We start from the raw sequence: 139,960 nt of genomic DNA, 5'->3' as shown, positions 1-139,960 counted from the left end.
AAATCAAAACTTGGGATTTCCCTGGCAGTTCAGTGGGTAAGACTGCACACTTCCACTGCAGGGGGCACGGGTTCAATCCCTGCTCAAGGCACTGGGATCCCATATTCTCTTTGGTGCTGCAAAATAAATAAAATCAAAACCGCCTTTTTAGGGACTCCTTTGGTGGTCCAGTGGTTAAGAATCTGCCTGCCAGTGCAGAGGATGCAGTTTTGATCCCTGGTTAGGAACTAGAGGACCCAGCACAGCCAAAATAAACAAAACAAACAAAAAACTTAAAACACAAAAACACAAACAAAACCATCAGCGTGGAACAATCAGTGCCATGAGGCATGCCTTTAGGAAATGTCCCCACCCTTAACTTCAGAGATGGAACTTGAGGTTCAGGGGGTGAGCTTGGTCCAGAGTCTTGCCCCAGCCAACCTGATGGCACAAGGAGCTTTGACCCAAGTGGCTGCAGAGGCTTTCGGTTCTGAGTTTTATTTGGAACTCTTCCCATCTCGATTCCCTTATTGCCCCTTATCTGTGTCCAGTAATAAAAATCGTCAAGGCTCCCCAGCAGGCAGGGGCGAGAGCAGATAACAGCAGACACGTGGGCAGTGTGAGCCGGCCGACTGCCCTGTGCCCGGGAGGGAGGAACAGCTAACCATTTCTGAACACTCTCTTCCTGCCAGGCTTTGTGCTTAGCAGTTTCATGTCTAAACACATTTACACAGGAAGGGGGTACAATTCTTTGATGCGTCTCCTTAAAGCCTAGAATCCCAGGAGAGTGGGCACAACCAGTGGGCACATACCCAATGTCATATCCAGGGCTTCCCAGATGGCTCAGTGGTAAAGAATCTGCCTGCCAACGCAGGAGATGCAGTTTGAAGAACTACCAGACTTTTCCACAGACTTTTCCACAGCAGCTGCACCACTTTCCATTCCTACCAGCCAAACATGATGGTTCTGATTTCTCCACATCCTCGCCAACATTGGTTACTTTCTAGGTTTTATGATTTTTTTTTAAGTTTTGCTTTTTTTTTTTTTTTCATTGACATCCTAATGGGTGTGAAGTGGTATCTCCTTGTGGTTTTGATTTGCATTTCCCTGATGACTAATGATGTTAAACATCCTTTTCATGTGCTTCTTGGCCATTTGTGTATCTTCTTTGTAGAAAAGCCTACTCAAGTCCTTTGTCCATGTCTTTACTGAGTTAGTGTGACCTGCTCTTGAACTTCATATATGTGCAGCTGGGCTACTAGCTCTTCATGCCTGCCCTCCAGCCACGTTGTGTCTGCCAGATGTGTCGAGGTCGTGAAAGTAGCCATTGACCATTTTCAGTGCAGTGATCCTAGCATAAGAATATCTTGCTTGAGGTCCACAGGCTTTACGATCTGGGTTCCTGACTTGTGTCTTTCCCAGCTTGGACTCTAATCATTGTTTTTGGCCATCTGCAGGTCAAGAAATCAATTTAGTGGGTCATGACCCACATTTTTATTTTCAGTGATACAGAATAAGAAGTATAATGCATCGTGCTGGGCAAGAAGTATTATCTTGGACAACTTTTATTGGGGTGCTGTATGTATTTAAATATATGTCCTGGGACTTCCCTGGTGGTCCAGTGGCTAAGACTCCGACTCCCAATGCAGGGGGCCAAGGTTCGATTCCTGGTCAGAGAACTAGATCCCATATGCCACAACTAAGACGCAGTGCAGCCAAATAAATAATTTTTTTAATACTTTAAAAATATCTGTCCTGAGCATGTATATAAATATTTTCTAATTAATTAGTTTTGCTGAGTGAAGATGTTATGGTCAAAAGAAGTTCGAAGTCCTTCCCCAATCGTTATAGACTGCATCTTTTTTGTTCATGTCCTTATTTTACTGTTTGTTTTTTTTTTTTTGATGTACCATGCAGCTTGTGGGATGCTCCCCGAGCAGGTATTGAACCTGGGCTGCAACGCTGAAAGCCTAAAATCCCGACCACTAGGCTACCAGAGAACACCCTAGACTCTTAGTTCATAGTTTAAATATTGATGTGTGTGGGACATCCTTGGTGGTCCACTGGCTAGGACTCTGCACTCCCAGTGCAGGGGGCCCCAGTTTGATCTCAGTTTGGGAACTAGATCCCACATGCTGCAACAAAGAGTTCCCACATTGCAACTAAAAAAAAAAGATTAAAACGAGATCCTGAGAGCCACAGCTAAGACCTGGTGCAGTCAAACAAATAAATAAGTATTTAAAAAATGTATTGATGTGTGTGCTGAGTCCATTCACTGGAATGGTGATTCCCAGTGGGGGGTAATTTTGCCCCACTGAGAGATGGCCAGCAATGTCAGGGACATTTCTGATGGTCACAACTGGGGGTGATTCTGTGGTCCCCCACAGAGAATTATCTAGACCAAGTGTCCTAGATGGGGGGAAGGGATTCTGTGTTAATTACTTGATGGAAAAATAAATTTGATCCCTCCCTCACTTTAGACACCAGAATAAATTCCCAGTGGTCAGATGGTGTAAACCAGGGTGCCCCCCAGCAGGTGTGAGTCCTCTCCCCTCCCTTCCACTAGGGTGTGTATTTAAATGTGAGCAGTGTCTTGGGCGTCCCTGGTGGTGCAGTGGATAAGAATCTGCCTTCCAATGCAGAGGACTTGGGTTTGATCCCTAGTCCAGGAAGATTCCACACGGCAGAGCAATTAAGCCCGCCGGCCACAACCACTGAGCCTGTGTGCTGCAGCTACTGAAGCCCGTATATCCTAGAGCCTGAGCTCTGCAACAAGAGAAGCCACTGCAATGAGAGAAGAGGGAGCATGGCAATGAAAACCCAGCAAAGCCAATAAAATAAAATAAATAATAAAATAATAATAAAAATAAATGTGTGCATCATCCCAGGACCTCAGAGGTCAGATGGCCATGGGACCCAGTCTCCTAGGGGGGTCATGGAATCCCCTAGTCCAGGGGATCCTCTCGGGGCAGTTCTGCCCCCCAGGGGACCCTGGGGAGTAACTGGACATCTGTGGTCATTACGACTGGGGGGCTCCTGGCATTGCCTGGGTGGGGTCATGGGTGCTGCTCCACACCCCATAGTGCCCAGGATAGTCTCGGCACCAGTTTCCAAGCGCAGAGGGGTAACCTGGACTAGGTTGTGTGGTGTGCAGCGCCGTGTTCAGCACAGAGCCTGGCTTACGGTGGACGCTCCCCAAGCACGTGCAAGCCGATGGCTGCCAGCGCCCAGCTCTGCCTCCGCCCCAGGCGCGGGTCCTGGGACACGCTGCCCCCCTGTGGACAGCCGTGGAATAGCAGCCTCCGCGCCCTGGTCATGGGGCTGGAGCGCGCTGGCAGCCTGGCCTGACTTTGAGGAGGGTCTCATGCGATGCTGCCCACCAGCACTTTCCGTCCAGGACGGCAGTATTCAAATTTGGTGTTGCCCGGCATGCTCGTCGCTGTGGCCACTGAGCCCCTGAGATGTAACCAGGGCAACTGCGGACATGGCGTCTTTCACCTCATTTCCATCAATTTCAGCGTAAAAGTATATAACCGTGTAAGATTAGGGGCTTGTGGTGGCTCAGATGGTAAAGAATCCGCCTGCAATGCGGGAGACTTGGGTTCGATCCCTGGGTCAGGAAAATGCCTTGGAGAAGGAAATGGCAACCCACTCCAGTATTCTTGCCTGGGAAATCCCATGGGTGGAGGAACCTGGCAGGCTACAGTCCATGGGGTCACAAAGGGTCGGACACGACTGAGTGACTTCACTTCACTTTATAGCAGGAGATGCTGTTTCCATCCCCGGGTGGGGAAGGTCCTCTGGAGTAGGAAATGGCAACCCATTCCAGTATTCTTGCCTGGAAAATTCCATGGACAGAGAAGCCTAGTGGGCTATAGTACACGGGCATGCAAAGAGTCAGACATGACTGAGCACAACACTCAACACCAGGTCTGGTCCATGGCGGCTGTCCTCTGCATTGTAGGGTGTGAGCAGTAGTCTTGGCTGGGGGATGGGGATGGAGATTTTTGCCTTTCCTCCAAGCTCCCAGGGGATGCCGGTCTGGGGACCTGTTTGAGATTCATTGCCCTATCCCAGGGTCCCTCCAGAACTGCTGACATGGGGTCTGGGTCATTCCCTGTTGGGGACTGTCCTGGGCCATGTGGGGTGTGGAGCAGCCTCTCTGCTCCCCTCACACTTGATGCCAGGATCCCCTCAATTCTTGACAACCACAAATGTCTCCAGACATCACCCAGTGTCCCCTAGGGACAGAATCACCCCCAGATGAAAACCACTGCTTTTGAACATTCCATCCTGCTTTTGAACGCTCTCCGTAGAATGTCCCACCATGGTGATTGATGACAGCCACCTGTACTTTCCCATGTGGTGGCCACCAGCCCCCAGTGATGAGGACCTGAGGTGTGGCCTGTGCAAATGAGGGACTCAATTTTAAAATTTCCTTTCAATTAATTTACATTTAATGCAAAAAGGCATGGGAGCTCTGTGCTGACCAAGGTGGGCAGTCCAGTTGGTAGAGAAAGGAGCTACTTATCCACTCATCTCTGAGCAGATGGAGTCCCGGTGTGTGTGAGTATGTGTGTCTGTGCGTGTTGTGTGTCTCCACATTGGTGAACTGGTGAACATGTTTGAATTTATGAACTTTTAAAAGAAATTATTGGGACTTCCCTAGTGGTCCAGTGATTAAGAATCCACCTTCCAAAAAAAAAAAAAAAGAATCCACCTTCCAATGCAAGGGACATGGGGTTTGATCCCTGGTTGGGGAACTAAGATCCCACATGCCGCCAGGCAGCTAAACCCACACAGGGAGCCCATGTCCTACAAGGAAAACCCACTGCATACCAAAGAAAAAACTTATTGTCTATCAAGCGCTCAGTGGAACCAGAAGCCTGGCATATACTGTAGTCCATGGGGCTGCAAAGAGTCAGACACAACTTATTGACTGAACAACAACAGGAAAGTTTAGGGAGACATATGTGGGACTGAAAACTAGCCAGACTAGAGTTGTAATCTCATCTCTGTCGGTGGATTCCTGGCTGTGTGACCTTAGAGGTGTGTCTTGCTCTCTCTGAGCCTCTGGGTCTCCTTGGCTATAACCATTTCCTCCTGGGATTATTCTGGGGATTAAATTATGTAACTCATTGCCTTAGTCTGCTTGGGGTACTATAGCATAGACTGAATGACTTAAACAATTGAAATTTATTTTCTCACCATTCTGGAGACTGGAAGTCTAAGATCAAGGTGACAGAACGGTCAGAGTCTGCTGATAGCTCTCTCCTTGGATAGCAGATAGACACCTCTTGCTGTGTTCTCACAGCAGAGAGAGAGAGAGCTCTGGTCTCCTCTTTTTGGCGGGGGGGGGGGGGGGGGCGGGGAGGGGGGAGCAGTTTGTGGGAGGCTTAGTTCCCCAACCAAAGATTGAACCTGGGCCCTCAGGAATGAAAGCACGGACCCCTAACCACTGGACTGTCAGGGAATTCACCCCTCCTCCTCTTCTTGGAAGGGCATTAATCCCACCATGAAGGCCCCACCTTTAAGACCTCATCTAACCTGAACCCCCTCCCAGAGACCCCACCTCCAAATACTCTCCCACTGAGGGTCAGGGCTTCATCGCAAGCCTGTGATGTGGCAGGGGGTGGGCGGACACCATTTATTCCACAGCACTCATGCAAAACACTAAAAGTGTTGCCCATATTCAGTATCATGTCAGGAAATATTTGCTGGTAGTCTTAGAATGGTGAAGCGAAAGTGTTAGTCACTCAGTCATGTCTGACTCTTTGCGACCCCATGGACTATAACCTACCAGGCTCCTCTGTCCACGGGATTTCCTAGGCAAGAATACTGGAGTGGGTTGCCATTCCCTTCTCCAGGGGGTCTTCCCAACCCAGGGATCGAAGCTGGGTCTCTTGCATTGCAGGCAAATTCTTTACCATCTGAGCCACCAAAGAAGCCTAGGATGGTGACTGAGGTTCAAATCCTGGCTGTTCCATTCACAGGCTGTGTGCTCCTGGGTCTGTTTCTCAAATTCTTTGGGCCTCACTTTCCTCAGCAGTCAAGTGGGAGTGATCATCCTGCCCACCTCAAGGGCTCAGAATAGCACTGGAGTTATGCGAGAGCTTGGTAGACCCTGGCCTCTTCCAATGAAGGGGCCACTGATTTTGTTAAGGGGAGGGTGGAAGGCTCTAGGCACCAGGGAGCGAGGACAGCAGTACAGGTCCTGTGGGGTCTGCACTATACCCTCAACCATGACATAGATGGGAAAGCAGAGGCCCAGAGAGGGATAGAGAGTTGCCCAGAGTCACACAGCCCACCGGCTGCAAAGCAGCTGCTGGCACTTAGCCATTAGGTGTCTCAGGAGAGGCTGTGGGGCCCTCTGAAGGGCAGGCCAGGTGGGCAGCCACACCTCCCTGCTCCCCATAATCCCCAAATGTCCCCAGGTGTCCCCAGAGACACACCCATTGGGGGTAGCCCCTAATCTCAGCACCTAATTACTACCCAGCCCCGGGGAAAGGCTGCGAAAAGACCTTTTAAAGGTCTTTAAACACCCCAACAGCCGCTCCCGGACCTGCCAACGCCAGGCTCCCAAGTGTGCAACCAGAAGCTCCAGGGAGAAGGAAAAGCACAGAAACAAAACACACTCATTGTCAAGCTGGGCCCTGGGGATGCAGTGTCAAGGCCTAGAGGCCTGGGTTCCCAGCCTCTGCCAGGCTGAGTGACCTCCAGATGGGCCGCACTCTCACTGAGTCTCTCTTGTCCCCATTTGCAAAATGGGTTACTAGTAAACAAACGAACGTGCGAAGACTTAGATAGGTTTCCAGCCTTCAGGAGGCCTGGGCCATCCACAGCATCAGTACTGTTGTCTGTTTTTCTTTCCCGGGTTTTATGAGTTGTGGACAGAACATGCTCTCTGCAGGTCTGGACTCGCGAGACAGGAGTGAGGGATTTATCTCCTTCAAAAGTTACATTCAGGACCTCCCTGCTGGTCCGGTGGTTAAGAATCCGCCTGCAAATGCAGGGGACATGGGTTCGATCCCTGGTCTGGGAAGATCCCACATGCCACGGGGTGACTAAGTCCGTGTGCCACAGCTTCTGAGCCCGAGTACTCTAGAGCCAGTGCTCCACTACAAGAGAAGCCATCCCAGTGAGAAGCCCAAACACCGCAACTAGAGAGTAGCCACAACGCGTTGCAACTAGAGAAAGCCCACGTGCAACAGTGAAGACCCAGTGCAGCCAAAAATAAAATCAATAAATAAGCCATTTCATTTTTTGTTCTTTTTTGGTCACTTGCACTCAGAACTGAGGGAAATGATGCTGACAGCTGAAGAATCTGAAGGAGGAAATGGCAGCTGACTCCAGTACTCTTGCCTGGACAATTTCATGGACAGAAGAGCCTGGGGGGGGTTGCAGTCCCTGGGGTAACAAAGAGTCGGACGTGAGCACGCACGCACGCACGCGTGAACATTACAGTGCAAAGCACATAAACACGGAAGGAAGGTCGGTCTGACCACAGAGCCTTTGCACTTGCTGCTCCCTCTGCCTAGAATGCCCTTCCCGAGATCTTCCCATGGACTCATTCCTTTTTGTCAGCTTGAACAGCCGTTCCTCAGAGAGGCCTTCCCTGTCAAGTTCCATGGGAGCTATATAATAAAGAATAAAGTCATCTTTTTTGTTGTTGTTGGCCTGATTAATGTCAGTTTATTCCCTACCCTTTTCTCACAGCAAATAGGAGATATTTGTTAAACAAAGGAAGGTGGGAGAAGGAAAACGGTAATTCGTAATAATAATCACTCATTTCCTCTTTTAATGGATTTGGAAAAGTCATGTGAAGTAAATCTGGCCAATCAGAGCATCTATTCACACAATAAATATTGAATTATGGTAATCATGTGACCCACGCCTGGTCAATCAGAGGATTCTATCAGGCCATAAACCTTAAGTCCCAGACGTCATGTATCAGCCATGAGTGCTAAATGCTTTCTGGGACTTATCTTATTTAATCTTCCCAACAACCCAGTGGATCATAACAACACACACCTTCATCATATTTTCAGTATTTACAGTGAGCCAGTCACTGTTCTATGAGCTGGAGGTACAACTATATCTGCGGCAGACAAAAATTTCTTTTTTCTGAGAGAAAGATGGGAAGTTTGGTATAAGCAGATGCAAATTATCATATATAAGATGGATAAACAACAAGTCCTACTGCATAGCACAGGAAACTATATTCACATCCTGTGATATACCATAATGAAAAAGAATTTAAAAAAAAATATATATATATAACATTTACTTTTCTGTACAATAGAAATTGGGGCTTCCCAGGTGGCGTTAGTGGTAAAGAACCCACCTGCCAATGCAGGAGATGGAGGAGACGCAGGTTCCATCTCTGGGCTGGAAAGATCCCCTGGAAAAGAAAATGACAACCCACTCTAGTATCCTTGCCTGGAGAATCCCACGGACAGAGGAGCCTGGTGGGCTACAGTCCATATGGTCGCAAAGAGTCAGACTCGACTCAAGTGACTTAACAGGCTGGCACAACAGAAATTAACACAACGTTGGGAATCAACTACAATAACTACATTTTTAAAATCCCTCCCTTCTGAAACTAACATTCTAGTGGTGGAGAAAACCAACAAATAAATACATAAAGACATCATATATCAAATGATGGTAAGTCATATGCAGTAAAGAAAGCATTGACCTCAGGACTTCCCTGGCAGTCCAGTGGCTAGGACTCCGAGCTTCCATTGCAGGAGGCATGGGTTTGATCCCTGGTTGGGGGACAAAGATCCTGCATGCTGCATGGGGAGGAGAGGGGGAACATTAAACTCATTACTGGATTAGAAGGATGAAGGACAAGCAGCAGCTGCCACAGGGCTGGGAAGAGGGAATCAAGTAAAGTGGGTGATAGGCAAGTGCAGAACTGGATCCAGTTTGTATTTTTAAAAATATTATATTTATTTGTCTGCTCCAGGTCTTGGTTGCAGCACACGGGATCTTTAGTGGTGGCGTGTGGGTTCTAGTTCCCTGACCAGGGGTTGAGCCCAGGCCCCCTGCATTAGGAGTGGAGACTCTTAGTCACTGGACCACCAGGGAAGTCCCTGCACCCTGTTTTTATTTAAAATTTGGAAATTTTGTTCATCATGGAAATATTGTCATTTACTTTTGATTTGTTCAAATATTGCCTTATGCAAATCACAACCACATTGAGATATAACTTCACATCTCCTAGAATGGGTGGATAAAACACATATATATGTATAAAATATGTATTTATATATATTTTAAAGGACAATAACAGTTATTAGCAAAGATGTGGAGAAACTAGAATCCTTGTACATTGCAATTGGGAATGTAAAATGGTACAGCCCCTGTAGAAAATAGTTTGGCGATTCCTCAAAAATTAAACATAAGCTTACCCTCTGACTCAGCAATTACATTTCTGGGTATACACCCAAGGGAAATAAAATAATACCTTCACATGGTGGCTCATGCACAGTCGGGTCCGACTCTTTGCCACCCTGTGGGCTGTAGCCCTCCAGGCTCCTCTGTCCAGGGGATTTACAAGGCAAAAATACTGGAGTGGGTTGCCATTCCCTTCTCCAGGGGATGTTCCCAACCCAGGGGTTGAACTCAGGTCTCTTGCATTGCAGGCATATTCTTTACCCCTGAGCCACCGGGAAGCCCTAATCTTATGTGTGTTTTACCACAATTTTAAAACTGTACTAAGCGCATTAAAATAGTACATTTCTTGTTGACTGAGATTTGGTGCCTTCTTAAGTTTTATGCCTGAAGAAAGTGTCTCCCTACACATCCTCTGCCAGCCCTACCAGAATTAAACAGGAAAGTCACAACACAGCCCCATTGAGAAGGTGACATTTAAGTCAAGATTGGAAGGAGACAAAGGAATTAGCCAAAGTGGGATGCGGGGATGAGCTTTTCAGATAGGGCCAGTCAGTGTAAAGGCCCTGGGCGGGACCGTGCCTGGCATGTTGGAGGAACACTGAGGAGGAGGAGGAGGCCCGATAGTCTGGAGCAGAGTGAGCAAGGAGGAGAGAAGGAGGAGGGGAGGGCGGGGAGGGGACTGGGCAGGTCAAGTGGGGCCTTGTGGGCTGGAGAGAGGTCTTGGCTTTTATCCCAAGGGAGGTGGGAGCCCTGGAGGGCTGTGGGCAGAGGAGGGGCGGGACCTGAGTCAAGTTTTTAAAGCCCGTCTGCTCTGCAAGGGAAAGGATTTTTGTCCTCCTTAATCGCTGCTGTAAACCTCCACTCACAACCATGCTAGGCACACAGGAGGTGCGATCGATGTTGATGATGTGACCGAGGGAATGAATGAATAACAGCTTCATTTGGGGAGGGGGGACTAGGGCACAGAGCAGTAAAGTTATACTGTCCCAGGGTCACCTAGCCAGGTTACTGCAGCCAGGATCTCAAGCCTAGGCCGGACAGCTGAGGCCCCCGCTCCACCAGGCCTATCACAGGGAGGTCCCCCGTGCCTGCCCGGCGGCCACCTGTTTCCTCCCCCGCCTCTGATTAATGGCCCCGCAGCCCCATCCATCAAAGGCCAGCCAGCGCCTGGCTCTGCCCTGAGGCCTCGGGGCCCAGTGCTCATTTGTAAGCAGGCCGAGAGGCTAGTCTCAGGCTGTTGGATATACGAGACAGATCCCCGCCCCAACTTGGCCCCAGATGTGGCCAGAGAACCCCAGGGAGGGGAAAGGAGCTGGGGATGGGTAGGAGCTGAGGGGTGTGGATGACAGCGACTCAGACAGTAAGGTCTTCAAAAGCCCCAGTTTCCCCCCTCCCCAAATTAATTATATGATGAAGACTTCCCTCTCTGCTGCAGCCTTCTGCCCTGTCTTTCTCCCACCCACTGGCATAGTTTTTTTTTTTTTTAACTATTTATTTATTTGGCTGCGTGGGGTCTTAGCTGCGGCACAAGGGATCTAGTTGCTGATCAGGGATGGAACCTGGGCCCCCTGCATTGGGAACGTAGAGTCTTATCCATTGGGCCACCAAGGAAGTCCCCCTGCTTCTTCTTGACATTTAGAGACCAGCATCTGACCATAAAGTTAGGAAATCCACATTTTTTTCACTCATCTTTTGACTTTGAAAATATTTCAGGCCTACAGAAGTTGTAAGACGATGACAATGAACCCCCATAGTTGCTTTTTCTAGGTCGAGACTCACTACTAGATCGAACCTGGGCCTTCTGGATTGGAAATGTAGAACCTTAGCCTTTGGACCACCAGGGAAGTCCCTAGCATTCTGTTCTTTCTACCCCCAAAGCTCCTCCAGACAGCGGGCCTGGGCCAGCCTGGGCGTCTCCTGAACCTTCGTTTAGGTATCCGCTGTGGTCTCCTGGCTTCCTGACTTGCCTATATCCATTCCCACTACCGGCAAGCGTCTTCTGCCACCAGCCGTGGTGGTCTCTCTCTGCTGCTTTATGTCAGTGCTCCTCAGCTGGGGGCAATTTTGCCCCAGGGAATTTGGGGCTGGGGGGCTCCTGGCATTGAATAGGTGAGGGCCAGGGATGCTGCTCCACAACCCACAGGGCCCAGGACAGCCAACCCCAGAGAATGATCCAGGCCAGAATGTTAAGAGTGGTACTGAAAAACCCTGTTCTGAAGTCTTCCACGGTTCCCAAGTGCCCTCCAGGTACTACCACAACTCCTCAGATCAGAACGCAGGGTCCTTCATCATCTAGAGTCCTGGCCCTCTCCAGTTAGTCTCCCTGCCATGCTTTGCCTTTATGCCCCACCTAAAAAGGCCTTTTCATACTGTCCATGAGGTTCTTCGGGAGAAGACAATGGCACCCCACTCCAGTACTCTTGCCTGGAAAATCTCATGGACGGAGGAGCCTGCAGTCCATGGGGTCGCGAAGAATCAGACACGACTGAATGACTTCACTTTCACTTTTCACTTTCATGCGTTGGAGAAGGAAATGGCAACCCATTCCAGTGTTCTTGCCTGGAGAATCCCAGGGATGGGGGAGCCTGGTGGGCTGCTGTCTATGGGGTCGCACAGAGTCGGACACGACTGAAGCGACTTAGCAGCAGCAGCAGCATGAGGTTCTTCTGAGCGCCAAAGAATTGATGCTTTTGAATTGTATTGTTGGAGAAGACTCTTGAGAGTCCCTTGGACAGCAAGAAGATCAAACCAGTCAATCCTAAAGGATATCAATCCTGAACACCCATTGAAAAGACTGATGCCGAAGCTGAAGCTCCAATATTTTGGCCACCTGATGCGAAGAGCTGACTCATTGGAAAAGACCCTGATGCTGGGAAAGATTAAGGGCAGAAGGAGAAGAGGGTGACAGAAGTTGAGGTGGTTGGATGGCATCACCAACTCAATGGACATGAGTTTGAGCAAACTGCAGGAGATAGTGAAGGACAGGGAAGCCTGGCGTGCTGTAGTCCATGGGGTCACGAAGAGTCTGACATGACTTAGCAACTGAACAATGAACAGAGGGTCAGGATCACATAGACATCAAGGGCCCAAGGACCTGGGTTGACCTCCTGGCACTGCCACCCACCATCTATGTGATTTTGCCCAAGTCTCTTAACCTCTTGGTGCCTTCATTTCTTCATTCTTAAAATGGGTATAATGGCAGGGTTAAAATGCTAAAACAGAGACTGGTAAAAACGTAAAACAGGTGGGTTGGTTTATTCATAGTCTGGGTTACAGTTCTGGGCTTCTCTACATGCTGAAAGGCCCAGCCCTTATCCCACTGTACTGAGGCACCCGAATACAGGGAACTGCCTGCCTGGATGCAGGTGGTCTCCCAGGAGAAAGGGCATCTGGTCCCCATGGCAGGTGGGGAGGACTGGCAGTAAGGCTGGTTTCTTGGGCCTGTGACTCAGGCAGCCCTACAGGACTCTGTCTTCAAAGGAAGGCCTGGGACTTCCCTGGTGGTTCAGGGGTTAAGAATCTGCCTTGCAATACAGGGGACTAGGGTTCAATCCCTGGTTGGGGAACTAAGCTCCTACATGCCTCAGGGCACCCACATGACCAGCCCAACGAATGCAGCAAAAAAGTAAAGGACTTGCCCTTAGCTTGATGCTCTGTAGTCACCATCCTGAAATTCCTGATCTTTTCTGAATCAGAGGCCCTGTGTGTTCATTTTGCCCAGGGCCATGAAAACTCTGTAGCCCATTCCCACCTAGGATTCCAATACAATTTGTGGGGTACACATATTCCAGGACAGTTAGCAACAGAAAACTTTCTATAACTATTTTTTGTTTGTGGTCCATGCCACTCGATTCCCCAACCATGCCACTTGGTTCCCCAACCAAAGCAGTGGAAGCAACGAGTCCTAACCACTGGACTGCCAGGGTTACTAGTCCAGGAACAGTAAACTTACTAAAAATTTTCGGCTTTCCTCTTCCAGCAACGGAATTAAGGAAACCCCACATTTTACTAATTCATCTCTGGTCCCATTGGATCCTACCTTATTTAATATATTGATATTTTTTCATGGTGAATTTTTTGGCATTAATTTTTATTTAAAAAAATATGGTGTTATGGGCTTTCACTGACGTGACCCAGGTTCAATCCCTGGTCAGACAACTGAGATCCCACAAGCTCCATGGTATAGCCAGGGAAAAAACAAAAAGAACTAAACTAAAAAAGGTTGGTGATGCATAGGGAAGCCTGGCGTGCTACAGTCCATGGGGTCGCAAAGAGTCAGACATGACTGAGCGACTCAGTTGAACTGAAAACTAAGGAAAGAAATTAAAAATATGATGCTGGGAAAGCTTGAAGGCAGGAGAAGGGGACGACAGAGTATGAGATGGTTGGGTGGCATCAACGACTCGATGGACATGAGTCTGAGCAAATTCCAGGAGCTGGTGATGAACAGGAAAGCCTGGTGTGCTGCAGTTCATGGGGTTGCAAAGAATTGGACACAACTGAGCAACTGAACTGAACTGAAAAAATATGGTGTTAAAATGCTGTTTTATCTTCAGGTGCTTTGGGGGCAGAAGAGGCTTCAGTTTTGCTTATTCATCTCCACCTAGTCCTAACCCCTCATCTGCCCAGGAAAGGTGACAAGGGTCCTAACTCCATTTTAGATGGGAAAATTCAAGGCCCAAAGAAGTCAAACTCATCCAGGAGGTAGGTGCACAGTTGATGATGCTGGTGATGGTGATTATTAAAAACTTGTGCATTTTAGCACTTGCACTGGGTTCACCGTGCATTATTTCCACAGCTTCTTCCAGGCCTGAGTCAGGCCTGGCCCCACCTCTGCCCACAGCCCTCCAGGGCTCCCACCACTCTTCAGAGTAAAAGCCCACGTCCTCCCCATCGCCCACCAGGCCCTGCAGCATCTGTCCCTCCCTATCACCAGCTACAGAGCTGCGGGGCTCAATGCAAAACTAAACTGTGAGGACCCCTGTTCAAAAATTATTTAGGAATTTCCAGAGACCACAAGGGCAGATCGTTAACCAGAGCACAGCCCTTCTGGGAGCTAGGGCCCTGTGTGAATGCATGAAGTTGCTGGCCCTGCCTCCCTGCCCTCATTTACTCCCAAGAACTCCACCTCCACCCCGTGCCAGGCAGTGCTGCCTCAGTACCTTTGCGCTGGCTGTCTCTACCTCCTTGACTAAGCCACTACCCCCATAGCCTGCCAGCTCCTTCTCTCACCTTTGGGTCCTCTTAGAGGCCAAGGAGGCCCTCTGACCCCCTTTGTTTAAAATCGCACCTTCCGGCCCTCCCTCCTGGTTTGTTTTCTCCATAGCTGTTACCACTGTCTGACCTGCTAGGGATGTGGTTCATGGGTTTGTCTCTACGTCTCATATCATCTCCACCAGGGCCACCAGGGCCTGGACTTTGTATCCCCTCCCACCCCGACTTCGTGGAGCGAGGCTTGGCACACAGTAGGCGCTCCATAAATGTGTGTGGAAGCCATGGCTCCCAGAAACTCGGTGGTTATCACCACCTCCTTTCTACAGAAGAGGAAATCGAGGCTCAGAAAACATCCCGTGAGCCAAGGTTACAGAGCATGTCCATGGCACGCGTCTGGGTCGCGCCATGACTGAGCCGGAGGTTTCGATGGGAGCAGCCGGGCCCCCCGGCTCTGACACATGGGGAAACCGAGGCCCAGGCGCTGCCGTCCAGGCCACCAGGCCAGCAGGGGCCCCGGCGCGGCGGGGGCGCGCCGGGCCCAAGGTCACCGCGCCGGCCTGCCCGGGGGAGGCGGATGGGTGGGGATCCGCGGGCCTCCCCGGGCGCGCGCCACCCCCCCTCGGCGGCGCGCACGGGGCCCGGGAAGCAGAAGCGGCGGCGGCGGCAGCAGCAGCAGGTGGAGCCGGAGCCTCCGCGCAGCCGAGGCCGCGGCCACTGCCGGCGTCGCCGCCATTAGACAATAGGAGCGGCGGCCGGGCGTGCGGGGAGGCGGGCGGCGGGGAGGGGCGGGGAGGGGCGCCGGGCGCGCAGGAAGCGGGGCCCGGGGCGCGCCGGGGCCGGGCGCGCGGGGAGGGGGCGCAGGAAGCGGGCGAGGCCGGGCGCGGGAGGCGGCGGCGGCGGCCCCGGGAGCTGCCGATCGGCGCCGGGACAAAGGCGCGGCCGCCGGCGCCCCGAGCAGCCCGAGCCGGGGCGCACAGCCGGGGCGCAGCCCGCGCCCCCCGCCGCGACTGACATGATGTTTCCACAAAGCAGGCATTCGGTAAGCGGGGCCCGCCGGCCCGGCGCCCACCCCATCCGGGTCCGGCACCCCCCAGTTCCTGGCCGGGCCATCCCCCAAGCTCTGGGCCCTGCGTCCCCCCAGGTCCCGGCCCGGTCTCCCCAGTTCCCAGCCGAACCATTCCCTCCCCCAGGTTCGGGCCCTGCCCCCCCCCCCCAGGTCCAAACTCAGCGCCCCTCTCCAGGTCCAAGCCCTGCGCCCCCAGCTCCAGATCCCAGCCGGGCCACCCCCACCCCCCAGCTCGGCATCTTCCCCCCCAACTCCTGGGCCCAGTCCCCTCTAGCTCTGGGCCCAGCGCTACTCCCCACCCCCGCCGCCAGCTCCCGGACTCCCTCCCATCCCCCGTAGCTCCTGGCCCCCTCCCGGCTTCCGGGACCAGAGTACCCCGCTAGGTTCCAAGCCAGGTCCCCTCCAGCTCCCCGCTTAGATCCCTCCACCCCGCGCCAGCCCGGGCCCTGCCCCCTACCCCCCAAGCCAGGCTGGGCCTCGGCGGCCTTGGCCTCAGGCCTAGGGCGCCCCGGAAGCCCCACCAGGCACCTCTAAGGCTGGGGGTGCTTTCGGGGTCCGGGAGTGGGGGAGAGACCCAAGGCGCACCCCTCCCGGAAGAGCGCGGCCTGGAGGAAGGGTGCTCAGAATCAGGGGTGCCCCCACTCGGAAATTTCAGATGGTGAGAGAGGCCCCTCCCCCAAGGGGACTAGGCTAGGAAACCTCATTCCCCCCCAACTTGGGGGGGTCTCTCTAGGACGCGTTACCCTCCCCCCAGAGGCAACTGGACGCCCAGAGTGCACCCCCTCCCGGCGCTTTGGAGGCGCGGTAGAGGGCGCACCCTGCCCCCCTCCAAGGGCGGGCCTTCAGACGCACCCCCACAGCCTGGGGGTGGCGGGGGACGAGCGACTCCGGGCGCACCCACCCCCCTCGGCTTCGCTGGGAGAGGCGGGGGCAGGAAGCGAGGGCGGGGGCCGCGCCAGGAGCTGTAAACACGGGCCCGGGAAGTGGGGCAGGGGTGGAGGGGGGGCGCTGCAGCTGCGCCTGCCGCCTTGGGGCCTCTGTGGCGGGGGAGAGGTGGATGTCCGCCCTGTGGGGTCCTGACCCGGGCCGCCGCCCCCTCCCCACAGGGCTCGTCGCACCTCCCCCAGCAACTCAAATTCACTACTTCGGACTCCTGCGATCGCATCAAAGATGAGTTTCAACTGCTGCAGGCTCAGTACCACAGGTGAGCTGGGGGCTGGTGGTCCCCGACTCGGGAGAAGATGGAGCCCCTTGCTCAGATGGAGCCCCTTGCTTCAGACTGAGGCCTGGAGCGGAGATTGTGGCCTCTGCTTTATATACAGACTCCAAAAAATAGAGGCCTTGAAGGTCTTAGGTGGCAGGCGCTGTCTTTACCACTTCAGGGATATGACATTCATTCATTTAGTCTTTAAAACAGTCCCATTTTGTAGATGAGAAATCTGAGGCATCAAAAATGTCAATAATTTGCCCAGACTCAGTTGTCTGGTTTTAGAGCCCCTCTCCCCACCCCAACACCAATGGATAAAAGACTCCCCCAGCATCTAGAATTGGTAATTGATTCTCCACCTCCCCAAAGCCCTCCACCACCATCCCCAAATCTGTAGCCTGGTTTTGGAGAAAGGGTTCCTGCCACCCAGCAGTAAGGTGATTCTCCCTCCAGAATTGAATCTGACATTGCTAAAGGATTTTGCCATGTGCCTGATCTAAAGAGAAAGGAACTATTTATTTTTCATTTTACACTTGGAAAAACTTAAGCCCAGAGATTTTCTGAGGTTGCACAGCAAGAAAGTAGCAAGATTTATATCCCATCTCTGGATTGAAGGAAGCAGATCCTCAAGGCTCTGCTACAGAGGGGGGCTTTGCCTGGAAATCAGATGGGGAGTCTATATACCAGTGGGGTTTGGGGCCTCCCTGGATCTGTTTACCCACACAGAAGTATTTTTTGAAGGATCCTGGGATTTCTCCAAGAAGAAATTGGAAAGAGTGATATATTTGTTCTTTAGGGGGTACTGCCCCTTCTACCCATTTGCTGAAGAATGAACATACTTCCTTTTGTTTCGTCTTCCCTGCTGTCTTATCATTGTGCCCATTTCAAAGATGAGGAGTCAGAGGTATAGATGATTGAAGGGCAGGCCTAGGGACTTTGTTCTGATCCTGTGATATGGAGGGTTTAGGGGCTTCACCCAACAGATCTGGCCTTTCTGAGCCTCTCCAGGGGGTCCCCTCTCCCTGCCTGGCCCATGCCCACATCACGGTGACCACTGGAGCCTATCCAGTTCTAGAGATGTTGCCAGAGCGCTGTGTGACCTCAGATAGGTCACACCCCCTCTCTGAGCTTCACAGTCTCCGTTCACTGGGCTTAGGCTTCCTGGTGTACACTGAGGGCTTCCACCGTGTTGGGGCTGTCACAATATCTACCAGTCCCTCAGGAAAGGCCAGAAATGCCGAATTTGGAATGAAATTGCCTGAGTTTATTTTAACGGTGGTCACACGTGGACATTTTTAAAGAGAATTAGATTAAGTGTGGCTCACCTGTGAACTGAGGTATACAAGTCGTGATCAGTCTGGCGGAACAAAACGCTAAGTCCCCTGGGGTGACCACAAGATCAACAAAGTATTTATTGGGTACTTACTGTATGCCAGCATTAAGAACATTTCTGGTCTTAATTCATCTTGTCCTCACCACCCCACCCTGGGAGGCTGGCGCTCAGCAGACTCAGCAACCAAGGCCTAGAGAGGTAGAGGCGTTTGCCCAGAGTCACACAGCATCAGAGTGGCAGGGCTGAACTTTGGACCCAGTCTATCTAGTTGAGTTTGTGACCTCAGCTCTCTACCTGTCACCCTGACACCCCCTTGGGGGCCTTTGAGAAGTATCCAAAGCTCATCCTTGCTGGGGCAACCCAAGACAGGAGGGGGATCACCAACTCTATTACCCAGTGATAGAAATTTATACCCCTCCCCCCAACCAGGGAAATCAGAGGTCACAAGAGAGGCTGGGTGCCTTTGAAGATTCCTTACTGAATTCAGTCCAGAGCCCTGCCAGTGGGCTCCGGGCCCTTGTAACCTCTCAGCAATGTCTGTCTATTCCTTCTTTGCTGGAGAGTTTTGCCCAGTGGGTGGGAGTATGGCCTTTGAAGCCCACTTCCTGGCTGTGTGACCTTGAGCCTGTTCACTCAACCTCTCTGAGCATCCATTGCATCATCTTTATAAAGGAGACTGACGTTAACAGCCCTGACCTCGTTGGATTTCACGATAGGAAAAAGTTTCTTTGAATCCTTGTCTGACCTACAGTCAGGGTATTTGCTCTGACTTCTGTTTTTATTATTTTCATTGCTTTCTCCACCCCCACATCTTCAAGGTGGGTTTCATCATCCCCAGTTTCCAGCTAAGGCACCTGTGGCTCCCCTTCCCTCTTCTTCTCTCTGACCCCCACCAAAGTTTGGGGCTCCCTTGCACAATGGGGGGGACCTCATCCCAGCCCCAGCCCTCCCCCTCTTTTTCCTCAGTCTGAAACTCGAATGTGACAAGCTGGCCAGCGAGAAGTCAGAAATGCAGCGTCATTACGTGATGGTAAGCCAGCCCGGGGTCTGGTGGGCAGGGCCAGAGGACCCCAGGTCCCCCTCCAGCACTGGCAGCTGCTGTCTGAACCCTGGCCATCTCCTCTGGGATGTGCAAGGAGTCAGGGTCTGCTCTCCGCTCAGCCAGCCCCTGGCCGGGCTGAGTTAATCTTGTTGGCCTGGCTGCCGGCCCGGGCAGTGGCCGAGGTGCCAAGCCACCGGGTTGCGGCCTGGGCCTGCCAGGTCCCTGGCTGTCCTTGGCAGCGGAGGAGCCAGTGGCTGTGAAAGCCAGGAACTGGGCGGGGAGGTTGTTGATCCCTCCCCTCCCCACCCCCATGGTCTGAGCATCCCAGGCTTAACCCCTCCTAGTCCGAGCTTTGGAGGAGGACTCCTGGAGGGCCCCCCTCCCCAGGCAGGAGGCTGACACTCTTTTGAGGAGGGTGGGTGGAAGGGAGGGAGGGGGCGGCACTGCCTTCTTGGGCCTGACATTGGAGACCCTGCCCCTGCATACTGCCGGAATCACTTGCTTTGCTTCATATTCACCAGGTGTGGTGATTTCTGCATCAAAACCCCTGCCTAAGTCCAGCCCAGAGCCCACTTCCCCCAGGCCATGGGGGCAGAGCTGGACAAGGAACCTCTGGATTCAGAGGGATGGGGCTGGGGAACTCCAGAAGGGTGTGCTCCCGTTTGGAGAAAGACTGCATGGAGAAGGAGGCATTGCAGCTGGGGTCCTGATGAATGGATAGGAGCCAGCTGGGCAGAGAAGGAGAGGCAGCACAAACCTGGCTTTCTCCCCCTATCTTCCCTTGGGGGTGATGGGGAGTCATAGGAGGGTTTAGAGCAGGGGAGGGGCAGGGTCAGATGTGGGGCGTGAGGGGGGTGCTGCTGGCCCCAGAGGCAGACCCAACAGGATTTGTTTATCCTCGATTATTTATACCCAGGAAGACAAACTTCCCTGGAGTCCAGGGCCACCCGCAGACAAGACACATAAAGATAAAAGATTAGGAGCCTTGGAATGTGTGTGTGCCTGTGTGTGTGTGTGTGTGTGTGTGTAGGGGGTGAGGTCATTCCAGAAATGGGGCACTGAGTGCCCCACTGGCGTCCCTAGCATCCTCACCAGGCACCTGGGCCCCAGGTCCAGGTATGGGTGTCTCCCCGTTTCCGCCTCCATCTCTCTTGCCTGCCCTCCCCTCCTCCCACCTCTCCCTTTCTCCCCCTCTTTGTCTCTGTCACTTCCCCTGTGTCTTTTGTCTCTGGAGCTCCACATCCTTCACCCGCCCCCATTTCTGTCTCCCCCCTACACAGTACTACGAGATGTCCTATGGCTTGAACATCGAGATGCACAAGCAGGTATGCCCCCTTCCCCCTCCTCCCCCTTCCCCGCTCCAGCCCAGGCAGGTAGGAACCCGCCACCCCTTGGCTGAGCACCAAGTCTGCCTTGGTATCCTGTTACCTCCAGAGCCCCCCCTCCCCACTTCTGTTCTTTCTCAGGCCTCCCTGGGAGGTTTTTCTCCCTGAGGGGGAGGGGCAGAGGCTTTCCTAGGACCTGCCACCCCCACCCCATTGTCTCTCTTTTGTGACAGTCCTGGGGGAGCAGGGTGATGTGACATGCCAACCCACCCTCCAAACCCTATCTCAGGTTAGAGAATTCTGATGCCAGCTGCCCCCACCTCTTCCTCCCTCCCATGGAATGCTCACTACCTACGAGGCATCGGGCATCTTTCCAGGGCCACCCAGACCCCAAGCCACTGGGCCTGGATTTCGCTCTGTCCTGGGCTCTTAACTACCCTCAGAGACTCAGCCCCCGGGGCCACTTTTGCTGCTGATCGGGTGCCCATGGGCCTGATGAGTTGATATGATCCTGGGACAAGCCGGCCTCCTCTTGGATTAGACAGAACCACTGGGCCTCCCAGGGCTGGTCTGCACCTGCCCTGGCTGGCTGCTGCCCAGGGCTGAAGTGTCTGTCTGTTCCAGGCTGAAATCGTCAAGAGGCTAAATGGGATATGTGCCCAGGTCCTGCCCTACCTGTCCCAAGAGGTGAGTGGAGCCCCTGGGGGTCTGCTGGGAGGAGATAGACCCTGAACTTCCTCAACCCCACCCCTCTGTAGCCATCTGCGTGCCCCAGGGCACACGCCTGCCTTCTCTGGACCTCCCAGCCATCAGCCAGTCTGTGCAGGAGAAACCCCAGGGGTGAAGGGAAGGACCTCACCCTGCTGTGGAATTCCCAGTCTGCATGAGTCATTGCACCGTAAAAATGTCAGCTACACTGCTGAACACTGCACCAAGAATTTTGTTTCTGCCTTTCACCTTCCTGAGATTCATCTGCCTGGTCCTGCTGGCCGCCGGGTGTACAGGAAGACACTCCACACACACAGGCAGACATACAAACAGACACAGATGCAACAGACATACGCACAGATGCAAAACATAGACACACAGCACATGGACACACAAAGGGACTATGTACCCAAGTCTTTTCTGTTTCCTGGGATTCTCGGTCTGAAGCCCACTGTACGCGCACACACACACATCTGGGTCACCTAAGGCCCCTCTGCTCTCTGCCAGATTTACTGCTGATAGTTCATCATTTTCTTTTTAAATTCTGCTGGTACCTTGGGGTCCCACAGGGGATGATGCCCAGGGACAATTCAAGAGGACACCATGGAAGCCCCAGAGAGGGGGATTCTTAGGACCCTGAAGATCTAGCTTTTGGTTTCCTTTCATAGCAGGGGCTCCCTGGTAGCCAAGGCACAAAGGAGCTTGGCAGATTTTAGCATCTGATAGCCAGAGAGACAGATTTTCAGTGAAAGCTGGGGGATTGCCCCAAACCTTGACTCACACCCCAGCCCTGCCAGAATTCACTGGGCCTTCCCAGCTGTGGAGGAAGAGGAGCTTGGGTTAGCAAACCTCAGATTTCTTCCATTAGCAGTCCTGTTCTGAGCTCTTACAAGTTTTGACTTCTTTGCATGTGGCATCGGTCATAGTCCACAGTTTCCTAAGATTCTGGTACGAAGCCCTTTGGGTCTTCTGTGTGTCTGTATGTATCCCATTTTCCAGATGAAGAGACTGAGGCTTGGTGAAAGGAATCAACTGGAGAGAGGGGCGTTTCCTGAGGGGAGAGATGGGAAATCATAGAGAGGGAGGGCTCGAACAGTGGAGATGGGAGTGGGGCTTCTTCTGGGCTCTGTGCCACAAATCCCAACTAGATGGGGTGAATCATCTGACACCTCTCCATCCCACACCCCCCCCCCCCACTTTCCAGCACCAGCAGCAGGTCTTGGGAGCCATTGAGAGGGCTAAGCAGGTCACTGCTCCTGAGCTGAACTCCATCATCCGAGTACGTCTGGGGTCTTGTGGGGGGATGGGGGAGGGACAGGTGGGCTCAAGGGGGCTAATGCTCCCCTGTTTGTGTACTGCAGCAGCAGCTCCAAGCCCACCAGCTGTCTCAGCTGCAGGCTCTGGCCCTGCCCCTGACCCCCCTGCCTGTGGGGCTGCAGCCCCCTTCTCTGCCGGCGGTCAGCGCAGGTACCGGCCTCCTCTCGCTGTCGGCGCTGGGCTCCCAGGCCCACCTCTCCAAGGAAGACAAAAACGGGCATGATGGTGACACCCACCAGGAGGACGACGGCGAGAAGTCGGATTAGTGGGCGGCTGGGATGGGGAGGGTGGGGGGTGGGACAGAGGGGAGACAAACACTGAGAGAGGAAGGTTCAGCACACGAGACACAGTAATAGCTTGGGATTGGCCAAACTCTGGTAGTATTTATGGTAGCTGCCTACTGGGGCTGTCGCCCTGCTTCTGTGCCCTACCCTGGCTTGGCTCCTACCCCCAATTTCTGGCCTCCCTCCTCCTCCCCTGTAGCCTGAATGGGTCAGTACCCACTCATCCCACAGATGAGGCAAGCTGAGGCCTGGAGACACAGGTGGGAGGCCAGGTCCTAAGGGAGCAAAACCTCAAGAGGTCCAACACCCCCTGCGTTTCCCTGATTCACACACATGTAACTGACAGTCTGCCGGCCAGGGGGGGGCCCCACCCCAGGGGTCACCCAGCCTCCCATTCTGGCACTGCATGCAAACACAATGCTAGCTGCCCCTCCCCACCCTGGGCACCCCATGTCTGCCCCTCCCACCCACTCACCCTCCATGAGTTCCTGATGCCCGCACCCACAAAAGAAAGAGGGGCCACCGACAGCGAGCTTAGCCCCAGGGCAACAGAGTGGGGCCAGCAACTCAGAATTCCCTTTCTCCCCTTCCTGAATAAAGATGAGGGTACTCAAGTTGTCTTGGTTTTTATTTTCCCCCCCTTTTCCAGTATACTAGCTTGTCTTTTAAGAAAAGGGATATTAAAAAAAGGAAAAAGACAAAAATGTTAAAAAAAAAAAAAAAAAAAAAGCAACACCCACACCTGTGTCTGTATATAGCCTTTTAGACTGTCAGCTTTTGTTGTGTTCAGTCGTTTGATCTCTACGGAGAGAAGTGAAAATGCTGTATCGAGGGTGGGCTTAGCTGTGCCTTTCAAATAAAGACGTGAGAAGGTTGGTTGCTGTGTTTCTGCCTCTGTGTTGTGGGCTGCCCTGCGGTGACCCCCTTCCCAGCGGAGGAGGGGGGCCTCCTTCAAGCCTGAGCCCCCTCTTCTGTTACGGGACTGGATATGAAAAGTCCTGAGTCCAGCTTGTAAATATAATTTAGCTCCTGAACGCAGTCTCTAGCCCAGAGATGGTCAGATGGAGGCTCAAGGTCACACAGCAAAGCCTAGGTGTTTGAGGTCTGGTCAGCTGTTTCGACAGGTAGGCAAAAGGACTCAAAAAAGCTAAGGGGTCACTGAGCATAAGTGGTGGGACTGGTTTCTGAGCCTCAGGCCAGATGGTTCCTAAGTGAAATTCTTTACCCTTAAGAGACATGTTAAGACCACAAGCAGTCACTGCACGCACACACACACATGGCTTCTTCCAAATCAGGGAACTGATTCCTGGCTGGACCTCAACTCTCCAAGGACCACTTGGAGCCTGCCTTCATGCCCCTGCATCCAAGCTGGACCACCTGGGGAGGGGGAGCCAGGAGGATAGGTGGTTCCCTGGGGCACCTGGCACTTCAAGAGAACATCAGTCTCCCCAGCCAGGATATGGGGCTGAGGGCAGGGAGCCTGTTGGAGAGTGAGAGCTGTCATTTTGACTGCAATATCTTCCATCTTGCAAGATCTTGTCAGGGCTTCTTGGCATAGAGCTCTCACTCTCAAGGGACTGGGAGCATGAGGAGACCAAGGAATTCTCAACTATCTGCCTGATCCAGTGGCTTTCCAGGCAGCCAAGGGCACAGGGAACGAGGGAAGGGGTGGTGATGGACAGCGAACTTCAGAGAAAATGTCTTCTGTCCCTCAGGAGAGAAAGAAGGTGTAGAGGGGACAGGGGGACCCTCCTTCTGTACCCCACCTCCTCCCCCACTACAGTGAAATCACGTGCAAAAATCAATGTAATGAGACCACTCACTCCCTGGTTAACACGTATCCTCATAGCCACTCACTCCCTGGTTAACATGTATCCTCATATGTTAATGCAGGGACTTCCCCAGTCATCCAGTGGTTAAGACTCTGTGTTCCCAATGCAGGGGGCCAGGGTTCAGTCCTTGGTCGGGAAACTATATCCCACATGCTGCAACAACAACAGCAGAAAAACCCAAAACTCATCTCTGTGACTTGGAGAATATAAACTGTTAACATCTGCCTCCAAAAGACTGCTTAGCACCCAGCAATCCCCCTGGATTTCAATGTTAGATCCATGCAACAGACATGCCACCAGAGTGTTTAGAGCAGCTGTAACAAATCATTATTGCCCCAAACTGGAAACCACCAGCTGTCCATCAAAGGGCAGAAGGGTACTTTGTGACGCCAGCTGCCCATGGAATACTATGCAGTCAGAAAAAGAACCAGAAACCACCTCACTCAACACCTGCAGCACACACACACAACACTGAAGGAGCCAAGTACAAAAGAGAGACGCTATGTGATTCCATTTATATAAAGAACAGCCCCAAGTGACCTATATAGTTGCACATGTCATGGGGCTACCCAAGCACACTCTACCCACTATGGAAGCTTGGGGGCTGATTACACAAGTGTATTCATTTTGTGATAAGTGATCAAATGATAATCTGGGCATTTATAATCTGGGCACTCTTCTGTGTGTTCTACTTCACAATTTTTATCTTTTTGCCATGTGGCAGGCAGGATCTAGTTCCCAGGCAGTGGGATGGAACCCCTGCATTAGGAGTATGGAGTCTTAACCACTGGACTGCCAGGTAAATCCCGGCAGGGGGCTATCTTTTTTTTTTTTTCCTCAAAATTTTAAAAAATGTTTTAAAGAATAGATTATCTTTGGCCTCTGTGACCCTAGGAATAAATTCTAGGCCCAGGACACCCTGAGGATCTGCTACCCACCATTCTAATTATTCCTCCTCAGCAGGCTGGAGCCAGGTTGAAACATTTTGCCTTTCCTTGAATAGAGACCATTGCACATGCTGTTCTGGAACAGTGATTATTTTTTCCCCCTCCCCTGGGTTCTAATCCCCCAAAACCTCCAGAAGTCATTCTTCTGACCTTCCCTCACAAAGCAAGTTTCCCTGGTACTATGAAAATTTCAATTGGGATGGGAAAAGCACCTGTTACTAATACATCCCATAATGGTTCTGGACAGAGAGTCTCCAGCCGGGGCTTCCTCTCACAGCAAGGTGATTCGAGCAAGCAAGCAGCTTCACTGCTCTGGGTCTTGGTTTTCCCTATCTGTGAAATGGGTTTAATCACACTGCTGTCATGAAGATCCTATCATGGACTCCGGAGAAAGTGCTTTAGCACAGCCTCACCCATTCATTCATTCTTCCTTTAAAAAAAAAAAAAAACACAACATATTGAGCTCCTACTCTGAGCCCTGTGGACAGCAGGGAAGGAAAAGGAAAGACTTAAGTCCCCACCCTTGTGGCCAGATAGACACATGTGTTGGGAAAATACAAAATGGGTCAGCGGGTGTGTGGATAGAAACCGAGGCAGGGAGGAAAGTGAAGTCACTTGTCTGATCTGCTTCTGGGAAATTGTTCCGAGGATTAGCAGAAAGCCTGCGAGGGCTCAAGAGAAGTCAGCTGATATTATTAGTACTATTACTGATGTTGCTGGCAGATGAAGGGCGTTTTTTTTGGGGGGGAGGGTCTGCTCCAAAGAAAAAGGGGCCTTGCCCAGTCACGGACACCACGGTTGTGACCTGGGGTGTCCCTCTGGGCCTTGAAGCTCCCCCATCCCGCCCATACGGCTGGGAACGGTAAAGCGAGGGCCCTGGAGTCTGCTGTGGGGCGCGTGACCAGAGGGTCTTGGGGCGGGAGAGGAGAGGCAATCGCAGCCGGGAAGCCGGGGCGGACGGAGGTGCGGTCTCCAGGGCCCCCTCCCCGCCGCGGCCTCCCGCGCTTAACGACCGCGCCGCCGGCGACCTCGGCTAATTGATCTGCTAATGGGCCCCGCGCCGCGGCCGCGCCTAATGAGGCGGGAGGAAGGGGAGGAGGGGGCGGTGGGGAGGGTGGAGGGGAGGAGGGGGAAAGGAGGGAGGAAGGAAGGCGGGGAGGGGGGGGAGGGAGGATGAAGAGAGGGAGGGGGGAAGGGGAGAGAAGGGAGAGGCAGGAGGAAGGAGGGGGGTTAGGGAAAGGAGGGAGAAGGAAAGAAGGGGGGATGTGGGGGAGGGGAGGAAGGCGGGGAGTGAAGGAGCATCAGAAGAGGGGGAGGGAGGCAAGGGGGAGGGGCAGAGAGACCCCAGAGGGGGCTGCGGGGGCACAAGTCTTGGTAAACCCAACTGTTCTGACTACCCCACCCCACCCCCAGACCCTAGGCCCTTCTGGGACTCCCCTTTTCTACCCTCTCCCCCTTTTTAAGGCTCTTTCCAGCAGCGAGGATCCCTGTGCTTCAAGGTATGCAAGTCCCTGACTCTGTCTAAACCATGATGTTCCTGTGCATACAATCATGTCCTCCCACAGGCCCCAGTAACAAGAGGCTGATCCAGCACCCTCCTGCACCCCAGTCCCCCAGAGCCAGGCTCACCTCCTCCTCCTGATTTGGCCTCCCAGGCTGAGGAGGGGTCAAGGGCTAACAGATTTTCCAGCCAGCCCAGGAAAAAAAGCATCCTGTAAATGAGGATGTGACATTAAACATTCACATTCCAGGCTGGCCAGGTACATCTGCTGCCTGAAATATTTACGTGGCCTTCTTCCTTCCAGAGGCTGGAGTTTGCACCTTGAACTTAGATTAGACTTGGGGGAGAAACAAAAAGCACCTGCAGTGATGTGGAATCAGGGACCTGGGCATGACCACCCCACACGCTCACCCCATTGTACAGACAGGAAAACTGATGCCTGAGGAAGGGCAGGAAGTTGTCAAAAGTCACAAGACAAGACAGGGCCACAGCCGGTCTCCTGCCCTTTGCTGGCTGGCTGGCAGAGCTCTCGGCCCCACTAGGCAGTACCAGAAAGAATTGGGAAAGCAATGCAGATCATAAGGATAACAGAAATCATGGATGGCTGCCATCCACTGAACATCTATTATGCTCTGACCTTGGCTCAGGGCTTCAGCTGCAGTTCTCAAACAATTCTTGAACATGCCCGGTGAAGGAAGGACCATTTTACAGATAAAGAAACTGAGGCCGGAGGTGTCAAGTGACACCCCTACTGAGGCGTCAAGTAGGGGCACATAGCAGAGAACCAGGATGCTGAAAGACACACATCTTAGCCTGGACCCAGCGCAGGTGGGCAGAGCTCTGGCCCTTCCCCTTGCTCGGGGCCTTCATTCTAATTGGCATCGTTTTCCAGTCTGAGGGTGACTGAGCCTGGTGCCACCTCTGGGCAACCCTCTGCATGGTGGGACACACTGTCCCCACAGCCACTGCACTCCGGCCATCACCACCACCCCCTCTCTCCTGCTCGCTGGCTTTATCTTTACAGCATTGATCGCTGTGAACAACTTAGGTCAACAAATATTCCGTCCTCTGCTTTTCCCCACACCGGAGATGAGTTCAACAAGAGGGACTGGGTCTGTTTGGGTCACTCCTGAATCCCTAGGGCTTGGACTCCTGCCTGGCGCACAGCAGGTGTTCAGGGAAGATGTAGGAAGAAAGTGAGATGGCAAAGGAGCCAGCGGGATGGGCGGGCCTAGGCCAGCCCTGCAGGATGCGTCCTGTCGGACAGCCAGGGCTTCCGGGAGCCATGGAAGGTGTTGGAGCAGAGGAGGGGTGCAGCCACACCCATGATGAGTAGGATCTACTGTTGTCACAGAGGGGCCAGTCTGGAGGGGAGACAGAGGCAGGACCCCAGGACGAGGCCCGCATGGAATTTAGGTATTTTCTGACTTTAAGGGCTGCAGGAGGGAGCTGCCTGTACCCCAAGGCCCTGCCAAACGCCCAAGCACTCTGCTCTGCAGAGCTCTCGCGGGGTCTGCCCTTCTCCGACTATCTCTGCACCTCCTCTGCCTCCGGGTACCTCCGGGTCTAGGTCTCTCTCTTCCTCGGTCCTTCAAGGTCTTTCTTGATCTCTCTCTCTCCTCCCCCTCGAACACTCCCTCCTACTGTGCTCTTTCACAGCCATCCCCGCCTCTCAGTCGACCTCGCTGGTCCTCCCCGCCTCCAGCTCCCCCTACAAACCTCTCCCACCCACCCAGGGCCCCTGGGCCCGGTTGCTGGGCGCCTGCCAGGCCAAGAAGCCCGCCTCTCCCCGCCCTTGACCCTCCGCCTCTTCGCGTCCTCCTCCCCCTCCGCCCCTCCGCCCCTCCGCCCCCTTCACCCTCTCCTCTTCCCCCGCCCCTCCTCCCGCTTTGTCCCCTCCGTTTCCTCCTCCCCCTCCCCTCTGGGCTTCCCGCCTCCCAGGCGGGGGAGGGGCGGTACCCTCGCTCCGCGTCCCCTGCTGGGCCTGACCTGGCCAGTTGGGTGACGCGTCGGTCCGGCCTGCGGGGTTTCCCGTGGTTCCTCGGCCGCGGCGGCGCGGGGGGACAAGCGGGCGGCCACCCAGCACGCAGGAGGGCTGGCTCCAGGGACCCAGGACCACAGCCACCGAGCGCTCACCCCGAGCGCCGCCTACTGTGTGACCTTGGACAGGTCCCTCGGCGTCTCTGGGCCTGGCCGCCTCCATCTCTTTCCTCCCCACTCCCAAGCGAGACCCACCACCCACCGGCAACCGGGATTTATTGGGCACCTGCTGTGTGCTAGACTCGGTGGTGGCTGCCCTGGACTCAGGACAGCACCCCTCTTTGCCCCCAGTGGAACCTACAGCATGTAGAGAAGACAGACAACAAATAAACCCGTGAATAAGATAATTTCCGAGAACAGTCAGGTGCTGGGGAGAAAAATCCAGTAGGGGACAGAGAATGACAGGAGGCTACTTAAGCCAGGAGATGGGGGGAGGTCTCTCCAAGGAGGTGACATTTGAGCTGAGACCTGGATAACTACAGGAGCCTGCATACAGGGGATGGGGTGGGGGGAGGTGTTCCAGGTAAAGGGAGTCCAGGGCAGAAGCCTGGAGGCAGTTCAGCCTGGTCAACTGCAGGGTCTCATCCCCTACTTTGCAGGGCAGCTGTGAGCATCAGACACAAGGTCAAGTGAATAAAGCAGCTAGCCCAGAGTAATCAATGTCTTGAGAACCATTACCAAGGACAAACCCCCTTTTCCAGATAAGCAAACTGAGGCCCAGGGAGGATAAAACGACTCGCTGCACATCAGAAGTTGGAGAGGGAGATACATATTGGACACAGTGTTCCACCCACACCTGTGCAGTGCAGGGGGGCTGGGGGAGTCTCAGGTCCAGCAAGGAGCACCCTCCCCAGGGGAGAGATGGAGGTAGAATTCACAGAGATGCCACGTGGCAAAGTCCAGAGGGTGAGGTCAAGGCTTGGCATGGGGTGGGGTAGGAGGGTGAGTTTGGTGATGTGGGGTCTAGGATAGATACATTGACCAGGAAACCCCTGGGTTTTAAAAATAGGGGATGCCTTGGGCTTCCCTGATGGTCTAATGGTTAAGACTCCACTTCCACTGCAGGGGCCACGGGTTTGGTCCCTAGCCAGGGAAGTTTCATATGCCCTGAGGTTTGGCAAAAAAAAAAAAAAAAAAGTGGGGGGGATACCTTTTGAGTGTGAGCTCCAACCCTGTTTGCCCCAGTTGCACACCCTGACATCATAATAACTGAAGCTGTTTCATCTGTCAAACTTTGATTCTGTGACACTGATGAGAAAATATCTGGCATTATCCCCATTTTACAGAGTCACAGGAGCAAGTAGCCAAGGTAGGATTTGAACCCAGACCTTCAGGTTGCAGAGGTGCCTTACTGGCAGGGTTAGCACTGGATAGGTTGGCAGGGGCTCTGGGACTCTGTCCCACATGTCAAATGACCTGGGAGAGGCTCTACCCCTAAGCTTCCCAACACATGTGGAACAGGTGCGGTTGGGCCTGGACAGACCATAAACATTAAACAAATAAATTGTGAGCATTCAGGACTTCTCTGGCAGTGCAGAGGTTAAGACTCCGTGCTTCCACTGCAGGGGCATGGGTTCAATCCCTGGCTGGGGAACTGAGATCCCACATGCCAAGAGAGATGGCCAAAAATTTTTTTTTTAAAAGAAGAAGCTGTAAATGTTCAGAGAGTGACTAGGCTTCCAAAGGAAATAAAATGAGAGAAGCTGACCAGGTAGGGGGGTTGGGGCCAGCTAGAGCCAGGCTGGCCAGGCCAGGCCTCCCTCAGTGGTGATGTTTAATCTAAGCTTGAGATGAGCCAGTCATGGTCCAGGCAAAAGAAACAGCTTGTGCAAAGGCCCTGAGGCAGGATCATCATGCCTGCAGTGTTGGAGAACAGGGAGGAGGCCTGAGGGGAGTGAGTGATGAGGAGAGAAGAAAAGTGATGGGGGATCAGATCTTGTAGACAGAGGTGGGGAGTTTGCATTTCATTCTGAGGGTGATGGGGAGCTAGGGAAGATTCTTGAGCAGAGGGAAGGGTGAGATTGGATTCACATTTTCATGGGTGATCAAAGATGTGGGAAAAGTGAAAAATGAGTGCATAGCCCAGCTGTTGGGTGTGAAATGAGGCTGGGTAGAGAAGGGCCCTTTGGGGCATAAAGGAAGTGTAAATGGCTACCCTGTTTAGAGCATTTACTATGAATTTTTAAAAAATATTTATTTCTTTGGTTGTGCCAGGTGTTAGTTGAGGCATATGGGATCTTTAGTTGCAGCACATGGAGTCTAGTTCCCTGAACGGGGATCAAACTCAGGCCCCCTGCATTGGGCACCTGGAGTCTTAGCCACTGGACCACCAGGGAAGTCCCTACTATGAAGCATTTTAAGTACTCTATAGGCCTGAACTTATTTGAAGATTCTGTTATCAATCTCCTTTTCCAGATGAGAATACCCACTGAGTCCAGGTCCATCCTGGACTCCCAAAAGTCCTTTCTTCTTTTTCCCCTTTGCAGTCCAGTTCTTGCCCAGGGGGAGGCTGGAGTTTGGAGCCCTCAGCCAATAGCAGTGCCTCCTGCCACTGGCTGCTGTCTCCCCTGTCTCCCATTAACCAGGGCCGAAGGGGATTTTACAGACCCTTGTGAAAGTAGGCAGAGTGATATACTCATGCTGCGTTCACTCCCTGTTTCAGCTTCACAGCCAGAGAGTGTTCAGAGGCCCACTCAGTAAGGCAAGAGGTCAGACCTCAGGGCTCCTCAATCCCAGGGCAGGGTTTAAAGTTGCCCCATCTTTCCTCTTCCATGTTGGGTTAGGGTTATATAAAGGCACAGTTCAAATGAGGCAACTCCTATGTACCCTGCAGAACCTCAGCTTAAACACCCCACCAGACACCTAGCATGCCTTTCCAACTTTCCATGTAGGCACCTCACTCCTGGCTCTGCCTTCACCCCCATCTCCACCCCAGGTCCTCCCTTCTCCTCAGCCCAGACCACTCTCAGGGGGCTGAGTCTTGTGCTTGGTCTCCTCCCACTTCTCCAAACTTGGGAACCCCTCCTGCATGGCCTAGCCCTGGCTGCAAGCTTGGGAGCAGCAAAAAGCATTGGTTTCAAGAATAAATCTTGTGCAACCGTCTCACTATACAGGTGAGAAAACTGGCCTAGAGAGAGGCGCTCAAGTGTCCCTAGGTCACATGAGGAGGTAGAGGGCAGGGCGCTAGAACAGGGCATGAAGGCTCCCTGTGTTCATGGGTGGAAGGAAACGTGTGTAATTTTTCTGAGGGGGGCTCACAGCCAACCGTGGCGGGAACGGAGGCTCAGAGGTCACCCGAAAGCCCTGGCCAGCGGGAGGGGGCAGGCCTGGCTGGTGGCCCAGCAGCTCGGCTAGGGGGGCGGTAGGCAGAGGTTGGCGAAGTCGGAAGCCAAAGGCTTGGCCTCCCCGAGGGAGCCGCTTTCCCGGCCCGGGTCGGATCAATGGGCTGTAATTATACCGCGCCGGGCCCGGAGCCGGCGGGGAGGGAGCAGGAGCTGGCAGGAGAGAGGCGGCGGGCGGGGGAGCGCGGGCCGGAGAGGGACCCACGTTACTTTGATTGACAGCCCGGGCGGGCGCCGCGCAGGAGCTTCTGGGGCTCGTAGTCTTTCTGAGAATCCCTGCTCCCGTCTCTTCTCCCATTCGCGCCCGGGGAAACCGAGTCATGGGGACCAGCGACCCTCTCCCTTCGCCTACACCTGGGCCCATCCCTTCCCATCCGACCTGATGGGAGAAACTGAGCCGCGCTGGGAGACTCCGGGCTTGGGTGAGAGTCTCAGTTCTTCCCTAGGCGTCTGGAGTGACTTGACGTCTCTACCTCAGTTTACCCATCTGTGAAATAGGGCTAAAAGCGCTAGTCGGCCCAGCCAGCTGGCCAGGCTTTTTGCAAGGTAGTATGTTGGACTACGGAACTCTTCTTTTTAAGGGAAGACCAGCCAGGCTTAGGAGGTGGCTCGCTTCTCCCCGCGCTTTTTGGATACTAACCGAGCTGGAGTACCCCCCCGAAAGCCAAACCGGGGCTAGAATCAGGCGTCCACAAGGATCTCAGGCTTCTCTCAGGGAGGGGAGGCACACTCTCCATACCCTGCTGGGAGCGCCTTGCCGCCTTCCGATTGGCCCAGCCAATCCTAGCACTTTCTGCCATTGGTTGCCAGATCCCTGATCCCCATTGGTCGTTTCCCATTGTGACGTCACGGACCCATGTGGGAGCGCCGCAGGCGGATTGGCTGGCGCGCCCAGCCAACCACCGCAGAGAAAGGAATTTCCACAGTAGCTGGGGCGGCGAGGCTGATTTAAGGTGGTCTGAGCAATACCGGGTCCCAGTGCTGCTTCTCAGCTTTTTCCTTTAAAAAAAAAAAAAACACACCACATCCACATCATAAAAACCCAGCCAGGAACCGGGGCTGAGTCTTTCTGTGCAGTGGGAGGGAAGAGGTCAAAAGCTAAGTCCCATTCCCCAACGTTGCCTTTCTCCCAGGGTTTTGTAGATGGGGAAACTGAGACCCAGAGGGGTGGGGCGTGAAGCCCTGGATGGCAAATGAGTTAGATGAGGAAAGCCTTTCTAGTGAAGTGAGAAGGTTGTGCTAGACTGCCCAGGCTGTAACTCATGCCTGGCAGTCCTTTCCCTGCCTCCCTGTCTGGCCGGATGTGGCATTTCAGCGAGTTATCAAGTAATCGGCCGCCTAGGGGTCCCCCCCACCGTCTTCTCCACCCAGGTCACAGACTGCTCTCTGCTGAGCCTCCCCAAACTCTCAAAGCTGCTGCTCCCAAAGCTGGGGTTGCTTCTTCTCAGAACAAACCATCTCCTCCTTCCTGGCAAATTATACACACTGACTTGTAGTGTGTGTGTGTGTGTGTGTGTGTGTGTGTGTGTGTGGTTTTGTGGCTTCTCAGGCAATCCACAAATCTGTATTTACCCTCCCATGTGGAGTGTGCCTGGCTGAGGGATCTGAAGACTGATGGGTAAAGGTTCCTTCCTCCAGGAAGCCTTCTCTGAACTCACCAGGCAAAGCTCCTGTTCCTCCTCTGGGTACTCCTTTGTCCTGGCACTGCTCATGTGGACTTGCAGGGTGTCCTCAGCTCTGTCTCATGCCCTCTGCCCCTTGGAGCCTCCTAAGCAAGCCTGGGGCTGGCCCTCACCAAGGCCCCAGCATCTTCCCCATGAGGAGGTGGTTACAGAATAAATATGAACCTGCCAATTTTGTGTGTAGTGGGAGATGCCTTTTGGAGAAGCTGCCTGGAGGAGGTGCCTTTTGGGTTGAACTTTGAAGGAATGGATTTTCTCCAGGCAGAAAAGGAGTGGGAGGGGATTTCAGAAAGAGATAATAACAAAAACAAAGGCCTAGAGGTAAGAAAGAGCACAGATGAGGTAATCTGGCTGGTGTGGCCTGAGCAGAGAGTTTCAACTGATGGAGGGGGAGGTAAAGCTGGCTTAGACCAGGTGGTGCAGGGCATCTGATGCTAGCCTGAAGATCTGGGACTTTGTCCCAAGGGCAATAGGGAGCCATGGGGTAGCTTTAAGTGAGGGCAGGCCAGACTCAGAAAGTGACAAGAGTGAAACGTACTCAGAGTGAGAAGGTGGCTTGAGGTCCAGACGGGAGAAGGAGGAAGGCTGATGCAGGCAAGGGGTGCGGGGATGGGAAGCAAGGTTGCGTGGTAGGTGAAGAGATGAGAAGAGACTAGGATGATGCTCTAGGATCTTGGAGGATCAAGGTGATTGGGGTCTGACCAGGTGACAGACAGGTCTGGGGAAAGCTGCTGCATCTAGCGGCCTGGGGGACATCCATTAGTGGGGACTCTACCCACAGGGCTGGGCCTCAGGGTAGGGACCGGGGTGGAGCCAGAGCTTAGAGCCATCTTCATGAAGGTGATGCCTGAAGCCTCTAAGAGAACATGGTGGCTCAGAGCCTGGGCAGCCAGAGGTGTGGGCGAAGGTGACATTCAGATGACTAGGCTAGGAGGAAAGAGACCAGCCTCAGAGAAGAAGGAGGTCCAGCATGTCGGGAGGGCATGGGGGCTGGGAGGGTGAAGTCCACTCTGTGCATAGGTCCGAGGTGAGGGTCAAGAAGGAGCCGTTGGACTTCAGGAGGTGGAAGCAGTAGAGGATGAGGAAGTGGCCCAGAGCGGGGAGCTTTTGTCTTCCCAGGGAGGTAAGCTACCTCCTGGAAAGGTTTTGGAATTAGGACTGCACAGATGCCCCCAAACTTGGACTGATGAACTTTTGGTGTCATGGAATGCTGGCACTCTCTGTTTTTTAGAATTCCCCAGCAGGAGTGCGGTCAGTGATGTCTGCCTTTAGCTGGATCCACTCTTTCTTCTCACGCCCCTGCCTGTTCATTTATTGAGTACTTACTGTGTGCCAGGTTCTGCAGGCACTAAGACAGGTTCTGTCCCAACATGGCCGAGTGAGGGAGAAGAATGAGTGGAACAACCCACAAAGAAACACAATCATGTCAAAACAAACTCTGATAGGGCCAAGAGAGCAAGAGAGAGTACAAGATGCAGTGTTCGAGAATAACATGGTGGAGTGGGTGGGTGAATATTGCTTAAGTGGGTGGCTAGGAAGGGCCTTTCCAAGGAGTTGATGTTGGTGCTGAGACCTGAATAATGAGAAGCAAGGGAACAGCATTCCAGGGAAAGGGAGCAGGAAGTGCAAAGGCCCTGGGGTAGGATCCTACTGGGTTCCTTGGAGAACAGCAGGAGAAGCCCTTGTAGCTGGAGGGGAATGAAAGAGGGTGAAAGTGATGTGAGTTGGGATGAGGGATGGGAGGGTGGGGAGGGGGTTTGTGCAGGGCCTTGCGGGAAGAGGAAGGAATATGGGTTTTTTCTTGATGGCAATAGGGAACCATAGTATACTTATACCCCAGCTTCCCTGGTGGCTCAGACAGTATGAATCTGCCTGCAGTGCGGAAGACCTGGGTTTGATCCTGGGTCAGGAAGATTCCCCTGGAGAAGGGAATGGCAACCCACTCCAATATTCTGGCTTGGAGAATTCCATGGTCAGAGGAGTCAGTGAGCTACAGCCCATGGGGTTGCAAAGAGTCAGACATGACTGAGCAACTAACATTTTCACAACATACACATGTATCTTTATCCTTCATCCTTAGAATCTCCCTTCCTCTTCCCATGACTCCCCATCTTTATCCTTCATGTGTCAACCTCCTCCAAGAGGTTTCTCTCAGACACCCCAAATAAGTAGATTCCCTCTAATCTCCATAATTGCCCCCCGCAAAGCCTCTTTGTACACACACAATTTCATGATTTTCAAGCTACAATCTCGTTTTATCCACTGATCTCAGAGAAGCCAAGAAATCTGTTCTCCATCCTGTATTCCTTCTACTGAGGAGGAGGCCTGGCATGTCATAGGTGCTCAATAAATTTAACAGGGCTTTTGTATGCTTCTGCTCACTCATCTACAGACATGGGTGCAGATATTAACACAAGGCCAGGGGTTTTCTCTGTTTGGTTCCCTGTTGAACTTCTGGGCCTGGAGCAGTGTCTGGTCCACACTAGGCTTTCCACACATTTGTTGATTGATTTAACAAACGACTCTGAAGTTTCTCATGAGCATGATGGGAATAAGAATGTCCCACCTCCCACGTCACTGGATATGTGCAGTCTGCAATGGGAGATGGAGCCCCACCCTCAGGGAGATCTCAGTCTGATGGCAGAGATTCATATTTGTCCTCAGTGGGACCTCTGTTTTCTAGGAGCTCATGGTCTGAGAGGGGAGACAGCCAGGTCCACTGGTGTGGCCATGGGAACCCAACTCCCACCTCTGGAAGTTTACTCCCCTCCAGGGCAGGCTGAGGGCTGTTCTTGTGCGCGTAGTGGAAAAATAGCCCCTGCTTTGACCATTTTACAGGTGAGAATACCGAATACCGAGGCCCAGTGAGGGTGGAGGGGCCTGGCTCTGCCCCCCAGCTCGACCCTCCTCTGATGTTTTTACAGGTTAGACCCTGTCCCTGCGGGCAGGTTCTCCAGCCAGCGCTTGGCAGGCTGTTTTCCCCATCCTTAAGTCTAAGCCCATTTCCTCAGAAAGACCATTTCTGGCGCCCTCCTGTCCTCCCCGCACCAAGCTACCCTCACAGTGGGTCACTAGGTGTTCAACTGGTTTTTCTCTCTTGCGTCCTCGGGAGAGTGGGCAGTGGCGACTTTTGCGAGGCTGGACGCTAGCCTCAATTTCCCCGCTGCTCCCGGGTGGAAGGGAGGGGGTGGTCCCGGGGCCGCGACGCGCGGGGCGGGCGGGCCGGGTGGGCGGGCCGGGGGCGGCGGCGCCACCTTAAGGCGGCTCTGCCCGCGGCTCCCGGCCGAGCCCCGCCGGAGGGAGGCGGCTCCGCGCGGGGCCCGCCGCCCGCGCCTCGGAAACCGGCCGCCGCTCGCCCGACCTTCTGCGCCGGTCGCGCGCCCCACGCCCGGCGGGGGCCTCGGCGCCCCTTGGTCCCCGCGACACCGCGCGCTCGCTCGGGGGGCGGGGGAACTCCAGGGTCCCCTGCCCCACGCCGCTGCCCCTTCTTTCTCGGGCAGACCCCCCACCCCAGCCTCTCCCCCACCCCGCCTTCGCCTGGCCCCCCCAGATCGTCAAGCTCCGGAATCGTGGCGGAGGGCCTCCTGGATCGGCAGGATGTACCCCCAGGGAAGGCACCCGGTGAGTGGGGGCTCGGGCTGCGGGGAGGTGGCGGGCGCCGGGCGTCCAGGAACTCAGACCTGGGCGTCCCCCCCAAGACCCCGCTTCAGTCCGGCCAGCCCTTCAAGTTCTCGATCTTGGAGATCTGCGATCGCATCAAAGAAGAATTCCAGTTTCTTCAGGCTCAGTACCACAGGTAAGGGGTGGGGGACCGGGGCGCCCCTCCCCAGGGGGCTCGCCTGGGGGAGAGGGGCGGGGTCACCAGCGTGCTGGGAGGACGGAGGGACCCCAGGGCCGAGAGGAGGGCTTCCAGGTAGAAGCGTAGGTGAGGAGGACAGCCCGTCCAGTGCTGGGACACTTGGAGCCTGGCAAGGGATGGGGCCGGCCTGGGAGCGGGAGTTGAGGGGTGGGTGTGTGGAGGTGGGATGGGGGAGAGCCAATCTCATCACTGTGGAAACTGGCCCAGAAGGGGTCCGTGGGTGTCTCTGCTGGGGGGCAAGGAGAGTGGAATCCCAATGTTCCATCCTCTTCCCAGCCTCAAGCTGGAGTGTGAGAAGTTGGCCAGTGAGAAGACAGAAATGCAGCGACATTATGTCATGGTGAGGGGGTCGTCATACTGGGTGGGAGGCAGTGGGGAAGATGGCTTGTCTGTGAGTTGAAATACGACGGGCATGAACCCCAACTCCAATACCCCTCTGGGACATGTCCCCAGCCGGCTGTAGGCCTCAATTTCCCTCATCTGTAAAATGGGCTGCTTGGGGTTCCAGGCTGTCTCCCAGCTCTTGGAACAATAAATCGAGGATACCTCCTCTCCTCCTGGGCATCTCTGAGGGGCTGGGGTCTCTGGGCACTGCTCATCTACCCCACCCCCTAGAGAGAATGGAGGGAAGAGAGTCCTGCTTTCTCCTCTGGGCTCTCTCTCTGGGCCCCCAAGGAGCTGGGAGGCTCTGGGTCCTGCTGTGATGCCCTGAGTCTGGGGGCTGTTGGAAGACCCAGTCACCCAGTGCAGTTGGACATCCATGGCTACGATGGACACTGCCAGATGGCCTTTCCTTTGCAGTACTATGAAATGTCCTACGGGCTCAACATCGAAATGCATAAGCAGGTAACAGTGTGTTGGGGGTAAGGGTGTCCAGTAGGGAGGAGAGGGGTCTGGAAGCTATGAGAGGGACCCAGATCTCCAGCAGTCACAGGCCCAGGGAGCAGACGTCTTATCCTGAAACCTCTGGGACCAGGGGCCAGATTTCAGCCTTGAAAATGAATTTCTGGAGATCTTGTTCAGGAGAGATGTGGGCAGCAGACAGGGGCCAGGCTTCCTTGTAGCAGAGGCCAGCAGCCAGGTCACAGAGCGTGGGGAGGGACTTCTGTCCTAAGAAGGAGACAAACGGACAGTCTTAGAGGTCCCTTTCAGCTCAATGTATCTGACATATGGAGATGGATCCTTAGGGTCTGAGATGGAACCCCTAGGTTCTGATACCATTTTGAAGGTTCTAAGATTAATGCTAATGATCCAAGGTTCTGAGACTGTCTTCTATGTCTGAGAGTGATCTCAGGGTTCTGAGTCATACCTGAAGGTTCTGAAATTGGCTCCATTTGCCCGAGATTAACCCCCAGATCCTGAGGCTGATCTCAAGATTTTTTGATGGTTTCTAAAGGGGAGGGGAGAATTTTGTCATAGAATCACCCATGCACCCAAGATAAAGTTTTCTAAGAGGACGAGAGGGACCCGGAGATTCTAAGGTTGATGGAATCTTGGGTTCTGTCCATCAGAATATTAGAATAAATCGGCAGAGCCTAGGGTCTTTCTGGTGAGTGGGAAGAAGTGAGGGTGAGCTGGGAGTGCATGGAGGGAGCCTGCCTTGGCATGCTTTTCTGGGTCTCTGTGGGTTCTGCTGGGTCTGGGGTGGGTAGGAGGGGGCTTGTTTGCCTGCAGCATGGTGTGGTCCTTTGGGTGCATGAACTAGGCCTCTTTATGGGGTGGATCCCAGCTCTGGGAGCCTGGTTCCACCCTCCTGGTATGAGATGGAAGACACAGCCTCACCCAGGTGCATCCAGCAGCTCTGTAACTCAGGCAGAGGCAAAGCACAGACTGACAGAAAACCCCCTTCCCCACCCACTCACATATTTCCCCTCTGTTCAGCCTCTATGGGGCACTCCCTGCCCAGCCCCGGTCCCAGATGAAACCTACAAGTAAAACCACACTATTTCTAACCCACTCTCTGACACCAAATGTGTGTGTTTTCGCTACACAGAACAGTTCTGGAAATCTGACACCAGCTGGGTGTCCCTATGCTTCAATTCAACCCTAACACACCTACCCAGAGTCAGTGCAAACCCCAGTGGTTCAGCGTTAGGATTAGGGCCCCACAGGACTGCCCCTGCCTCCTGGGCCTCTGACCCACCAGCTATAAATCAGAGTTCCCATAACCCACTCCCTGGTCTGATGTTTTGCCAGAATGGCTCACAGAACTCAGGAAAGCTCTTACTTATATTACCCATTTATGATAAAAGATATGACTTAGAAACAGCCTGATGGAAGAGATACACAGGACAAGGTTATGGAGAAGGGCCTGGAGCTTCTATGCCCTCTCCGGGCACTGTCTCCCAGCACAAACATGCATCTACCCACCAGGAAGCTCTCTGCCACCCCCAGCCCCTCTCCCCTCCTTGGAGGTCGGGGGTTGGGGGTAGGACTGAGAGAAGTTCCATCCCTAAGTGTCACTCAAGTGTGGGTGACATGGACTTATTGTGAATGACAAAAGATGCTCCTCTCGCTGCTGCTATTGTGAAATCCCTAAGGTTGTAGGAGCTCTGTGCCAAGAACAGGGCAAAGAGCAAATGTATATACATATATTTTAACTTTTTGTTTTATTTGGGTTAGAGTTGATTAACAATGTTGTGTTAATTTCAGGTATGCAGCAAAGGGACAGCTATACATATACATGTAGCTATTTTTCAAATTCTTTCCCCCACAATGTGTATTTCTTATAGCATCACACTCCTGAGTGTGGTATACTGGGATGGCCTGCTGACTGCAGCCACAGGGCACAGGGGCAACCTAGAGAGGGGCCATGCCTGGGAAAGACCTGGGTCCAGGCAGGGCTTGAACTTGGGACTTCAGGCGGGGGCTCCACTCCCTCTGTTTATGCTGAACTCAAAGCTCCTGGGGGAGCGGGGGTAGGTCCCAGTCTGCACTGGGCGGCTGCACCTGCTTTCTGGGAATCTCTGTTGAGTGGGTCTGGCAGGTGGTATATCCGTCCTGTCTCCCAGCTCAAGGCTGCACTGGACATCAGGTGGACAGCCTCTCTGCCAGACTCTCAGCCTGTGTCCCATATTTGCACCTGTGGGTGATAGGCCCCTCACCCCAAGCTTTGCAAGGCTTGTTGTGCCCTGGAGTTGAGGTTGTGGATTGACAGCCTGCCCTCCAAGCCTCCTCCCCGTTGCTTCCTGCCAGGCCGAGATTGTGAAGCGTCTCAGTGGGATCTGTGCTCAGATTATCCCCTTCCTGACTCAAGAGGTAAGTGGGTTTCATGGGGGTGGGGGAGGGGAACTGGAAGAAGGATTTGGCCTGGGGGTCTAGGCACTGGCTGGGCTGGGACTTTCCGGATGGAGGCAGGTGTTGGCTGAGAGGGAAGGGGGTTGGTGCTCAAACCTGCAGCCAGGCTGCCTCGGTCCAAATCCTGGCCACGTGGCCTTGGACTAGTGGCTTGCCCTCTCTGTGCCTCCGTCATAAAATTTAGAACAGCGGCTACATACAAGGTGGTGAAGATGATGCTGGTGTTTAGTAAACACCTAATAAAAGTCTGTCCCTGGTACTTAGTCCCTACATTATGCTGATGGAAATCAGCCAGTCACAAAAGGACATATACTATGTGATTCCATTCACAGGAGGTCCCTGGAGGAGTCAGATCCACAGAGACAGGAAGTAGGTGGTGGGGCCAAGGGCTGGGGGAGGGAACAGGGAGTCAATACTTCATGGGGACAGAGTTTCCATTTGGGAAGATGAAAAAGCTCTGGAGATGATTGTGGGAATGGTTGCAGGACAATGTGAATATGCTTAATGCCACTTAAACATGGTTAAAGGGTAACTCTTATGTACTTGTAATCACAATAATACAAAAATGTGGAAAGGGACAGATAAGGCAAGAGAGTGTGAGCACTTCATTGAAACTTAAAAAATAAAGTTAGCCCTTGTGCAAATGCCCTAAGCTCTTCGGGACCTTTGCAACCCCCATTCCTGCTTCCATCTGGAACATTCTATCTCCAGAGAGATGAGAGGACAGATTCTGACACAAGGTGGCTACACAGGGGGCCCTTACTGTGTTGGAGACCACAAAAGGGGAAGATGCTCCTTTTGGTTTGGACCCCATCAAAACCCCATCAAGGTTTCTGGGCTCTTGAGATGGAATGAGATTCATTCTGTCTGGTCTCGGATTTAGAGATGGTGTCTGAACAAGGTGGCCCAACGTGACAGAGGCCAAACTATAGTAGGAAATGGGGTAAAAGGACTTCGGGAAGGAGTGAATTAAGACACACATGTGTCCCAGGAAATTCCATGCTTCTAGACCAGAAGTCAGCATACAGCAACCTGAGGGCTAAATCACTGGCCCTTCCCTTGTTTTGTAAATAAAGTTTTATTGGCACACAGCCATGCCCATTCATGTTCTTATTGTCTATGGCAGCTTTCACCATAAAATGGCAGAGCTGAGTAGTTTCCATAGAGACCCTATGGCCTACAAAACCAAAATTATTGACTCTCTGGCCCTTTGCAGTCAAAACATACCAACCCCTGGCCTGGACACACCCTTTCAGGTGTGCCCCATACAGGACACCCCATCAGTATCCTGACACCTCCTTAGTGGGAACAGCCCCAATCTCCATCCTGGGTAGTTTGGGTGCAAAAGTGGCCTTAGAGAGAACATAGGAGCCACTAGCTATGTGTGGCCATTTACATCTGTATTAATTTTTATTTCTTTTATAATATATTACATTAAATTAATATGTAAATTTCTGTCAAATTGATTAAAGGAGGCATCTCGTTCCTCAGTTGCACCAGCCACATTTCAAGTGCTCAGTGGCTGCAAATGGCTTCTGTATCCAACAGTGCAGTTGAGGATGTTTTATCACCGTGTGAAAGAGGGGAGAGGAAGGAAGGAAGGAGGGCGGGATGAGGGTGGGGTGCATGGGGGGCCTTTAGAGACTGCCAGTTTGTATTTTGTGACCTGGGTGATTGGTCCACGGCTGCTTATTTGTACAGTGGTTCTTTACTGGCGGTGATTCTGTCCTCAGGGGACACTGGGTGATGGTGGGGACCTTTGTGCTTGTCACTACTGGGGGTGTTTCTGGCATCCAGTGAGTGTTGGGGGCAGGGACGGGGCTCCACACACCACAGTGCCCGGGACGGTCCCCATACAGGGTGACCCAGCCACGACGTCAGTAGTGCCGAAGGCGGGGACTCTGATGTATAAACTCCGCTTTCTAAGTATTGGTTTGAACTGCACTGCATTGCTTTGTTTGTTTCCTGATTTTGAAAGGAGAGAAAGAAAATAGAGCAAGTGAGAGAAGAAGAGGGGCGGGTGCTTTCCTGATGGTCCAGTGCCCCCACTGGAGGGGGCGCGGGTTGGATTCCTGGTCAGGGAACTAAGATCCCATATGCCTGCAGGGTGTGACTGATTTTAAAGGGGGGGTCCCAGAGGGTGTTGTCTGAAAGGTAGGGTCTCTGATCAGATAAGGGTGCTCTCCTGAGTGTCCCTGACCCCACCCCTACCTCCAGCACCAACAGCAGGTCCTGCAGGCCGTGGAGCGGGCCAAGCAGGTGACAGTCGGGGAGCTGAACAGCCTCATTGGGGTGAGTCATCTGGCGCCCACCCCGCCCTTGGTGGTGAAGCTGGGGGTGCTGGGTGGGCAGCTAGCTGACCTGGGCTCCGGTAGCCTTGGAGACCCCAAGGCAGGCCCTGTCTGCCCAGACACAGCCTCTCCGGCTTCGGCTAGGGGAAGCGGGGGCTCCCAGGGCCCGCCCCCGCCCGCCCCTGGCCCACCCCCCTCCTCTCCAGCAGCAGCAGCTCCAGCCACTGGCCCACCACGCCCCCCCTGTGCCCCTCACCCCTCGCCCAGCGGGGCTGGTGGGCGGCAGTGCCACAGGGCTGCTGGCCCTGTCGGGAGCCCTGGCTGCCCAGGCTCAGCTGGCCGCAGTCACCAAGGAGGAGCGGGCAGGCGTGGAGGCGGAGGGGTCCAGAGGTGAGTGGACATCCCCGATGGAAGGGGCTGGGGGAGTGGGGAGAGGGTAGCAGGACCACTAAACTCATCTAAATGAGAGGGATGGGATTTCCCAGGTGGCTCAGTGGTAAAGAAGCTGCCTGCTAATGCAGGAGACACGGGATCAATCCCTGGTCCAGGATGATCCCACGTGCTGTGCAGCAACTAAGCCTGTGTGCCACAATAATTGAACCTGTGCTCTAGAGCCAAGGAGCCACAACTGCTGAAGCCTGCGCTCCTTAGAGCCCGTGCTCCACAAGAAGAAGCCACTGCAATGAGAAGCTCGCGTAACTCAACTAGAGAGTAGCCCACACAGCAGCGAAAACCCAGCACAGCCTTAAAAGAAATAATAAATAAAATAAAAAAATAAATGTGAGGGAACGGAGGGGGCTGCAGAGTTGCAGGTTCAATTCTGTTCTCCATGGGCTATGTGTCTTTGGGCAAGTTATAAACCTCTCTGGGCATCTATCTGAATGGTGCAGGGAAGGGATAGTCCACTCCTTGCCAGGGTGTTAGAAGGAGGAGGGAGTTTCTGAGTTGGGAAGAGGGCTTTATGTGCTGTGGACGGCTGAGCACTCTAGCACCATGGGATATAACCCCCCACTTCTTTTCCTTTCTCTCTCTTTACCTCACCCCCGCCTGCCAGTGGAGAGAGTCCCTAGCAGGGTAAGTTGAGGGGCTCCGGGGACTTGCCCTCTTACCTAACATTTGCTTTGTATTCACATGTGGCTGAAGCTGCTTGTTCTGAGCTGTTAGGGCCTCAGAAGGAGACCACATCCCGCTTTCACACTGTGTAGCCTTTTTTTGGGGGGGTAGGGGGCTGCCCATAAGACTAGAGTTTTATTTATTTCAAATTTTCCATCTCTAGCAATTTTTGCAATAGAATAAATGAATGCATGCCTGGGTAGCATTCCATCCATTCCTCTGTCATTAATTTATCCCTCATCCTCTCCATTTTTATCATCTACAAGAGGGCTGCACAACAGAAATATCACGTGAGCCCTGTAGGTAGTTTTTAAAAATTGTTTAGTTTTGAAATCATTACAGATGTGCAGGGAGGTTGCAAAGAAATGTACAAGGAGGTCCCCTGTACCCCTCACCCAGTGATAACATCTTTCAGAACTAAAATACAGTGTCACAGTCAGAAAATGGACATGGGTGCACCCCACAGGGCTTATTCCCACTTCATGGTTTTACACGCACTCGAGTGTGTGTGTGTTCCCATGCATTTTCAATCACACATTTAACTTTCTGTAAACATCACTATGAATTTTCCAGTAGCCACATTAGGAAAGTTAAGCAGGTGAAATGAATTTCAACAGTAAATTTTATTTAACACAATGCATCTACAATATTTCAACCTGTAATCAACATAAAAGGTTGGTTTTTTTTGTTTTTTTTTGTTTTTGAGCAGAGAAAGGTTTATTGCAGGGCCATGCAAAGAGACCTGCAAGGTTGGCTCATGCCTCCCTCAGAACCCAAATGCACAACATAAAACAGTCTTAATGGGATCTTTTCTGTCTCCAAGCTCCGAATGCATTTTGCAGTCAGAGCTTATTTCAGTTTGCATGGGTGCCCCCCAGGGGCCCTTGGGTGATATCTGGGGACATTTGTGATTGTCACAATTCCACTGAATCGGCCCTTGGAAGGTCCTTTTTTCCAGATGAGAAGCTTGGGGCACAGATCCTAATAACAGTGATGAGGCTCCTCGGTTCTGGCTGGGCCAGGACCCAGTCTTGGGCTCAGGGCTCTGACTCTTTCTCCCACCTGGCCCATGTGGCTCTGCAGAGTGTGTCTCCCTCACCCCCGGAGAGTGTGGTGGAAGAGGAGCGGCCCAGTGGCCTGGGTGGAAATGGAAAGCAGAGAGCTGAGGAGAAGGATCTATCAGGACCTTATGTGAGTAGAGGGGGAGGCGCGCATGGACTTGGGTGGGCAGATGGGGGTGGGGTGAGGCCGACCAGCCTGAGAGGTTGATTGCCTCTGTGGGTCGAGAGCTGGGAAGGAGGTAAGGAGGTAAGGCTCCTGGCCTCTGGCTCTCACCCCACTGCACAGAGTGGTAAACTGAGGCCACACAGCACCTCTTGGGTGCTCATATTCATCTTCTCCATTCTTCTCCCTTGAGAGATTTCCCCCACTGGCCTCCTTTGTACTTGAACAAATGAAACAAGCCCCAGAATCCCAATCAGACCCTCCCAAGGAGATGTAAGGGGGTGTGGAGGCAGGGGTAGGGCCAGGGTGAGCTCTCTTCCCCCCGTGTCCCCCCAGGAAAGTGACGAGGACAAGAGCGATTACAACCTGGTGGTGGACGAGGTGAGTCAGGGTCCAGGCTCTTCCCGCTGTGACCTCAGGTCTGATCTGGGCACAGAGCAGGCAGTGGGTTATCTGGGAGAGTTGGGGGGCCTTGTGTTCCCCTCTCTGTGGGATGGCTGGGATGGGGATGCTATGGGGCCAGGGGCAGTAGGGAAAACCAGGACATCCCAGGCTGACCTCCTGTCCATAGCATAGGTGGGGAAACTGAGGCCCAGAGAAACCCAGAGGCAGGCAATGGAAGTGGCTTCATGCCCTGGTTCTCTGCGTGACTTCAGGGCAGTGACACCCCTTCCTTGGCCTCACTTTTCCTCATCTATTCGATGGGGGGAAACAAAACTACGCCCATATAGAGTTGTTGCTCTGTGTAGCTTATGTCCTTAAACCCATTGTACCGATGAATCAACTGAGGCACAGGGAGGTTTCATAATCCTCCCAAGGTGGGTCCTAGATGTCCATTCTAGAGGTCGGGGTGGGACACAGGTAGGGTATAGAGAGGAGCTCTCCTTCCTCTGCCACTTCAGTGCCCTCCCCATTCATCGTCACCTCCTCAAACCCAGGACCAACCCTCCGAGCCCCCCAGCCCAGCAACCACCCCATGTGGAAAGGCACCTACCTGCATCCCTGCTCGTCGGGACCTTGTGGACAGTCCAGCCTCCTTGGCCTCCAGCCTTGGCTCACCGCTCCCCAGAGCCAAGGAACTCGTCCTGGTAAGTGGCGGGGGGGGGGCCTTGAAACTCATTTTATTCATCCCAGGGACCTGAAAACAGACTGCCGTGTTAGATGTGGGATGAGAGAAATGAGCCAGGCTGGTGTGCTCCAGCATTCCCTTCCTGATTATTATGTCCCTAAAAATCCACCTCTGCCTTAGCCCAGTAATTTTTCCTAAGTGGACTCATTCCGCAACTTTGTAAATAATATTAAAAGATAACTCACCATCTTATGTGGAAAACAAGTGTCTCTAGCAATAGATAGGAAGTCAGTGAAAATAAACACAGTGAGTGAAACTATAGAATTGGCAACTGGCCAGGCTGACTCCAGCCCTGGGAGTGTTAAGGCCTTGGGGACACACACACCAGCCCCAACTGTAAGGAAAGATGACTCATACCAGAAAAACTTTCTCCTTGCTTCTCCTGATGTTTGATGCCTGGTGTAGGGGACCACCTGAAAGCACTCCCCCACCCTCCCAACCCCCCCGGGCATTCTCAATTCAGCTCGATTTGTCCCTGCCCCCAATTCTTCCCCAGACCCCTGCCCTGCACTTACCAGGGAGACTGTGTCGGTTTCTAGGCTTCCCCTCCCAGCAGGTTGCTATGGCAACTGCCAAGGTTGGGGCTCCCATGGCATCTCCTGTGCCCTCTTCCCATGCCAAGGAGATGCAGAGGGGGAGGGGCAGTGCTGTTTTAATGGAGAAGCCCCCAGTGGCCCCCCTGTCCCCATGTTGGCCCCAACTACTCCCTGCCATGGGTGTGTGAATGTGGTTGTCACAAAACGTGTGATCCTGTGAAGGAAAGATAGGGTGCAAGCCCACACAAGATGAGGATGTGAAGTTTCTTGAAAGGCAAAGAAAGCGATGACAGAAAGCTGAGGTGGAGCTTATTCCTACATGGAGGTTCAGCTTCCCCTCTCTTCCAGGGTCCCCATGGGGAGGGACAGCAGTGGGAGACATCCCCTCCTCATGGGGAGCAAGTGGGTGACCAGCAGTACTAGGGTCTTGCCTTGGGAACACGCTGTGGTCTCCTGCTTGCAGAGCCCATCCTAGAGTTTGGTCCTCTACCCTAAAGGATGTAACACCCTCTAAGTCTGTGTACTGCCTTCTCTCATGATCCCCACGGGCCCAACTTGCCCCAAGTGTGTGAATGTTCACCGCCTTTTTTACCCTGTGGCTGCATCGTATACCTTATCACACACGTGCGATTCTCCCAAGACTGTGTGGGTTCCTGTGTGTGCACCCCGAGGCCCGATGCTCAGATGTCCATCTGGCATTCGGATGTGCACGGATGCTCACATGGGCCCTGTGCTCAGGGGGTCACCTGTGGGGCCTGTCCCCAGGTGTCTGTGTATACCTGCCATGAGCCCTGGTCTGCCCCAAGTGTACCTGCTCTCACCTTCCGCCCAGATCCTTGGGCTGCAAGGCACCAGGTGTCTGGTGGTGTTCAGTCTTGCCCTTTCCCCCAGAACGATCTTCCGGCCAGCACTCCTGCCTCCAAATCCTGCGACTCCTCCCCGCCCCAGGACGCATCCACCCCTGGGCCCAGCTCGGTCAGTCACCTCCGCCAGCTAGCAGCCAAGCCTGCCCCTTCCACAGACAGTATTGGTAAGTCCCTGCTCCCTGCTGGGGAGCTCTTGACAATGGGGGTGGGGAGGCAGGAGGTCTGGCTTACAGCCCTGGCATTACCTTGCACTTTCCATGACTCTGAGCTAGACACTGCCTCACGCTGGGCCTCTTGTTTCTTCATTGTCTTGGCTTGATGGTGGCAGGGGTCAGCTGAGGCCCAGAGAGGGGAAGTAACTTTCCTGGGGGCTCCAGTACCCTAGAAAGACAAGTTTTGGAGTTACACATGCTTGCATTTGAGGTCAGCTTTGGACACTTACTGGCTGTGTGACTTTGGGCAAGTGACCTGACTTCTCTGAGCTTCACTTTCCCCATCATTATTATGGGGGTTGGGGTAGAGGGAGAGACTCAAGATGGGCAAGGTTGGAGGTTAGGGGTAGAGTGGGGGAGGTTTGAGGATGTTCCTGAGATGTTGCTGGACAATTGAGTCTGGGTTTTGAAGGGTGAGTAGGAGTTCAGTAACTGAAAAAGGAAAGGGAAAGGCTTGTTGGCCAGAGTGAACAGCATCTGTTAAGTGTCTAGAGATAGGACAGGGAATGCTGGATGCTGTGCTAGAACATGAGAGCCTTGGAACTCCCCTAAGGCAGTTGGACCTGACCCCAACATGTTTGAAAACCTGTCTTTGTCTCTTCTTACTCAGCCCTGAGGAGTCCCCTGACCCTGTCCAGTCCCTTCAGCACATCCTTCAGCCTGGGCTCCCACAGTGTCCTTAACGGGGACCTCTCCGTGCCCAGCTCCTACGTCAGCCTCCACCTGTCCCCCCAGGCCAGCGGCTCTGTGGTGTACGGACGCTCTCCCATGGTGAGTCCTCAGGGTGAGAGATGCCAGGTGTCAGCAGGACCCAGAGGCTGGGGGCTGGGAGGAGAAACCAGTTACACGTAGAAAGACCAGGGAATGGGGAAAGTGAGGGGCGTCCTGACTTGGTGAGTGCATGTGAGAAGATGATCTGACGGTCTCAGTAGTCCCACAAGCTTAGTACAGATAAGCACCTGTGACTATGGAAAAGACAACTGTGATCATGCTGCATTAAGAGAAACAAAACCCCAGACATGGAATGTGAGGGTCCCCTTCAGCCTTCTGGCAGATGGTGTATAGTAGTTTGCCCTTATTTTTGAGGGACTTCAATGATTATGATAGATTGCAGAGAAAGAACTAGCCCAGGGAGAGGACAGAAGTGATATCCATGAGGAGGAGCTAAAGGAGAGGCATGAGAGCCCTGAGCTGCAGCAAGGGGAGGAGACAAGGTCTGTGTGGGCCCCAGTACTGGGGTGCATGCTGGCTAGAGTGAGCCATCCTGAAGTGGGTGTAGATGCCTCCAGAGGGAATAAAATGTCTGTCACTAGAGTTATCCCAGGACAGAGGCTGGATGGGCACTTGCAAGTGACTCTCTAAAACAGAGGTCAGCAATGTTTTCTGTAAAGGGCCAGATAGTGAGCATTTTTGGCTTGGCAGACCAGTTGGTTCCTATCACAACTACCTGACTCTGCTTTCATAGCTCAAAACCATCCTAGACAAAAATACAGGAATGGGTATGGCTGTGTGTGCCAATAAAACTTTATTTACAAATACAAGCAGGGGGCCATGGTCTGCTGACCCCTGTTCTGAGCATTGGACAGGAGATTCATCAGGATCCCTCCAACTCTGGGGTGCTAGGATTCTCCAGCTAGAGAACTTGGGGTTCCCTCATGTGAAAGCCTGCACTTTCCCATCTGTAGGATAGGTAGAGAAGAGGGCACCTTCCCTTTTTGGGGAGGGGCTGATAAACAAATTGGTGGGGAGGGGTCCTCTGATAAACATAGAGGGATGTGGCAAGTGAGCGCGGGAGAGGCAGACACAGGTTTTAGTCACCCTCCCCATGACACCCCCATTGGTGTTTTGGCAGATGGCATTTGAGTCTCACCCACATCTCCGAGGGTCGTCCATCTCTTCCTCCCTGCCCACCATCCCTGGGGGAAAGCCGTGAGTACCAGGGTGGCGCTCCCTGCCTCCTCTGAGGTGCTTATATAGTGGGGTGGGGATTGGGCTCTCCCTCTGCCTGTCGCAAAAGTCTCTTCTGTAAGATAATTGGGGCTCCCAGAGTTGCTGTCTGGATAAAGAGATATGTAACAAGCAAGATCTAGACAGGGGTTCTCAGCAGGGCATAGATTTTGTGCTGCCCCTCCCCCAGGACATTTGGTGAAGTCTGGTGATATGTTTGGTTGTCACACCCCAATGCTTCTAGCCTCTAGAAGCATGGGACCCAAGGATGCTGCTCCATACCCAATAATGCATCCCACCCCAGAGGATGAGCTGGCCCCAAGATCGGTAGAACTTTTTGCCATGAGGAGAACATTCTATACTTAGGGCTGTCTGATCTGAGAGCCATCTGCCATCTGTGGCTTATTGAGCACTTCAAATGTGGTCACTGCAACTGAGGAACTGAAATTTTACATTTCTTTAAATTTAACTGGCCCTGTGTGGCTGCTATTGGACTGTGTTGTCTGAAATTCACAAGGCATCTTCCTGGATCTTCTGTTTCACCAACTCCTACTAAGTGCTTGCTTCCCACGCGCCAGGCCACAGCCGGACCACTTCCTCTTTTGTATCGCGCTGACCATGCCACGTCAACCTTTGATCCTGGGGCCCTGTGCCTAAACACATGGAGGCACAGGCAGGGGAAGACCCCTCCCTGCCCTGGGGGTTGAGGGTAAGGAGTGTCCCGGCTCCTTGTGCCTCATGCCCCACCTCCCGTCCAGGGCCTACTCCTTCCACGTGTCTGCGGACGGGCAGATGCAGCCGGTGCCCTTCCCTTCCGATGCACTGGTAGGCGCGGGCATCCCACGGCACGCGCGGCAGCTGCACACGCTGGCGCACGGCGAGGTGGTCTGCGCAGTCACCATCAGCGGCTCCACACAGCACGTGTACACGGGTGGCAAGGGCTGCGTGAAGGTGTGGGACGTGGGCCAGCCCGGCGCCAAGATGCCAGTGGCCCAGCTGGACTGCCTGGTGAGGGTGGGGCGGGGCCTGCAGATACATGAGGCAGGGCCTGTAGACACATGGGGCGGGGCCTGCAGACAAGGGATGGGGACCTTGCAGGCCAGAGGGGCAGGGCTTATAGGCCACCTAGGGGTGGCGCTATAGGTCAATGGGTGGAGTTTATAAGCCAACCAGGGTTGGGCTTTTGGCCAGTTAGGGGCAGAGCTCTTAGGGCACCGACAGGTGATTATAGCCCAACAGGGATGGGGTTTATGGGCCAATGGGTGGAATTCAAGGGCCAACCAGGGGCAGAGCTTATAGACCAGTGGGATGATTTCTTCAGCTGGGTTCCTGCAGGCTTGGCTGGAGGTCCCACCTACTGTCCTCGTTTCTCTCCCCTCCCAGAACCGGGACAACTACATTCGTTCCTGCAAGTTGCTGCCTGACGGCCGGAGTCTGATTGTGGGCGGTGAAGCCAGCACCTTGTCCATCTGGGACCTGGCGGCACCCACTCCTCGCATCAAGGCAGAGCTGACCTCCTCAGCGCCCGCCTGCTATGCCCTGGCCGTCAGTCCTGACGCCAAGGTCTGCTTCTCCTGCTGCAGCGATGGCAACATCGTGGTCTGGGACCTGCAGAACCAGACCATGGTCAGGTGGGTGGCCGGTGCCCTGTGACCTCGGGCAAGCTCCTGCCCTCTTCTGTTGGTGCTGCCTGGGAAGATGCTAAAGCAGCACCGCCTCCAGGGTTGACACTTGGGCCCTCCTTTCTCCAGGCAGTTCCAGGGCCACACGGATGGGGCCAGCTGCATCGACATTTCGGATTATGGCACTCGGCTCTGGACAGGGGGCCTGGACAACACCGTGCGCTGCTGGGACCTGCGGGAGGGGCGCCAGCTGCAGCAGCATGACTTCAGCTCCCAGGTGCCACACAGGGTCTGGCAGAAGTGGGACACAAGCTCCAGGAAGCCAGCCTCCCTTCCTCTCCCCCTGAGGCACCCAGACGCCAGACAGGACCAAACACCTACCCTCTGTGTCCATCTTTCTTGTCCTTGAGACACATCCACAGTCATTCCTCTTTAATCAGTCCTTCAAAGACAGACACAGGGAAACACAAAGGAGATGATTCATACCAAGCTGTGAGGGTACTAAGACCCTCAGATCATCTTCCTAGATGATCCTGCCAAGCCATTCCCCTGTTCCTTTGTCTTCTGTGTAGCGGTTTCTCCTCCCAGCCTTCAACCTCTTGACCCTACTGAGAGCTCCTGACCTACCCCCACCCCAGGACTCATCACGGAGAAGCTGCTGACCCCAGGGGATAGATAGAAGCTGATGTAGGAGCTGGACACAGAGAGGTCTCTGTTAGGGGTGCTCTGAAAATCGAGACTGAAGGATGTAGTAAAGGAGCTGGACAGAATCATGGGGCTCCCGGGGCTGAGCCTTCAGGGGCTGAGCCAAGGACAAGTCTTCAGGTACCTTGGACTCAGATCCTGTCTCCTGCTGCTTTGGGGGCAGGTTGTGAGCTCCTCGGCATGTTTTTTTAAGGCCTTTGTGCCCTAGTCTTACACACACCGTGCCCTGTGACCCCTCTAGATCTTCCCACTTATTGTTCCCTCTGACTGACCTGCCTTTCCCTTCCTTCCTCCAACTGGTAAACTCCTACCCATCCTTCAAAACCCATCAACAATTTGTCTCCTTGAAGCCTGCTGGGAACTAGCTTCCAAACTCATTTTACCTTCTGTTTAGCTTGAAGTTTCCTTTGATAAGGACATCAGGAGTGCAGGTGGATACAGTTGTCCATCCCCTGTCCCCAACACTTAGATGGGTGGCTTCATATCTGGTGATCCCATGGTGAATATCTCCCATCCCCCCAGCCCACCCTCTTCTTTATACAGGGATGCTTCTATATGGCCCGGAACATGCAAAACCTTCTACTCTTCTCTCTGTTGTGAATGTATGGTTCTTTCCACATGTGTCTCATTTATCAGGAAGACTTAGAAAGGCTTAGGAGTGAAGAGGGCCTTACTGCTCTCTGTGCTGTGCTTGACGTGGCGCACAGACCGACGAGGCCACTGCATCCTTTCAAATCAAAGTAAAAAGAGGTGTTGGCAAGTAGGGAACGTTCCAGGCTGGGTGTCGGGAGGCCTGGTCTTTCTCGGACTTGCTCTGTGACCTTGAGCTGGACATGGCCTCAGCTTCCCTTCCACCATCTGCTCAAGGGGAGCTGCGGTGCTCGCTGGCTTCACCCCTTCCCTCCCTCCCTCCCAGAGCTGTTGTGCGTTCAGAGAAGATAATGGATGTGAGGCCCCGGGGCTCCATGTAATTCTGATTAATATTAATGATTCGACACGCAGTTGCCTGCTGCGCTCTGCTCCAGGCCCAGGGCCAGCTGCCTCTCCATGCAGGAGCTGCAGTGGCAGAACGTTGGACCGCTCCCTTCCTCCCCGGGCCCCCCAAGCTCTGGGCACCCCCCACCACATGCCAAGGGATTTTTTGTCTCCTCTCTTCACCCCCTAGATTTTTTCCCTGGGCCACTGCCCTAACCAGGACTGGCTGGCCGTTGGCATGGAGAGCAGTAGTGTGGAGCTCCTACATGTCCGGAAGCCTGAGAAATACCAGCTGCATCTCCACGAGAGCTGCGTTCTGTCCCTCAAGTTCGCCTCCTGTGGTGCGTCTCTGGGGCTTGGGTGGGGCCTCTGGGAGCTGGGGCGCTGGGGCAGGGTTGCCAAAACATAACGACGACAAAAACTCACAACAGAAAACGAGGATGCCCGATTACATTTGCATCTTAGATAAACAGCACATCACTGCTTAATAGAAGTATGTCCCTACTGCATGGGACATACTCTAACTAGAGGTCCCAAACCTTGGGATCTATTGCCTGATGATCTAAGGTAGAGCCGATGTAATAATAATAGGAATGCTGCTGCTGCTAAGTCGCTTCAGTCGTGTCTGACTCTGTGTGACCCCATAGACGGCAGCCCACCAGGCTCCCCCGTCCCTGGGATTCTCCAGGCAAGAACACTGGAGTGGGTTGCCATTTCCTTCTCTAATGCATGAAAGTGGAAAGTGAAAGTGAAGTGGCTCAGTCGTGTCCGACTCTTAGCGACCCCATGGACTGCAGCCCACCAGGCTTCTCCGTCCAGGGGATTCTCCAGGCAACAGTACTGGAGTGGGGTGCCATTGCCTTCTCCAGTAATAGGAATAGTGCACAATAAATGTCATGCGCTGGAATCACCCTGAAGCCACCCCTCTTATCTTGTTCCCCATGGAAAAATTGTCTTCCATGAAATCGGTCCCTCGTGCCAAAAAGGTTGGGGATCACTGCTCTAATGGACAAAGAATTTGTTAGCATGTCTTAAGCACCTTGTGGGATATACTTGTACACTAAACAGCACATAATTTATTAGCATAAGTATGTCCCCAAAATGCATGAGCTATAATTTATACTATTTTAGTGCAGATAGATCTCAAATATTGCATGGGATATACTTACACTAATTTTTTTGTTGTTTTCAGTATTGATATATCCCAAGTAGTTCATGGAACTTACATATACTTAAAAAAAACAAACAGAGGGACTTCCCTGGTGGCCCCGTGGCTTCCAATACAGGGAGCCTGGGTTTAATCCCTGGTCCGGGAACTAGATCCCACATGCCCTAACTAAGACCTGGCACAGCCAAATAAATAAATATGTGTTAAAAAATAGATAATGAACTATTTGGGACCTACCTGTACTAAAAACGATGCGTGGTTGATCTCAGGTTCAAACGTAACTGAGCGCCCTGGTTTCTCCTTTTGTTTTGCTTCTTTGCCTGCGTTTTGGCCACGCCACATCGCTTTTGGGATTTTAGTTCCCCAAGCAGGGATTGAACCTGGTCCCTCAGCAGTGAAAGCACGGTCTAACCACTGGACAAGTAGGGAACTCCCTGGGCACCCTATTTTTATCTGGCCAGCCTCTCTTGGGGCTCCCCCTTCTTGAAGGTCAGTTGGAGCTCTTTGGGACCTTGGGTTCACTGTCTGGCACTCGGGGGTAAGGCTGGAGCCTCAGCAAAGGGGCTTCCTGTCCGCCAGGGGAGGGCAGAGGTGCAGGAAGGGGAGGGAGAGGCAGACCAGGTTGCTCTGTCTCTGTCCGCCACCCCTAGCCCTGGCTTCTTCCAGTCCACCTCGCTCCTGAACTCCTCACCCTCCTCCCCCAGGGCGGTGGTTCGTGAGCACGGGGAAGGACAACCTGCTCAACGCCTGGAGGACGCCATACGGGGCCAGCATCTTCCAGGTACTGCATGTCTGAGGTTTCCGCCCCCCACCACCACCACTGCAGGACGCCAGGTGCCCCAGGACCCAGAGAGGGGTAGGGGTTGAACAGGGGAGCGTCCTCAACAGCCTGGAGCTACTAAAGCAGGCGGTCAGCCTGAAGGCCACATTTGTGCACAAACTGTGTTATTAGTTGTGAAGTGAAGTTGCTCAGCCATGTCCGACTCTGCAACCCCATGGACTGTAGTCTACCAGGCTCCTCCGTCCATGGGATTTTCCAGGCAAGAATACTGGAGTGGGTTGCCATTTCCTTCTCTAAGGGATCTTCCTGACCCAGGGATTGAACCCAGGTCTCCCGCATTGTAGGCAGACACTTTACCATCTGAGCCACCAGGGAAGTGTTGTGATAAATCCATATAAAATTCACCATCTTGACCATTTTTACATGCAGGGCTCAGTGGCATTAAGTACATCCACACTGTCCTACAACCATCCCTACCATCATCTCCAGAACTTTCTCATCTTCCCATACTGAAACTCTGTCCCCATGAGACACTGACTTCCCATCCCCTGGCCCCACCATCTACTTCCTGTCTCTGTGGATTTGATGACTCATGTAAGTGGGATCACACAAAATTTATTCTTCTGTGTCTCGCTTCTCTCACTGAGCATCACATCCCCAAGGTCCATCCATGATGTAGCAGGTGTCAGAGCTTCCTTCTGTTTTAAGGAATATATAGAGGCTAATATTCTACTGTGTGGATGGGCCATACTGTGTTCATCCATCACCTGTTGGTTGGTACTAGGGTTGTCTCCACTTCTGGGCTGCTGTGAATTGCGCTGCTGTGAACATTCATGTACATTCTCCTGTGCATGCTTGTTTTCATTTCTCCTGGGCAGATATCTTGGAATGGAATTGCTGAGAGTTGTTTAATCTTTGGAGGAACTGCCAGAATCTTTCCCAAATTTTTCATTCCCACTGGCAATATGGAAGGGTTCCGATTTCTCTCCATCCTCCACAACACTTACTCTGGCATCTTTCTTAGAGCCATCCTGCTCGATGAGGAACAGTTTTTACATTTTTTAAAGGGTTGTTAGGGAAAAAAAAATAGTAGATGATGTAACACTGACTGATTTCGTCCTTGCACTTAAGGGCCAGAGCTCATTGGACTTAAATGAGCTTTCAGGTAAAAGCCTGAAAATTTACCACTGGGCCCTTTTCAGAAGTAGATTGCTGAGGGAATTCCCTGGTGGTCCAGTGGTTAGGACTCTGTGCTCTCACTGCCCAGAGCTTAGGTTCAATCCCTGGTCAGGGAACTAAGATCCCTTAAGCTGCATGGACAAAAAAAGAAACAGTTCGCAGAGTGCTGGTGTAGGTCATCCTACTTTAAGCCTTAGCTGTCTTCTGTGCTGTGTGACCTCATGTCTGGTACACACCCTCTCTGAGCTTCCCAGGAGATGGTGGTTCTCCTGTTCTAGGGAACTGAGGTCCTGCTCTTCCCAGGAGCATCATCACTGTTCTCTGGAAGAACTGTTACCCTCCTTCTGTCCTCATGGCTAGGCTCCCCGTGTTGGGCCCCAAGTCCTGTCTCAGCTCCGGCCTTGACCATAGCTCACCCCTGGGGACAGGCGCTGCCCCAGTTGCCTTGTGTCTTCCCTCTGAATGTGCAGGTGGTCAGGAGCACGAGCCAGACCGTGCTGGCCTTGGCCGCGCCTCACTCTCCCCTCCCCCGCCCTCTCCTGTCCACAGTCCAAGGAGTCCTCCTCCGTGCTCAGTTGTGACATCTCCGGGAACAACAAGTACATCGTGACAGGCTCTGGGGACAAGAAGGCCACTGTGTATGAGGTGGTCTACTGAGACCCCCTTCTTCCTGCATCCCTGGCCTGACTCCCAGGGGAGGGTCATTCCGAACCTCCCCCCTAGTCCTACCATGAGCCCTAAATCTCATCCATGCTCTGGCTGACCCCTCGTGTCCTCCCCTGCTGAATGTGGGGCCAGATACACAGGAGGACCTTGGGGAAATAAATGTATTTATCACAACTGCCTTTTTGTTTTGGGTTGGGGAACTGGGGACATTGCTCATCCTGGAGGGACAGGGTGAGCAAATGGTGATTTCAGAACCTTACTTAGTGGGTGGAAAAGTGCTGGCCAGCAAGAGCCACCCCCAGTAAACCAGTGTCTCCTCGGCACAGCTGACATTGGGGCTGCATAATTCCCAGCTGGGGAGCTGTGCCAGGCCCTGTGGGGTGCTGAGCAGCATCCCAGCCCCTACCCACTCAATGCCAGGAGCACAGATGTCCCCAGACATGGTCCCCTGGGCTTAGACTCACCCCTGGGGAGTAGAAGCCCTGGTCTATATGGACACGGGTATCTTGGGAAGGACTGAGGAGCCACTCCTGGGGCTGTGCAGGCAGGGCTGGGAGCATCTCTCCATGAGATCACAAGAGCTCAGTGGAGCAGGAAGAAGGGCTCCAGAGACTTCCCTGGCAGTCCACAGGTTAAGACTCCACTTTTCCACTGCAGGGGGCATGGGTTCCACGCCTGGTTGGGGAACTAAGATCCCTCATGCTACACGTGCTAAGCCGCTTCAGTCTTTTTGCAATCCCATGGACTGTGGCCTGCCAGGCTCCTCTGTCCATGGAATCCTCCAGGCAAAAATACTGGAGGGGGTTGCCATTTCCTCCACACACTCAGGGAAAGAAATAAGGCAGGGGGCTCCATGTCCAGTTCTCTTGACGACAAGGGTCAGTGGCTCTGACCTGACTCTCAGGAGAGGTGGACTCAAATGTAGAGACCTGGGCTGGACAAAGTCCCTTCAAACCTCCATGAGGTGCCAGGGGACAGGACACAGCACTGGACCAGTGCTTTTTCCAATTGCTTTATTACACATGACAAAGATCGCTCATCATGCGAGCCCGCCCACCCCGGCGAGCCCTCAGTATGTGAGCTGGTACACCGAGGCGTGGTCCCTGCACCCTGTGACGATCAGGTGGTTGCTGGGGGACACGTCACAGCACATGACAGAGGATCTCTCGGGCACCTGGGAGGGTTGGGGGGCAGAGCGAGGGACTCGCCCATTCTTGTTCTTAACATCTGCCCATCCGTTCAAACGTGGTCCCTTTTGGTGGGGGCCTCTGCATTTGGACCCCCAGACCTGGCCCCTCAGCACCCAGGACACGCATGCGCCACCCTCCTGCCCTACCCTTGTACCTGGAGCGCCAGGGTCCCCGCGGGCATGCTGAAGATGCTGACCAGGTTGTCTGTCCCCACACTCACCCACCACTGGCCTGGGAAGAGGCAGGGGGGGCCCAGTCACAGAGAAAGCTGGCAGCTGAGGACTGGAGCCCTCACACCTCCCAGAGTGAGCCCCTGCAGATAGCATCTCTCAGGGGAGTTCCTGCTGATGAAGGGCATGGTCAGGGGGGTTGGTCAGGAGGGGTCAGAAAGGGCTGAGAAGGAGACTTTCCTGGTGGTCCAGGGGGTAACACTCCATGCTCCCAATGCAGGGGCCCCAGGTTTGATCCCTGGTCAGGGAACTAGATCCCACATGCTGCAGCTAAAGATCTTTTATGCCGCAACTAAGACCCAGTGCAGTCAAATACATAAATATTAAAAAAAGAGAAGAAAGGGCTGGGTGGAGTGGGTCTGAGTGAGGCAGCGCCCTGTGGGAGGCTGAGGACCGCTGGGGCCCACGGGGGACTCCCCGGTCCTTCCTGGCCACTCACCCACAGGGGAGAACTTGAGTTCAAGGATGGTGCCGTCCTTACACCCCACCATGCGCTTCTGGCCCCCGAGGCTGGGCTGCAGCCACTGCTGGCCATTGGCCGTGCCCACCAGCACCCAGTCCTCGTGGGGGCTGGGGGACAGGCTCATTATCTGGGGAGAAGACAGCAAGGAAAACATTGGTCAGGTCCTAGCCAGGTCAAGAGGTGGCAGGAGCCCAGGAACCCACCCTGGGGGCCTGACCACCTGCCCGCTTCCTGGCTGGGAGGCACCAACAAGCAACTTCACATTTCCGGCCTAGGTTGGGTCATCTACAATATGAGTGTGGTCCTCTCTACCTTACCAGATTATCACAGAGACTCAGAATATGATCCCTTGATACAGAGTACAAAAGCATCCAATGTTATCTGGGCAATGGAGGGGGATGTAGCTAAGCAACCCTCTCTTCACAGCATCACGGAGACTTGAGGTACCACTCCCCCTGCCCTTCCCCCAGCATCAACCTCCTTCAGTCCCAGGCCCAGCTGCTACTGACCAAGCAGGACCCATCCCAGCTGCACACCTGAGATTCAAACTGGTATTCTTGGGGCTCCCCAGTGGCCCTCAGATCCCAGCACCGCAGGCAGGCATCCAGACCCCCTGTCCAGACGTGCTGGTCTTTAACAGCAATGCTCTTGGCACCGTTCGGATGTCCAGGCAGGTCCCTGGCCCAGGAGAGGCATAGGGTGGGAGGTCAGAGCTCAGACTTTAAGCTCTGCACCCCCGGGGACACCCAATCACACTCCCCAGGGGTGAGTCTAAGCCCCAGGGGACCATGCCTGGGGATATCTGTGCTCCTAGCATTGAGTGGGTGAGGGCTGGGATGCTGCTCAGCACCCCACAGGGCCTGGCACAGCTCCCCAACTGGGAATTATGTTGCCCAATCACATCGGGGTGACAGATGGGGAAACGAAGGCAGACAAGAAGTCCCACAACAGGGCTTCAGACAAATAGCCCAGCCATGACATGAACCCAGGTCTTCAACTTTCCAATGTAAGAGTTCCCAAAGGAGAGGGGCTTTGGCCTTGAAACTGCTGGGTTCCTGCTCAGGGGCCAAGACAGGAAGAGGCTCTCCCCTGGGCCACACCTGACCACACTCCAGTCCCGCAGGTCCCAGATCCTGACGCTGCCATTGGTGAAGCCAGCAAAAGCCAGGCTGTCCTCGGGGCTGGCAGCCAGGGCCTGGCAGGTGAGGCCCGCGCAGGGCAGTTCGGCTCTCACGCGCAGGGAAGGCGCTGTCAGGTCCCACAGGCTCACACCAGCCAGGTTGTGGCCGCCCGTGAGCAGGGTTGTGCTGTTTGAGAACAGCAGGCAGGTGCGCAGGTAGGCCCCTGGTGTCTGGGGTGGGCAGAGTCTGAGGTGAGCTTCCTCCCCTGCAGGGGGCAGGGCACTCCCAGTTCCCACAAGCCCCGCCCCAGAGCCCTCACCTCTACTCTCAAGAAGCTCTCTGGAAACCTGGCCTTCATCACCTGGCCCACCAGGCTCCACACCTTGACGCCACCCCTGCTGCAGGTGAAGGCGTGCCGGGTGAAGCTGCTGATAGCCGTGGCCAGCACGGGCTCCCCATGTTCTAGTCTCCGCATCTTCTCCACTCTGTGTGGAACCGCCAGCTTCCTGGACTGCCAAGGCAAGGCATCAGGCCTATTCCATGTGTTTTCAAAGTCCTCGAGGTCCCAGCATCTTGAGAGAGAAGGCCTCAGAATCAGCAGCCTGCCTGAGAGCTTCTCTGCCTGGAGTAGGGCACCCAGCAAACCCTAAAAGGGCTTCCTTCCTCTTCAGGTTTATGGATTCTCTCAAGCCTCATTTCTCCAGCACACTCTACATCCCCCAAGGTCCTATACACATTCCTCCAGGTATTCTCTGTCTCCTGTAATGGAACACTGCTCCCCTCTGCCCTGAATGCTTTGTCCTATCCCAAACTCCTATTCATCCTTCAAGATCCTAAGCATTTTGCCCCTTCCTCCAGAAAGTCTTCTCATCCCTACATCTGGGCTTCCCTAGCCTCAGACCACAGGTTGGGACATACTTACATGGGCTTCAGAAATTGATAGGTCTTCCTGGCAAGCTCCTGTGGGTGGATGAGGTCACACCTGAGCCACATCCTCCTCCTGTCTTGACCACCTCCCCCCTAGCTTTTGTGTGGAGTGCAAGGTCTTACCTGGGCCATGTGGGAGAGCATCTCCTGTCCTACAGCACCCAGGCTTGGGCTTCCCTCTCGGGAGCCCTCAGAGGAGCTGGGGGAGGGAGTGGGTGGGAGGAAAACTGGGCAGAGACAAGACTGAATCAGTGGCAAGCATGCCCCCTCCCTCCCAGGGCGGACTGCCCTTCTCCCCCTGGATTACCCAGAGTGTCCTTGGGAAGCATTTTCACTCCCAAGTATCGTGGTCCTGGCTCCTGGCTCTCCTGCCCATGGGAATTGGGGAAATCAGTTCAAACCAAAGATGTGCCAGGGTTAGTCTGAGAAGTGGAACACGGTGGGAGGGTCCAGGCAGTGTAGACAAGACGCTCTAGCTGCCAGAAGTCCCATCCTTCCATTGAGGCTGAGCTGCAGGTATTCTCTGAGGGTCTCCAAGGGGTAAGGGGGTGGGCAGGCCAATCCCACAGGCACCCAGAGGTCCCTACCAGGGAACCCAGTCAAGACAAAGCCCTCTCCTCTGGGTACTGAGGATTCCAGTTACTTACATGGCCTGGCACCTGGTCTGTCACTAGAATGACAGGAAGGGATAAGGGAGAGAAGGCAGGGCAACCAAGTTCAACAGATGCTGCCTCTCCACGTGGCCTGAGCCCCCCTGTCTCCTCACCCCCAGGGAGGCTTACTCCTGTGTCTTGGGTGCTCTCCCTGGTCCTGGGTCCCAGCAAAAATCTCCCAGAGCTGCTCCGTCAGAATATCCTGTGAAAACTGGGGCTCCAAGTCCCAGCACGGCTGCGTGTCTCGCTGGCGGACTGTGTCACTGTTCACTCTGGGGGATCGCTGGAACCAGTCAGATGACCTCATGACCAGGACGTCTTCGAAGTCTAGATCCTGGAGACTGGAGGTCTGTGGGGGCGTGGCCCCTGGGTGCTGGGGGTCCTGGCTGGGTTGCTCACTGAGGGAGGGCTGGCTCCCCTGGTTCTGGAAGCGCAGGGTCGTGGGTGAGGGACACAAGGATGCACCCTTTGCCCCAAGCCCATCCCCACCCTCCTGGAGGACCCAGGAACCTACCTCTCCGAGCTGGAAGCCTAGGGATTGGCTGCAGGTCTCCATCATCTGTAGGAAGTTTTCTGCCTGGAGGGGAGAAGGTCATCCCATTAAAGCTTCATTAAAGGACAGCCCTGGGGGACCTCCCTGGTGGTCCAGTGGCTAAGAGTCCACACTCCCAATGCAAGGGGCCTGGGTTCGATCCCTGGTCAGGGAACTAGATCCCACGTGCTCCAACTAAGTTCAAATGCTGCAGTTCAAGATCCAGCATGCTGCAACCAGTCAACCCTTTAAAGGAAATCAACCTGAATATTCATTGGAAGGACTGATGCTGAAGATGAAGCTCCAATAGTTTGGCCACCTGATGTGAAGAGCCAACTCATTGGAAAAGACCCTGATGCTGGGAAAGATTGAAGGCAGGAGGAGAAGGGAATGACAGAGGATGAGATGGTTGGATGGCATCACCATCTCAATGGATGTGAGTTTGAACAAACTCCAGGAGACAGTGAAGGACAGGGAAGCCTGGTGTGCTGCAGTCCATGGGGTCGCAAAGAGTCAGACACGACTGAGCGACTGAACACCAACAACAAATGCTGCAACCAAGACTGAAAATCCTGTGTGCTGCAACTAGGACCCAGTGCAGTCAAATAAATAATTTAAAAAGAAAAAAAACCCTTAAGGACAAACCCGTTTCAACAAGCCAGTTTCCTCGTGGACAATATGGGGTACACCACCTCCCTTGAACGTTTTTGGGTGGATTTGTGGTCACCCAGCAAAAAGCAAGCTCTTGGTACCCAGAAGGCAGCCATGACCGCAGGTGACAAAAATCGAGCCCTAACAACCAGTCACCACTCTAAGATGGTCAAGTCATCAAACTCACATTTTCTTGGGCCCAAATGCCACTGCCACTCAAAATGGCTTCAAGAAGCAAAGCCCTGTTACCCAGGTCCCCCCATGTGGGGACTAACATTTGAATTTGCTGAAATGTTGCAAAGATCCTAAGAAATCGATGGTTTCCTCTTCAGGAGCAGGGCTGGCAACAGGGCAGCCAGGGAACCTGACTGGTCACTTATTTTACATTTAAAGTGGAGCCAAGGCTTCTCTGGGGCTTCCCTGGTGGCTCAGAGGTTAAAGCGTCTGCCTGCAATGCAGGAGACCTGGGTTTGATCCCTGGGTTGGGAAGACCCCCTGGAGAAGGAAATGGCAACCCACTCCAGTATTCTTGCCTGGAGAATCCAATGGACAGAGGAGCCTGGTGGGCTACAGTCCATGGGGTCATAAAAAGTCGGGTATGACTGAGTGACTTAACTTTCTTTCTTTAAAGCTTCTCTGATGGTCCAGTGGCTGACTCTGTGCTCCCAATGCAGGGAGCCTGGGTTCAATCCCTGGTCAGGGAACTAGATCCCACATGCCACAAGTAAGCCCTCAGTACAGCCAAATAAATACTAAAAAAAAAAAAAGTCAAGCAATGTGACTGCTACCGATTCCAGGTTTAAGTCAATAGTTTCTGTGGTCACGGAAGGCTCCCTAAATTTTCTTTCTCCCTCCCAGAAAGTTGCCCATCTGTTCCTTTAGGACAGGCTCCCTCCTATGGCGCATTCTACTGCTTTTCTCCACAAAGCTTTTCTGGCCCAAGTACTAGAATCGATTTTAACCTCTCCATTTTAACCTCTCCTTCCTTTGCACAGACAGGCTGCAGGTGGCTATTTAAATATAAAGTTCAGTATAATTAGGAATGCGGGCACTTCCCTGGTGGCCCAGCGGTTACAGGTTCTATCCCTAGTCAGGGAACAAAGAGCGCACATGCAGTAGGACGTGGTCAAAAAAATAAAATAAAATGCAACCCTGAGGCCCACCGGCCACATCCAAAGGCTCAAGAACCAAGGACAGGGATTTTCCTGGTGGACCAGTGGCTAAGACTCCAAGTTCTCAGTGCAAGGGGTCTGGGTTTGATCCCTGGTCAGGGGAACTAGATCCCACATGCCTCAACTAAGACTTGGTACAGTCAAATAAATAAAAAGAACCAAGGGCAGCAGCTCCTACAATGTTCCTGGCCTCCAGCCGAGGACACAAACCATCCAAGACAGGAAGCACCCCTACAGTACTGCCAGGAATTCGCTGTGGAGACCCACCTTCTCAGGCTGATAAAAGGCTCTGTGAGAATGTGCGTATATGCAGCTATATTTAGTCCAGGAAGGCTAAATACAGTGATATTAACAATGTTCTAGACCTGCCTGCTAAGGTTGAGTCCTTGACATGTGGACGGTGCCACTTGATTGCCAACTAAAATGTAAATAGCCACACATGTCCCATGTCTACTGCAGAGGAGGACATGGGTTTGGTCTTTGGCCTGTGGCTTTGGAGGCAGTGCCCATGGGCTTTACCAATGCACATGCCTCTTCTCCGTGGTGGATACCAAGATACTGTTTGGCCCAGGGTGAATTCCGAAATCCTGGGGAAATGTTCTGATTCACAGAAAGAAATAACTGCTAAGGAATGTGGCGTGGGTGCTGACCGTGGCTCTTAGTTCTGTTGAATGGGCACCACTGAGGTTCCCATTCTGCAGATGAGAAAACGAGGCTCAGAGCCCCAAAGTCAATTTCCCAAAGTCAGGATATGCGGTGGCTGGGCTGTGTTTACCTGTCCCCACTTGCAGCCTAGTCGAATTTCCTGCCTGTCACTGGGGCGGACAGGATCGGGGAGGGAGAGGCTGGGGTGAGGACCCCCTCCCTGAGCCCTCCGTAGCTCCAGGCGGCTGCTTCCTAGGGCAGCCAGAGATGGATTCCCCAGCTGGGCCTCCCAGCAGCACAAGGCCCAGGGGAGCCTTCCCCAATTCGCCCTGGCTCGTTAATGCGCAATTTACTGGCACTTTAATGCACTCAGCATGAAAAGTGCTGCTCCCTCCTGCCTGCGAGCTGGCCCTCCCTGGGGAGAGCTGTGTGCAGGCGGGCTGGGGAGCACGGGCCCTGCTGCTGCTGCTCGGGATTTTAAATGCACATCGGGGGAAGCTGGTAGAGGAGGGACTGAAAACAGGAGAGGGGGTGGTGGTCTGTGCAGAACCAGGAGTAAGCATTACCTGGGGCTCTCTGTGGGGGGAGAGATGCTTGGTGGAGACCCTCTGGGATCCTCCTCAGACCCTTCGATGCTCAGCACCTGCTATGAATTTCCTCCTCCAAACACATCACCACTCTGCCTGTTTCTCACCACCAAACCTTTCCAGTGATCAGCCTCCCACACCTGGATAGTCCTAACTGGACCCCAACTCCTGTGCCTCCTCCCCGCAGCAGGCACCAGAGGGTGCTGGTGAGCATCTGAGTCAGGGCCCGCCCCCTCCTCTGCCCACAGCCCTCTAGGGCTCCCACCTTCCCCAGAGCAAAAACCCAAGTCCTCCTGCAGCCCACAAGGCCCTGCACGACCTGCCCCATCCCCTCCCTCCCTCCTCTCCTTCCTCTTCCCCCCGGCTCACTCTGCTCCAGCCACAGGGCCCTCCTGGTTGTTCCCCCAACACGCGAGGGCCAGGCACAGTCCTGCCGCAGGGCCTTTGCACAGGCTGTGCCTCTGCCAGGGCTACTCCTCATTCAGATACCTATCCTCCTGCCTCCTCTGATCTCCTTCAAGAATTTGCTCAAATGCCAGAGTCGTCCCTGACCACCCTGAATTGTAACCTACTGCCACCTTGGTACCCCCCTCCCTCCACATCCCCTTGGGGCTGCTTAATTCCACCTCCCACCATGCCCAGTCCTCACCATCTGACACTTCTGTTTACCAAGTTCCTCTCACCCCGAGGGCAGCGGTTTGTCTGTGTTCTCTTTTGCTATTTCCCTGGCGCCTACAACCGTACTTGGCAAGGAGGTGATGGATAAATATCTGTTGAATGAATAACTGTGTTCTGCTTGCTTCCTGGCCCCTCCTCCTCCACCCCGCTCTACTCTGGATCTGTCTTTCCCTGTTCCCTGAGCTTCTCACCCCAGGCTCTGCTAAGTCGCAGACACGGCCCTGGCCCTCCGCCAGTCACATGTGGCACAGGCGGAAAAGTCCTGCCAGTGCCCAGGAGAAAGGAGCCAGGTGGCGGGAGGACAGGCAGGGTGGAAGCTGTGCTTCAGCTTGGGCAAGGCGCCCCATGTGGGAGGAGGGGAGGTCTGGTGCAGGCCTGCTCTCCCCTGCCAGTGTAAGCCAGGCCGTTGAGAACCTCAGATACATGGAGACTGCATTCGGCTGTGCCTGGCACATAACGGCCCCTTCCTAGCAGAAGTAACTGACCTGTGAAGTGCTGACAGGCCCCTGGCCTTCTCCAGCCCCATGGGGATTGGGAGCAGGCTCAGAAAGAGAGGCACAGGATCAGAGATGCACTCCTGAGATGTGGGGCTACCTCATATCCTGGGGTTCCACTTCAGGCCTCACCCCCTCTATCTGCAGCCCTCCCACCTCCCAGGGGGCAGGGGGAAGCCCAAGTCTTCCCCTGCAGCCTGCTGGGGCCTGCACCACCTGCCCTGTCCCTCCACCACCTGCCCTGTCCCTCCCTGCCCTCCTCTCTCCCCCTTTCTCCTGCCATGCAAGGAGGGCAGCCCTCCCTCGACACCCAAGCTCCCGTCACTCATTCACCTGCTTGAGATGCTCCTGGATCCCCTGCTGGATTTTCAGGACCTGCAAAGACACCAGCAGTCACATGAGGCAGTCGACGGACATGAGCAAGAGCGCAAGACTTAGTGTTGTGCGGCCCTCTCCCCAGCTGTGTGACCCTGGACAAGTTGTGATACCTCTCTGGTCTCTGCTCTCATCAAGTGGGATACGGCCAACCATACTCAGAGTGGGAGGTAATTAGGGAGACCCCTGGCTGTTATGCTTTCAAACTGTGGTTCTGAAGAAGACTCTTGAGAGTCCCTTGTACTGCAAGGAGATCAAACCAATCAATACCAAAGGAAATCAACCCTGAATATTCATTGGAAGGACTGATGCTGAAACTGAAGCTACAATACTTTGGCCACCTCATGCGAAGAGCCAACTCATTGGAAAAGATTCTGGCACCAGGAAAGATTGAGGGCAGGAGAAGTGGGCAACAGAGGATGAGATGGATGGCATCACCACTTAGTGGACATGAGTTTGAGCAGGTTCCAGAGATAGTGGAGGACAGGGAAGCCTGGCATGCTGCAGTCCATGGTGTCACAAAGAGTCAGACACGACTGAGTGACTGAGCAACAACTGACTGTCATTCTAGATATGAAGAGGAGGCCAAAGGGGGCTGTGACCTGCCCTGTCCCCTCCCTGCCGTCTCCGCCTCCCTCTTTCCCCCTCACTCACTGCTCCAGCCACACGGGCCTCCTCACTGTTCCTCCAACACCAGGCACAGTCCTTCTCCAGGGCCTCTGCATATGCTATGCTTGCTGACTGAAACAACCTTCCCTGTTCTCTCTAGGGTGACAGAAACTCCTTATCTTTGATGTTTCGCTGAGCACGTCACTTCCTCCAAAAAGCCCTTCCTGACTACCTGAGCTCAAAACCCTGACTCATTTTCACCCCTTCACCTTCTATTTTCTTTTAAGCACTTACATTTTTGTGACATCTTGCTTCTCTAGTTACATATTTGTCTCCCTCCTCCCCCTAGAGCTGCTTTGTCCAATGAGGGTGCCACCAGTCAAATAAGGCTCTTTAAATCAATAAAAATTCAGCTCCTTACAGGAGCACAGTAGCCACGTGGGGCTGGTGGGTGCCATACCGGACCCTGTTGATAGAGAACATTCCTAACATCGTGGAAAGTTCCAGAAGATAGCACACACTGCAATACAAACTGCTGAAGGGCAGGGACTCTAGTCATATGCTATATACTCCTAACTGACCAACTGTGGCCTGAAGAGACATCTCCCTAATTTAAATATGGAATTGCCTGTTTTCACAGCAAGGTTTTTATTAAGAAAAACTCACATGGGCTTCCCTGGTGGTTCAGTGGTAAGGAATCCGCCTGCCAGTGCAGGAGACATGGGTTCAGTTCCTGGCCAGGGAAGATCCCACATGCCTCAGAGCATCTGAGCCCAGGTGCCACAGCTCTGAGCCTGTGCTCTAGAGCATGAAAGCCACAACTACTGAGTCCTGTGCTCTGCAATGAGAAGCTCTCAACCCTAACTAGAGCGTAGCCCCCAATCGCCACAACTAAAGAAAGCCTGAGAGCAGCAACAAAGACCCAGCATAGCCAAAAAAATAAAAATAAAAGTGTCTATGACTGAATTCCATTTAAAAGAAGAAAAACACACGAAGCTGGGGCTCAGTGGGTTCTTTGCATTGCCTAAAGCAAGCAAAGTAGAGGCAGTGTCCCCTAACCCGGATTATGAGACTAAACACAACAGCCTTTCCAGGTGGCTCCAGACGGGCTGACAGGTGGGGGCGGGGCTCACCAAGCCGTAAGCGAGGTCCACCTGCGTCGCCAAGTGAGTGGGGAACCTGCCGGGGAAGACAGACCTGCTGGAAGTGGAGGCCTCAAGACCCTTCCCCAGAATGTGCCCTGCCCTCAGTCCCCCAGCAGGGCAGTTCCATTAAGGAAGCTAGTCCCTTCCACACGCCACACTGAAGGTAGCATCAAGACGAACATGATTTTAATGCAGTATTTTATAAAATATAATTGAATGTGAGCAAATTCACACTGAACCACACACAGTCAAAAACTGAAATGAAAGCCAGGATTGGTATTACTGGTTTTCCTTTTCTTCTGCTTCACCCTCCCACATGATTGCTGCCCACACTGGTCCTGCATTTTGGGCCATGGAGACAAAGCTGGGGTTCTTTCTCTCTATGGGACTTCCGGCCACAGCGGTGCCTCTAGCCCCCGGGGATTGTCCTCACCTGGGGAAATGCTGCTTGAGCCGATCCAGGGCTTCCTGATAGTTCCGGGCTGGAAGGTTGGCCTCAGGATGTGCCTGGAGAAGTCAAAGTGGGGGATGAATAAAACCCACAGACTGCCAGCATACTTGCTGTCAGGTCATCAGCCCCAAAGAGGGCATGGTGGGACCTCCTGAGACCTGAAAGTCATTTGCTCTCTCTCTGTTATTACTTAAGTGCCCACACAGTATCTTCCATCTTGATTCTTGGCCTAAAGTTGAAAATATTTACTTTCTGGCCTGTTATAGAAGCTTGCCGGCCCCTGGCCTAAACTGTTAGAAGTGGTTTTCCCTAGGAAGTAATGGGGTTGAGGGCAGGAAAGGGGAAGGGACTTGTAAAATATTAACTGAATAGATGATGTAGCCAGGTGTTTATCACCTGGGTGATAAAATGTTTAATTTTAAAACGAAAGCGCCTTAAAGTATGATGACTTAGTATCCCCAGCTTAAAGGCCTGACTAGCCAGCCCATGTCTCTCCCTTAGAAGCAGGAGAGAGAGACTTGAGCTGAGCTGCTGGCTCCTCGCCCCTCCCCTCAGGGGTAATGCCTTACCATGTTTTGAGGGTGCCCGTGGGGGCTGAGATGACCCCAAGAGGTCACTCTTCAGGCTTCAGTAACAAGGACTTTAGCCAGGACTCTAAAATTAACAAGGAGATGACAGATCTTGAGCGCAGAAGGCTGATCAGGAACAGAGACACAACTAGCCCCACCCCACCCTTGGCCCACCTTGATCTTCCCTCTAGGACTGAGTCCTGGGCCTCCAATCCCCTCCCTAACTGCCAGCACCCCACTGCATTCTCTACATCCGATGTTCTTCATTCACCTCTCTCTGGGGCTTCCAGCTGTGCTGATTCCTGGTGGGGAGCCCCTGGGGCTTCACTCTGTGAGGTGGGGCGCAGGGTATGGTGCCAAACATATACATTTCCTTCTAGGAGCAGTCAGGGCTTGAGGAACCCCAGAGAAAGATATCAAAGCTCCAATTTAGTTTTGAAACAATTTCCTAAAGCACCGGAGAACATGATTTGGAAAGGGGTTTTGAAGGATGAATAAGAGTTGGCTAGGTGAATGAGAAATTTCTCAGAAAGAAAGAGACCTAATCAGTTCTGCGGCACTGAACTCCTTCTTTACTTCTGCCCCTCAGCACCCTTCCAACCTTCTCCCCAGCCCAGGGACCCTGGGGTCTGCCAAGAGATCCAAAGGCCTACCCACCTCTTTTAGGATGGTGGCCCAGAAGGAAGCCGCCAGGGTCAGCCAAGTTCAGGCGGACAGGAAGCACCCCCCTCCCCGGAGGCCAATTGACCCATCGGGCCCCGCCCCGCCCCCGCCCCTGCCCACCCCGGCCCCGCCCCGCCCCGCCGCCCCTTGCACCACGAAGCCGGTCAATGAACTAGCAGCAGCTGCACGTGGGATCGGGCTCCGCAGGCGGCCGCCGGCGGCGCTGACCAATCGTAAGGGCGCCTACCCACGTGTGCCGCGACTCCTATCTCTTATTGGTCGGCTCTCCCCAGCCGCGGGACGGGCTGTCAATCAGCGGGCCCAGCGCCTGCGCTTAACTCTTGCGGTCCCGAGGCGGGGAAGGGCAGCATGCAGAGTTGTAAGCAATTTGGGGTTCCGGCAGAGATGAGGATATTTAGTTAAGGCAAGGGGTTTGGGGTCACAAGGTGCAGCTTGAGGAGAGACTGGGAGGTGTGTATTCTTGTTTTGTGAGAAGCCTCTTCAATTTTTCGTCCTGCCCTGGAGCGGCTCCTGGCTGAGGGTGGGGCGGGGAATGGAAGCACTCTCACTCCGATCCTTAGATATGGACTAAGCACCTTCTCCTCAGTATTAAATAACGTGCAGTGCAAACGAAGCTTCGGTCTCCTTTCTTGGGGAAAATTCAAAGACTCCCTTTTATCCAGCCTCCTAGGAGGCAAGCCTGGGGCTGTGCATTTTATCAGCGAATTTTCCCAGCAACCCTCCAAGCCCGGGGATTGAGGCTCTGAGAAATCTGAGAACCAAAGGCAGGAACTGCGAAGGCCTTGGAACTGGTACACTTTTCCAGGTTCAAGGCCAAGAGGGGAAGCCTAGTTCTACTCTAAGCTTGGGGGTGACCTCAGAGATAAGGGTGGGGTGTGTGTGGAGAGGTTCAGGAGTCCTGTTTTTGGTGTGAAATGGCCTGCTTGAGATGGGAAGTGGCCAGTGCAGAGTGTGGGAGTGAGAGGTCAAGTTTGTACCCTCCCCAGAACCTTCGCCCTGGCTGTTCCCTCCTGGGCTGTTCCCCCGGCTGGATACTTCACCTTCAACTCTAGCTCAGAGGTCACCAGTTCAGGAAGGCATCCATCCCCCGGACACAGTTCTTATTTTTCTCCAAATCTGGTTTATATTGAAGCTAATCTTGTAATCTCCGTAGCCCTAAACCCTGCTGTGTTCAAAACTCACACAATGCTGATTCTCCTGTGTGTCTGCTCCTGGCCACAGGCACTAGGGTGGGGAAGGAGGGGCCAGGGGAGTGGTGGTGAAGCGGGGTGGGGGTAGGCAGGTTTGGGATTCACACAAACCAGAGAAATCTTCCCCACCAAAGTCCGAGCTTTGTCGTGGAGATGGGGTGGATGTGGAAGGGAAACGGGTGACTGAGGGTTCGGATCCTAGGAAGCGTAGCCCCCAGAGGTTATGAGGTAAACACACAAATCGGGTTCTGTGGCTTGTTTGTGGAGGACAAAGTGAGAGCTACCATGTATAAGCCTCAAATACAGGTTTTTGCCCACCATCCCTTCACTGGCCCATAATTGAAGTGTATTTTATTTATGGTCCAGCCTGCTAATTGCCTCCCTCTGCGTGCTCCACTCCTCTCCATGGTTGTAGAGGGTCAGCCGGACACACCAGTTTATTATCCGGGGCTGTCTTGTCTCCCACAATATCCACTGGCTACCTGTGGTTATTTAAATGAATTAAAATGAAATAAAATTTCAAACTCGGTTCCTCTGGGGCCACGGGCTGAATCGATGTCAACCGCTCAGTAGCCGCACCTGGCTGGGGACGACTGGCTGCTCTGCAGATCTATATAACATTCCCACCATCTCAGAAAGTTCCACTGGTTAGTGCAGGTCTGAGATTCTCTTTCATTTTGATTTTGTATTGGAGTATAGAAAATCTCCAGTACTGGGGCTTGCCAGGTGGCGCTAGTGCTTAGGAACCTGCCTGCCAATTCAGAAGACATGAGTTCGATCCCTGGATGGGGAAGATCCTCTGGAGAAGGAAATGGCAACACACTCCAGTATTCTTACTTGGCAAATCCTACACACACAGGAGCCTCGTGGGCTACAGTCCATGGGGTTGCAAAGAGTTGGATGTGACTAAATGACTAGGCACATAATTGATTTACAGTGTTGTGTTCAGTTCAGTTGCTCAGTTGTGTCCGACTCTCTGCGACCCCATGGACTGCAGCACACCAGGCTTCCCTGTCCATCACCAACTCCCAGAGCTTACTCAAACCCATGTCCATTGAGTCGGTTATGCCATCCAACCATCTCATCCTCTGTCGTCCCCTTCTCCTCCAGCCTTCAATCTATCCCAGCATCAGGGTCTTTTCCAATGAGTCAGTTCTTTGCATCAGGTGGCCAAAGTATTGGAGCTTCAGCTTCAGCATCAATCCTTCCAATGAATAGTCAGGATTGATTTCCTTTAGGATTGACTGGTTTGATCTCCTTGAGGTCCAGGGGACTCTCAAGAGTCTTCTCCAACACCACAGTTCAAAAGCATCAATTCTTCAGCACTCAGCTTTCTTCATGATACAACTCTCACATCCATACATGACTACTGGGAAAACCATAGCTTTGACTAGATGGACCTTTGTTGGCAAAGTAATGTCTCTGTTTTTTAATATACTGTCTAGGTTGGCCAAAGTTTTTCTTCCAAGGAGCAAGTGTCTTTTAATTTCATGGCTGCAGTCACCATCTGTAGTGATTTGGGAGCCCAAGAAAATAAAATCGGTCACTGTTTCCATTGTTTCCCCATCTATTTGCCATGAAGTGATGGGACCGGATGCCATGATCTTAGTTTTCTGAATGTTGAGTTTTAAGCCAGCTTTTTCACTCTCCTCTTTCACTTTCATCAAGAGGCTCTTTAGTTCCTTACTAAACATTTAATGTACTAAATGTTGTGTTAGTTTTATAGATCTGAAATTCTTAAAAAAACAAAAGAGAAATTCCTGGGCGCTCTCTGGTGGTCCATTGGTTAAGACTCTGCATGCCCGATGCAGAGGGCCGGAGTCTGATCCCTGGTCAGGGAACTAGATCCCACATGCTGCAACTAAGAGATTGCATGCCATACTAAAAAATCCCAAGCGCTACAGCTAAGACCCAGCGCAGCCCAAGAAATATTTTTTAAAAGAGAGAGAGAGAAGTTCCTAGGTCCATGCAGAAATGGGAGGCATTTCATAGCAGCACTTCTATTCTCACCTGTGGAAAGCCCCCTGCACCCGTGGCTGGGGTCATGGTGGGCCCTTTGGCTGGTGTGGGCTCACCCCTGCATCTTCCCTTTACTGTTCCCACTTGCTCCAGCCTGTCTGATAAGCACGCAACCTCCTTGAGCCCTCAGGAAAGGGACAGATGACACAGCAGTGAGGAGGGAAGGAAGCAAAGATTTCCTTCTTGGCTCTGAGTTGCTGTGATTTACTTTGGAAAATCAAGGTCTGATGAACATTTGAGAGAAAGCGGGTTTGCATTTCCAAAGCTTTGGAATTCCCTGAGCCTTGGAGATCTCCAACCTGGGTGCCCAGAGGTCTCAGGGTCACCTGGGTTGGGTGCGGACCCAACAGAAGGCTCTAGAGAGAGCCCAGGGTGGAGTGACCAGAGGGAGGTGGTGACAGGTTTCAATCCCTCCTCCCTGCATGTTCTCTCTGCTATCCCCAGAACCTCCCAGAGGGCCCTGTGGGCCAGAGACAATGGCCAAGTGACCGGAGCAGGTAAAAGAGCCTTCGAGTCCAGGCAACAGACGAAGGACCAAGATGCAGCAGAACAGTGACTGAACAGCAGAACAGCCAAGTCACTGGCTGGGCTAGGGTCTGCTCACAGCCCCATGTGCCCAGCTGGCCCCACTCTCAGCCTCCACAAGAATCCCCTTGATCTTAGCCTGACCCCAGGAAAAGTGAATTGATCAAATTACTAAGAATTGACTGAGGTTTGCTTTGTGCCACCTGGTGGAAGGAGGTTTGTATTTGTTTCCTGGCGCTGCTGTCACCAATAACCACAAACCGGGTGGCTTAAAACAACAGAAATGTATTCTCTTGCATTCTTGAGGCCGGAAGTCCAAAATCAAGGCTTTGGCAGCCTGGGGCCCTGCTCCTTCTGCAAGCTGCAGGGGAGGGTCCTTCCTGCCTCCTCCAGCCTCTGGCTTTACCAGCCTCCTGTGTCCTTGGTTTGTAGAAGCATCTCCCCTAGAGCTTTGCTTCTGTCTTCACACAGCATCTGTGTGCAAATTTCACTCTTCTTCTTCTTAAGTATTTATTTCACTGCATCGGATCTTAGTTGCATCACATAGATCTTCAATCTTAATTGTAGCATGTGGGATCTAGTTCCCTGACCAGTGATAGAACCTGGGCCCCCTGCACTGGTAACGTGGAGTCTTAGCCACGTTTAGCCCCTTAGCCCCTCAGCCAGGGAAGTCCCCAAATTTCCCCCTTCTTATAAGGACACCAGTCACTGGATTTAGGGGGCCCCCTCTAGTAGGACCTCATCTGAACTAACTACACTGCTAAGATGCTATTTCCAAACACAGTCCCATTCCCAGCTATGTGTGTATGTTGGTGGGGGTGGGGGCGGGTGCAGGTTAGGACTAAAATCTATCTTTGTGCCTGCATGCTCAGTCGCTCAGTTGTGTCCAACTCTTTGCGACCCCATGGACTGTAGCCTACCAGGCTCCTCTGTCCATGGGATTCTCCAGGCAAGAATACTGGATTGGGTTGCCATTTCTTCCTTCAGAGGATCTTCCCCACCCAGTGATCAAACCAGCATCTCCTGCATGGGCAGGCAGGTTATTTACCACTGAGCCAGCAGGGAAGCCAATCGGAGAGTGTCAGTTCATCCCAATTCATATTTTGTCCTGTAAGGACCCTAACTCTGGGACTTAGTAAAGGGGTGTGATCCATGGGATGTCTCAACATCACCTCCTTCCCCCATCACATGCTTAAGAGTCTTGGGCATCCTGCCACCTGGTGTAATTTAGGGCTCATCCGGATCAAGGCTGGTGGACTGCTGAGGGCTTCCTGGCAATCCCCTAGATGGCCAGTTGTTCATTGCCATGGCCTCATCTAAAGGCAGGTGGTGACTTTATTCCAGCGAGACCCCCACGGCATGGAGAGGCTGCAGAACACCTCCCTGGGAGTCCCCTCACTCCCTCTGCTGCTGCTGCTGCTGCTAAGTCACTTCAGTCGTGTCTGACTCTGTGCGACCCCATAGATGGCAGCCTACCAGGCTCCTCCGTCCTTGGGATTCTCCAGGCAAGAACACTGGAGTGGGTTGCCATTTCCTTCTCCAATGCATGAAAGGGAAAAGTGAAAGTGAAGTCGCTCAGTCGTGTCTGACTCTTCTCGACCCCATGGACTGCAGCCTACCAGGCTCCTCCATCTATGGGATTTTCTAGGCAAGAGTACTGGAGTGGGGTACCATTGCCTTCTCCGCTCACTCCCTCTAGGAGGTGGTAAAAGAAGAAGGCAGCGGGTAAAGGAGAACCCCCTCTCCAGGCCAGTTCTGAGTTGAATTTGTGGTCTCTGGTACCCTCTGCTGGCAAAACTTTTTATTACACCTTCATTGAAGTGTAATTTAGAAAACGTGTGTTGACCAGTTTTTCAGCATAGGGTTCCACGATGGTTTTTAGTAAATTTGTCCAATTGGACAACCATCACCACGATCCAATTTCAGCAAATTTCCATCACCTCAGAAATTTCCCTCTTGTACTTTTTCTTTTAATTAAAAAAAGTTGGTTTTTTTTTTTTTTTGCCGCACCGTACAGCAATGTGGGGGTCTTAATCTCCTGACCGGGAATCGAAACCGAGCCCCTTGCATTGGAAGTGCAGTGTCTTAACAACTGCACCACCAAAAAGTCCTCCCTCTTGAATTGCTCTCTCCTTCGCTCCCGTCCATACCTTTCTGTCCCTGTAGATATTTCCTTTTCTGGAAATATCATCTAAATGTAGTCATACGGTTGTAATCTTTTGTGTCTGGCTTCTTTCACTGAGCATGTTTTTTTAAGGTTCATCTATGTTTTTGCGTGGGTCCATACTTGATTCCTCTTTGTGGCCTCGTGCTATTTATTCTACCGCATGAATGGACTGCTCTGTTTATCCAATCAACTGCAGATGGACATTGTTTCCAGTTTGGGGTGATCATGAGTAAAGCTGTTATGAGCATCTGTGTGCAGGTATGTGTGTTGGAATTTGCTTTCCTCTCTCTCTGGGGGATGCCTATGAGCTAGGAATGGTAGGATCAGGTGTCTGCTTAACTTTTTCAGAAGCTGCCAGGTTCTTTCCAAGGTGGCTGCCCCATCTTCTTTCCCCTCCAGCAGAGCCTGAGGGCCCAGTTGCTCCACATCCTCCCATTGGGAAAAACTCTTACATTAGGGGATTCCCGGTGGCAGGAATTTTTGTCCTTCTCAGAAAGACATCTGGTGGCCAGATGCCAGCTTGTCCTCATAAGCTGCCAGGCTGTGTCCAGCTCCAGCCTTGATGTTGAAGCTCATTTCTGCCCATCTTCTGACGCTGGACACCAGAATCACAGAGTCAAATGGGTCTGGGTTCTTGTGGTGGGTGGACCCCTGACTCCTCAGTTCATCTGTTTATCCATCTTTCTATTATTTAGCATCTAGGATACTTTAAAAAAAAGTTCCACAAAGAAGTACGCTGATGCATTGCTTCTAAATATGAAATAAATCCATTCTTCTCTAATAACTTTTAATGGTGTGTTGTCTGCAAACACTAAATCATGCATAACGCTGTAACCTGATACTGATATAATATTGTAAATCAACCAGATTTCAATTAAATATACACACAAAATAAAACAAAGCAAAGAGAACTCAAAGATCTCAAATGACAAATGAGCATCTTCTACTGGGTCCTTGGTGGGGTTCCTTGGAACCTGTTGTGTTATTTTTCTTTTCTTAGAGTACTTACCTTTATATCTTTGAGTTAATGATTCTCTTTTTTTAAAATATAATTTGATTTATTTTCGGCTGTGCTGGGTCTTCGCTGCTGACAGCAGGCTTTTCTCTAACTGTGAGGAGTAGGGGCGACTCTGTAGTTGTGGTGCGTGGGCTTCTCATTGCCATAGCTTCTCTTGTTGCAGAATTCTACAGAGTGTTGGGCTTCAGTAGTGTGGCTCCCCAGCTCTAGGGCACAGAATCAGTAGTTGTGGCTCATGGGGTTAGTTGCTTCTTGGCATGTGGGATCTTCTCGGATCAGGGATGGAACCTGTGTCTCCTGCATTGGCAGGCAGATTCTTTACCACTGAGCCACCAGGGAAGCCCTAGTCAATAGTTCTTAAACTTGTGTGTGAATCAGAATCATTGGTGGGGATTTTAACAACAGGGAGAGTTGTTAAAACACAGATGGCTGGCCTCCAGCATTGAAGATTCTGGTGAGAAGGTCTGGTGTAGGGCTGGAGAATCTGCACTTCTAGCCAGACCAGGGGTGGGGGCGGCGGGGGCGTGGCTGATGCAGCTGATCTGGTCATCCCATTGCAAGAACCTGTATTCTCCATGGATTCGCAGTGAGGGACATGACAATTCCACGTGATGATGGAGAATGTTCCCCGTCGCTAACCCAATCTGTGTGTCAATTTATCCTTTATGGAAATAAATGTGAGAAGAAAATTTGGGATGAAAAAAACAAAAAGCTTTCACGTGACTTGGGGTAGCAGCTTCATTTGGGACCCACTGTTTTCAATGCAAGTAAGCTATTATAAAATTCCTTAAAGGGGGCTTCCCTGGTGGTCCTGTGGTTAAGAATCTGTCTTGTAATCCAGGAACAGCAGTTCGACCCCTGGTCTAGGAGGATCCCACATATTACAGAGCAACCAAGCCTGTGCACCACAACGAAGAGCAACTAAGTCTGCTCTCTAGAGCCCCCTAATCACAGCTACTGAGCCCATGGGCTGCAACTACTGAAACCTGAACCCCTAGAGCCCATGCTCCGCAGCAGGAGACACCACTGCAATGAGAAGCCTGTGCCCCCTGCGACTATAGTAAGCCCTCATACTAGCAGCAACAAAGACCCAGCACAGCCAAAAATAAAATAAATAAATCTTTAAAAAATAAAATTCCTTAATGAGTTTGTATCACCAGTTATATTCTTGGAAAACACAGCAATCAAACCAGAGATACAGGAAAACGAATGAAAGCTAATGGTCTCAGACAATTAAAACCCATCACTCATGTTCTTTGATCACTGGTTGGCTATCTATGCTTTCTAGTATGAACTAGGGCATAACTTGGTAACTTTTTATTTTGATATAATTTCAAGCTTATGAAAAAGTTACAGGATCAGATGAAGAACTCTGAATATTCCCTTCACCCACTTTCCCCAATGTTAATAGCTTGTCCCTTTTGCTTTATCATTTTCCCTGTGTATATATGTGTGTGTGTGTTAGTCGCTCAGTCGTGTCCGTCTCTTGGGACCCCACAGACTGTTGCCTGCTAGGCTCCTCTATACATGGGATTCTCCAGGCACAAATACTGGAATGGGTTGCCATTCTCTTCTCCAGGGGATCTTCCCAACCCAAGGATCGAACCCAGATCTCCTGCCTGTATTGCAGGCAGGTTCTTTACCTGCAGTGCCACCTCGGAAGCCTATGTATATATACATACATATATAAAAATTATGCATATTTTCCCCCTTAACTCAGGAGGTATATTCTGTGCTCCTGGAACAGAGCAGGACCCAAGGGGACCCTCCCAGGACAACTGCACCCCCACCCGGGTCCTCCACCTGCCTCTTGTTTGTTAAAAAACAAAACAAAAAACCTTTAACCTCCTAGGGTTTCCTTGAATTCCAAGAATAAATTCAGAGGAGTGAGAAAATGCAGAAAGAAAGGAAAACAGTCAAGTAAGACAAAATAACAACGACTTAGTCATTAAACAAAGTCAAGGACTTAAAAAAAAAAAAGTTCCTCAAAGGCTATAGTTATTATTCTAAGCCAGGTCCTTTTAATTGTTTTGCTCAGACTGAAACCCCCACCAGGTGGAAGAAGTTAACTGCTTGCTACTCACAAGCCGGTAGACCCCAGATTGGCTGGAATCAGAAGGCTGATGATATTGACTCCTGATTACCTCATCACCAACCAATCAGAAGAATGTCCACCAGATGATCGCACATCTCCACAAATCCGCTCTCATCCGGTCTCCGAAAATCTTTCCCTGAAAATCATTGGGGAGTGAGTTCAGGTCTTTACAGCACTAGTTGCCTGGGACGTCTTGCTTGGTGCCTGCAATAAACGATGCCCTTTCTTGCATTATAACCTGGGTCAGTAAATTGGCTTTACTGCCAGCAGCTGAGCAGATCCAATTTGGTTGGACAACAGGCTTTCATCCTAAAGTACTTCGGCGTCTTGTTCCCAAACATACAACTAGAAGGTTTTGCTAGTGAAAGGGCGCCCTCTTGTGGTCACAGTTTTTCTCCATTGAAAATATTCTTCGTATAAAGTGAAGTTGCCCAGTCTGTCTGACTCTGCGACCCCATGGACTGTAGCCTGCCAGGCTCCTCCATCCACGGGATTCTCCAGGCAAGAATACTGGAGTGGGTTGCCATTCCCCTTTCCAGGGGATGTTCCCGATCCAGGGATCGAACCCAGGTCTCCCGTTCTGCAGGTAGACTCCACCATCTGAGCAACCAGGGAATCCCATATTCTTTGTATATTGTGGATACAAATACTTGGACAGAATCTGTTTCACGAAAGCGCCTTGCTGTAGCTTGCTTGCTTGCTTTTTTCACAGTGGTTTTCAAAGGGCAAATCTTTAAAATTTTAATGACCGACTCGATCTTTGTGTATATTTGCCACATTTTGTATCCTACCTAAGAAATATTTGCCTAACCCAAGGTCATAAAGATGTCTCCTATATTTCTAGATGTTTCAGTGTTTTACCTATTACATTCAGGTCCATGATTCACTCTGAACTGATAAATATATGCTATATTATGATGAAGTTATTGTTTCTGAATAGACTGACATGCTCTTAAAAGGAAGACCTGTAAGAATTTCCAATTCTTCCAAAATTGAGCTTGTTAACTTACTTTTTTCATGTGGTGGGAGGGAGACTTGGGGGCCTATTAATTTAATGCAAGTTGAACCAACTGCAGCACATACTGGCCACCATTCATCACACATCTGAAGTTCTCTAAGTGCCTGAGATGACAGGCTTACAGCTAGGAACTACCCTTACAGTCCCTAGGCCTGTCCCAGCCTCACCTCAGTCATTCTGGCAGCCCTCCAGTACCAGAAGCATTCTGCCTAGAACATGGAACAAGGCTAGGGTTGGGTCCTCAGAAGGGGTGGTTAGGGCAGAGTAGAGGCTTCTTTGTGTGTGATGAGAATCAAAGATCTGTGCAGGGTCTGGGGAGGCAGAAAAGACAGGTGCTCACTGCCACTCTCTGTAGACACTGAGATATATCTATTATATATATGCTCTTTATCAATATGGTTAGTTTTTTTGCCCCTTCCCACTGGAATCTAAGAAGGATGAGGGCAAGGATTTTTTTCTTTGTTTACTCTTCTTCCCCTATGCAGAGAACAGAGATTGGAATACAGAAATGCTCAATGAGAAATTAAAAAAAATTTTTTTAGTTCTACCAGTTTATTGCTACCAGCCCATCTCCCTCCACCCTCATGTCTGTGTGCTCAGTCATATAACCCCATGGACTGCAGCCCTCCAGGCTCCTCTGCCCATAGACTTTGCCAGGCAAGAATACTGCAGTGGGTTGCCATTTCCTTCTCCAAGCATTTTTTTATTTTTATTTTTTGAGGAATCCACATGCTTTATTTTTTTCCGGCGTACACCCAGTGCAAAAAATAAAATAGTCACAAATGTGAAAACACGAGCTAGGTCGCCATCCAGTGACCACGATGGCCTATTACAACCAACGCGGTTATTAACAAAAGCAAACCACTTCAGTATTCTTGCCTTGAGAACCCCATGAACAGTATGAAAAGGCAAAATGATAGGATACTGAAAGAGTAACTCCCCAGGTTGGTAAATGCCCAATATGCTACTGGAGATCATTGGAGAAATAACTCTGGAAAGAATGAAGGGATGGAGCCAAAGCAAAAACAATACCCAGTTGTGGATGTGACTGGTGATAGAAGCAAGGTCCGATGCTGTAAAGAGCAATATTGCATAGGAACCTGGAATGTCAGGTCCATGAATCAAGGCAAATTGGAAGTGGTCAAACAGGAGATGGCAAGAGTGAATGTCGATATTCTAGGAATCAGCTAACTAAAATGGACTGGAATGGGTGAATTTAACTCAGATGACCATTATATCTACTACTGTGGGCAAGAATCCCTTAGAAGAAATGGAGTAGCCATCATGGTCAACAAAAGAGTCAGAAATGCAGTACTTGGATGCAATCTTAAAAACAACAGAATGATCTCTGTTGGTTTCAAGGCAAATCATTCAATATCATAGTAATCCAAGTCTATGCCCCAACCAGTAACGCTGAAGAAGCTGAAGTTGAAGGACTTCCCTGGTAGCTCAGACGGTAAAGCGTCTGCCTACAATGCGGGAGACCCAGTTTCGATCCCTGGGTCAGGAAGATGCCCTGGAGAAGGAAACGGCAACCCACTCCAGTATTCATGCCTGGAAAATCCCATGGAACGAGGATCCTGGTAGGCTATAATCCATGGGGTCGCAAAGAGTCAGACACGACTGAACGACTTCTGTCTGTGTGTGTGTGTATGAAGACCTACAAGACCTTTTAGAACTAACACCCAAAAAAGATGTCCTTGTCATTATAGGGGACTGGAATGCAAAAGTAGGAAGTCAAGAAACACCTGGAGTAACAGGCAAATTTGGCCTTGGAATACGGAATGAAGCAGGGCAAAGGCTAATAGAATTTTGCCAAGAGAACGCACTAGTCATAGCAAACACCTTCTTCCAACAACACAAGAGAAGACTCTACACATGGACATCACCAGATGGTCAACACCGAAATCAGATTGATTATATTCTTTTCAGCCAAAGATGGAGACGCTCTATACAGTCAGCAAAAACAAGACCAGGAGCTGACTGTGTCTCAGATCATGAGCTCCTTATTGCCAAATTCAGACTTAAATTGAAGAAAGTAGGGAAAACCACTAGACCATTCAGGTATGACCTAAATCAAATCCCTTATGATTGTACAGTGGAAGTGAGAAATAGATTTAAGGGCCTAGATCTGATAGATAGAGTGCCTGATGAACTATGGACCAAGGTTCGTGACATTGTACAGGAGACAGGGATCAAGACCATCCCCATGGAAAAGAAATGCAAAAAGCAAAATGGCTGTCTAGGGAGGCCTTACAAATAGCTGTGAAAAGAAGAGAAGCGAAAAGTAAAGGAGAAAAGGAAAGATATAAGCATCTGAATGTAGAGTTCCAAAGAATAGCAAGAAGAGATAAGAAAGCCTTCCTCAGTGATCAATGCAAAGAAATAGAGGAAAACAACAAAATGGGGATGACTAGAGATCTCTTCAAGAAAATTAGAGATACCAAGGGAACATTTCATGCAAAGATGGGCTCGATAAAGGACAGAAATGCTATGGACCTAACAGAAGCAGAAGATATTAAGAAGAGGTGGCAAGAATATACAGAAGAACTGTACAAAAAAGATCTTCAGGACCAAGATAATCATGATGGTATGATCACTGACCTAGAGCCAGACATCCTGGAATGTGAAGTCAAGTGGGCCTTAGAAAGCATCACTACGAACAAAGCTAGTGGAGGTGATAGAATTCCAGTTGAGCTATTTCAAATCCTAAAAGATGATGCTGTGAAAGTGCTGCACTCAATATGCCAGCACATTTGGAAAACTCAGCAGTGGCCACAGGACTGGAAAAGGTCAGTTTTCATTCCAATCCCAAAGAAAGGCAATGCCAAAGAATGCTCAAACTACTGCACAATTGCACTCATCTCACACGCTAGTAAAGTAATGCTCAAAATTCTCCAAGCCAGGCTTCAGCAATACATGAACTGTGAACTTCCAGATGTTCAAGCTGGATTTAGAAAAGGCAGAGGAACCAGAGATCAAATTGCCAACATCCGCTGAATCATGGAAAAAGCAAGAGAGTTCCAGAAAAACATCTATTTGTGCTTTATTGACTATGCCAAAGCCTTTGACTGTGTGGATCACAATAAACTGCGGAAGATTCTGAAAGAGATGGGAATACCAGACCACCTGACCTGCCTCTTGAGAAACTTATATACAGGTCAGGAGGCAACAGTTAGAAGTGGACATGGAACAACAGACTGGTTCCAAATAGGAAAAGGAGTACATCAAGGCTGTATATTGTCACCCTGCATATTTAACTTCTATGCAGAGTACATCATGAGGAACGCTGGGCTGGAAGAAGCACAAGCTGGAATCAAGATTGCTGGGAGAAATATCAATAACCTCAGATATGCAGATGACACCACCCTCATGGCAGAAAGTGAAGAGGAACTAAAGAGCCTCTTGATGAAAGTGAAAGAGGAGAGAGAAAAAGTTGGCTTAAAGCTCAACATTCAGAAAATGAAGATCATGGCATCTGGCCCCATCACTTCATGGGAAATACATGGGGAAACAGTGGAAACAGTGTCAGACTTTATTTTGGGGGGCTTCAAAATCACTACAGATGGTGACTGCAGCCATGAAATTAAAAGACGCTTACTCCTTGGAAGAAAAGTTATGACCAACCTAGATAGCATATTGAAAAGCAGAGACATTACTTTGCCAACAAAGGTCCGTTTAGTCAAGGCAAGGAGATCCAACCAGTCCATTCTGAAGGAGATCAGCCCTGGGATTTCTTTGGAAGGAATGATGCTAAAGCTGAAACTCCAGTACTTTGGCCACCTCATGTGAAGAGTTGACTTATTGGAAAAGACTCTGATGCTGGGAGGGATTGGGGGCAGGAGGAGAAGGGGACGCCAGAGGATGAGATGGCTGGATGGCATCACTGACTCGATGGACGTGAGTCTGGGTGAACTCCGGGAGTTGGTGATGGACAGGGAGCCCTGGCGTGCTGCGATTCATGGGGTCGCACAGAGTCGGACACGACTGAGCAACTGACCTGATCTGATCTGATCTGATGGTTTTTCCAGTGGTAATGTATGGATGTGAGAGTTGGACTGTGAAGAAAGCTGAGCGCAGAAGAACTGATGCTTTTGAACTATGGTGTTGGAGAAGACTCTTGAGAGTCCCTTGGACTGCAAGGAGATCCAACCAGTCCATTCTAAAGGAGATCAGCCCTGGAGGAATTGATGCTAAAGCTGAAACTCCAGTGTTTTGGCTACCTCACGCGAAGAGTTGACTTATTGGAAAAGACTCTGATGCTGGGAGGGATTGGGGGCAGGAGGAAAAGGGGACAACAGAGGATGAGATAGCTGGATGGCATCACCAACTCGATGGACGTGAGTGTGAGTGCACTCTGGGAGATGGTGATGGACAGGGAGGCCTGGCGTGCTGCGATTCATGCGGTTGGACACGACTGAGCGACTGAACTGAACTGAACTGAAAAGGTAGAGAAACGAATAAAATATGACCCCATGTCTGGAAGAAATAGATTTTCGGGGAAGAAACATTCCAACAATGGGAATGTTTTCTATAGGGGTGTGTTAGCATGAAGAAAGTGTTCGGAGAAATACACATTTATTGCTTTTGTTAGTGACCGTTCCTTATCAGAGTAACCTGTGCGCTCAGGGATAATGCAGGACGCCCTGCACCTTTCCGGTAATAACCACGCCCACAGCGGCGGAGAGGGGCGGGGCCGGGCACTGGGCCCTATCGCGTCCCAGTGAGCTGTGATTTGAGATGACAGCTCACAGTCAGGAACTGCCCACAAGTCAAGTTTCTCTGCTCCGCGATTGGAGGACGAGGTTAGCCCGCCCACCCTTGAGGCTCCACCTATACCAAGCCCTGGGCCTGGCATTTTTTCCCGCTACCAGCAGCCCCGGAGCCGGAAGCAGGAGCGAGGTTCTGGGACCCGGCGGCGACGGCGACTGCTTTTAATTTCGCCGGCCAGCTGGCCCTGTGTCTGCTCCGGCCGAGTCTGGAAGAATGGCAGGCTGCACCGGGAATGCGTCAAAGGGCGGGGCACAGTTCAAAGGACAGAACTGTTGTTAGAAGTTAGAATTGCCGAGTCCTGGTCGGCAGGAGGCTGGTAGCACGGGAGTGGACCCCCGTGGTTTTGGTTGGGGGAGCGAGACTGTTTAATCCTCTGTAGGACCCGGATCGGACCTACTTTAGGATTTCGGAGGAGTGCGTGTAGATGAGATGCAAATACAGCGTAGTTTCCGTTGGCTCAGAGCAAAGCAAGCCACGTGCAAACGTGTTAACGTCGGCTCTGGAGGGCATCGTGGACTCAGGTCCTATTTCCTTGGGAACCACAAAGATAAGATGCTTGTAGTTTGTATGTCGAACGTACATAACAGTACCAGCATTTAGGAAGTACTGAGTGTGATGTAAAGTATAACACTTTATAGTGTTAGTTCGTCATCGTGGTGGTCATCCTCATATTAAAGTCTTAGACCCCCTTAAGTGCAGGCAGCAGGACAGCAGTTTTGACCATGGATTTTGGAGAAAAGAGTAGTATCAAATGAATGGACTAGAGCAGTGACTTCTCATCCCTGGGGCAATTTTGTCCCATCGCACCCACAGGCTTGACACTATCTGGAGACATTTTCTCCCACGTGACAGGTGGGGGTGGGGTGTTACTGGCATCTAACTACACCCATCTAGTGGGTGGAAGCCAGGGGTGCTTCTCAACACTCTATACTGAATGGGGCTGCATTTACCACTCAGAATTATCCCCAGTGCTTAGTACAGCAGATACCAAGAAACCCTGTTTAAGTAATGCACGATGTGGAGCAGACATTCATTGTTTAGTCATTAAGTCGTGTCCCTCCCCTTTGAGACCCCTTGGACTGTAGCCCACCAGACTCCTCTGTCCACGGGATACTCCAGCCAAGACTACTGGAGTGGGTTGCCATTTCCTTCTCCAGGGCATCTTCCCAAGCCAGGGATCGAATCCAGGTCTCCTGCGTTGGCAGGCGGATTCTTTACCATTGACTCGCTAGAAAAACCCCAGATATTCATTAGGTATCATATTATTTTTTCTTGTGGCCACACTGGACAGCACGTGGGACCTTATTTTCCATACCAGCAATCGAACTTGTGCCACCTGCAGTGGACGCGTGGAGTCGGACCGCCAGGAGAGTCCCCTTATTATTGTGAATTTTCACAGAGAAATGATTTTCTTTCAGATCCAAAGTAATTCTTTAATCTCAATGAAACACCATTTACATATCTGCTTTTTAATGAAACAACTCAAAGAAGTGCAGAGAAGTATTACACATTTTATCTTTCAGCCATATTTGTCACACACATTTGTAAAACAGTACAGGTAATTCCTCCTCCTCCCTGCCTAGAGGTGGCCATTTCTAATTTGACATGTTGTCTTGTAGTCTATGTGTACATAGGATTTCTTTTTAAATGTGTTTAAAAACTGCTGTTAACAATCCTACTGTGCATATTCACCTCCAGCTTTCCCCCCCTCTCTTCCTGCAATGCTTTTTAAAAATTCTTCTGCAGCATGGGGCATGTGGGATCTCAGTTCCTGAACCAGGTATTAAACCCATGCCCCTGCACTGGAAGTGCTGTAAGTGGGGAGTCTTAACCACTGGACTGCCAAGAAAGTATTTGCAATGTTATTTTTAAGATTCAGTTTTTATACACCAGGGTTTCTTAGATTCAACATTTGGTACCAGATTGCTTTTTGGTGGGAGTGTCCTGTGCACTGTAGGGTGTGGAGCAGCAATCCCAGCCCCTAGTCACGCTCCAGTAGCAGCCCCTCCCCAGTCAGTCATGATGTTCAAAATTGTCTCTAGACACTGCCAAGGTCCCCCCCACCCCCCAGGGGCAGAATTACTCCTAGTGGAGAACCAGTTTATATTTGAAGATGTAATTAGTTGCTGACATCTGCTTTGTATGTGCTATATTTAACCATATTCTTTCTGACCAATTTTCTCAATGTTTTTATTTTTGTTACTGATTCAGGTCCTTGGACTCTTCAACAGAAGTTGCTAGGCCAGATGAAGAATTCAGGCAAGGGACTGAATTACTGGGACTCCAGCTGCAGAAGGAGGGAGTGAAGACAAGTAACAGGTGCCCTTGATGGATCTTGGAGGGGTGGTGGGCTGGTCCCTTAAAAGGGGTCAGGGTGGGGGCGGGTCCATGAGTTCAGCCCTAAGAGTGGCTTAGTGGGTCTCTCCTCCTGTGGATACTGGGCAGGGATCATGCATAGGACCTTGCTTTTGACCCCAACACCTCAGAAGTGGCAGCTGAGTTTTTGTTCATTTTGTATCTTGTTGGTAATTTGCCCCAACTGCTCATGTGTGCAGTTATTTTTAGTTTCCCATATAGTTTCTCTGTAACCTGTTGTTCCAGGGAGATGTCTGTTCAGGTGAAAGCACTGCAGCAAAGGGGCCCAGGTCCGAACCTTTCTCAATCTATAATTGGGAATAAATTCCCCTTTTCATTTGTTTCAAATTGAGACATGGCTAAAACTAGTGAGTCAGTTTCTCAGCAGGATACACGTGAAGAAAACATGTGACAACAGAAAATAGCAGAGTTCATATAAAAATGTAAAGCTATTAAACATAGTAGGTTTATCATTTAGAGCAGCCAGCTGTAAGAGACAACGTTTACAGGGGCCAAATATATGCAAAAGCACTTATCTCAATTATGGAAGTATTCAAAACAACAAATGCAGTGTCATTACAGCCTCTCAACAGTGCAACCAGGGAAGAGGTTTCCCACATCTGTGGCTGCTGTATTACATCTGCCATGATGGAGGAAGGAAACATCCCCTATTAGAGGAACAAGATGCTTCCCACAGAAATCATGTAATTAGGAGACTCCTTGGACATGAAGAGGGCCACATGATATGAAAAAATTACTGAGGGATCTTCTGAAGCCTGAAGTGGCCTGATGGACCCCAAAGAGCCACAGGAACATGCAGGGAATTGTGTGAACCTGAAAACCAAAGAGGACCCAGGATAAGCGGCCTTGTCCACACTGCTGAGCAGAGTCCACACTGCTGCCCAGCAGGTAACTAACATCAAACATGTGTCTGACTGGGGCTGTTCCACACAGGCAGAGCCAGAAGTGAGAAAGCAGTGCTGGAGCTCAGGCCACCAGGCTGCCCTGCAGCTCTGTCTCCTGATGGTACAGAAGAGCTGAGAATCATGGCTTCTTCACTTCTGCTCCAGACTTCATGCATCTTCCTCTTCTCAAGAACTTTAACTCAGAATCACTAACAGAAGGACTCTGGATATACAGTTTCCCACCATGAAATTAAAAGACACTTACTCCTTGGAAGGAAAGTTATGACCAACCTAGATAGCATATTCAAAAGCAGAGACATTACTTTGCCAACAAAGGTCTGTCTAGTCAAGGCTATGGTTTTTCCAGTGGTCATGTATGGATGTGAGAGTTGGACTGTGAAGAAAGCTGAGTGCTGAAGAATTGATGCTTTTGGACTGTAATGTTGGAGAAGACTCTTGAGAGTCCCTTGGACTGCAAGGAGATCCAACCAGTCCATTCTAAAGATCAGTCCTGGGTGTTCTTTGGAAGGAATGATGCTAAAGCTGAAACTCCAGTACATTGGCCACCTCATGCGAAGAGTTGACTTATTGGAAAAGACTCTGATGCTGGGAGGGATTGGGGGCAGGCGGAGAAGGGGATGACAAAGGATGAGATGGCTGGATGGCATCACCGACTTGATGGACGTGAGTTTGAGTGAACTCCGGGAGTTGGTGATGGACAGGGAGGCCTGGCGTGCTGCAATTCATGGGGTCGCAGAGTCGGATACGACTGAGCGACTGAACTAAACTGAACCTTACCCAAGATGACAACACAGTTCAGTAGAATCATCTAGACAACAGCTTTCATCTCCATGCGAACAAGTCATTCTTCTTAACTCTGTGTTTTGTGTCCAATTTCTAACCAAGGTCAAGGACAATGAGCAGAGGCCAAATTACAAACATTACCAGGCAAGACAAAAGGTCTTTCAAGACCTTCCACAATTATTGACTACTGTGAGGAACACAGATATAGTATCCACTAGCAAAAAAGAAAGCGACTTCACTTTCACTTTTCACTTTCATGCACTGGAGAAGGAAATGGCAACCCACTCCAGTGTTCTTGCCTGGAGAATCCCACGGATGGGGAAGCCTGGTGGGTTGCCGTCTATGGGGTTGCACGGAGTCGGACACGACTGAAGCAACTTAGCAGAAGCAGCAGCAGCAGCCAAAAAGAAACATGGAAGATATACCTTTCAGTATAAAGACTCCAGAGGAGAGTAAATACTGAGTCAGGAAATTCCAGTACCTATAACAGTGGATGAGAAAAGACTTTTCAACGATATTATGATCATATTATGATCACATACTATGAACATTTGGCAAAGTAAAGATCAAAAATATTTTCTTCTAAACTGATACCACATTAAAAAAAACACAAATCAAAAAAAAAACAAAACTTTCATTCTGGGTCTATTGTAATGACATTGAGACATGTAGTATATAATTGTGTATTTAATGTCAAGGTAACAAAACACAAGTAGTAAAGATGATGAGAACATAGAGGGATGACTACTATCTTAAGTGTTCAGATCAGCAACATGAACTAGAAATTAACACACTGGGATCCCTATTCAGGATGAGGCACTTATAAGGAAAAACTATATTTATTTCCATTAAAAAAATTCATCCTACCCTGAGTTTTCAAGTACAAAATAAATGAAGTGCTGAAGGCTTTCCCTGCATTCTTTCCATTCATAATGTTTCTCCCCCTTGACTGCTTCATTTATAAGGTTTTAAGGGAGAAGGCTTTCCCACCAATCTTTGTACTCAGAATTTCTCGCCAGTATGTGTCTTCATGTGTCTCTGCAGGGATATGAGACACCTGTAGGCTTTTTCACACTGCTGACATTCGTACGGTTTCTCTTCACTGTGAGTTATCATGTGTCCTTGCAAAGATCTTGGATACCTGAAGGCTTTCCCACACTGCTGGCACTGATAAGGCTTCTCTTCACTGTGTGTTTTCATGTGTTCTCGAAGGGACGAAGAAGTGATGAATGCTTTCCTGCATTCTGTACATTCATAGGGTTTTACTCCACTGTGTGTTTTCACGTGTTTTCTGAAGTACTTAGGACAACTGTAGGATTTCCCACAATCATTACACACATAAGGCTTCTCTCCTGTGTGTATCCTCACGTGTCCTTGCAGGGATTTGAGATAGGGAAAAGCTTTGCCACACTGCTTACATTCATAGGGCTTTTCTCCACTGTGTGTTCGCATGTGTTCCCGAAGGTAAGTGCACCAGCTGAAAGCCTTGCCACACTGCTTACACTCATAGGGCTTCTCTCCAGTGTGCATTCGGACATGTTCTCGGAAGTGTGAGATGCCAGTAAAAGCTTTCCCACATTCTTTGCACTTATAGGGTTTCTCTCCAGTGTGAGTTCTCACGTGCCGTTTAAGTTGGCAATAATAACTGAAAGATTTCCCACACACATCACACACATAGATTTTCTGGCCATATTGACCTCTCTTATGTCCCTGAAAAGTGAGAGCTTTTCCAGATTTTTTACAGTCTAAGGAATGTTTACTACTGTGACTCTTCATGGATCTCTTAGATGCTCGCCCATCATCTTGACATTTATCAGGTTTCTCTACAAAGTCTGTTTCCCCAGCAGGGCTGAGGCACAAGACACAACTGCAGGTTTGTCCACATTCCTCACATGTATAAGGTTTTTGCCCAATGTGAGACTTTTGCTGATTCTTCTTCAAAGAATGATCCCTGAAGGCTTTTCCACATGTAATGCATTGATGAGGCTGAATTTTAGTCTGATAACTCTCATGCACAGTAAGATCTATAATCCTGTTCGGTGTTTTTAGAGATTGATGATCTTCTTTACCTTCACAGAGACTTTCCACCAAATGATTTCTGGTCAAAACAGGAAGTGAATTATTAGGGATTAATGATTTGTTTATGGTTATTCATTATTATTTTGACTATATATCTGTGGTTTTCAATGAATGGGCATGTTTTCAGCACTCTCTGCAACATGACGAAGTGCAACAAAGGTTAATGCTCTGGCTGAGGGCTCAAAGACAGCCATAACTTTCAGTGTTTTTTACATGAGATTTTCTAATCATCATTTCCTACTGCATTAAGTTTCTGATGCTCAGTATCTATAGCACACTTATAAAAGTATTGTTTGTAAAATTTCTGAGTACACAATTGTTTATTAGCTAACTTTACAATTGTTTAGCTAAGTTTACACCTTTCTTTACCATCACATGAGTCTAGCACTCTGCTGAGATCCCTCATCCCCCTTCTCCCTGTGGGAGTGCCACTCACCTCACACGCCTCTCCTGAGTTAGATGCTGATCTCGCACGTTATGAAATGCCCAGTTTTCTCCCAAAACAGACCTAGAATCATTTCTTGTGAATCTTACAACTTCCCGTTCAATGCATAGTCCAGTCTCCAAGATATCCCACTGAGAACTTGATACACTGACCTTAACTTGAGGGCAAGAACCTGCAATAATTGGAAGCATAATTAAATCATTGGGAAAGAAATGGTGGGGGAAAGGAAAGAGACCATATCTAGATTTCTTTCCATAGACTCATTCAAAAATGTAAAATAATTGTATAAAGGAAGAAAGGAGATGTGTGATATTGTGATCTATCAGACACACACACACACACACACACACACATATATTTGGTTACTGAGATGACCAACATGTACTTTTCAAACTGGGTCCTTATTCACAGTTTCCTGCTCAGGGATCTCAAAACCCTTGGAATTTCCTGAGCAATACAAACAACAGAATAATATGTGGTCTCTTGTGCTCATTTCCAGAAAATGCTTCAGGATAAGAAAGGTGAAATAGGTTTCCTATGATTCATAACAAGCCTTTTCCATCCCAATTGAGTTTATATTAATGAAAGAAAGTGTTGCAAAGAACCTGAGTATGGGGACTAATTGCCAATAAAGATAACCACGTGATTAAATACTTGAAACTTTCAGTCCCACCCATATCCCTCAACACCCCCAAAACCTCTGGGGGTGGGAGAGCAGCTAGAGATCAAATCAACTGGCAATGGCTGGTGACTTCATCAACCATGCCTATGTAATGAAGGTATGAAAAAAAGGTTTGGAGAGCTTCTGGGTTGGTGAACACATAGAGATATGGAGAGACTGGCACCTGGAGAAGCAGGGAAACTCCTTTTCAAATCTAGATGCATTTCTTACATCTAGCTGTTCCTGAATTATATCCTTTAATAATGAACCTGTGATCTAGTAAGAAGCATGTTTCTCTGAGTTCTGTGAGCTATATTAATATATTAACTGAACCCAAGGAGAGAGTGATGGCCATCATAGGGAAAATGAGTCAAAATGGCAGTCTGTTCACTAATAAGTACCTCACAGAAGTAAAGTAGAAAGGAACTGGGCAAAATGCACTTTCCCAAATGATCCCTTTGTCAGAGGAGCTCCAAAAAGACTTCAAGTGGACAAGAATGGATGAAAACTCCAAGAAGGAAGCCAAGTTAATGACACCTATCACCTTCTCAGAGACCTGAGTTGTGCTCCTAACGGGTACATCCAAATATCCCTCCCTGACCCAGAGCATGCTCCTCCCGAGCAGGTGTGCTCCCTGGTGATCACAGGTACAGAGGCCCTGGATGAAGTCTATGGACCCAGCTGCCCCTGGGAGGTGAGACAGAGTGCAGCTGCCAAAATGCTCCTAGAGAATGCTCCTCATGGGGAGGGTGGAGGACAGGTTAAGTGTCGGTTTAACTGCAGCAAGATCATCTCAAATGTGTACTGATCACAGGATAATTTTCACAGGGTGAAATCCATTATGCTTCTCTCATTGGCCCAAGGTGACAATGCAGACCATGCTCACAGTTGTGAAATTAGGGAGCCTCAGGATTCTGATCAAGAGTAATAAAAATCAATTCAGTATAGTAACACTGTCATGGAAAAGCTATCTACTTTAGGTAGGTTTTAAAAAGGTGGGGACCATGTTTGCCATTTTTTTCAAAATACTCCCATCCTCATCACTCATAAGAAAGGACATTGTAAGAAGTAATTGTTCGCTAAAGACTTAGTGCAGGGAGGAAGCCGTCCTCACCCACAGTGGCCAGGTTCCTGCAGGTCTCCAGCATCACATCTCTGTAGAGCTTCCTCTGAGCAGGGTCCAACAGTTCCCACTCCTCCAGGGTGAAGTTCACAGCCACGTCTTCAAAGACCACTGAGTCCTGAAACAGCCACATGTTCTGTGTCAGCGAGACTCCTCCTTCACCCCCAAGTGGGAAGGATGGGGAGGCCAACAGGCGGGAACTGGATTCAGTTCCTAGGACTCCTGAGCTCATACTCTTGCAGGCAGTGATCACATGCCAGCAAATCTAATGCAGGTTCCTCAGTGATGGTGAGTGCTGGACACTGAAGCAAAGTGTAACTGATAAACACACACATAATGAAAAAGAACTGTTTTTAATGAAACAGAGCAGATCATGAGGCTGGACAAGTACTGAAAATGAAATCATTATTCAGATGACTTGGAAATGGATATGGGGCCTGCTTGTAAGTTATTTCCTTGATTCTCCAAGAATAGGAGCATACTGTCAGGAGGTTGTGGACAGATTTTCCAGGACCGCTGCATCTGAACAACTTTCAATTTGACTGAAACAGCATATAAAAGCCTGGTCTGGTCCCCTCACATCTGACAGAAACATACACACAACGCTCTGCCAGGATGAAGTGGACACCAAGGGCACAGACACAGGTCAGGGTCCAGGGCCTGGGACACCCGTGGAGTTAATGTCGGGTTAAGAGGAGGCCTGGCTCCTGAGGGATTGGTCAAGCCAGCAGGGTCTGTCTGATAAATAACCAAGTGCCCAGAGTACAAGGAAGATGCCCCACAAAGAAGAGCTGCAGAAGATCTGATGGCAACAGAGTTGAAGGTAACTTGAACAGAAAGAAAAAAAAACCACCTAATTATTATCTTTAGGACAACATAGGCTGACACCACACCCCTGAAATACAAAGCAAATGATTATTTTTATAAATTAGAATTTTAATCAAAGATATATTCTGGAAATCTAAATGATAAAATTCCTACTATATAGCTACAAACACAAGGCTACCTCACCTTGGGCTGCAACTGGGGTTTGCTAATCAAACTCCTGAAAATGTGGACTACTTGGGAGTTTGTTAGCAGTCCTAGGGTTAGGACTCAGCGCTTTCACTGCCTGGTTGCCCAGTTGGCTCCCTAGTCAGGAAACTAAGATCCCACAAGCTGTGCAGTGTGGCCAAAGGAAAAAAAAAAGGGACATTAGTCATCAAGGAAATGCAAATAAAAACCACAGATACTTCTTCATACCCACTAGGAGAGCTGTAAGACAGACAAGCAAGTGTTGGTGAGGATGTGAGGAACTTGGAACCCTCAACCACTGCTGGAGAGAAGGTAAAATAGCGAAGCCACTTTGAAAACAGTCCAGCAAATCCTGAAGATTATTAACACAGCACCATATAACAGCAATTGCACTCTAGCTATCTAACTACCCAAGAGAGGCAAAAGGAAAACACCAACCCAAAAACGAATACACACAGACACCCACAAACATGAGTTGTGACAGCCAAAATGTGGGAATAACTCAGAAGGTCATCAACTGACTTGGATAAACACATTCAGTCTAATCTCACAATGGAATATTACTGGCAACAAGAGGAAGGAAATACTGATCCATAGCAAAAAAATCAATGAACTTTAAAAACATTACCAGAATTCACAAATGCCCACTGGCAGTATCATATCATTGCAGACTGCAAACTCACAAAAACAAATCTCAATGCATTTTGATCAAGCGAAATAAGCAAATGAAATGTAAATGTTTAAACAGATCTTTTAAAAATACAATCAACTTTTAAAAGCTGAGAGGGTGGGGAGCAGGGACATGTTGGTGTGTGTCTGCAGGAGTACAAGCCTTGGAACCTGGACAGCTGGGTGTGAATCTGAAAGAACCTGTGAGTGGCAGCAAGGTCCGTGTACCTGTGTGTTGCATGGATATGTGGGTCTGGGGGTGAGCAAGCACCTGCATGCATTTGACTGAGAACATCAGTGTCTGAGAACATCTGTGGCAGTATTGTGGGCCACTGGGCATGTTTGCGTAGGCATCAGGTGGCACACACCTGATTGTGATTTGCAGGGTTCACTTGTTCGCTCAGTTCTTATCTGCATGCATCTGTGCTCAGTGGTGTTTGATTCTTTGCAACTCCATGGACTGTAGCCCGCCAGACTCCCCTACCCATGGAATTCTCCAGGCATGAATACTGGAGTGGGTTGCCATTCCCTTCTCCAAGGAATCTTCCTGACCCAGGAATCAAACCCAATTCTCCTGCATTGCAAACAGATTCTTTACCACCTGAGCCACCAGGTTCTTACCTACTGAGCACTTAAGCCTAAGGAGCTGGACATATAGAAGTGGACAAGGCAGGCCAAGCACCCTGCCTTCCTGGAGCTTGCCTTCCGGCAGGAAGACAGACCATAAACAACACTATAAATGTTATCTGGCTATGCTGGATAAATGGGATAGAAAAGGAGAGCAGGGTGAGAGACAGAGAGCTGGGGGCAGGGTGCAGGTTAAGAAGCGTATTGGTATGTGTGTCCAAGTGTTCATCTGAGAGTGGTGTCTGAGTGTATGTGTGTCCCAGGAGCAGAAGGCTGCCATCTGGCCCTCAGCCCAAGTGTCCCCCCGACATCCATGTGCCCTACTTGGCACCTCCATCCCAGGCAGCCCTCCCCACTGCCCCATGAGCTCCCCAAATGAGTGAGAGTCCCAGCATGAGCCATCCAGCCCATTCTCTCAATGCCACCCAGCCCAGACACCCTTGCCTTCCCCACATCTCAGTCTCACTTGGCCCCCTCCTTACCCCACCCAGCACTGCATCAGGGCTACCACTGGTAGTGTAATGGGTAGAAGGCTAGAGACTGTCAAAATGGCACTGGGGTAATAACCTAAAACAACAGGGCTAGACTCATGCCACAGGGGGAAAAATTTTTTTTTAATTAAAACTAAAATCTGATTGTTACTAATACTAGATTTCTTTCTCAATTATGTCTATAAAAATGTTTTAGTGGATAAATTCCAAAACATTTAATGACAATAGTAGAAAGAAAGAAATGGAGAGATGAGCCATATCCACAGAGAGACTATGATGTCACCTTCTCCCAAACATTTAAGAATTTTATGAAGGTACCATTCCAGTGCACAACAAGGTTTCTCTTAGGATTGGTTTGTTCTGCTTTGTTTGACTTAAAAACCACTTCTAAAAACTGAAATAAAAGACGAATTTCTAAAGACAACCAAGATTTTCTATGGAGTAAGGTGGTGGGATGTTTCCTAATGCACATTAAAACATTTTAAACTACAGCGATTATGACAGGATGGCGTTAACAGAGGGATGAATAGATATACCTATGGAAAAAATCACAATGCACAGAAACAGGCCCAGCTGGATCTATGCCAGGACACGTGCTGCTGGGAGGGGGCTACTGATACATGGGGCAGCAGCCACTGGCTATCTCCAGGGGAGTAAGAAATCTTTTCTCTTATGACTACATGTACAATAACCAATTCACTGTGGACTTAACTGTGAAAGAACAAAGTAGGACACTCTGTGAGACACTACAGGGAAACACATTTATGACTTGAGCGTAGGATGAGTTTTCTTATATATGGAAAAAAGAGTAAGCTACAAAGGACGAGATGGATAAATTCAATCCAAGTCTATTAAAGTTAAGAATTACCCAGAATTGGGGTGGGGCTGGGAGGGAGGTTCAAGAGGGAGGGAATATATGTATATTTATGGCTGATCCACTTTCTTGTAAGGCAGAAAGCAACACAACATTGTAAAGCAATTATTCTCCAATTAACAATGAATTTTAAAAAGTACAAAATCGAAAGAAATGATAACTCACAATCTAGGAGAACATATTTGCCATACCTAGAAATGAAAAAAGATGAATGTCCACAGTATGTAAATAAAACATAAGAAATCAGTAGACATACAAATGAGTTCAAGGTGAGGAAACTATTTCACAGAAGATGAATTACCCATTGAAATAAATGCTCACCACCAATGTTTATCAGTAAAAACCAATTTACAATCACAAGCAGACCCCATTTCACACAAATGGACACAAAAGATGAACGAAATTAAGTTGGATTCTCCAAGTACTAGGAATGGCATGGAATAAACACTCAACTCCAGTCACCCCTCTGCACTTCCTAGTGTTTCTAACTTATCCATAATCTACAATCCCACAATTTTTCTCCTAGATATAAAATATTTATACCTTGCACTTAGAGTTGGGAGACAAAAAGGAGAATAACAGCACTGTTGACAAATCAAAAATAAATGTGAGGGACTTCCCTGGTGGGGTAGTGGCTAAAACTCCATGCTCCTAATGCAGGGGACCTGGGTTCGAGCCCTGGTCAGGGAACTAGGTCCCATGTACCGCAACTAGGAGTTCACATGCTGCAACTAAAGACCCCATGAGCTGCCAAATAAGTTTTTTTTTTTTTTTTAATGTGAGACAACCCAAGCCCCACGAGGACTGGATGGAGGAGTTAAATGGGGAAGCCCTTCCTCTGAGATGAGCACGTTTGAAACAAACGGACTGAGAACCACAGATAAGCCTTCTGTGTGCCGCTACTGGTGTGGAACTGGTCACCTTCACTTACTACAAATGTAGCAGAAGCAAAACCAAATAAAACACCGCTGATGATGAGGGACACCTGCAAAGCTGCAAAGAATAAAAAAGATCAGGACAATCGTCATCCAGGGGGCTGACTGCTGGGAGGTGCTATCAACCAACCAATGAATAAAAACCTACACCTCAAATACAACCAACAGACACCAACAGCAAAATCACACAGGGAATTATCTGGCAAGGATTTTAAAGCTATAGAAAATACTTCAATGAGTAATTACAAACACACTTGAAACAAATAAAAAATTGAAAGTCTCAGCAAAGAAATAAAAGCTACAAAGAAGAACCAAATGGAAAATTTAGAACCGAAATACAGTAACTGAACTAAAAAACTGGATGGTTTAAAATTCAGCATGAATATGACAGAGAAAAGAATCAATCAACTTGAAGGTAGGACATCAGAATTCAACCAATCTGATTTAAGGGATTAAATATGATAGAGTACCTGAAGAACTAAGGATAACACAGTACAGGAGGCAGTGATCAAAACCATCCCCAAGAAAAAGAAAGGCAAAGAGGCAGCATGGTTGTCTTAGGAGGCCTTAGAAATAGCTGAGAAAAGAGCAGCGAAAGGCAAAGAAGAAAAGAAAAGATATACCCATCTGAATGCAGAGTACCAAAGAATAGCAAGGAGAAAGTCTTCCTAAGTGAACAACGCAAAGAAACAGAGGAAAACAACAGAATGGGAAAGACTAGAGAACTCTTCAAGAAAAAGAGATACCAAAGAATATTTCATGCAAAGATGGGCACCATTAAGGACAGAAATGGTACAGACCTAACAGAAGCAGAAGATATTAAGAAGAGGAGCCAAGAATACACAGAAGAACTATACAAAAAAGATCTTAATGACCCGGATAATCATAATGGTGTGATTACTCACCCAGAGCCAGACATCCTGGAATGTGAAGTCAAGTGGGCCTTAGGAAGCATCACTACAAACAAAGCTAGTGGAGGTGATGGAATTCCAGCTGAGCTATTTCAAATCCTAAAAGATGATGCTGTTAAAGTGCTGAACTCAATATGCCAGCAAATTCGGAAAACTCAACAGGGGCCACAGGACTGGAGAAGGTCAGTTTTCATTCCAATCCCAAAGGAGGGAATGCCAAAGAATGTTCAAACTACTGCACAGTTGTACTCATTTCACAAGCTAGCAAGGTCATGCTCAAAATCCTTTAAGCTAGGCTGGCTTCAACAGTATGTGAACCAAGAACCTCCAGATATACAAGCTGGATTTAGAAAAGGCAGAGGAACCAGAGATCAAATTGCCAATATCTGCTGGATCATAGAAAAAGCAAGAGAGTTCCAAAAACACATCTACTTCTGTTTCACTGACTACACCAAAGCCTTTGATTGTGTGGATCACAACAAACTGGAAAATTCTTAAAGAGATGGGAATACCAGACCACCTTACCTGCCTCCTGAGAAACCTGTATGCAGGTCAAGAAGCAACAGAACCAGACATGGAACAACAGACTGGTTCAAAATTGGGAAAGGTGTATGTCAAAAGCTGTATATTGTCACCCTTTTATTTAACTTACATACAGAGTACATCACACCAAGTGCCGGGCTGCATGAAGCACAAGCTGGAATCAAGATTGCCGGGAGAAATATCAATAACTTCAGATATGCAGATGACACCACCCTTATAGCAGGAAGTGAAGAGGAACTAAAGAGCCTCTCAATGAAGATGAAAGAGGAAAATGAAAAAGCTGACTTAAAACAACATTCAAAAAACTAAGATCATGGCATCTGGTCCCATCACTTCATGGCAAATAGATAGGAAGACAATGGAAACAGTGACAGGCTTTATTTTCTTGGGCTCCAAAATCACTGCAGATGGTGACTGCCACCACGAAATTAAAAGACCCTTGCTCCTCGGGAGAAAAGCTACAACAAACCTATACAGTGTATTAAAAAGCAGAGACATTACTTTGCCAACAAAAGTCCTTCTAGTCAAAGCTAAGGTTTTCCCAGTAGTCATGTACAGATGTGAGTTGGACCATAAATAAGGTTGAGCGCCAAAGAACAGATGCTTTTGAACTGTGGTGTTGGAGAAGGCTTTTGAGAGTCCCCTTGGGCTGCAAGGAGATCAAACCAGTCAATCCTAAAGGAAATCAAATCTGAATATCCATTGGAAGGACTAATGCTAAAGCTGAAGCTCCAATACTTTGGCCACCTGATGCAAAGAGTTGACTCACTGGAAGACTCTGATGCTGGGAAAGACTGAAGGCAGGAGGAGAAGGGGATGACAGAGGATGAGATGGTTGGATGGCATCACCTACTCAATAATCATGAGTTTGAGCAAACTCCAGGAGATGGTGAAGGACAGGGAACCCTGGTGTGCTGCAGTCCATGGGGTCACAAAGAGTCGGACATGACCGAGCAACTGAACAACAACAACAATCTGAACAGCAGAGAGAAAATAGACAAAAAATAAATGACAAGTGTCTTAGAGACCCGTGGGACAAACACAAAACATTAGTATCACTGGAGTCCCAGAAAGAAAGGAAAAGAGGATACAATAGGAAATTAACAATAGATTTAAAGGACTTCCCTGGTGGTCCAGAGGTTAAGAATCCATTTGCCAATGAAGGGGACATGGGTTTGATCCCTGGTCTGGGAAGATCCCACAAGCCTAGGGGCAACTATACCCGTGAGCCACAATGACTGAGCCTGCACTCTAGAGTCTGGGAACCACAAGAGAAGCCTCTGCTCACTGCACCTAGAGAAAGCCCAAACATAGCAATGAAGACTCAGCACAGCTCCAAAATAAGTAAATAGTTCTTAAAAAAAAACTGTACACACACATAAGCAAGTGTATCTGAAAAAAACAAAACCCTACACCTTCACATAATGGAAGAAAAATATCTTAACATACTTGTACAATGAGCCACAGGGCAGAAGACTCTTATCAAGGAAACAAAAGGGAAGAGCAGCCAAGTGTGAGTCGCTCAGATCAGCAGCCTGCTGCCCATGGTGCACAGGAGACCCCAAGTCAGAAGGTCAAAGCTATGTGAACTGGGGATCAAGGGGTGCCCCCAGGGCAGAGGGAGGGACTGAGCTTTCCCATGGAGGTAAAAAAAGCCCCCTCCTCTGAGCTTCAATTTCACCAGGAGGAAACCCTCAAGTTCATCCACCGTCTCTCAGCAACAGTTGAACCCAAGGAGACTTCACCATGTCCGACCATCACACTCACTCAGGGCGCACACCTCACAATCCACCAACTCCCTGGATGAGGCCCAAAGCAAAGGTCAGGAAACAGCCCGCCTTAGGGGACACATCACCCCCAGCACTTCTGCACGTAGATCCCCTCCCCCACTCTCCTGCCATTAACAGCTCCTTCTGTGGTGGTTCTATGGTTCAAGGCCACGCATGTGGGGAAGGGCACCAGCAAGACCCCAGGGCACCTTCCTTCCCCTCGTTCCCAGGCTCAGCTTGTCCCCAACCCCAGGGGATGCACCGGTTTTGGGTCATTTACAGGAGACATGATGCCCCATCTCCGTGTGTGAATGAGGATCTGCAAAATTGCTGCTTCCTCCTGTGTTCCTGGATAACGCAGGGGAGGGAAATTTTAGGGCAGGTTTCTGGTTCAAGAAACTGGTTACTGCTCATCCCTTTGAGAAGACAGGCCTCAGTTCACTAACTCCTCGTAACAACAAGCTGTGACTCATCTAAAAAGAAGTGAGCAAGTCCCCATAGCACAGGTCACTGTTTCCAGAATTTCTGTGTCTGCTGACTGACTAATAACAGGAAGTGGACCAGCACCAGACACCCTTCACAGAAGAGTTGCTAAGATTCTTAAGAATCTTTTTCATTCACATCTCCACCCACTTCACATGAAGGGGTGGGAATGCCTGCATTTCCGGCAATTCTAATGGAGGACAGAACATTCCCTTCTCCCCAGAGGCATCTCTAGTTAAGTCCCAAAGACCCAGGAGAACCTGAGCCTTCAGGAAAGAGCAGAGACCTGAGATGTTACCACCATCACTGAGGAGAAGCCAGGCAAGAAGAATTCAGTATTCTACACCTGCTGAAACCAGAAGCTGGAGGAAGGGAAGTTACTCGTGCTGAGCTGGACCAGAGGAGGCTGCTCCCCCATGTCAGGGGACAATGCTGAACCCTCTGTGAGCTCTGTGCTCCTGGAAACATGTATGGAAGGTGAGAGGACCCCTCACACTTCGGTGTTCTGGAAAATTGGAAGCTGCAAGAAACTGCCCCACTTGATTCAGAAAAGACTCACATGGAGACCCTTTGTTTATTCAGGGCAAGGCCAGATACTGCCCCCCAACCCCAAAGCCCCATTTCCGCCTCATTGTGATTAGGGGACCTGCTTGCCCCAATGACCACGCAGAACAGGTGCTTGTTGGCCAAACTGTGGTTCAACCTCTCGACTTCTCCCTGAACTTTGGCCTGCTTCACCCCAGCCAGCACACAGATCCCCAGCGAAAGGCTGGCCTCAGGGATCTATGGTCCAAGCACCACGCCTGGCCCTTCCTGGTTCTGGTCACTCCTCTCTGTAAAAGGAAAACTCTCCTTGCCCAGCTCTTGAGACACTTGCAGATCTTAGGGTCACGTGTCCTCTCTCCTGCAGGGCCCCCTGTGTCTGGTGGAACAGATCCTTCTCCCTCTGGAATAACTCATTTGAATAAAGGTCTCTTGTTAGAAGGTTAGGGTTGTTTCAATGCCACAGTCTTGACCAAGTGTTCTCAATGGCTCCTGTGAAAATTAAGAAAGTGAAAACTACCTAAAAAGAATCAAGAGTGGAGCCAGAAGGGAGAGCCTCACCCAGTACCACTTGACATCAATTAGAGGAAGAAATGTGGACTGCGGACCCCAAGAGAAAAATGGAAAACAAGAATCATCAATTACAGCACCCAACAGAAAAACATGTACATGCACTGCATCTTCTCAAGAAACTGGCTACCTCAGCAACTAGCCAATGAGAAAAATTGAATTTTCCATTTTCTCCATGGATTTTATTACACCAATACAACCCCTCCCAATTCCCTCCTTTCTCCACAATACATAAGTTTGTTGGACATGCTTATAGCTTTTGCTATACCTCGTCTGTCCCTAATTGCAATTTTTTGTTGTTCCCCAATAAATCCATTTTTCCTAGTAAGTAATTGTTATTTTTAAGATCAACATCCATTTTTTTTACCCAAACTTTACTCCAAGCTTCTCTTCCCAAATGCCCCTGACTCTGGGTAACTACCAAACTGAGGATCACTGAGCGGCAGAACAAGTCCCCCCTGACCTGGGCCGAGGATGCCCTGACCACAGGACCTCTGATTCTGTCAATGAGCCTTCCTCACACAGAAAAGTACTTTTCCGTGTGGTTGGCGACGCTGGCACATCCCTGAGATCCGAGCCTCGGCGCTCTGGCAACAGAATTTGCAATAGAGTCTCTCTGACCAACTGTGGACTTGACTTCATCTGTCAGGTCCCGGGAAGGACCCCAGAACCCGACCACCCGCTCCGGACGTTGCCTCGTCCTCAGCCAGACATCCAACAGGCCAAGGACGCGGTCGGAACTCACGAGACTCCACATCGCGGTCAGGGGCCGGAGACTCGAATTGGGACCCGGGAGCCCCACGAGCACCGGACAGGAGGCCGGCACGCGAAACGAAGTGGACGGTGGAGACTACCGTCCGGCCAGTTCGAACCAGCCCCAGCCAGTCTCAGCGCCAGCCCCACGCACTCACCATTTGAGCCTCTCACCCCGCATTCAGGTGGCTCTCTCCGTGACCCTGCAGCCCAATGGCTCAGGCAGGTCAGAGCGACAGCGAGGGGACACCAAGTGTCCCGCGAGGTAGGTGCGATGGGACGCCCTGGCAGCAGACAGCGACGTCACCACGTCAGCGAACGTGCCCTCCCCGGCCCCTGATTGGATGTGCCTCTGGGAACACCCCCTCCCGGGCCTTGATTGACAACTGGTGAAGGACTAGATTGTGAGGGACAGGCCGGCTGGAGGCCACGTGGCCAAGCAGGGCGGAAGTACCGGTAGTCGGCTTCAGCCCTCTACTGCCTGGCTTAATTATGTTCCAGGAGACTTGGCAGCGCCGGTGAACTCCAAGCCGAATCTACCCTTGGCCAGACGGACATAGCAGCAGTTCACAGGTTGCAGTCCCCTTTTCCAGAACATAAAAGTGCCACTCAGTTCCTTTCAGTGCTCCCTGTCCAGGGCTATCCCCAAAGTCCGGGAGCCAGGACAGGACGAGACAGGTGTGAAAGGAAAAATAAAATGGAGTCAGTATTACTAAGGTAGCGCTATAAACTGGAGCCAGGAGGCCACTGAAGAACTGGGGTTTAGGCAGGAATCAGTCCAGATGGAATGTGAACTTTTCACTACTTACTGCTTTAATGCAGGCATCCAGAACATTTGCCCAGTGGTTCAGAAAGTCAAGATACTTAAACGGACCCTTCCCCTAAATAACTCATGACAGCCTGTCTCTCAAGGACAAATATTTGGTTCCCTGTGTCAGTGTCTACCATAATTCATTCCAGGCAACTTAACAGCCCTGTGGCTTTTCCTTTAATAAGCCTGATACTCTTTCTCCTCTCTACAACACTCTTTCAGTTTTACACTGTTGATGAAAAATTAACAGTGAATCGAATAGAGAAGATAAAGAGAATTTTATTTAAGCCAACCTGAGGATTATAACCCAGGAGATAAGTTTCTTATAAAACTCTGAGGACTGTCCCACTTACTAAAAGTCTAAGGCAGTCATATACCTTTTTTTTTCTGGTCGCTCTCTGCTGCTTATGGGACCTTAGGTTCCCCAAACCAGGGATGAACCTGAGTGCCCTGCATTAAAAGGTGGATTATTAACCACTGGACTTCCAAAGAAGGCCTACTGCTACTGCTGCTGCTAAGTCACTTCAGTCGTGTCCGACTCTGTGCGACCCCGTAGACTGCAGCCCACCAGGCTCCCCCGTCCCTGGGATTCTCCAGGCAAGAACACTAAGTCATATACATTTCTGAGACAAAGGAACATACATCAAAATGACACAATGACATTTCTCATAAAGTTCACCAGAAATACACAGTCTAAATCTGCAGGAGATCAGCCTGACCCCTGACAGGATTAGGAAAGGAATATTATCTTGGAGTTACACTGCTGGTGGGAGAAGGAGGAATACTTTTAAAAAAATCTTTCTTGTGGAGCAGACACTCCTGCCTTTGAGAAGGTCTGCTGGTTAATGGAGCCACACAAATCAACACTAGGAAGAGCCCAATATGCTTACATTTTCTTGTCTTGCCTCAAAAACATAAATAGTATTCCATCAACTCAAATCCATGTCCCCCCGAACTGCAATTCTTAAGACCCCAAATAAAACTCTTTTTTCTTTGCAGACTCAATACTGATTGCTGTTCTACACGAGACAGGAGGGCATTAGGACCTCCTGAGGCAGAAATCAACTTGTGGGGAAAGTCACTGTGGATCAGTTCCCAGAGTACAAGATACTCTGTGATGCTCCCTGCAGGTATGCAGAGGCCAGCCCCACTTTGACATTTTACCTTTGGCACTAGAAGGTCCGTAGTCCCACACATTTGGGCTTGACCAAGTTCTCTGTGTCCCATTTCTTACCCCACATTAGGACACTCCTCCCCACAGGTCCCTGAATGTTGGGTCGCCCCCATATCTGAGCAACACTGAGGTTCAGAACAAGTCCCTAGTCAGCTTCTTCAGAGAACAGGAGCCCTATCCAGTCCAGCCATGTGGGAAAACATTCTCCAGATGTCTTTGCAAAACCATGAGAAAAAATAACAGGAAACAGCAATAAAAAATAACCAGAGTACATGGGCTGATTGGCTGGGGTCAGAGTGACCTGCTTGAGCAGATGGAGAGAGAGGAGTGCGGACTTAGCAATGCCGGGTCAGCGCAAGTCAGAAAGCTGCTTGCACACGCACTGATTGTTTCTCTGATGTTCCTGCGGGGATCTTTGCTCCCAACCATATGGTGGCCTTTGTACAGAAAATAACGTCGAAGTTCAAAAGAAAAACATTAACTGGGGACATGACTGGGAACATGCGAAACTTATGTTATCTTAAAAAAACAGATACTTTCTGCATACCAAGACGCTCGATAAAAGTGATGCAGCATTGAATGTCGGGGCTCTTGATCCTCGAGATCTTGAGTTCTCCGGTGCCATCTTTCTTTCTATTCTGTCTGTGTTTTCTTATGCCCTGCGGGCACCCGTCTCTCGCTCTATGTTGCTGAGCTGGACTCAGCACAGCCACACTGGTCTCGTAATCCATGCGCCTCACTCGCCCAACTTCCCTCCTGGTCCCCCTCCTCTCATTGAAGACGAAAGCCCTTTGCGGTGTGGTTGGAGCTTCTGCCCTATTGCAACAGTGTTTCTTTATCATAGTCTCCTCGACTAGTCTGGACTTGACTTTATCTGTGAGGTTCAGGGAGGATCACCCCCGCCCCCGCCTCCCTTTGAGTCTAACGGCCCGTTGGAAGCCGTTCTGTCCTCCCTCCGACGCCCACGGGACCACAGGCTGTGTCCGGACGCCCTGGACCCCGCGCAATAACAGGACAAAGGGCCATGTCCCCAACCCACGGTAGAGATGGGGAACTCTGGTCGGGACCCCGGGATAAGATGCCAGGTCCCCGCCGACCCCCACTCCGAAGGGGGAAATGGGTCGGGACCCAGAACAGGACGTCGGGTTCCTTCCTTGCGGGACCCCTGGACAGGACGCTGGGTCCCCACCCCGCAACCAAGGGAGAACTTGTGTCGGGACGCGCAACAGGACGTCAGGACCCCACCTTGAAGCCGAGAAGGAGACTCGGGTCGAGACCCCGGGACAGGACTCTGGGTCCCCACCGGCGGCCGAGGAGGGAACTCGGGCTGGAACCCCGTGGGTGTGACGTGGGGAGACCCTGGCCAGCCGTCATTTTCGGCAAGTTCCGGTCCGTCCAAACAGGAACTTTTCTCTCTTAGGGCCCTGAGCCATGCACTCACCATCTTCTCCTCGTTCCGGGTTCTCCAAAGAGTGCCCTGCGACCTCGGTTAGTGAGACCGACTGAGACAGGACACCAGATAATGCCGGGACTAGATCACACCAGTGCTAGAAAGGTTGAGAGAAACTTCCCGGGGCTGGAAGCGCACCCGTAGCGTGCCCTGATTGGACGGCTTTCCAGGGCCCGCGCTCTGATTGGGCGTTAATTCTTCCCCGCCCCCGCCTTGATGGACAGTTCTCCTGGTCCCATCCTATCCTGATTCTGGTTGTCTGGACTCCGCCCAGCTGCTGCTAATTGGGCAGTTCAACCAGACCCCTCCCTTGCCCCGAGTGACAGGCCACAGAGACACGCTTGGCTGATCTGCCAACCTGGGACTTGGGCTGCGCGCACAGCCAGTTCTGGGGGAAGGCGAACCCCATGATGTCCGCTCCGCGGTTCCCCTGTGTCTTTCTCCTGCATCTGGAAGTCCAGACTCAGGTTCCCTGCAGATTGCTCCGTTCACGGAATGTGGACGAGAAAATACGGGTCATAGCGCTTTGTTGATGGAAATAAAATTAAATGAATAAACACATTTATTTAAGCCAAACTGAAGACCATAGCGCTTGAGACAGCCTCTCAGATCTCAGAGGAATTGCTCAGAAGCACGGTTTTTAGCACAGATTCCTCTCTTGTCAGAACATAATACATCAAACAAGTCAGGGCAACATTCTTACAAGATTTCAAAAAGCAAATAGTCTTATCATTGAAGGAGGACCAGCATTGATGCCTCAGGAAGGGAGGCAGCTAATCTTCATTAAAAAAAAAAAAAAAAAGTATTGTATTTTTATTTTTGTGCTAGGTCTTCCTTGGAGTTTGCAGGTTTTCTCTAGTTGCCGCGAGTGGAGTCTACTCTCGAGTTGCAGTTCGAGGGCTTCTCATTGCAGTGGCATCTCTTGTTTAGTGTGGGTTCTAGGGCACTCTGGCTTATTAATTATGGCCCCTGGGCTTAGTTGCCCCTGGGCATGCCGGATCTTCCCAGACAGGGGACTGAACCTGTGTCCTCTGCATTACAAGGCAGAGTCTTAACCACTGGACCACCAGGGAAGCCCCTAATCTTTATTTTTAAAACACATTTTACTTTTGGTCAGTGGGTGCTTTAATAATTTAAAGTAGATGGACAATGCATGTTCAATAGGCCACAAACAGATTGTTGTAGCATAAAATTCGACTTAAATCGGGCTTCCCTGATGGCTCAGATGGTAAAGAATCCACCTGCAAAACCGGAGATCAGAGTTCGATCCCTAGAGCAGGGAAAGGCTACCCAATCCAGAATTCCAGAGGCAGAAGCCTGGTGGACTGTAGTCCACGGGGGTCGCAGGGAGTTGGACAGGACTGAGCAATTAACACTTTCATTTTCGACTTGAATCAGGTATGCATCAGAATGACTTCCCCAGACCTCAATAGGTGAAAATCTGTTTCATCAATTTGGCGACCTTCAGTGTCAGGACACGGCGTGGACTAAGGTCACCATTCCTGAGTCCAGCTTAGCAACATAGGGTGAGAGACGGGTGCCACAGAACATAAGAAAACACAAAGACAGAATAGAAGGAAAGATGGGACTGGGGAACTCAAGACCTTGAGGATCAAGAGCCCCGACATTCAATGCCGCGTCACTTTTTTCGAACTTCTTGGTTTGCAGAAAGTATCTGTTTTTTTAAGATAACATAAGTTTCGCATGTTCCCAGTCATGTCCCCAGTTAATGTTTTTCTTTTGAACTTCGATGTTATTTTCTGTACAAAGGCCACCATATGGCTGGGAGCAAAGATCCCCGCAGGAACATCAGAGAAACAATCAGTGCGTGTGCAAGCAGCTTTCTGACTTGCGCTGACCGGGCATTGCTAAGTCCGCACTCCTCTCTCTCCATCTGCTCAAGCAGGTCACTCTGACCCCAGCCAATCAGCCCATGTACTCTGGTTATTTTTTATTGCTGTTTCCTGTTATTTTTTCATGGTTTTGCGAAGACATCTGGAGAATGTTTCCCACATTTCCCCCTTTTTGTTTTTGTAACAGTAGTTAGGCTGACTGGGCCACTTCTTTCTTCATTAATTTTCTGAGGGCTTTTCTTGTGCATCTGAAGACTAAACAGAAGATTATTTAAAAGCAGCAAAAATATATGAGTGCCTATAAGCCCGCCACCTATGCCTTTTATCCAGTCCAAAGGATTCAGTGCTTTTAGTCCATCAGCTATACCTTGTAAGGTTTTGGTTTGGCGTTACAGCTTAAAGATGCATGTTGCATGCCAATAATTTTGGCTTGTAATTGCTGTATGTCCAATGCAAGGTTATCAACCTTGTGTCACTGAGATATCACAATCCTCAGGTGTGTGTGTTATACTGCAGGGAAATTCATATCATATCAGCGTTTAGTCAGTCTCTGTAAATTTTGAAATGTGAACAGCTGCACTTCCTTTTTAAGATTGTATAGCAATGGATGTACAGCTATGCCATGTACAAAAAGCCACTGACTTTCACTCTTAAGAGGGTAACCGTTACAAAATGTGAATTGTATATTCATTTAAAAACAAATGATAAGACCAGTGTAGCCTTGGTAACCCTACCTCCTGGTCACCACTAAAATATATTCTGTCTGGGAATTCCCTGGTAGTATGAGTAGGGGACTTCCCAGGTGGCACTAGTGGTAAAAAACCCACCTGCCAATGCAGGAGACATGAGAGATGTAGGTTTGATCCCTGGGTCAGGAAGATCCTCTGGAGGAGGGCATGGCAACCCACTCCAGTATTCTTGCCTGGAGAATCCCATGGTCAGAGCAACCTGGTGGGCCACAGTCCATGTGGTTGCAAAGAGTCAGACATGACTGAGCGACTATCACTTTCACGTAGATTCCTTTTCCCGTTTTGTTTTTTTTTTAAAAACTGAATCGTTGGCATTTTGTTATACAAAGTTGTTTCAGGTATTCTGGATAATAAAACCTTGTCACATACATGATTCAAAAATGGGTTGTCTCATTCTGTAGGGTGTCTTTTCATTCTCTTGATAGTGTCCTTTGATGCACAAAACATTTTAATTTTCATGGAGTCCAATTTATCTATTTTGTCTTGTGTTGTTAGTGCCTTCGGTGCCAGGCATCAGGGCATGACGTGCCTGCCCACACACAGTGCTCTCTTCTTGCCTCTGCTGTTCTTACCCCCACCTCACTCTCCTCTAGAAACATTGGCATCTCCCTGTCCCTCAAGTACCCAAGGCCCATTCCCGCCTTAGGAGCTGCATTACTCTGCTTGGGCCACCCAAAAAAGCACTGGAGACAGCAGGGCTGAAATCAACAATAATTTATTTTCTCAGGGTTTGGGAGGCTGGACCTACCCGATGAAGTTGTCAGCAGGGCTGGATCTTCTGGAGGCTCTGAGGAGGAACCTGTTCCAGGCATGTCTCCAAGGTTTGCATGCCTTGGCTTGTAGAGAGATCACACCAGGGACTTCCCTGGTGGTGCAGTGTATAAGAATCCGCCTGCCAATGCACGGGACATGGGTTCGATCCTTGGTCTGGGAAGATCCCACATGCCTTGGAGTAACTAAGCCAGAGTGCCACAGCTACTGAGCCCATGCTCTAGAGCCTGAGAGCTGTAACTACTGAGACCATGTGCTGCAACTACTGAGGCCCATGTACCTAGAGCCTGTGGTCCTAAAGTGTGTTCTCCAGAACAGTAAAAGCCACTGCAATGAGAAGCCCAAGCACTACAATGAAGAGCAGACCCAGCTCACCTCAACTGGAGAAAGCCTGTGCAAAAAGCAACAAAGATCCAGTGCTGCCAAAAATAAATAAATAAATAAAAGGAAGATCACATCAACCTCTGCTCTGATTTTACACGGTTAAGACATGTCTGTCTCCTGGGCAGGTGTCTGTGTCCCAATACACATCACTGGATTACAACGTACTCCAATCCATTATGGCCACACCCTGATTACATCTGCACAGACCTTATTTCCAAATCAGGTTTGAGAAAAGGAATATTTCCCACCATATCAGTAAACAAGGATGTCAGTCATCAGTGATTACAGCCCACCTATGAGAGCCACTGAACCTGAAGTAAATCAGGAAGAAGAGTATCTGCCATCTATCAGCCATCAGACTGCATCCACTCCCCACGGTGAGCCCTGAGGAACTCAGGATGTGAAAACACAGGATACTGGCCCCAGGTAGCTGAGATGCATATCAAAGGAATGATTTCAGTGAGCCCAGACTTTTGCATCTTCCCGTACATAGAAGAGTGCTAAATTTCTTAACTTGGGATATTTTATTTTCTTCAATTAACAGTCAGTTTTTGATGTTCTGACTACCTGCCCTTTGTTGCAATACTTCTATATAACCTGGCTCCTCCTCCCACTTCCTTGGAGCAGTTCTCTCAGGCTAACTTGAGATGCTGCCTCCAGGGCTTAAGTCCCTAAAATTCCCTCTGGGTAAAACATAACTCACAACTTTTAGGTTGTGAATATCTTTTAAATTGACAGGTTGTATGAGAGATTCCAGGTGGACATAAAATTGGTGGTGATGAGGGGGGAGAGGAGACATTACTGAATTCAGTATATATGCATACATGCAGGGGTTAATAGTCAGCCACTGTTGCTCTGGCTAAGCCATGAGAAAATCACCATGGGAAAAGAATAAAAGCAAGATACAACAATTAAGTATAATCCAAACAAAAGTACATCGGGTTGATCAGTCGGAGTCATCATGCCCTGCTAAGCTAAGGAAAAACAGGGTGGACCTTGGAATGCTGGGTCAGCGCAAGTTCAGAACGCTGCTTGTGCACATACCAAGATGTTTTCCCAAACATATGTGGGTCTATGACCTCCAGCTGAGTGATACCCCTTGTACAAAAAAATAACAAAGGTAGTTCAAAGTAATCAATAAAATGGGAGATGTGACCAGGGACACAGGAGGCTGATTTTATCATAGCACAACAGATATTTCCTGCTTGCCAAAACACTAAATAAAAGGGATGTGGCTCTGAGGAATAAGGCTCTTGATCCTAGAGGTTGAGTCCCCCGCTCCCATCTTCAAAACTTTAATTCTGTCTCTAGTTTCTTTTTTCCAAATTGTGTCAACCACTTTTGATCCCTACCTGCTGTGCTGGCCACAGTACATACATGTCCTTGTATATAGTTTAATAATCTATTTAGGTATAACTGCCAGTGTTAGCTCAAATAGTTTACTCTTCTGCTATAATATTCACTGGAGAGACTGAATGAATGAATGAGTGAAATCTTCTCCATATCCCTCTCATCCCCTCATGTGTGCATGCTGAGTTGCTCAGTCATGTCCAACTCTTTGTGACCCCACAGATTGTAGCCCACCAGGTTCCTCTGTCCATGGGATTCTCCAGGCAAGAATACTGGACTGGGTTGCCATTTCCTTCTCCAGGGGATCTTCCTGACTCAGGGATTGAACTCTGCATTGCAGGCAGATTCTTTACTGTCTGAGCCACCAGGGACGTCCTCTAACCCCATCACTGTGGTACATTTCTTGGTACAATTGTAAAAGGTCAATGAAACCAATAGGTAGATATGTTTGTGCTGGATTGTTTTTTTCATTGTGCATGTGACTGGGAGGTATATTTCCCAGAATCCCTGTCTCTATGATTTCAGGCTAGAATTCACCAACAGCCTAACTTGTATGATGTTTGGAAGGTACTAGTGAGGGAAGGGAGGGATTCCCTGGTGTCTCAGATGGTAAAGCGTCTGCCCACAATGTGGGAGACCCGGGTTCGATCCCTGGGTTGGGAAGATCCCCTGGAGAAGGAAATGGCAACCCACTCCAGTATTCTTGCCTAGAAAATCCCACGGATGGGGGAGCCTGGTGGGCTACAGTCCATGGGGTCGCAAAGAGTTGGACATGACTGAGTAACTTCATGGAGGTCATGGAGTGAGTGAAGAAACCAATTACTCTCAGGGTCTGGAGCCATCACACACAGACGGGCCAGTGCAGAGAGGCTTGTTGGGCAACCAGTGATGAGCTTGAGAGCCTCACTGGTCAGTCAATCAAGCAAGTCCTCAAACCAAACCCCATTTTTTCTCTTCCATTTTCTAAGGGTCCTGACTCCAATTAAGCCTTTATTTCCCACAATCATAATCTGGTGCTAGATATTGAATGTCCCTCCTACGCCATGCACTCTAGGCTCAAACAAACAATTATGCCTCTGACAAATACAGATGTTTGCCCATAGGTCCTTGTATGCTCTGCTCCCCTGTGGCTCAAGTGAGATAGCTGCCTTGGTGCTCCCCGAGTGACACCCCTGTCTTGTTGCACAGTGATTATGTCACTAGGCCCTGAGTACAGTAAGCTTTTCCTGGGCCTTCCAGGATCCCCTTCTTGTGGCCACACATGGCCAGCCCCTAAAAGCACACAAGACAGGTACAGATTCACAGCCTCCAAACAAGCAGGTACAGATTCACAGCCTCCAAATAAGCATTCAGTAGGTACCCCTCTGACACTTTAAATCAGATTATTTTAAAAAAATTATTTATTTGGCTGTGTCAAGTCTGAGTTCAGCACACAGGATCTTTAATTGTGACATGTGGGATCTAGTTACTTGACTAGGGATCAAACCCAGGCCTCCTGCATTGGGAGCTCAGAATCTCAGCCACTGGCCCACCAGAGAAGTTCCTGAACTTGAATTTTCAATGCACATTGTTTTAAATCACATCCTGGGTGATCACATATAAAGCAATGGGAAATCACATATAAAAGTGGACTAATTAAACATTATGGGCTAATCATTTAGAGAGCAGACCCCTGTAAGAGAAAATGCCACAAACTGCTACATGTATTCACAGGAGCTTATCTCAGTCTTGGAAGTATTGAGGGACAAGAAATGCAGGGTCATTACAGCCTCTCATGATGCAACTAGGGAAGCAGGTTTCCTGCATCTGTGGCTGCCATATTACATCTGCAATGGGTAGAGGTAGGAAACATTCACTGTTAGAAGAACAAGATGTTTCCCACAGAAATCATGTAATTAGGAGAATCCTTGGACATGAAGAGGGTCACAGGATATGAGAAAATCACTGAGGGATCTTCTGAAGCCTGAAGAAGTAGCCTGATGGACCTCAAAGAGCCACAGGAACATGCAGGGAATTGTGTGAACTTGAAAACCAAAGAGGACCCATGATAAGGGGCCTTGTCCATACTGCTGAGCAGAGTCCACACTGCTGCCCAGCAGGTAACTAACATCAAACATGTGTCTGACTGGGGCTGTTCCACACAGGCAGAGCCAGAAGTGAGAAAGCAGTGCTGGAGCTCAGGCCACCAGGCTGCCCTGCAGCTCTGTCTCCTGATGGTACAGAAGAGCTGAGAATCATGGTTTCCTCACTCCAGCGCCAGACTTCATGCATCTTCCTCTTCTCAAGAACTTTAACTCAGAATCACTAACAGAAGGACTCTGGATATAGTTTCCCACCTTACCCAAGATGACAACACAGTCCAGTAGAATCATCTAGACAGCAGCTTTCATCTCCATGTCAACAAGTCATTCTTCTTAACTCAGTGTTTTGTGTCCAATTTCTAACCAAGGTCAAGGACAATGAGCACAGGCCAAATTACAAACATTACCAGGCAAGACAGAAGGTCCTTTAAGACCTTCCACAATTACTAATTACTGTGAAGAATACAGATACGGTATCCATTGTCTACAAAGAAACATAGAAGACACATCTTTCAGTATAAAGGTTCTGCTGCTGCTGCTGCTGCTAAGTCGCTTCAGTCGTGTCCGACTCTGTGTGACCCCATAGACAGCAGCCCACCAGGCTCCCCCATCCCTGGGATTCTCCAGGCAAGAACACTGAAGTGGGCTGCCACTTCCTTCTCCAATGCATGAAAGTGAAAAGTGAAAGTGAATTTGCTCAGTCGTGTCTGACTCCTAGCAACCCAATGGACTGCAGCCCACCAGGCTCCTCCGTCCATGGGATTTTCCAGGCAAGAGTATTGGAGTCGGGTGCCATTGCCTTCTCCCCTAGGAAAGTAAATACTGAGTCAGAAAATTCTTGTCAGAAAATCTGAGTCAGAAAATCTCTAACAGTGGACCAGGAAATACTTTTCAACAATACAGACCTCATATCATGATCGCATACTGGGAATATAAAACAAAGAAAGAATCAAAAACTTTTCACCTAAACATACCAAGTTGCACACATGCACACACACAAAAAATGAAAACTGAAAACAACTTACACCCCTAGGTTCAAAAGACTTTGTAGGGACTTCCCTGGTGGTCTGATGGTTAAGGGTCCTGCTGACAATGCAGGGGACATGGGTTCATTTCCTGGTCTGGGAAGATCCTACATGCCTCGGGGCAACTAAGCCTGTGCATCACAACTACTGAGCCCATGCTCGGTAACGAGAGAGTAGCCCCCACTCAGCACAACCAGAGAAATCCCTCTCACAGCAATGAAGACCCAAAACAGTAATAAATAAATAAATAAAAATTTTAAAGACATTGTAACAGGAATTCTCTGGCAGTCCAATGGTTAGGATCCTGCACTTTCACTGCAGAGGCATGGATACCATGCTTAGTTAGAAAACTAAGATTCCCCCAAGCCAAGAGACATAGTCCTCCCACCCAAAAGACATTATAACAGAAATGAGATAAACTTTATATGACTGCATGATGATGTAAAATCAAAGGTAATGAAATATAATTAGTATAGATGAAGGAGACAGTGCGATAGTTACCTTAAGTGTTCAGATTAGCAACATGAACTAGAAATGAATACCCTGGGATCCCTATCGAAGATGAGGCACTTAGGAAGGGAAAACCATATTTATATCCATTAAGAGATTTCTGTCATGCCCTGAGTTTTTGTGTATGAAATAAGTGAAGACCTGAAGGTTTTCCCACAGTGTCCCATTCACAAGGTTCTGCTCCAGGGCGCTGCTCACATTCCAAGTCTGAAGTGAAAGTGAAATCTCTCCCAGAGGCCTGGTGTTCAGCGTTGCTCCCCGGTGTGTGTCCTCATATGTCCTCGCAGGTTTGTGGGGTACCAAAAGGCTTTCCCACACTGCTGACATGCGTAGGGCTTCTCCTCACTGTGCATTCGCACATGCTTCCTTAAGGAGGAGGGCCAACGGAAAGCCTTCTGACACTGAGTGCATGTGTAGGCTCTCTCCCTGCTGTGTGTCCTCAGGTGTCCGCGAAGGGAGGCTTGGTGCATGAAGGCTTTCCCACAGAATGGACATCCAAAGGGCTTCTCCCCCGTGTGTGTTCTCTCATGTTCCTGGAGGGACATGGAGCAGCTGTAGGCTTTGCCGCATTCTGTGCATTTATAGGGCTTTGCTCCATTGTGCATCTTTACATGCTTTTTAAAATATCTCTGATGCCTGAAGGCTTTCCCGCAGTGCTGGCATTCATAGGGCTTTTCCTGACTGTGTGTTCCTGCATGTTCCCTGAGGGATAAGGAGGAGCTGTAGGCTTTGCCGCATTCTGTGCATTCGTAGGGCTTCATGCCGCTGTGTGTTTTTATGTGTCTTCTGAAGTACTTGGGACAACTGAAGGCTTTTCCACATTTCTTACACATATAAGCTTTGTCACTGGTGTGTATAGTCATGTGTCCAACCAGGGATAAGGAATATCGGAGGGCTTGCTCACATTCCTCACACTCACAGTGTTTTTCTTCAGTGTGAGTTCTCATGTGCCGTGCAAGGTACGAATGATAGGAAAAGGATTTCCCACAAACTTTACACGTGTGGGTTTTCTGTCCATGCTGACCTCTCTCATGTCCCTTAAAGGATGAGGGGAAAGCGAGAGCTTTTCCAGATTTCTTACAATCTGAAGACCATTTACTACCATGACTCTTCACACATCTCTTACATGTTCTCCCAGCATCCTGACATTTATTGGGTTCCTCTACAATGTCTGTTCCCCTAGGAGGGCTTAGGCATGAGACACAGCTGCAGGCTTCCCCACATTCCTCACATGGATAATGTCTGTATCCAGGGAGAGATTTCTGCTGATTTTGGAAAGAACAGCCCCTGTAGGCTTTTCCACACTTAGTGCATTTACAGGGCTGAATTCCAGGCCAATATCCTTTATGCAGAGTAAGATCTGTAATTTGGTTCAGGGCTTCCAGACAGTGATGACCTTCATTATCTATGCAGAGCTTCTCCACCAAATGATTTCTGTTCAAAATGGGAAGCACAATATTAGAGATGAATGATTATAAGTGATTTCTTCACTAATGATTTATTGATGATTGCTCATTATTATTTTGACTACATACTTGCCATTTTCAATGAATGAGCATATTTTTTATACTCTCTGCATTGTGACAAAGTGCAACAAGTTTAATGCTCTGGCTGAGGGCTAAAACAGAGTCAATATTTTCTGTGTTTCTTATATGCAAGGTATCTTGATTGTCATTTTGTTTCCAACCTCATTATGATTTAGATACTCAACATCATATTTAGGAAAGTATTTTCTTTTGAAATTTTTCTAAGTACAAATTTGGTTAGCTAGGTTTACACCTTTCCTTTAGTTTCAAGTGAGTCTAACAGGCTGCAGGTATCCCCCTGCCCGCATGGCAGTGCCACTCACCTCCAATCCCTTTCTAGGGTCTGGTGACCTCCGATGTCAAGAAACATCCAGTTTTCTCCAAAAACAGACCAGGAATCATTTCTTGGGAATCTTACTTTTTTCTCTTCACTGCACAGTTCATTCTTCAAAATATCACACTGAGTACTTGATCTGGTTTTAACTTGAAGGCAAGAACAATTGGTAACAATTATAGCAATTGGTAGTGTAACTAAATTCTCAGGAGAGAAACAGTGGGATAAAGGAAAGAAAAGAAATCATATGTAGATTACTTTCCATATACAGATTCAAAAATGTAAACAAATTTTATAAGGAAAAATAGACATGGGGACAAAGAAATGACCTTGACTATTTGGAATTTTGGCCATCACCGGAAAAATGAGTCAAAGTGGCAGCTTTGTCCACTAAGAGATATTTCAAAAAGAATGGAGGCTGATGTCTGATCAATATTATCAAAGAAGGAAAGTAGAAAGAAATGGGGCAAAACACACTTTCCCAAATCCTTCCTTTGTACAGGGAGGTACAAAAAGACTTCTTGAGTGGGCAAGGATGGATGAAAACTCCAAGAGGGAAGCCAGGTTAATTATACCCATCACCTTCTCAGAGACCTAGTCATGTTCCTAATGGGTATGTCCAAACATCGCTGCCTGATCCAGAACCTGCTCCTCCCAAGAGGTGAGCTCCCTGGTGATCTCAGGTACAGAGGCCCTGGACATGGTCTGTGTCCATAGACCCAGCAGCCCTTGAGATGTTGGACAGTGTGTGGCTGCCTTCCTGCTAGTGGAGAAAGTTCCTCATGGGGAGGGTGGAGAACAGCAAGCTGTCCATGAGATGGGCCAATTCTCCAGTCCTCATGTCACTGATGATGGGTCAGTGTGGGTTTAACTGCAACAAGACCATCGTGTCAAATGTGTATTGATAAGTGTAAGTTTCACAGGGTGAAAACCATTATGCTTCTCTCACGCCCCAAATTAGGGAACCTTGAGATTCTGCTCAAGAGTGACAAAAAGGCAATCAATGCATGAAACTGTTTTCATGGAAAAGCAACCTGATTATAGGTAGGTTCTATAATGGCAGGGGCCATGTCTGCCTTTTTTCCAACATATTCCCATCCCTGTCCCTCGTAAGAAAGGACATTATAAGAAATAACTGTTCCCTAAAGACTTAGTGCAGGGAGGAAGCTGTCCTCACCCACAGAGGCCAGGTTCCTGCAGGTCTCCAGCATCACATCTCTGTAGAGTTTCCTCTCACCAGGGTCCAGCAAGGCCCACTCTTCCAGGGTGAAGTTCACAGCCACATCTTCAAAGACTACTGAGTCCTGAAACAGCCATATATTCTGTGTCAGTGAGGCCCCCCTTTCACCCTTGAGTGTGGGAGGATGGGGAGGCCAACAGGTGGGAACTGGATTCAATTCCTAGGACTCCTGAGCTCACACTCTTGTGGGAAATGACCATACGCCAGCAAATCCAATGCAGGTTCCTCAGTGATGGAAAGTGCTGGACACTGAAGCAAAATATGACAGCAACAGCAGACATGGACTAATGGAGACAGGACTAAAAAGAACTGTTCTTACTGAGATAGTAGATTCTGAAGCATGGTAAAGACTGATAAATGAAACCATCATTCAGATAACATGGAAATTAACATTGGCTTGGTTGAAAGTTATCACTGTCTTATCACCTTCAAGAACTAGAATCAGAACATCAGTGCTGCTGGATCTGAATAACCATGAACCTGAAGGCAACAGCAACAAGCAGTCTGGTTTGGTCCCCTCATATCCGACAGAGGCAGAGACACAACCCCTCCTGTGATGAGGTGGACACTGAGGGTATACAGGCCATCCAGGATGCAGGGCTCAGCACATCTGTTGGGTAAGAAAGGGCCTGGTTCCTCAGGAAGCTGTCAAGCCAGCAGGGCCTCTCAGATAAATAACAGAGTGCTTGGAATTCAAAGAAGATGTCTCACAAACAAGAATTGTTGAAGAATCTGATGGTGATTGAGCCAAAGAGGGAGAATGAAGAACCTAATTATTATATTTAGAGAAATATGGGATTACTCTACATTGATGATATAAAAAGATAACAAGTACAAAATTAAAAAGTAGAGTTTTTTTAAGCAAAAAAAAAATATGGGTTCAAGATGTGAAGAAAAAAGAAATCCCACAACATCAGCTACAAAGAAGGCAAAGTTACTTCGACTAGGGTTGCAACAGAGTTTGCTAGTCACATACTTGATGAGAGCACTGTATCAGAAATATATGTGAAGAACTCCCATAACAACAATCCTGGAGAAGGAAATGGCAACCTGCTCCAGTATTCTTGCCTGGGAAATCCCATGGACAGAGGAGCCTGATGGGCTATACAGTCCATGGGGTTGCAAGAGTTGGACATGACTTAGTGACTAAACAACATGACAACAATAAAAAATAAAAGACAAATAAGACAACTCAATAATGGGGCAATAAATGTGAAAAGACAATTCTCCAAAGAAGATATACAAATGGCCAATAACCACATGAAAAGATGTTAAACACCATTAGTATTAATCATTGGGAATCCATATACAAAATTGAATTGTGGGGAGACACTTTCCAACCCCTTCTAGGAGGCTAGCATTATGCTGATACCAAAACCAAAAAAAGACATCACACATAAAGTTACAGAGCAGTATCCCATATAAACACAAACAAAAAAATTCCTCAACATAATGCTAGTAATCCAAATCCATAGAGATATAAAAAGGATTCAACGCCAGGACCAAGTGGGATTTATTCCAGGAATAAAAAGTTTGGTTCAAAGAAACAAAGCTGCTGGTGCTGCTGCTAAGTCACTTCAGTCGTGTCTGACTCTGTGCGACCCCATAGATGGCAGCCCACCAGGCTCTGCCATCCCTGGGATTCCCCAGGCAAGAACACTGGAATGGATTGCCATTTCCTTCTCCAATGCATGAAAGTGAAAAGTGAAAGTGAAGTCACTCGGTCGTGTCCGACTCTTCACAACCCCATGGACTGCAGCCTACCAGGCTCCTCCATCCATAGGAAACTGGTATCATATACCTTATTAATAAAGAACAAAAACCACATGATCACCTCAACAGACTCAGAAAAGGTATCTGTGAAAACACATCACCTTTGGGACTTTCCTGGTGGCTCAGGGGTAAAGAATCTGCACGCCAATGCTGGGGACACAGGTTCAATCCCTGGTCCATGAAGATCCCACATGCTGTGAAGCAACTAAGCCAATGGGCAACTACTGAGCCAGCACTCTGGAGCCTACGAGCTGTAGCTACTGAAGGTTGAGTACCTAGAGCCTGTGCTTCACGACGAGAAAAGCCACTGCAATACGAAGCCTGGGCAATGAAGAGCAGCCCCTGCTCGCCGCGACTAGAAAAAGCCCAAGAGCAGCCACAAAGATCCGGCACAACCAAAGGGGAAAAAAAAAATACTGCTTTGCCAATGCAGGGGGCACAGGTTCGATCCCTAGTTGGGGAACTAAGATCCCACATGCCATGTGGATAGGCAAAAAAAGATTAAAAAAAAAAAGGAATTAGAAATGGCTTCCTTAGTGGTTCAGTGGTAAACAATCCACTTGCCAATGCAGGAGACACTAGTTCGATCCTGTGGAGCAAATAAGCCTGTGAGAAGCCACTGCAATGATAAGCCCACACACAACTAGAGAGTAGCCCCAGCTGGCCATAACTAGACAAAAGTCACAGCAGCAGTGAAGACCCAGCACAGTCAAAAGTAAATAAATAAAATTATTTTTGAAAAAAAAATGCAAAATATCTCATCATAATGCTTTTTAAGAAAGGGAAGAAAAACAACCCCACATCATCTTTTCTTAATAAAAATACTCAGCAAACTCGAAATAGAGGGAATGAAATGCTAAAGGGCATCCAGGAGATGCTGATACCTAACATTTGAACAGACACTCTTCCAAAGAAGAAATATAAATGGTCAATAAGCTCAGGAAAAGGAAAACAAAAAAAAGAAAAAACAAACATTCATGAAAAGATGTTCAACCTGAGTCATCAGGGGAATGCAAAGAAAGTTTTTGGGAATTCAGTCTGATTTGCTTTCAGTACTACAGAGTAAAAATGGCGATCCCACAGATGCCTTAATAGAGGTTTCCTGGATAGAAACGTGGCCCCCGACTCCACCATGGAGGTGCTGGCTTAAAGCACAGTGGGTCAGCCATGCTCACCCATCACCACCGTGTACTGTTTGCATCAGCCAAGGACAGTGCCTGGAGAAGAGTCTGCCCACCATCCTGAACCATCCATAAGCTATATCATTCTTGTGGAAACTCCCAACATGGCCCCATCAAGTAGGAAAAAAGATAAGAAAGAACTTTTAAAAGCCCCAGATTGAGAGCTGGGAGACACACGGAGTCAGCAAGGAGAATCTCCCAGAGGACGGGCTGGGTCAGTGATGTGATGAAGCCTGGTAAAGGGAAAACTAGCTCTTCCTTCTTGCGTGTTTGGGGAAAACTCAGTTTTCCCTCCTGTGTGTTTCTTCCCTCTGTGTCTCTTTACCCTCATGGAGACCACATCACTTCAGAGACTCCTGGTCCCCAGTATGTCGTGGTTTCTCCCCATACCAGGCAATTCTCTGAGACTCCATCTGGGTTTCCTACCCTTGAAACTGGGGTCTGACACGCTCTACCTGGATATGGCATTGGATTCCACAGGTTAAAGGCTCAGTCCCTCAAGACTGCCTCCAACTCCCAGACACACACACACACTTCAGATGCCAGTCTCAGGATCAGACTGTCACCTACGCTTCTTCAAACCTACCGGCTGTAGATCAGTTTCCCATGACCCCTCTCCTGGGGTTCCATTATTTTTTAAAACTTAATTATTTTTGGCTTAATTGGGTCTTAGTTGCTCTGTGGCATGTGGGATTTAATCCCCAGACCAGGGATCAAACCCACATCCCCTGCATTGGAAGGAGGTTTCTTAACCACTAGACCACCAGGGAAGTCCCAGGTTCCATTATTTTGCTAGAGCAAATTACTCCTTTGTGTAAAATAAACTCCTTTTGAGACACTTACAGACTCCTTCCCGCACCCCGCAATAACACACCTTAATGAAAGTATGGAAGTGCATGATTAGGAATTTTGAAGTTTTCATTTGACCAAGTGTTCACAATTGCCCATTTGTAACCCAAACTTTCCCCTGACTTTTTGGTTACCAGCTCCCCCTGCCCATCCTCAAGAAGCACTGAGATGCAGAATAAAGCTCCCCTTCTCCCCATCTGGGCTGAGAATGCACTGACCCCAGAAATCCCCCAGGCTATCAAACAGCCTTGCTCTCACCCTTCTCAACCAGAACAGAAAAGCCCTTTTCTGTTTCGTCTGAGACCCTGGGACATATGTTGAGATCGGAGTCCTGTCCCTACTCCAAATCTCTGGAATATTAAAACAAGCCCACAGCCCCAAATGGAGTCACTTATGCTGAGTCCCAAGACACCGAGCTGGTTGAACTTAAGAGTTTCAGCCTCTTCCAGAAATGGAATTTGAAAGCAGTCAATCAGGAATTACCGGGTCGGCACAGGGAGACGATCTGCCTGGCAGACCCGCGCCCTCCCTAGGGTAAAGGAACCTGCCACAGACAAAACCCACTTTCGCTGCTTCCTTCGACCCGCTCACTTTTGCCTACAGGAGACTTAACCCGCAGCGCCCTTCAGTGCTGTATGGGAAGCTGCCAGATTCATGAATGGCTGAATAAAACCAGGAAGAGCTTGGAAACTTACTTCGTTGAATTTTGTTTTTTAATGGGAATAAAGCACCTTCCTACCTGGTAGGGATATGACTGCATCTGTCAGGTCAGGACGAGTTCCCTCACCCTAGCCCCTGACCACTGCCCGGGTCATCCGGTCCTCCCCGGGATCCCCAAGGGGCGCATTCTCAGGCCGAGACTCCCACTCAAGAGGGGACGGGAAGGGACAGGACAACGGGGTCGAGGGGGAAACTTGGGTCGCTATCTAGAGGAGCGGGCGCCGGAACCCGGGCCTGCCTCAGCTCCCAACGGGTCGTAATCAGCCCCAGCTGGTCTCCGGCTCCGGCCAGAGAACTCACCATATCTTCCAGTTCCTGGATCTCCAGAGCATCCTTCCCGGAGCCCGCGAGCCCACGGAAACACGACACCTGGGGCCGCAACCCACAGTTACGCGGGAGCACTCAGGTCTGAAGCGAGCGACGCCTGCGCGGGATGAGAGGGTGACCGCCGCCGGTCCTGATTGGACGGAGTTCTGGGCCTCCGCCGTCTAATTGGACGGTGTCCCACGCACTCCTCCGCCATATGCGTCTTATGTACGTAATACCCGCCCCCGCAGCCCTTGATTGAATAGTTCTCCGGGAAGTGGCGATCTTATTGGATGGTACTCCTGACACTCACCCAGGACTCCGAAAGGATAATACTCAGGCAAGATTCCGAGCCCTGATTGGACAGTTGTTCAGACCCTGTTATCCTGACACCTTCCCAGCAGTTCTGGTTATTCTCCTGGGCTTGCCCCCGCCTCCCCTGACTGGACAGTGTTACTGTCCTTCCAGGCTTCAGTGTTTAGTCTGAACCTTCGTCAGGTGCTTATGCCGGGCGGAAGTGTGGTTTTCGGCTTCAGCCCATCCTTGCCCGGCCTTCTTCTAGATACCTGGACTCGCTAGCCCGGGACGTGGGTTCCTAGCAGAACTTGTTGCGGGCAGGTGGACCTGTACCGAGAAGTCCTGACTTACTTGCCCCGCGGAGAGACCCCCTGTCCAGGGTCGGGACTGGATGAGATGGGACAAGAGAGCCTGGTGACCTCAGGGGCCAATGGTCCGGGGGTGAAGTCATTGTGTGTCTGTGCCATTTCTTTAAAAACAAAGACATTCACGTCCGCGTATAAGCCAGGATCCCACCGTGTTTGACGTGTGGCCTTTGGTACCAGGAGGCCCCGCTCTCCTGACCCGGCTCCCAATCTGGGCTTGACTAAATTCTTTTTGAGTCCTATTTCATAGCCCACGGTATCAGGCTCCCTCCCTACAGGGAATGGCAACGCTGGATCGCAGCCCCTCATCTTCTACCTCTGTCTGAGCAACAGTGAGGTTCTGAACAAGCCCCTGGTCAGCTTCTCCAGACAAGGTACCCAGGAGGCCCCTGTCCAGTCCTGGTGGTCTCAGAATCCGCTTAGCCCCTCACTAGCCCAACTTTCATCCTGCTTCCCCTCTTTACACACATGGGAAAAGCCCTTTGCTCTGTGGTTGGAGACGCTGGCCCATCTTAGGCCCGAGCCTCGGTCCTCTGGCAGCACTCTGTGAATAAGATTCCTCTTTAATAAGTCCATAGATTGTTTTTTTAATCAGATATACTTGTTTTTATAAGACACTTTCATTTTAAAAAATTCTTTATTTTTGGCTGTGTTGGGTCTTCCTTGCTGCAGCAGGCTTTTCTCCAGTTGCAGTGCAGTGGCTTCTCATTGCAGCGGCTTCACTTGCTGCTCAGTAGTTGTTGCCCATGGGCTTAGTTGTTCCCTGGCATGTGGGATCTTCCCGGACCAGGGAGCAAACCCATGTCTCCTGCGTTGGCAGGTGGATTCTTAACCACTGAGCCAGCAGAGAAGCCCTAGATACATTTCTTAAATGATGACTCCTGCAGCTTCTGGAGGGCCTGATTTCAGGGCCATGTGGCCTGGGGTGATACCCCAGTGGATACCAACCTGGGTTGCTATGCATCAGATTTTTGTGATTCTATGACACAGCCATAGAGGCTGAGCCACTTGCAGAATCTGAAGACAAAGGTGGGCATAGTAGCATGACTTACAAATACCTTTTGGCGGGGTGGGGAGGGGGGGTGTGGGGGGGGTGGTGTAGGGGCGCCATGTGGCATGAAGGATCTTAGTTCCCCAAGCAGGAATGAACCTGTGCCCCTGCAGTGGAAGTGCAGTCTTAATCACTGCACTGTCAGGGAGGTCCACAAATAGAATTAAATCATATGACCTGATTTGAGTGTATGTGGTTCATAGGGTATCAGGTTGTTTGCCAATTAAAATACCTGGGGTTGAAGTTGTAACTTCAGCACTGGCCTATAAGGACTTCAGTCAATAATAATGTATCAATAATAAGAAACAACCAGGTCCTACTATAGAGCACAGGAAACTATATTCAATTACTGTGATAAACCATAATGGAAAAGAAAATGAAAAGAATACACACACATATACACACATATATAAATGAATCACTGTTATACAGCAGAAATTAACACAACATTGTAAATCAACTACAAGCTTTTTAAAAGCACCTTAAAAAGGATTGTGATATTTCAAACTCCCCTTTGATAGCTTTTATAACAACCAAACTGAAAGAAAAGTTTAGTTAAAAAAAAAAAATCCTTGTATCACCCAGGACTTGAAAGCAGCAATAATCTCTGAAATTCCTCCATAAGTGAGTGTTGCCTCAGGCTTATTATCTTAAGGAACAGTTCTAGAAGCAGCTCTTTGACCTTTCCCCAACAATATACCTCAAAATATGTTAGGAAACCAAAATGGTTATTTTAGTGATAAGTAAATGTATCTATAGATTCTCTGGTTGCTCAGTGTAAGGAATCCACCTGCCAATGAAGGAGACATAGGTTCCAGGCCTGGGTCAAGAAGATCCCCTGGAGAAGGAAATGGCAACCTATTCCAGCATTCTTGCCTGGAGAATCCCATGGACAGAGGAGTCTGGTGGGCTATAGTCCATGGGGTCGCAAAAAAGTCAGACATAACTGAGCGACTAAACAACAACAAACTGCAAGACCTTAGTAATGGCTTCACTTCTGCCTTCCAAATCTCACATCAATAGGCTTCTGGTATATTTGGACACAGAATCATAAAGGGAAGGGATCTGGGGAACTATAGGTCCTAACACTACTCATGCTGATGTAACACAATCCAGAACTTGATATCTCATGGTCACATCACAAGTGTCTCTTAAATAAAAAACCTAGTTTTAATTTACAATCACAAGTGAAGACAAAGCAAAGCATAAAAGTTCAAAGTAACAATTCACATGAGACTATACACTTTGAAGAACTCTGCATAATTACAAATTTCTACCAACTATGTTTAAGAAAAATGGAATAAGGCTCCACTGGCCTAAATAAATAAAGGCTGTCTCAATACCATGGTGGAAAATATGTAATAGTTGATTATCCAGTATCTGCCACACTAAGCCAGTAGGAAAATTCCAACAAATACCACAATGTCATTGTTCCAATGACCCCTTAAAAGACAATTTAAACAACTAAGATGTTAAACTATATATTTAACTGCCTGGCTAGCTCAGTCAGAAGAGCATCAGGCTCTTAATCCCAGGGTCATGGGTTCGAGCCCCACATTGGGTAGTTGCTCTAAACTATATACATATACATATACATATACATATATATATATATATATATATATATAAATACACTGCAAATCACCATGAGTCCAACTGGAAAGATAAATGTTTTATTTCCTAAAACATAAAAAAAAACCCACTACCTACAAAATTTATGTACTATAGTTAAGAGACTACTTTAACAGTTAATTTTCATCAAAAAGAATTAGAAATACACTCCATATGGATCCACTTCCATGACGTGGGACTCATAAAGGCAATACCAGATTTGCAACTTTTATAAGATTTCTCTCCTCGTGTGAATTTTCTGAAGCACTGTGCATGAGTTCATTTGCAGGATTTTCCCCATTACATATGTAGTGTTTCTCCACAGTATGTATCCTCGCATGTCTTCTTAAGGATGAGGAACAACTGAAGGCCTTCCCACACTGCTTACATTCGTATGGTTTCTCTCCAGTGTGCATTCTCATATGTATTGGTAGGGACGAGGGCCACTTGAAAACTTTACCACACTCCTTGCATTTGTAAGGTTTCTCTGCAGTATGCGTTCTCACATGCTGTTGCAAAAGTTCAGGCCAACTGAAAGCTTTCTGGCATTGCTCACATTCATAAAGCTTCTCAGCGGTGTGCCTTCTCATGTGTTTCTGTAAGGAGAGGTGACAGTAGAAGGCTTTCCCACATAGCTTGCATTCATAAGACTTGTCTCCAGGATGCATTCTCACATGCTCCCGAAAGCAAGCAGACAAATTGAAGGCTTTTCCACACTGTTTACATTCAAACGGTTTCTCTTTAGTGTGAGTTCGCAAGTGTTTTCGTAAGGATATGGGCCAGTTGAAAGTTTTCCCACACTGACTGCACTTGTAAGGTTTCTCTCCAGTGTGCACCCTCATGTGTCCTCGAAAGGAGGATGGGTGGCTGAATGCTTTTCCACACTGGTCACATTCATAGGGTTTTTCTCCGCCGTGCGTCCTTTCATGTCTTCGAAATGACTGGGGATAGATGAAGGTTTTTCCACATTGCTTACATTCGTAAGGCTTCTCTCCAGTGTGAATCCTTTCATGCCTTCGAAAGGACTGGAGATAAATGAAGGTTTTCCCACACTGTTTACATTCATAGGGCTTCTCTCCCGTGTGTGTTATCATGTGCCTTCGAAAAGCTGAGGAATAACTAAAGGCTTCCCCACATTCCTTACATTTATGTGGTGTCTCCCCAGTATGTGATATCATGTGTCTTCGAAAAGTTGAGGAGTAGCTGAAGGCTTCCCCACATTCCATACACTTATACGGCTTTTCTCCAGTGTGTGTTATCATGTGTCTTCGAAAAGTTGAGGAGTAGCTGAAAGCTTTCTCACACTCCTTACATTGATATGGTTTCTCTCCAGTGTGAGTTCTCACGTGACTAGTAAGACTTGAAAAATCAATGAAGGCTTTCCCACATTGCTGACATTCATAGGTTTTCTCAGCAGTATGAATCCTGATATGCCGGTTGAGGGAAGAAGTACGCGGAAAGGTTTTTCCACATAATTTACACACAAAGGGCCTTTCTCCATTATGGATCCTCACATGCGTCCTTAGGTGTGAATGAGAACTGTAGGCCTGCCCACATTCCTGACATTGATACGGTTTATGTCCAGTGCAAGCAGTGCTGTGATTCTTGAGTGAACGATGCATGAAGGCTTTTTTGTATGGACTGTATTCATACTGTTTTACTCCAGTGAGTGTTTTCTGGTACAGGTTAAGATTTGGAATCTGACTGAAGCCTTCCCCATACTGATCATTACTTTCCTGGAGTCTTTCCACCACATGATTTCTGTTCAACATGAGAAGCATGTTATAAATGGTTTGACTAATAATGATTTATTAGTAAGTACAAGGATTGCAGAGCTTCCCAGGTGGTGCAGTGATAAAGAATTTCCCTGACAATGCAGGACACGCAAGAGACATGGGTTCAATCCCTGGGTCGGGAAGACCCTCTAGAGGAGGTAATGGCTACTCACTTCAGTATTCTTTCCTAGAGACTTTCATGGACAGAGAAACCTGGTGGGCTATAGTCCATGGGGTTGCAAAGAGTCAGACATGACTGAGCACACACACACACACATACATACAAGGATTACACTTTCACGGATTTCACTGAATGGGTAAATTTTCTCACTGATTTGACTTCTTAATTTGGAAAACTCTGCAGTGGCCACAGGACTGGAAAAGGTCAGTTTTCATTCCAACCCCAAAGAAAGGCAATGCCAAAGAATGCTCAAACTACCGCACAATTGCACTCATCTCACACGCTAGTAAAGTAATGCTCAAAATTCTCCAAGCCAGGCTTCAGCAATATGTGAACCGTGAACTACCTGATGTTCAAGCTGGTTTTAGAAAAGGCAGAGGAACCAGAGATCAAATTGCCAATATCCACTGGATCATGGAAAAAGCAAGAGAGTTCCAGAAAAACATCTATTTCTGCTTTATTGACTATGCCAAAGCCTTTGACTGTGTGGATCACAATAAACTGTGGAAAATTCTGAAAGAGATGGGAATACCAGACCAACTGATCTGCCTCTTGAGAAATCTGTATGCAGGTCAGGAAGCAACAGTTAGAACTGGACGTGGAACAACAGACTGGTTCCAAATAGGAAAAGGAGTACATCAAAGCTGTATATTGTCACCCTGCTTATTTAACTTTTATGCAGAGTACATCATGAGAAATGCTGGACTGGAAGAAACACAAGCTGGAATCAAGATTGCTGGGAGAAATATCAATAACCTCAGATATGCAGATGACACCACCCTCATGGCAGAAAGTGAAGAGGAACTAAAAAGCCTCTTGATGAAAGTGAAAGAGGAGAGTGAAAAAGTTGGCTTAAAACTCAACATTCAGAAAACGAAGATTATGGCATCTAGTCCCATCACTTCATGGGAAATAAATGGGGAAACAGTGGAAACAGTGTCAGACTTTATTTTTTTGGGCTCCAAAATCACTGCAGATGGTGACTGCAGCCATGAAATTAAAAGACGCTTACTCCTTGGAAGGAAAGTTATGACCAACCTAGATAGCATATTCAAAAGCAGAGACATTACTTTGCCAATAAAGGTTTGTCTAGTCAAGGCTATGGTTTTTCCTGTGGTCATGTATGGATGTGAGAGTTGGACTGTGAAGAAGGCTGAGCGCCGAAGAATTGATGCCTTTGAACTGTGGTGTTGGAGAAGACTCTTGAGAATCCCTTGGACTACAAGGTGATCCAACCAGTCCATTCTGAAGGAGATCAGCTCTGGGATTTCTTTGGAAGGACTGATGCTAAAGCTGAAACTCCAGTACTTTGGCCACCTCATGCGAAGAGTTGACTCATTGGAAAAGACTCTGATGCTGGGAGGGATTGGGGGCAGGAGGAGAAGGGGATGGCAGAGGATGAGATGGCTGGATGGCATCACTGATTTGATGGACGTAAGTCTGGGTGAACTCCAGGAGTTGGTGATGGACAGGGAGGCCTGGTGTGCTGCAATTCATGGGGTCGCAAAGAGTCGGACACAACTGAGCGACTGAACTGAACTGAAAGTGGAATGAACTCAATGCCACGAAAGGGGGCTCAACTGCAACCATTACAGAAACAAGTGTTTCTTAAACATGATCTCTCCAGCTGATTGTTTTCAACTGTTTCTAACACATCAATGTCAAATTTAAAAAAAAATCTTCGTGAAAATCTCTATGAACAAACAAATCTGACCTAGGCTTATGTGTGCTTTGTTTGCTTTTTAAACTTCATGACATGCTAAGATTCCCTCCTGAAATACTGCGTTCTCTGAGTGCAACTCACCTTGGGTGTCTACTCTGGTATGTGTACTGATCTTCAATGCTGAGTTCTTCCCAAATTTTTCCTAAGACAAAGGGCCAGGAATCATTTCCAGTGAACTTTGATATTTTATGTTCTTTGGATATTTTATTCCTATAAATATCCTGCTGAGAAACTGACCCATTGGCCTTATATTGAGTCTCACCATCTGAAAGCAAAAAGGGAATAAATTTTACAAGAAAGAAAGTACCTGTTAGCCCAGAAAGAAACTGAGGCATTTATCTGTGTCAAGACTTCATCAAAAACAAGTACAAGGGGTCAAAATGGTGAGCACTTTAATAAACACAGTAAAATTCTCTCAAGGTTCTAAAACAGAACTTACTGGGACCTCCAAGGCCCCATGAAACCTGTATCTACTAGTGATACTAAGGGAACTTTCTTTACAGAAAGAAAAACTTAGTTTAATACATAGATTCACATTTTTTGTGGGTAGATTCTATGATAGTTGTGACCACATCTATCTTATTAGTTAACATAATTCCTTTTTACATTCTACATCTCAGAACAGTGATGTGCCAGATATGCTTGTCTCTAAATAACTAAGTTAAAGAATGACATCATTCTTACCCACTGAGGCTAGGTTTCTGAAGGTCTCCAGCATCACGTCTCTGTAGAGCTCCTTCTGAGAAGAATCCAGCAAAGCCCACTCCTCCAGGGTGAAGTTCACAGCCACATCCTCGAAGACCACCAAGTCCTAAAACAACCAAAAAATGTGCAGGAGCTTGGATGTGATTCACGACACTGAGCAACTGGGCTCAAGTCACAGGAAGCTCAAACAAGATTTTGTGGTCACCAAATACTCACTCTGTGACTCAGTCATCACACCTCCTAACTTTATGTCCACACTCCTGCCCTCATAGATTAGTGATTCAGTTGGTAAAGAATCCGCCTGCAAAGCAGGAGACTGCCTGCAATGCAGGAAACCTGGGTTTGATCCCTGGGTCAGGAAGATCCCATGAAAAGAAATGGCAATCCATTCCAGTACTCTTGCCTGGGGAATTTCATGGACAGAGGCGCCTGGCAGGCTACAGACCATGGGGTTGCAAGAGTCAGACACGACTAGCAACTAAACCACTACCACTAACACACTCAACTTACCTCGACATTTCTACTGTGACCACTTCAAGTCTTACTCTTCTCTAACCAAAGGATTCAGATCATGTTGGAGAAATGAAAGTACTATACAAATGAAACAATATTTCCATTTTTAAAAACTTTTATCTTCTTAACATCAAAAACATTTTATATTGCAGTATAGCCAATTAAGGGCTTCCCAGGTGCTGCAAATGGTAAAGAACCCACCTATTAATGCAGGAGACATAAGAGACATGGGTTCAATCCCTGGGTCAGGAAGATCCCCTGGAGGAGGGCATGGCAACCCACTCCAGTATTCTTACCTAGAGAATCTCCTGGACAGAGGAGCCTGGCAGGCTACAGTTTGTAGGGTTGCAGAATCAGACACAACTGAAGCAATTTAGCATGCACGCACAGCTAATTAACAATGTGGGATTATTTCAGGTAAACAGTGAAGGGACCCATCCATACATATACATGTGTCCATTACAATATTTGCATTTTAAGAACTGTCAACCCCCTTGTGACACAAGAGACTTTATAGCTTCTTCCTACAGCACACCATTCATAAGCACATGAAGCTCAAGGTCAGCCTGAACGAGGTTCAAAGGAATAAAAGCACAATGAAGGTGGGACTTCCCTAGTCCAGTGCTTAGGACTCTGCACTTGCAATTCATAGAGCACAGGTTCGACTTTTAGTCAGGGAACTAAGATCCCACACTGCCACATGGTGTGGGCAAAAATAAATAAATAAATAAATAATTTAAGAAAACGCACAATGAAGGACTGGACATTTTTCCTTCTTTTCCCCCAACCAAATATGAGAGGCCAATGGGCCAGTGGGAACCCAACGTGCTGCAAGGGCCAGCTAGCCATATTGTCTTAAAGAACTCCAGGCCATAAGGACAGTCCAACTGGCTGAATAAAATATTTCTTTTGAATAAGCACTAATTTTAACTTTTCTGTGTAACAGTTATCACAGCCCAGTTTATACTCTTTTTCTCTATTTTCATGATGATAGGAAGTAAGAACTCCATACGTTCTCTACACTCCTGAGCCAGTGCTGCTCCTCAGCAGTTCTGAGCTCTCTCTCTCTCTCTCTCTCTCTCACACACACACACACACACACACACACACACACACACACACACACATGTTCCATGATGCTCTTCTACAGGAGTCATAAAACAGTACCCTTGATGACCTTAAGGAAAAGGTTAAGAGTCCTACTTTGAAAAGGACTTTAACATCAGAAACATTTGACAGTGAATTTACCCTTGACTATAAAATACATAAAGGATTCCAGTGCCTTCCTACAAAGGAAACACTGCCTTGCCTCAAGTTCCAGGAGACAGTGATTCCACACAAACCAACCTAGAGGCTGCACTCTCAGTTTCTCTTCTGTCCACGTCCCTCTCCCTGGTGGGCACATGAGCAAGTCGGGCCAATTCCTAAGCACAAGAACCACTGAGCTGAATGCCTCCCTTAAGCCACGTTTTGTTTTGTTTTGAAAGTTCATCAACCCAGTGACATTCCATGAGCGGAGGAAAGAAAACACTCTTCTGCAACAATTCTGATGCCAGAATTTAGTACCTATTCAACAGAGCATAACAGGAATATCCCTATTGTACAGGAGCTTCTTGAGTCAGGTGAGTTGCTCGTGATAGAGTTGCCTGTAGTGTTTCCTCTACTGAACATGCACGAAGAGTGGACACTGCAAACCTTAATGCAAACCATTGATCCCTGGCAATGATTGCTGGCAAGGAGGCAACGGTAGCCTTGGCTGGCGTCTGGGAACTTAATATTTGAAAGTTTCACACCACCATAATTATTACTCCCTGTCTCTAAACTGATATTTAATGCTGAGCACCTGCTTTTTGTTTGGGCATCCGGGCTTTGGGTCCGTGCTGGGCACAGTATGCTTACACAATCAGCTGTCAATAAAAACCCCAGGGCACTGAGTCCCTAATGAGCCTCCAGGAAATAGTATTTCACATGCTGTCACAACCTGGGCTGTGAGGTGTGTTATGTGTGACACCACTAGGAAAGGACTCTTAAAAGCCTGCACCTGGTTTTCTTCAGATTTCTCCTCATGGGCCTTTTCCCTTTGCTGAGTCTGCTTTGTCCTTTTGTTGTGATACATTCTAGTCATGAGTACAACTCTGTGCTGAGTCACGTGAGTCCTACCTGCAGAACCACAGGTGGTCCTGTGGCCACTAGACACATCAGAAGTGGGATTTGCTGAAACAATCCAAACTCACTAAAATATGGGAAAAGCACTCTCTGGGAAGTGGAGGAAGAAGGAAGAGCGGATGACGATGGGGTCATCTGGGGTATGAAAGGGCGACTGAACTGCCTGCTGTGAGGTTAAAAGTTGATCAAGGTGAAAATGAGCAATCCAACTCCAGGAGGGCCAGCTCACTGAATATACCAGCTGCCAGTGGCCATACTGGCCAAGTGAGAGGACAATCAAAGTCCAGCCCAGGGGACACCTCTGATTTTTGCTCTCTTCTGGGCAGGAGGTGAAACGCCCCTCAAGTTCCCAAAAGTGAGCTTTGGGTGGGGAAAAAAGAGTTAGAAGACCGTACTGCATTAGAAGGAAAAAAGTTAAACCAGTTCCTAGAGCTGAAGCAAAAGTTTAGACAAAGCGAAGGGCAAGGGGCTGTCCAGTCTTTCTTCAGCTTGGCATGCAGGGCTGGCCTTCTGCTGGCATGTGGGAACTTGGGTCTGGGCGGCATTCTCACCACCCTGACAGCGTGGCTCCTCTGCCCTTTTATGCTAATAATATGGTTTATGCTGAAGAACAGTTTTCCGTCTGGGAGTCTGGAATCTCAGTTCAGACTAATCACAGGTGTCTACATGACCAGCCCAACACAATCCTGGTAACTGAGCCTCTCATTAGTGTTCCGGGTGGATGGCATGTCAACCATGTTCTCACCACAGTAGTGGGGGGTGGAGGGAGGAAGACTGCCCTGTGTGATTTTGAGGGGGGGAGTGGGGAACCCTTGGGATCCTGCACTCAGTCTCCTCAGGAACTGGCCTGGGCACCTTTCTCCTGCTGACTCTGCTTTATTCCCGCGGTCAGAAATCAGAGCCATGAGCACGGCTACACACTGAAGCCAGGGAGCCACTAAGTAAATCTGTGAAGCCAGGGTGGTCTTGGGGACTACCGTGGGCTGAGGGTCTGTGTCCTCTGCCACCAAATTCAGGTTGAAACCTAATGGTGTTTGGTGGTGGAGCCTTATGGAGCTGACCAGGGATGGGATTAGTGCCCTTATAAAAAGAACCCTAGAGTGCCTACAATAACGGAGACATAGGAGACTTCGGTTCCCCCCTCTCTGGGTCCAGAAGATTCCCTGGAAAAGAAAATGGCAATCTACTCCAGTTTTCTTGCCTAGAAATAGACAGTGGAGCCTGGCAGGCTACAGTCCATGGGGTCGCAAAGAGTTGGACATGACTGAGCACACAAGCACACACACACATATATATCTTGATATAATTCAACATATTCAACATATTGGTTGAATTTGGAGAGTGAGGGGCCTGTCATTTGGGTTCATTTGCAGTCTGGTATGAAAGCTGGTTCTACATTGAGGGCTGAGTCTCATTTCACAGAGGATTTTTTTTTTCAATATTTTTGTCAACTATATATGTCATATACATTTTCCTGCACTGATGTTATCTATACAACAGAAAACACTACCAACTCATAGGAATTACTTCTAATCATCTTAGTGTTGTTGAAAGCCATTTTATAATATTCAACAGTCATACATAAAAAAACACTCTTACCAGTAGGAAACAGATGGTAATATGCATGATTAAAGGAAAACAGATGAGAAAAAAATTCAAAAACTAAAAAAGAAAGAAAAAAACATATAAATTGTATGAAGTTAACTGTTTTCTCCAAGACAATTAAATACAAATGACGTGTGGCCAGCTGACCTCTTAGTCAACATTATACTAGCAATCCAGTCCAGTACAAACGTGCAGTACTAGAAAAGAGGTTGTCTCAGTGCCTAACTAAAACAACTGCACATGTATGACACCAACAGAAAAAAAACGATAATCATAGAATAAGATACTGAACAAGATCTCAGGATAAAAACTCAATATAAATTTCATTACCTTTCTAATTAAAAGCAACAGCAAATTGGAAAGGTCGCTTTATTTTTTGACCACACCATGCAACATGTGGGATCTCATTTCCCTGAATCAAACCCAATCCCCTGCATTGAAAGCGCAGAATCTTAATCAATGGACCACCAGGGAAGACCCAGGAAAGGTCACTTTGAAAAGATAACACACACCATGGTAAAAACCAAATTGAAGTAGTACAAAGTAAGTTTAATAAAAGCTATAAAAAGAATCTAATAACTAGACTACCCTGGTGGTCCAGTGGCTAAGACTTTGAGCTCCCAGTGCAGGGAGCCTGGGTTCAATTCCTGGTCACGGAACTAGATCCCGCATGCCACAACTAAAATATCCCAAATGCTGCAACTGAGATGCAGTGGAGCCAAATAAATAAATAATGCATTAGAAAAAGAAAAAAGAAATAGAAAAATTTAAAAATACCAAGCACTGGAGAAGGAAATAGCAACCCACTCCAGTATTCTTGCCTGGAGAATCCCAGGGACGGGGGAGCCTGGTGGGCTGCCGTCTATGGGGTCGCACAGAGTTGGACACGACTGAAGTGACTCAGCAGCAGCAGCAGCAGCAAGGATAGTAACAAAGAAAAATGAAATAAATGACAAGATGACACACATTCTTAACCAAAATATCGATCCACCCAAGACAGACCTAGGATCTTTATAGAATCCCATGAAATCCCAAAACAGATTTTTTTTTTTTTTTTAGGATTTAACAAATACTAACTTTCCAACCTAATGAGAACGAATGCCCCTAAACAGTCAAAATATTCTGAAGAACCAGAAGAAAATCTGACTGGCACACTGCAAGGATTTTAAAGCAGCAGCACTCCCGAAAGGATGAATTGGCAGAGGAATGGGCCATTAGATCTACCTTGAGGAACAGAGTCCAAAGCAGACCTGTGTCTAAAAGGAGAGCCAAGCAGAAATGACAGACACTTCAGCACAAAGGACAGGACAAACTGGTGTCTAAGTAAGATCCATGTATACCCACAGGTTTCAAGGATAATAAACAATTTATTGCAGATTTAAGCAAAGTATATTGCAAATAATAAACAACAGTAGCATCAACTGTCACAAATTAAATAACTGATATTTTGGGGTGAATCTTCACCACCTTTACCTATCATGCTATGTGGTATTTCTTTCACTTCTCTGCAGCTGTACAGGAAGGGAAATCTCTATTACTCTGACATGTTTTTCCCCAGAACTTTCGAGGCTATGCCCCAGAATTCCATTTGTTAACTCAAACAGACCTCAGAAACTTACCACAGACAGGTGATTTATTTTTAACAAGCAGAATGCAAGATATTTCCTTTTTTTTCCTTTCTTCTGAAACTCACCCCTTTGAAAATATTTTATCTTCTGTTTCCCGCTGTATTTATTAGATGTATTTTACAGTTGCCGAAAATCCGAGGTTCCAGTAAGCGAACACATCTTTTCAAGGTAGCAAACCCAGGGAGGGGCAGGGCTGTACTGGTCCCCAGACAAAGATGACCCAAGGGTCAAGTGCAGCCACGCCATCACGTGGGGCACCCCTCCCCCATCGTTCACTGAAGTGCTCTCTGAACAAAGGACACCAGCAGTGTCCCCACTGTGTCGACTGTGCATTTTGCTTGGGCGGGGGTGGCGGTTTGAGGGGTGCTGCCCCACCTGATAGTGCGCTTTCCTTGACCTTGGCGTTAGTTTTTCTCACTTCCCTTGTGAGAACCCACGGGTCAGGAATTATTTGCCTTTTCCCCTCAGGCGTTCGGTCAGCTGACAACTAGTGTCCCTCCAAGAAATGAGGGCTGGAGTTGGGGTCACTCAGGACCGAGGACCTACCAGGTGACCCTTCCCAGTCCAAGGTCCCCAAGCAGGTCTCCCCAAGCTACCCGCCCGCCCCTGCAGACTGTCCGCTGGGAGGAACCGACCAGGGGCTGGTGTTCTCGGGGCCCCGTGCGGAAGGCACCTGTGAGCATCGGGTCACCCGGGTAGTTCTGAGACCGCTGACACACACGCGCGTACCGGACAGGACGCCAGGACCCTACCCCGGGACCGCTTCCAGCTGGTTCAAATCAGCCCTTCCCGATGTTGAGCCCGGCCCCGCTCACTCACCATCTCTTCCCCGCTCTGGGCTCTCCCGGGAGGCCTCCCCGCGGCCCGGGCAGGTGAGAGCCACAGGGACCTGACACCTGGGGCCCCGGGGCAGGTGCGCAGCAGCGCCAAGGCCCCCAGAGAACTACTCTGTCGGGCAGGAAGCGTGCCCGCCCTCGGCCCTGATTGGACGATGCTCCTGACACTCTCTTCGTCCGGGATTATGATTGGGAGATGCTTCACACCTCACCGGTCTGATTGGGCAATCTTCTAACATTTTTACTGCCGGGGCTCCTGACTGGAAGGTTTCCCGAGACCCGCCTCCTTGTGCCCCTGATTGGACAATTCTCCGGCCCCGCCCGAACGCCTCCGATTTTTCCCGCCCTCTGATTTATAGAGTGATTAGGCTTAGGGATACCGTCCACTATCCCGGAGCTCTGAGCAGAACTCGCTCCTGTGCCGGCGGGTCCTCCCAAGTCCTCCTCCTGGACCCGAAGTCCTGACTCAGTTTTCACAAGGGGCGTCCCTGTCCGGAACCGGGACTAGAGAGGACTGGACAGCGTGGGTGAGGAGGGAGTCTGGTGATCTCTGGGGCCGGAAGTGGGGTAGGGATTAAGGTCACCGTGGAAACATGCCTTTAACTTAAGAACAAAGACGCTCAGTGTAAAATAACATCACACTCTGCAAGTGGGGATCTTGCTTGATTTTGACGTGTGACTTTTGACACGCGGAGGCCCCGCCCTTCATCCTTGTCTTCACTATTGGGCCTTGAGGTCAGCAACCCAGGCACTATCCCCCGTGGAAGGTCAGACTTCCAGGCCCCATCTCCGTGCAGGACTGATCTCAGCATATCCGCAGGTGTGAGACATCACAGTTCTCAGCTGTACATTTTGCACTGCAGGGAAATTTATGTCTGATGGGGTTTTTAGAGTATCCCCAGAGAATTTTGAAAATGAAAAGGGTCTGGTATTATATAATAGTGTGAATGTACTTAATACCACATTTTTTTTTTTAATCATTAGAAACACTTTTCATTCCTAGCCTCTTGGCGACCCTTAAGTATCAGAGCCATCGAAAAAGCACGTTGTCCTTTGAATCTTCTCAGGAAGAGTGTATGATCACATAATTCT

The 139,960-nt window shown here is 49.6% G+C and overlaps 6 protein-coding genes and 2 long non-coding RNA genes across 17 annotated transcripts; 3 read left to right on the top strand and 5 right to left on the bottom strand.

The window, feature by feature from the left end:
* Window positions 1-15,429: 15,429 nt before the first annotated feature.
* Window positions 15,430-23,753, top strand: AES (amino-terminal enhancer of split). 2 transcript variants are annotated; one of them, XM_027547171.1, is made up of 7 exons: window positions 15,430-15,634; window positions 16,768-16,865; window positions 19,168-19,231; window positions 20,524-20,568; window positions 21,193-21,255; window positions 22,481-22,555; window positions 22,638-23,753. In XM_027547171.1, exons 1-7 carry the CDS (start codon window positions 15,608-15,610, stop codon window positions 22,857-22,859), a joined length of 594 nt encoding a protein of 197 aa, XP_027402972.1. In that variant the 5' UTR covers window positions 15,430-15,607; the 3' UTR covers window positions 22,860-23,753. The 2 variants fall into 2 exon arrangements, with proteins under 2 accessions (XP_027402972.1, XP_027402973.1); XM_027547172.1 differs by lacking the exon at window positions 15,430-15,634 and adding an exon at window positions 16,097-16,319.
* Window positions 23,754-37,502: 13,749 nt separating this feature from the next.
* TLE2 (TLE family member 2, transcriptional corepressor) lies at window positions 37,503-57,964 on the top strand. 2 transcript variants are annotated; one of them, XM_027547161.1, is made up of 20 exons: window positions 37,503-37,841; window positions 37,919-38,016; window positions 38,356-38,419; window positions 38,881-38,925; window positions 41,275-41,337; window positions 43,594-43,668; window positions 43,877-44,057; window positions 44,722-44,741; window positions 45,864-45,971; window positions 46,341-46,385; window positions 46,943-47,092; window positions 48,561-48,699; window positions 49,358-49,518; window positions 50,600-50,676; window positions 51,453-51,702; window positions 52,078-52,325; window positions 52,446-52,593; window positions 54,187-54,337; window positions 55,869-55,945; window positions 57,674-57,964. In XM_027547161.1, the coding sequence occupies exons 1-20, from the start codon at window positions 37,818-37,820 to the stop codon at window positions 57,779-57,781; spliced, it is 2,232 nt and encodes a 743-aa protein (XP_027402962.1). In that variant the 5' UTR covers window positions 37,503-37,817; the 3' UTR covers window positions 57,782-57,964. The 2 variants fall into 2 exon arrangements, with proteins under 2 accessions (XP_027402962.1, XP_027402961.1); XM_027547160.1 differs by having other exon boundaries at window positions 43,874-44,057.
* LOC113895692 lies at window positions 47,056-52,783 on the bottom strand. Its single transcript, XR_003511912.1, has 3 exons — window positions 52,698-52,783; window positions 48,781-48,916; window positions 47,056-47,142 (listed from the first exon to the last, which is right to left on the bottom strand). It is a non-coding gene; the product is annotated as an uncharacterized LOC113895692 (long non-coding RNA).
* An 822-nt stretch (window positions 57,965-58,786) lies between the features above and the next one.
* TLE6 (TLE family member 6, subcortical maternal complex member) lies at window positions 58,787-107,829 on the bottom strand. Of its 7 annotated transcripts, none has more exons than XM_027547163.1 (17): window positions 107,752-107,829; window positions 70,283-70,367; window positions 69,696-69,769; window positions 69,251-69,296; window positions 67,467-67,508; window positions 62,889-62,951; window positions 62,504-62,798; window positions 62,369-62,391; window positions 62,029-62,089; window positions 61,845-61,948; window positions 61,717-61,754; window positions 61,114-61,366; window positions 60,774-61,024; window positions 60,210-60,351; window positions 59,650-59,800; window positions 59,135-59,211; window positions 58,787-58,964 (listed from the first exon to the last, which is right to left on the bottom strand). In XM_027547163.1, the coding sequence occupies exons 2-17, from the start codon at window positions 70,283-70,285 to the stop codon at window positions 58,860-58,862; spliced, it is 1,728 nt and encodes a 575-aa protein (XP_027402964.1). In that variant the 5' UTR covers window positions 70,286-70,367; window positions 107,752-107,829; the 3' UTR covers window positions 58,787-58,859. The 7 variants fall into 7 exon arrangements, with proteins under 7 accessions (XP_027402964.1, XP_027402966.1, XP_027402965.1 ...); XM_027547165.1 differs by lacking the exon at window positions 107,752-107,829 and adding an exon at window positions 104,484-105,672; XM_027547164.1 differs by lacking the exon at window positions 107,752-107,829 and adding an exon at window positions 70,940-71,028.
* Window positions 85,732-88,789, top strand: LOC113895691. The gene is made up of 3 exons (XR_003511911.1): window positions 85,732-86,292; window positions 87,983-88,090; window positions 88,709-88,789. It is a non-coding gene; the product is annotated as an uncharacterized LOC113895691 (long non-coding RNA).
* On the bottom strand, window positions 90,503-107,844 carry LOC113895688 (zinc finger protein 77-like). The gene is made up of 4 exons (XM_027547170.1): window positions 107,752-107,844; window positions 94,135-94,261; window positions 92,351-92,531; window positions 90,503-91,933 (listed from the first exon to the last, which is right to left on the bottom strand). Exons 1-4 carry the CDS (start codon window positions 107,752-107,754, stop codon window positions 90,838-90,840), a joined length of 1,407 nt encoding a protein of 468 aa, XP_027402971.1. The 5' UTR covers window positions 107,755-107,844; the 3' UTR covers window positions 90,503-90,837.
* Window positions 107,845-116,374: 8,530 nt separating this feature from the next.
* Window positions 116,375-124,546, bottom strand: LOC113895685 (zinc finger protein 77-like). Of its 2 annotated transcripts, XM_027547158.1 has the most exons (4): window positions 124,407-124,546; window positions 119,521-119,647; window positions 118,333-118,492; window positions 116,375-117,917 (listed from the first exon to the last, which is right to left on the bottom strand). In XM_027547158.1, the coding sequence occupies exons 1-4, from the start codon at window positions 124,407-124,409 to the stop codon at window positions 116,729-116,731; spliced, it is 1,479 nt and encodes a 492-aa protein (XP_027402959.1). In that variant the 5' UTR covers window positions 124,410-124,546; the 3' UTR covers window positions 116,375-116,728. The 2 variants fall into 2 exon arrangements, with proteins under 2 accessions (XP_027402959.1, XP_027402960.1); XM_027547159.1 differs by lacking the exon at window positions 119,521-119,647 and having other exon boundaries at window positions 124,407-124,545.
* A 2,610-nt stretch (window positions 124,547-127,156) lies between these two features.
* LOC113895683 (zinc finger protein 555-like) lies at window positions 127,157-139,005 on the bottom strand. Its single transcript, XM_027547157.1, has 4 exons — window positions 138,852-139,005; window positions 132,100-132,226; window positions 131,497-131,680; window positions 127,157-129,497 (listed from the first exon to the last, which is right to left on the bottom strand). Exons 1-4 carry the CDS (start codon window positions 138,852-138,854, stop codon window positions 127,937-127,939), a joined length of 1,875 nt encoding a protein of 624 aa, XP_027402958.1. The 5' UTR covers window positions 138,855-139,005; the 3' UTR covers window positions 127,157-127,936.
* Window positions 139,006-139,960: the final 955 nt, after the last annotated feature.

The sequence above is a fragment of the Bos indicus x Bos taurus genome, chromosome 7 (assembly GCF_003369695.1).
Source record: "Bos indicus x Bos taurus breed Angus x Brahman F1 hybrid chromosome 7, Bos_hybrid_MaternalHap_v2.0, whole genome shotgun sequence".
Taxonomy (NCBI): domain Eukaryota; kingdom Metazoa; phylum Chordata; class Mammalia; order Artiodactyla; family Bovidae; genus Bos; species Bos indicus x Bos taurus.
This window is presented reverse-complemented; position numbering and strand designations above follow the sequence as displayed.

Bases quoted from the DNA above. Each gene is read 5' to 3' on its own strand.
- AES (XM_027547171.1), top strand. From the start codon at position 15,608: ATGATGTTTCCACAAAGCAGGCATTCG. The intron at 15,635-16,767 runs GTAAGCGGGGCC...CCCTCCCCACAG, and splicing joins TTCCACAAAGCAGGCATTCG to GGCTCGTCGCACCTCCCCCA. The intron at 20,569-21,192 runs GTATGCCCCCTT...TGTCTGTTCCAG, and splicing joins ACATCGAGATGCACAAGCAG to GCTGAAATCGTCAAGAGGCT.
- TLE2 (XM_027547160.1), top strand. From the start codon at position 37,818: ATGTACCCCCAGGGAAGGCACCCG. The intron at 43,669-43,873 runs GTGAGTCATCTG...CCTCCTCTCCAG, and splicing joins AGCTGAACAGCCTCATTGGG to CAGCAGCAGCTCCAGCCACT. The intron at 49,519-50,599 runs GTGAGTCCTCAG...GTGTTTTGGCAG, and splicing joins TGTACGGACGCTCTCCCATG to ATGGCATTTGAGTCTCACCC.
- TLE6 (XM_027547163.1), bottom strand. The intron at 59,212-59,649 runs GTGAGTGGCCAG...GCCTCTTCCCAG, and splicing joins ACTCAAGTTCTCCCCTGTGG to GCCAGTGGTGGGTGAGTGTG. The intron at 58,965-59,134 runs GTACAAGGGTAG...CAACCCTCCCAG, and splicing joins CGGGGACCCTGGCGCTCCAG to GTGCCCGAGAGATCCTCTGT.
- LOC113895688 (XM_027547170.1), bottom strand. The intron at 92,532-94,134 runs GTGAGGACGGCT...CAATTATTGCAG, and splicing joins CAGGAACCTGGCCACTGTGG to GTTCTTGCCCTCAAGTTAAG. The intron at 91,934-92,350 runs GTGAGTGGCACT...TGTTTTGACCAG, and splicing joins ACTCAGGAGAGGCGTGTGAG to AAATCATTTGGTGGAAAGTC.
- LOC113895685 (XM_027547158.1), bottom strand. The intron at 118,493-119,520 runs GTGAGGACAGCT...CTTGCCTTCAAG, and splicing joins CAGGAACCTGGCCTCTGTGG to TTAAAACCAGATCAAGTACT. The intron at 117,918-118,332 runs GTGAGTGGCACT...CATTTTGAACAG, and splicing joins ACCCTAGAAAGGGATTGGAG to AAATCATTTGGTGGAGAAGC.
- LOC113895683 (XM_027547157.1), bottom strand. The intron at 131,681-132,099 runs GTAAGAATGATG...TTTTGCTTTCAG, and splicing joins CAGAAACCTAGCCTCAGTGG to ATGGTGAGACTCAATATAAG. The intron at 129,498-131,496 runs GTGAGTTGCACT...CATGTTGAACAG, and splicing joins TACCAGAGTAGACACCCAAG to AAATCATGTGGTGGAAAGAC.